At 40.0% G+C, this 144,179-nt stretch overlaps 4 protein-coding genes across 5 annotated transcripts; 3 read left to right on the plus strand and 1 right to left on the minus strand.

The window, feature by feature from the left end:
• Positions 1 to 7,071: 7,071 nt before the first annotated feature.
• On the plus strand, positions 7,072 to 13,465 carry LOC141653803 (protein cornichon homolog 4-like). The gene is made up of 4 exons (XM_074461657.1): positions 7,072 to 7,284; positions 12,023 to 12,204; positions 12,805 to 12,927; positions 13,004 to 13,465. The coding sequence occupies exons 1-4, from the start codon at positions 7,213 to 7,215 to the stop codon at positions 13,041 to 13,043; spliced, it is 417 nt and encodes a 138-aa protein (XP_074317758.1). The 5' UTR covers positions 7,072 to 7,212; the 3' UTR covers positions 13,044 to 13,465.
• A 15,839-nt stretch (positions 13,466 to 29,304) lies between these two features.
• LOC141653802 (uncharacterized) lies at positions 29,305 to 33,009 on the plus strand. 2 transcript variants are annotated; one of them, XM_074461655.1, is made up of 3 exons: positions 29,305 to 29,399; positions 29,657 to 31,003; positions 31,366 to 33,009. In XM_074461655.1, exons 2-3 carry the CDS (start codon positions 29,823 to 29,825, stop codon positions 32,825 to 32,827), a joined length of 2,643 nt encoding a protein of 880 aa, XP_074317756.1. In that variant the 5' UTR covers positions 29,305 to 29,399; positions 29,657 to 29,822; the 3' UTR covers positions 32,828 to 33,009. The 2 variants fall into 2 exon arrangements, with proteins under 2 accessions (XP_074317756.1, XP_074317757.1); XM_074461656.1 differs by having other exon boundaries at positions 29,704 to 31,003.
• Positions 33,010 to 50,042: 17,033 nt separating this feature from the next.
• On the minus strand, positions 50,043 to 71,707 carry LOC141653804 (ATP-dependent DNA helicase SRS2-like protein At4g25120). Its single transcript, XM_074461658.1, has 29 exons — positions 71,408 to 71,707; positions 69,568 to 70,657; positions 68,952 to 68,993; positions 68,663 to 68,826; positions 67,283 to 67,478; positions 66,816 to 66,872; positions 66,609 to 66,714; positions 66,387 to 66,520; positions 66,055 to 66,129; positions 65,806 to 65,931; positions 65,569 to 65,700; positions 64,972 to 65,055; positions 62,929 to 63,042; positions 62,675 to 62,775; positions 62,523 to 62,589; positions 62,152 to 62,202; positions 61,555 to 61,632; positions 61,228 to 61,425; positions 58,246 to 58,284; positions 56,842 to 56,913; positions 56,660 to 56,746; positions 56,520 to 56,576; positions 55,274 to 55,443; positions 54,403 to 54,496; positions 53,173 to 53,223; positions 51,916 to 51,978; positions 51,733 to 51,792; positions 50,718 to 50,780; positions 50,043 to 50,427 (listed from the first exon to the last, which is right to left on the minus strand). The coding sequence occupies exons 1-29, from the start codon at positions 71,566 to 71,568 to the stop codon at positions 50,338 to 50,340; spliced, it is 3,822 nt and encodes a 1,273-aa protein (XP_074317759.1). The 5' UTR covers positions 71,569 to 71,707; the 3' UTR covers positions 50,043 to 50,337.
• A 23,288-nt stretch (positions 71,708 to 94,995) lies between these two features.
• On the plus strand, positions 94,996 to 96,485 carry LOC141652405 (uncharacterized). The gene has a single exon (XM_074459859.1). The coding sequence runs from the start codon at positions 95,163 to 95,165 to the stop codon at positions 96,204 to 96,206; it is 1,044 nt and encodes a 347-aa protein (XP_074315960.1). The 5' UTR covers positions 94,996 to 95,162; the 3' UTR covers positions 96,207 to 96,485.
• Positions 96,486 to 144,179: the final 47,694 nt, after the last annotated feature.

Genomic DNA, 144,179 nt, shown 5'->3' on the forward strand with positions numbered 1-144,179 from the left:
TGTCTTGTTAACAACTCACTTTATTGTCCTTTGTTTTTAGTCTTTAATTTTCAGCTTGTAAGGCCTTGGGGCTGCGTGCTTTATGTCCCATTAGAAGACTTTTGTAAGCCCTTAGATTAAGTCTTAGATGTATGGCCAAGATGCAACTTGAGTCTCTATATAAAGGGCTCACCTATCCCTTGTAAAAATCAGATTGGAAGAATGAGAATATGAGAGGTTTTGAAAACCCTTGAGTCCTTTGCTTAGTGCTTGGACAATCCCATCTTTGCTTAGTGCGAGAGAACCTTCATTTGCTTAGTGCTTTGGAGCGGAGTTGAGTCCTTCCTTCGTGATCTTGGACGAAACTACTCCTAGGCTTAAACTTTCTTCGTGATATTGTTTAAGTCATATCCTACTATCTTTCATTTTATGCTACACAAAAATTCAGAAAAATTATCTCACAAAAACAGTCCCATTAAACCGCGAACAAAACAACACAAAACAGCCCATTGGAGTAACAAAAGACGATTAGGTGGTCCGTAAAACGGTTAGGTGGTCCGTAATCAGCCTAAAACAATCTCAAAAACGCAGTTTACTGTTTGTCTTGTCATTTGGGTCTTGTTTTGTGTCTTGTGTTGATGGGTTTGTTCTAGGTCGTGGCTCCACCTCCATGTCTCGCTTGCTCATGCTAATGCGAGGGCGAGGACAAGGCAAGCGGTTTCCGAGACCGTCATATCCTTAGCCCGGTTTTAGGTCTCTTAACCACCGTAATCCGGTCTAATATCAATCTGTCTCATGCTAATAAATCTGGCCGATATCAATCCGTCTCATGCTAATAAATCTGGCCGATATCTTAAGAAACCTCATACTTATTCTACTGTTCACTTATTAACCACCGTAATCCGGTCCAATATCAATCCGTCTCATGCTAATAAACCTCATACTTATCCTTAGCCCGGTTTTAGTGCTTTGGAGCGGAGTTGAGTCCATGCTTCGTGATCTTGGACGGCTGGTTAAGTTTAATATTGTTAATATGAATGATTATGTGTGACGGATTGTATGTTTATGCCGTGTGTAGTCGAGCCGTATTGTAACACCCCCTCTTACCCAGCCAAGGTAATCGGGAATGTCATCATATCGGTTTCCCGAGGCAGTGAATCGGAACTCCAATTAAGCAACATTTTATATAAATAACATATTTAATGGATTACATAAATATATAATACTAGATTTTGTGCCCGTGCGTTGCACGGGTAATTAAATAGTATTCTCTTTTTAAGCGAGCTATTACAAATGTAGGGTTTTACATCTGCAAAATGTAAATTTGTATTGGTAGAATATATAATTAATGAGTTAAAGAAGAGCGGTCTATTTCTGTTGTTTTAGTTGTGGATCTGATAAGGAGGCTCGCATTTGACAAAATTATTTCACAGGAGAAGAGCTCTGGTACAATAGCAATTAGAATTATTTATTACTTTCATCCTCATTTTTTTCCCATTGGACATTAAAAATAATTATATTTAATATTTTAAATTTTAAATTACAAAAATAATTGAGAAATCAAGTTATACAACTTTATATCAGTTAATAATAATTATATTCAATCTGACATGTACTCGGGTTTAACCTGTATGAACCGACTTGATAGCCGACCCATCTGACTTGTAGCAAATCTTGCATCAAATTCGTTTAATCCAATTATTTGATCACCAGCTCAAAACAATATGCAAATTCACTTACACTGATACAGATTCACCCCGAATCGTTGTTTGGCCTGAAATAGCACAATTCTATTAAGGTGGGCAACGAAAATGAGTCTTAATTCCAAGTTCCAACAGAAGCCTAAACTATGGTCAGTCCGATCTAACCGACTTCACTGAATTGACTTTTCCTCCGTTTACTACGTGAAGTAGGATGGTCTTTCTATTTAGTTCTTCCTTCAGCAAAGTCATTCGTTTTTAAATTTTTTTTTAATCGCCTATCCGAAGTTAAACGCCTGGATTTCTTCCAACTTAATATTTTAAACATTAAAATATTTAACGAATGAGGGAGAGAGCAAAGTTGAATGATCTTATCGTCAAATATTTGTTAGAGTCCTACCCAAATTTAAACAACTTAAATTCCATCTTATTTCATAATCATTCAAATTCAAATTCAAATACTAAAATATAGTAAATAAATTAGCCACGTAAATTGTAGACTACCCCTTAATTGCATATAAGGAATGAAATTTTAGTATTTTATGTTTATATAGTACGTAGTAGTATTACAATGTTATGGTACGTAGTAGTATTACAATGTGGTTAACATGATGTTATTATATTATTAGATTTGTCGTCACAACCTCTACATTTCATAGGTCATTCCTGAGTTTATTTTATAAAGAATTCTATATTCATTTTCGTCTCCATCGTGATAGGTCATTCGTGAGTTTTTTATTATCAAGAATTCTATTGATCATCTCATGCATGCAATGATTCATTTTCATTGCCATCGTGATTGTACAATTGTAAAGGCTCTATATCCATAAATTACATCCCGTAATGACAGTAAAGAACTTGAATCAATATTAGCAGAGGTCACTTATTTCAAACACATTGATACATTATATACGGAGTATTTATATATATTTTTCGAGATTTATATAATCAAAGTTTTGTATCAATGAAAAGCCAAAAAAATAAAATTTACATGGTAGTGAAATATTCATACATATTGCCATATTGGTCATCAAGTCTTTCACAAAATTGTAGAGATGTACATTTATTGGCAAATAAATCGCAGTAAAAGTCCAAATTGAACAATAAAATTGAGGTGGGAAAAGTACTATAAATATTTCAATAATAACACAAGTTCTGAAAATTATATGAAACAGACCAATAACTAACTCAATTCCACATTCCTCCTTGAGCAATATATAACGTTACTCTTACATATTTCAATTCACATGCATGATAATTTCTCGTCGGTCTATTTCCTCTGATTCTCTGAAAGCAAAAAAGTAATGATTGTCAGCAAAATCAAACTACATTAAATTAAAAATCTAAGATCAATAACTAATTAAGACAATTTTGTATGCATAAAATAGATGCATCTATGAGTACTAAAAGCCAAATAGATCGAGAGGGAAGGTCAATAAAAATTCAAGTTGCGGAATATATCATCAAACAATGAGTATTTATATATACTTCGTAGTCTGTATATATTAATATTAAATGGTAAAATTCTATCTCTCATTGAAAAGAATCATAATTTTATCTTTTAGAATATATTTTTTTATTTCACAATTCATAATAATTTATCTTTTATACATAATTTTATCTTTTATAATTTGTGTTTTTTTAATTCCGGTTTTGTGTTTTTTTAATTCCGGTAGTTCAGAAAAGTTGGAGACTACCACGTGCTTTGAAAAAAGCTTCTTTTATATATATACATTGATAATACAAGTCTCAGACTACTACAACTTCTTTAATGAGATCTATGTCGACTATCATGTGACAACACGAATAGACACCAGTGCTCGTGGCTCGTCCCATCCCGCTCGTCACTAAGTCTAAACATGTGCTCAAAATACTCCCCCATATGACCGAAAATATCATATGGTTCATCACATGCCACCCCAATTAAAAAAGTTGACAGTTTACACATAATCAACACAAGCCGTTTCAATAATACAAACACTTCACGAGATAACATGTGAATATGAACGTGAAATGCAATAATGAAAAACAAGAGTCACAATCTCCATCCACCACAACTCGACATCCAGATAACCCGGTGATAGAATTTCAACACCGCCACCAAACAGCCGGACCGCAACCCGTAAAACAGGTACTCAGGACACGCCCGTGGTAGTGATCCCAGGCGCTAACCGGACTCCTGCCAGACGTCGTGACACCACAATAGTCCCTCCGTACTCAAGCCATAAATGTGCATACGTCCTCCTTGGAGTGGGAAACTCCAAGGAGCGACTCGAGCGTAAGACGATCTCTCGATCCACCTTACATCTTCTCAACAACAACTCTGACAACCATCCACCAACATACACCCATCATCACATATATCACAATATGCCACACAATATGCCAAATATTCAACCTTCACATGGAATATGAATCTTAACATGTCAAGGACACATGTACCAATAATCACTCATTCTCATATTATAATGCACTTCTACCAACAATGTGAGACTAACCATATTTACCCATTATCATGTTATAATGCAAATCTATCAACAATATGAGACTAACAACAATTCCCTTTTAACATGTTACAATGCAAATCCAACAATTACAACAATCCTTTGAGACACAATTACCCAACAACATGTTATTATGCAATCACAACAATCATGTGAGACTAACCACAACAATAGTGACATATGTAAACATTCATATATATTATTGAAACCGAGTATGAAAACCCTACCTTTTAGCAAACTCCATAAAAGCAACTAACTTGCTAGAATTCTTCCATCAGTCTCCTCCTATAATTAACCAAGAAATTCCTATCACAATATATATATAATACATCTAATTACTTATTACAATCATCTAATTACTCAAATCCCCAATCAATTTACCCAAATAACAAAACTCCCAATTTCCCCCAATTTCTAGGGTTTGGATAACTATTAAAGAGATTAAAAGAATAATTAAAGACTCACAATATGAAAAGGGCAAAGGAAAGGTGAAGTATAATGCTAGATCCTCAAATCCCAAGCTAAATCTTCTTGAAGATGATAGGAAATGTTAGAGAGCGAGGGTTTGAGAGAGTACAGAGATAGCTCAAGGTTTGTAAAAATAAAGAAGAAAGCTGAAAAGGAAGTATATATAGCAAGGCCAAACGCACGGAGCCCAACACGCTAAAACTGGGTCTGGGCCCGTACACTCGGTCGAGTGCTCAAAGGCACTTGGTCGATTTCACCAACCACTCGGTCGAGTGACACACAACCAGAATTTGGGTTTAAGCTCAGAAGACACTCGGTCACCAAACTCGGTCGAGTACTCTGCCGTACTCGGCCGAGTGCACAGGTATGAATTCTGGGGTATTACATGTGTGACTGACCTGGCTGCACATTATTATTGTCTTTATTGTGATTGCCGATATGTACTATCGAGGAGGGTGTTAGGAGGTCAGAGTTAGATGTTGATCTGCGTGATCGAGGAGGGCGTTCGGAGTCTGAGTTGTATTACTATTATGATGATTACCTTTAATTTTGCTGTTGTTGCTGTTATTTACTCTTGTTGGTTGAAATTTCCCTACTAAACTTTTTGGTTGACGTTTTTGCTTTCCTTGTGTCAAATCTATTTCAACTCTAAGATGAATCAATTGATATTTTCGGCAATTGGGGAGCAGTGAGACAAGCAGATAATAATGTATGAGATTGGATGCTGCTACGCGGGACTGGGATGGACGAGTTAGCTGGAGGAGTCGACCTTAGTTTATGTCATTATTATTTACTTTCAACTAGTTTAAAGACTTCCTGTGTATCAGTTTATTAACTTAGTCTTTCAGTATTGGATTATGTAATAAGACAGTTTATCAGTTTTATGTAACTTTTAATTAAAGTACCTATCGTTGTTGTTCTTGCTATTTACTATCTCTGACAACCGAGATGGTAACAGTCCCATTTAACTGAGAATGCCTTGCTAAAGACTCCTAGTTAAATGGGGGTGTTACAATCTCGACTTCCTTAGCTATAGTAGTTGAGTAATTTGTTTGATTAGGACTAGCGACTAATCCTACAACAGTTCACATCGACCCTTTATATATGCACAAGAATAACTTTAAAGTGGCACACCAATAGACGCACTTATTCCTATAAGGTATCCCGGTTCCACTCACTCGCGCAGATCAAGAGACGCAGATAAAGTTTTATTTTTTTGATACAAATTTAAATATTTGACTAGAACTTTATGCTATGAAAATATCTATTGATAGTTTTCAGAATATTCCGACTCAGAAAGAGACGATCTCTGAATTTGTGGGTGGTTTTTGACATGATGCCATAATCAACTCTAATTATCGACCGTAATGGGACCTACATGGCAGCAATGGTAATGAATTTCATTTCCGTGCAGCAATTTAAAACCGACTTACGGAATATCGCTGAACATAACAAATGATTAAACATCTGTTTTTTGATTATCATCGGGTGAGTTGCAGTCCTTGCTTGCAGAACATTAGAGACATGGTGAGTGCAACTTGTCATGTATGTGTTACTAGCGATCAAAATTTTCTTATATAGATGCGATAGATACTTAAATGATTAATAAATCAATTTAGGGGTCGTTTAGTTCACTGCTTAGGAATGAAATGGATTGGAATGAGAAATTATAGAAGTATGTGGTTCTAATTCTATACCTTTCAAAACTTGTTTGGTTCATTAGAAAAATAAACATAAAGGAATAAAATTTGAATCCATGGGGAATAGGTGGGTATGACTTATGAGATTCCAAGGGGTTGCTCCATTCTAAAATGCTCCAACTAAATATTGGAATGAATTAAATCCATTCCAATGATGCCAACCAAACACCCCCTAGTCATAGTAATTCATCCATCCTTTGATCACTTTGTATAAAAGAGTTAACTTTATGAAAAGTATATACTCCCTCCTATTCTACATAAACTTCCCTCTTTCCTTTTTCATCTATTCGCAATATCTTCCCTATTTCCTTATTTAGTAAAGTTTTATACTTATTTTAATCACCTTACCCCACAACAATGCCCCACCTCACCCCACAACAATACTTATTTTAATCAACTTACCCCACAACAATACTTATTTTAATCACCACACCCATAATAATACCCCACAATACCTTCCCTCTCTCCAATTACCAAACCCCACTACAATATTTTACCTTATTTTAATCCCTCTCCTTAATTCTAGTGCCCTCCATGAATAGGGAGGTTTATCTAGAATAGGAGGGAGTATAATAAATTAAAAAGATAAAAAAAATGGAACCAGAAAATTGTTAATCAATCTGTTTTATCGTAACTTGACCCGTAACGTCCTTATTCGACCCGTTTGACCGGTCTAATTGAAACATTTGACTCAGCCAAAGGGGAAAACCTTAGCAAATTAGGAATCCTACAACCGAAGTGATGTTGGGTGTCGTTCTGTCCATCGCTGGATCCTAATTACCTAAAATTGGCAACAGACAATAAACTCCGGCAACAAACATCCCATTTCTCTAGCTCCGTCGTCGTCGGGAAGAATTGGATATGGTGGGAATCTTCTGTTGGCTGTTTTCCTTCTTTATCCTTATCGCTCTCCTCGTCCTCGTCGTCTACCAGGTCTTCTCCCTCTTTCTCTTTCTCTTTCCAATTCATCTATTGATTAGCTGTTGCTTTACTTAACTAAGTGGTGGTTCAAATTTCATTATTTACTGTACAATTAAGCTAAGGGAGGGTAAAATGGACTCTCGAGAGATATTTTATAGCCTGTTACAGACATGTTTTTCTTTGTCTCGAGAATGATTGAAGTAATCTATACTGTTTACACAAAGCACAAGCTTTACAAAATAATTTATTCAAATCATGCTCCGATACATCATCAATCTATTTCATTTTTGAAGTAGACGGATGGCCAAGCCTAGCATGAAACAAAGATACAGGCATAGAAGTAATAGGTAACTAAAAGCAAAAGCATTGTGATATGAATGCGGAGGCGATTTAAATAAATGAAAGATGATAATACTGAGGATGGAACTCGTGACTCGTGAGACCGAGGGACAAGTTTGAATCTGTGGGGATATTTGCTCGGATTAGACCTATAATCTGAACAATGGTGAATTATAGTCAAGACCTATTGACTATAATTCGAGTTATTGCTTGAAGACGCGTCAAACAGTAACAAAGGTTGGATCGAAACTCGTCGAATCCCGTCTGCACAATTGCACACAAAGCTGCGTTTTTTTTATTATAACTTGACTAGGGTGTGTTTGGATAGCAAAAGTGGAAGGAAGGAGGGGAGGGGGAAGGAGGGGAGGGGGAAGGGAGAGAAGGGAAGGGGAGGGGCAATGGAATGTGGTTGTTTGGATACAATTTACCTCCAAATCTTGCCTATTGTGGAGAGATTTTGATTAGACTTGGAAGAGGGAAATTGGATCCCTCCAAATCTCTCCCCCTCCTTTTCCCTCCACCCTTATTTGCTATCCAAACAATGGATTTTAAATCCCCTACTATCCCTCCCTTTCTTTACCTCCAAATCCCTCAATCCAAACACGCCCTAAATAAAAATAACATGCAAATCTAGTTTAAATAGGCTATGACTTAGCTAATAAGAAAAAGAAAACAGTTAACAGTGATACAATTTACTTAGCACATTACTCCTAACTAATTAACAGCTTGCATTCGACCCCTGCCCTGTTTTCTACCCGAATTAATTACCACATCATTCAGAATCGTATCATCCCCTTCCCCTTGAAACGGAATTGTCCTCAATTCTGTCAGCCAGTCATCATCATCAAGGTAAGGTGACAAATCTCCGACATTGAACGTGGCGTAGGCCGTAGGGTCCTTTGCCATTGCCTCCAATATCAAACACCATGACGACTTGTGTTGGCCTTCGAGTCTCGATTCTCAGCCCAATTACACCCTCTCTTCCTTCTGGATCAAAGGCTATGTGGCACCCACTCCTTATGCTCTTTTGTTGTGTTATAGTTTCATGACATTCATACCCACCTTTAAACCATAAGAAGGTGAACTTAATGTTGCTCATTGATGGCACTGAAAAGTCATTACTAAGCAGCCACTAACTACCTTGATTTCATCTCCAAGGAGTATTTCAACGTGTCGTACAAAGAAGTTATGAACCTCAAAAGAAACAGTCTTCGTGAACTGTTACTTTGGCATGTTCCATGTTAGCAACAGCAACAAATTGTAATGCACTTCATTTTGGACTCCTTTTGGAGGTGCAAAGACCTCATTCACATCTTCATCAAAAATAGGGGGTAGTTCAGGATGAAAGAAAACATTACCTCTTTTATGCCATCAAAAAACAGTGAAGACCCCATTCCAAAAGGGAAAAAGAAAGGTTCTTTGTTGGGTGCAAAGTTATGACTTTTGATGCTGCTCCCTAGGACCGTCTTAGATTTAAGGAAATCAAGAGCCGAATCTCTGATACCACATGATATGAATGCGGAAGCGATTTAAATAAATGAAAGATGATAGTAGTGAGGATCGAACTCGTGACTCGGGAGACCGAGGGACAAGTTTGAATCCGTGGGGATATTTGCTCGGATTAGACCTATAATCCGAACAATGGTAAATTATAGTCAAGGCCTATTGACTATAATTCAGGTTATTGCTTGAAGACGCGTCAAACCGTAACAAAGGTTGGATTGAAACTCGTCGAATCCCGACTGCACAATTGCACACAAGCTGTGTTTTGTAAATTATAACTTGACCTAATAAAAATAAACATACAAATCTAGTTTAAATAGGCTATGATTTAGCTAATAAGAAAAAGACTCTTACCTTGAAAAGAAAAAAATTAACAGTGATAAAGTGATAAAATTTACTCAGCACTTACTCAGCACGTGACTCCTAACGAAATACGACATTACGACTCCTAACTAATTAACAACATGCATTCGACCCCTGCCCCTGTGCTCTTCCCGAATTAATTACCACGTCATCATTCAGAATTGTATCACATTGTTTACTGGAAACTTACTGTCATGGGAAAAAACTTTGAAGCCTGTATAAACCAGAAACTCTCTGTCCATGTGCAAAGGTAGACTTAGTGCATGAAGGTCCTCTAAGTAGCAACTATTCGTAAATAAGACACGCAAGCCATGATCAAGAAAAAACACAAAAATTATTAAGTTCTAAGCAGAAGAAATAACAGTGTTCAAGGGAACAACGCCCAGCAAAGGTTAGGATAGAGTAATATAGGGAGTAAACTCTAGACAGAAAAAAGTTAGAAAGAGAGAGAGAAAGATGAGAGAGAAAGTTTCTCTCAAAAACTAGAAAAATTAGGGATCTGAAAATTTATTTTCTTATTTCCTTCCCAAGCTCTCCTTCGTCCTCCTTCGTCAATCACCATTTCTCATGATCATCTTCTAGCTTCTTCATGATTAGGTAGATCTTGAGTCTTATCTTTAGTCCTTTAATAGAAAAATTTTCAGTCATATTTCTTGATTTTCTTCTTCCTAATGACTAGACTTTAAATTGCTCTCCATTTTAGCCTAGGAGGGTTTTTTTCAGTCTTATGTCTTAGTTAAGGGAGGTTTAAATCAATGAATTAATAGCAATATTTCAACAATGAACTTCATAAATCGACCAAAGTATTGTTGATTTCGTCAGATTAAAATTGTATCTTACTCCGTATGATGATGTACATGGAAGTTTTTAATCCTTTGGATTTATTAACGAATCTGAGTTTTTAATATCCTGAGCAGTTTGGCCTTTTGTTCCCATTGTTATCTGTGTAGAATTTATATGGTTTTTTCTAAGTTTTTTATTGTTCTAATGAGTTTATTTTTTAATTCTTTTATGGGATATTTTAAGTGACATCCTTTTTGGGAAGAGTCTCTTCGTTGTATCCTCTTATCTTGTTCCTTCCTGGTAAATAGAAATTCTTTGAATTTCGTTTACCGTTCTCATCCGCAAGGATGATATAGGTTGATTTATAATCATCCTAGTTTCCTTACCTTATCAAAAAATAAAAATAAAAAAAAGAGTTAATTTACTGACAGAAAGCAAATTATGACGAGAGTCAGTCAAATAGAACACATTTTGCAATTGAATATCCTTTGTAAGCTGCATTTTGCTTACTTTGTTGGCAAACTTAGTTTTTCTATCAGGCAAACCAACAGATAGGATGTGATAATACCTTAGGTTCAGTAAACAAGTTCAGAGAATTGCACATATGTTCTGTTGCACAAGTGTCAATAATCCAAGTTATATTTGCAACAAAATTAGCCAGTGAAGGGGTCAAAGGAGATAGGAAAGTACCTGCAATGTTTGCCCTAGTATCTTATTTTACTTCGTTAACTGCTGCGTTCCTTCAATCTTAGGGAAAGGTAGAAACCTGAAGGGGACAGTCAAAATCTGTGCGCTTATTTGGCAGTTAATTGGAAGGTGTGACAGTGTACTATTTGCATCATTCATAATATGCCAATGGGATACGCACTTGCCCATTTATCTGTTTTTTTCCTTTTTTCTCAAAGAGTGAGATATTGTGCCTTCCATAGTTGAAATTGAAGGTGTTTGAGGAATTATTATGCTGACCTTCCTGAAGAATTTTTCGTAAATTGCAGAAGTGTATTACTAAATGAGTTTAACGTGCTTGTTTAGTTGTACAAGGAACTTGAGAAATGCATTATGTATGGATAAAATCATTGGTTGTGTATCCTTGCAAGCGATCATAAGTATAAAAACAAGAACCACAAAGCTTACTCCCCTAATGTTTTGAGGTCAGGTGGTCGACTGGTCGGACATTACTAGAGGAACTGTTGCGTTGGTAGCATTTAAAATTTGGATGGGTTGTAGAAGCATGAACAATGCGGAAGAGTCAAGGCTTTGAAAGGAAGATCTTTTGAATACACTTAATTTTGAACGTCCTCTTTTAATTGTAAACAAAAAACAAAAGATAAAAATTGAGACAAAATGAGGTCAGAGGACTCTTGTTTAAAATCAGTACAGTTAAGATGAACTCATTTTACTGCCTTTCTTTTCTTGGATTTGAAAGGAGATCGTGTTCATCCTTGAGTTTATTACGGAAAATATGCAAGGCCTGGTGCATTATGCTGAGTTGCCGACAGCTCCTGTATATCAACGATTGTGTTGCGGTAAAATTTTATTTTGATGTACTGATGATGATCTTTGACTCATGTTCTGATGACAGATTTGTTCTATTTTTTGTTATTCTGATGATATTTGACGATGTGTCACGTTTCTGTTTGTTGGTGCATTTTTTATGAAATTAACTTCACGTTGCTGTTGGGTATGAAAGTTGACTAGTGCCTTCTCCCGTGTAAGAGTTTGTTAGAAAGGTCTTATCTTACTCTTTAGAAATATATTGCAGCTTATGTGTTTGGCAGATCTAGAGTTCGATTACATCAACCCGTATGACTCGGCATCTAGGATAAACAATGTGATCATACCTGAATTTATAGTACAAGGAGGACTTTGCGTCTTTTTCCTTGTCAGCGGCCATTGGTTTATGGCACTTTTGGGTGTGCCATATCTCTACTATAATGCTAAATCGTAAGATCTCTTGCTGATTCATATATTAATGATATTGAGGTTGAATGCTTGTAAATATTATTGCATGTCTATTTATGTTCCCCGTCATGAGATCACAAATAAGCGTCACAAGCAGGACCACATTATATAGTAGTCTCTAATCCTTGTGAGACCTATTGCATTTAAAACTCCTTACAAATTGAATAGAAATACTTTTATGTAAAATAATACTCCCTCTGTCTCCGAAACACCTTCCATTCTTCAGTGTTTTGCTGTTTCAGAAATATCTTCCATTTTACCGTATTTTTGTCATTTTGAAGGTTCAAAATTTCATTTATTTTCCTATTTTTTTTTTTTTTTTTAGCACATAATACCTCACCAGCTCACCTGTCTTCACTTGCTCTAGTGTTTGTACTACTTTATTGTGAGGTATCTTGATGTGGTTGAAAACAGTCTCTCTTCCCTTTCAATCCAAAGAACGACTCCATACATCCGACTTTATACCTCAATATGTTGATTCCTACATTTCGTATTGATAACGCCTTTGTTTTGTTTGATAGATATTGTGCTTTAGATTCCGATGCGGTGTTGAGCTTGTTTATTCTTTTTTTACATTTCCAGGTACATGGATAAGAAGCATCTCGTAGACGTGACCGAGATCTTCAATTTATTGAGTTGGGAAAAGAAGAAGCGTCTCTTCAAACTCGGATATCTTTTATTTATCCTTTTCCTCTCACTGTTCTGGTACACCTTTGATTCACTTGAGATGTGTCATGTTTTGCCAGTGAACTGCCATTTTATGTTGTGAAATTATTTTCAGGATGATCTGGACCGCTTTGGAAGATGATGAACATTACTAACTAGGCCGCGATGACTTGCTATTGTTAATGCTGATCTTTTGCGACAAGAAGACCATCTTCTGCTCGTATTTATGTTTGGCTCAAGTGCTGCTAGTTTCAAGTGCAAGTTCATCAGGCATATAGCCCCATTGTTTTACCATTTACTGAAAAAATTGTGATTATATATAATGATGTCCCATCTTTTTTTTGGATTTGATCTAATTTGATAGTTGACATTAGCTATGCTTAGATAAGGAGTCTAATATGAGAAGCAGCTTCTCTTCTCCTGTTTTATTTTAAAATTTTGAGTATTGTTGTGATGTTTACGAGGTTTGTTGTGAAGTTTTCGAGCTCCACATTAATATTGAAGCTCAAAAAATTACTATGTAATTTAGAAACAATATACATAAGCTCAGTTAGATTCACACAAATGTTGAGCTGAACATGGAAGGATAAAGACAAATCATTTGTAATTTCCTATGCATTCTATTTTTTGTCTTATCTATCCATGTGGGTGATATTTGACCCGTCACAAATGAGATCTATTGGGGAAATTGGGGTTAGTTGAGTGAGAAAGAATACACAACTCCCAATTCCAAATTGTATAATACTTGTACCTAAGAATGTACAACCTAAACCCATATTACTACCTACATGTTAAGAAAAGATTTAAGAGCTATAATTCTTTGTTAAGGAAATACCCTTAATACTTTGATACACCCAGTATAAACAAAGTCACTGGTGAATGTGGTCGATTAGCTTCAAAACATATTGTTTTCGTATGTGATTGTTCTCGGTTTTCACTTTGTGTGTGTCTTAATGTTCAATCAAAGCTAACTACTTACATTTCACGAGTCTGTTGATGGCTTTGTAATAGTTTTATGCTCAAACTAATTATGAATGAAAGTAACTAATACTATATATTTAGACCGCATATTTTTAGAAAACTTGATCGTAATCATCTACGAGAAATCATTTCACTTCAACTCGAAAATGTTACTTATTTAATTTCAAGTGTAAAAAAATATTTTCTATTATATCTTAGGAATAAGTATACATTAAATTAAATTAAACTAATATGTTATTAGGATATTAGGCCCATTAGGGCCGCCAGCTATCGTCTAGGGCTTAGAGTATTAGGGTTTGGATTTCGGTACTATAAATACATGTATTGTTATCCTAAGTTTCACAACTCAATAATACAAGATTCATGAAATACTCTCCCCTATATAATCTTAACATATGTGCATATGTACGAATTGAATTTCTCAAGAGTACCCCGTGCGTATACTTTTTTTTTGTTCTATTGCGATATATCAAATTAATTTATTTTTTCCACTCAATGCAGTTGGCATGTCTTTGAATGAATATTTAACACTCATTTTGTACACTTGGCAATTGGCATGTTTTAACGACACAATTATGCAGGCAATGATATTACTCCCTCTCTCCCGGTCAATTGTTGTCCTTTAATTTTGGCACAAAGACCAAGGAAAGAGGAGGAGGTCAATTATTAAATGACAAATGAACCAAATTGAGTGTGAATAATCAAATTGTTCATCAAATGCATTCTTAAAATAGAAATGACAACATTTGACTGAGACACCCCATAATAATATGGGACTGATGCTCTTATTTACTTGTTTGTTGTGTACCTTCTTGCTTAATGCAATCTCCGACGCTATTTAATTTTTGAATAGTCTCAAACCTTAAACTAATATTATTGTCGTAATTCTAGAATCAAACTCGTTAGATTAATTTAAATACTACTCCGTCATTTTAGTAACTTTCCTTATGATCATTTTTGGTCGAGGAAAAATCCAAGTATGACCACAAACCCTGATAAGATCGAGATTTAGATGATTCAATCAATTTTCTTGATATGTACTCTTTTTGTCTTGGTCCTTTGTTGTTTATCTTTTGTGTATATTTGTTAAGATTGAAATAAGAGGAGGATACAAAGTCATCTATTACTTCATTAGTTATCGTACATATATACTACTTCTACACCTATTAATAAGGAAACTAACTCCTAAATATAATATATACAATCATACGGTTCCTAATATGTAGCTAACCAAATAACAACCTTTGACTAACATATGCAAAATATATTTACAATATCTTTTCGCTCCCCCTCAAGTTGGAGCACTTGGTAAACCAAGTCCCAACTTGCACTGAAGATGGCTGTACGCTTCTTCCCCTAACGCCTTGGTAAAAAGATCTTCAACTTGTTCCTTACTCCGTATGTGTAACGCATTAATGGTCCTGTTCACTAGATATTGACGAACGAAATGACAATCAATTTCAATATGCTTGGTTCGGTCGTGAAATACGGGATTTTTGGCAATATGGAGTGCAACTTGATTATCACAAAACAAGTCAATGGGTTCGGTGTGAAACACTTCTAATGACGCTAAAAAAGACTTAATCCATATTAGCTCGCTTGTTACCGCTGCCATGGCGCGGTACTCTGCCTTCGCCGTAGATTTTGCTACTGTCACCTGTTTCTTTGCTCTCCACGCTATGGGTGATCCTCCTAAGGAAACAAAATATCCGCTCAAGGATCTCCTCGTTAATGGGCAACTCGCATAGTCGGAATCACAAAATGCTCGCAACTGCAAATTCGAACTCCCACCAATAATAATCCCCTTGCTCGGGTTCATCTTCAAATATCGAACGACACGCATTGCTCCATCCCAATGTTCTTTCCTTGGCTCGTGAACGAACTGTGAGAGCACGTGTACGGCATACACGAGGTCTGGTCTTGTGATCGTTAAGTAAATCAGCCTTCCCACAACTCTTAGGTATTTCATCACATCCTTCAACAATTCTCCTTTAGCCAAAGCAAGATTATGATGTTGTTGTATTGGTGTATGTACCGGCTTCGCTTGTGATTGGCCTGCTTCTTCTATTATTCCCAGTGCGTATTTCCTTTGATTTAGAAATAGTCCCTTTGAACTTTGTGCAACTTCAATACCCAAGAAATACTTGAGACGACCCAAGTCCTTTATACCAAATTGCTTATCAAGACATTCCTTGAACTTCCGACATGCCTCACTATTATTACTTACAACCAGCATATCGTCTACATACACGAGTACACCAATGAAAATCCCGTCTTTGTTCCGTGTGAATAATGAATAATCGGCCCATGATTGGACAAGACCATATCCTCGTAAAAATTATGTCAACTTTGAGAACCAATTTCGCGAAGCTTGTTTTAAACCGTACAATGACTTTTGTAATTTGCATACCTTGTTCCTATCCTCCTTCTCGAACCCTCGCGGAATTCGCATATATACTTCCTCCTCTAAATCCCCATGTAAAAACGCATTGTTCACATCCAATTGCTCTATTTCCCATTTCTTAGCTGCTGCCACGGCTAATAAGCACCTCACGCTCGTCATCTTTGCTACCGGTGCGTATGTCTCGTGGTAGTCAATTCCTTCTACTTGAGTAAAGCCTTGCGCTACAAGTCGAGCTTTGTATCTTTCGATTGTACCATCTGCCTTGTACTTAATCTTGTAGACCCATTTACACCCAATTGGTTTATTTCCATTTGGTAATGAAACGATCTTCCTGGTCCCATTTTTTTCAAGAGCATCGATTTCCTTGCGCATAGCATCTCTCCATTGTGGATTTTTGGCAGCTTCGAAATAGTGTTGCGGCTCTCTTTTCTCGTCAATGGCAGCCAAAAAATTACTGTGACCATTAGAAAAGCAATTTGCAACAACGTAATTGACTAGAGGATAACGAGTACCTGACTTCTTGGACTTAGCTTGGACGGTATGATCGCTTTGTGTCATGGGGTTTATTATTCGTGTCGACTTGCAGCTATAATCCTTGCGCCAATGGGGTTCAAATTTCTGTCTAGCTCCCCTACCGAGCACCTCTGTTTCTGTTTCGTCCCCTGCTGTATTTTCGATATCACTTTCTCCTTGCTCAATTCGACTCTCCATGTCTCTTCGTTGTCCTTGGACAACCGTCTCTTCTCGATTGGTTGTTTCTTCACTCCCCCTGTTTCCATGGGTGTCATCATCTAAAACCCTTTTGTCATGGTTTACTTCTTGGTGTATGTCATCTACCACATATGTTTCATGTTGTGTGGTCTGATCTTCTAAAAGTGTGCTATCCCTGTTCGGAATGGACTCTCTAGAATTGTAGGGTAGCTCATGCTCGAAGAAATGAACATCCCTTGAAACAAACAATTTATTACTATCCAAGTCATGCACCTTCCAACCCTTTTTATTATGTGGATATCCCAGGAATAGACATCGTTTTCCTCGCTCCCCAAATTTATTTCGGGTTCTATCTTTATTGTGCACATAGCAAAGGCAACCGAATACTTTAACATTGTCATAGCTCGGCTTTTCTCCATATAGCAACTCGTATGGTGTCTTATTTCCTAAAACGGGCGTCGGGGTCCTATTAATCAAATATACTGAGGTTAAAATGCACTCCCCCCAAAACGTAATCGGTAAATGTGCCTGAAAACGTAAGGCCCTAGCCCTTTCAAGGATATGTCGATGTTTTCTCTCGACTCTTCTATTTTGTTGCGGGGTATCGGTGTTGCTAGACCTAAAAATAATTCCGTTTTCTTCATAATAATATTTCATCTGACTGGATAATAATTCTGTTTTATTATCGCTTTGAATAATTTTAACGGAAGTATTAAATTGGTTTTTAACCATTTGACAAAAAACCCGTAATGTCTCACCGACTTCGCCTTTGTCTTTCAGCAAATACACCCAAACAAACCTACTGTGATCATCAACAATTGACAGGAAATAATGTGAACGAGACAAACTTGGTGTGCTATAGCCTTCCCAAATATCGCAATGTATCAATCCGAATAAAAAACCACAACGTTTATTATTAAGCGGAAAAGGAATTCGGGTTTGCTTAGCCCTACAACACGCATCACAAATTTGACTAGTGTTCCAAGACAATTTATTACCAACCAAATTCGAAAAAGAAGATAAAACATTACTCGACGGATGTCCGAGTCTAGCATGCCACAACATGGAGTCCTTCGAAATATCTGCCTTGCAGGCCACATCCTTCTTCTCCCTTTTGAAATAATAAACCCCATCTCGAGCATCACCTCGTCCAATCTCCGTCCTCAAAGCCCGGTCCTGCATAACACAAGAGTCAACATGAAACGTTATTACACAATCCTTTTCTCTAATTAATTGTTTGACAGAGATCAAGTCACATTGTAAAGTGGGCACATAAATCACATCCTGCATGTAATACTCCGTATTTATGAGTCTTGGGGTACTCTATCGAGTAGGCCTTACTCTGTCGAGTAAGGGAGTTTTGCGAAATAAAATAGTTTCTGACCTGTTGGGTACTCGATCGAGTAACTAGGGTACTCGATCGAGTAAGGGGCACTCGATCGAGTACCTTAGCTACTCGATCGAGTAAGCCGGATTTCGGGGTTGTTTTGTCGGGTTTTGTTAATAATGCGATTCAAGTATAAAACACTTCCGTCATTGTTTCCAAATCACTTTTCCAAAACCTAAATTTCTGTTTAAGAGAGAAAGTAAACAAGTTCATCTTCTTAATCGCATTCTTAGCAATTCCGGAGTTCGAGACGGTCGAGTTCTTGTCGTTGTTTATACCGTTGAGTTCCTTGCGTCGAGGGTAAGATCTATGTACCCTTTTTATTGTCTTTCCTTTGATTTGGTTAAACCCTAATTTTGGGATTGGGGTTTTTTATGATTTGTTAAGGTTAGATTGTGATTATGTGATTATGTGATAGGAGAAGGATTTGTAAAGGAGAGGTTTTGAGACACCGCTAGATCGTCGATGATTGTGTTGCTTTCCGGCAGGATTTCTACTCGTATTAGTCCCATAATGGGATGATTGTTGATGTGTTAAGATTGATTGTTTGTTATAGTAATTGTATTGTGAATTTGTGATTGTGATTGTACATTTGTTGATAGATTCAGGACGATTGTTGATATTGTGATTGTGATTGGTTGCCTATGGTTCTCGAGATGCGTTCTCGGCTGAGTGGAGTCACTTGCGGGAGTGGCTTCACGCCCTAGTTTCGCCCTTCGTGGAACCCGCCACGGAAGGGGATGTGCACATTAATGGACAGGGTTATCGCTCGGTATGATGAGCGGGGCTTAGGTGGGAACGGCTGCGGTCCCCCACTGGCAGGGCTGGTCCAGTGGACAATCAGTATTGAGATGATGGGAATTGGTTGGTGGTGTGTGTGTGTGTGTGATTCAGTTCATTGTCTATTTATCTTATTATTGTTATCTATATTGATTGTGTGATTAGTCTCGACCCGTTTAAATGTTTTAAAAGCGTGGTGATCCATTCGGGGTGGTGAGCGGTTGCTTGGCGGTATATCTTGGATACGCGTGGGATCTAGTGGGGATGGAGTCATCACATATCGAGTATTTAGTCTTCCATTTGTGTTTGTTAGGACAGTTCCTTTTCAGTTGGTTTATAGTTTGAGAACGGTTGTATTTTGCTTACTGATTGGTTTTGTAATGTAATCACTTAAACTTATTTAATAAAGTATGTTTCTTCATTGTCTTATGATTATCATGCCTCGGGTAACCGAGATGGTGGCATCCTTATACCTGAGTGGTCCTGGTAAGGCACTTGGAGTATGGGGGTGTTACAAATGGTATCAGAGCGACGATCCTGAAACCTGTAACCAATGAATCTAATGAATCTAGGGAGTCGATTAAAATGAACCCGGGGTAAAGGTTGTAGGAGCTAATGCAAAGGCTTGGGAGACGTCCTAAAGTCGCGAACTCGCCCTACGATTTTGAACCGGTCACCATGGGATATGAGTCGGGATCGCTATGTGTTTATTTTGTGAATTGTGTAACAATATGGTGATGTGTGGCATGTATAAGGGTGATTTTGTATTTTGTTGGTTGAAAGCATGTTGAATGATACTTGGTTTACCATGTTGATTGGAATAGTTGGAAAAGTATGTGAGAATGACGAATGATGTGGTGGAAAAAGGAAATAGTTTATATGTGATGAATAATGATGTGTAGGATGAATGATTTATAATGAGGCAATCCTAATAACATGTGGATAGGGGTTGTGATAAGATTTGTTTTCATAGTTTTGTTTGCGTAAAGCTATATATTAAGTTCGTATAATTGTCTACTATCGTATCATATGCGCTTGTTAGTCAAGTATGTGATTGAACTAGATGAATTGATTGGAAAAGATGAAGTGGCAATTTCGTAAGGATATGAATTTCTTGATTATGGAAGTGTTTATGTGATGAAGTGGATTTGTAATGTTGTTGTATTAGCAACATGGAAATAGGATTTGTAGTGTAAGGGTGTGGCTTGTGTCATGAAAAGTTATGAAAATTAAAAACATGCGGGTAATACATGATTGAAAGTTGAATGTTATATGAGCATGATAGATGGTAATGTTTGGCTTTTGGTAAGTAGTAACATGAAGAATAGAGGTTCAATGATATGTGTTTTGCATAACAAATTGGATGAAAAGCATGATGGTTGTTTATAACGTGGCACTTGATAACACGAAGTAGATTATTATGTTGATTGCATGAGGAGTCGCGCAGATTTGAATGCATAGTTGTAATCATAATGTTGAAATAATAATGAATGCATAGTACGTTGGGGGTATGTGAGATAACATGCGGGTAGTATTCACGAGTCTACATGATTCGATCGAGTGGGTATTTGTCGTTATTTTGACCAGAATCGTGTTTTTGGGCACTCGATCGAGTACCTCGGGCACTCGATCGAGTATGGGGTCACTCGATCGAGTATCCTGGCTACTCGGTCGAGTAAGTCAGAGATCAGAAGGTCTGTTTGGGTTCTGGAGTCGGGGCACTCGACCGAGCATGTTGGGCACTCGATCGAGTAGCCTCAACTCGATCGAGTAGGTTCTGGTACTCGATCGAGTGGGGTCTGTGCAGGTCATATGCGTGTTTCGGGTCATATGTTTATTTTTTTGACATTCGTTGCATATTACGTTTAATCCAAAGGTGTTGTATTACTTCTTTATGCATTGTTTTACGTATGTGTTGGTCCTGAAGCGTAAGTTACCCAATCTTATGATGTAAAGAGTGGCACTTATGATGAATATGAGTTCGGTGGGGAGGACATGAGTTATATGTGATTATGATAGATGGTGGAAAAAGAAAAGGAAGATTGGTATAGTTTATTGAGGCATAGAGCACGTTTTGCGAGACGGGATGAGTGATATGATTGTGTGTTGAGTAATGTAAAAGTAAGAGAATATGGGCAAGGGATGATGTGAGTATAATGAACGCGAGAATAAAAAAAAAAGATTGAAAAGTAAGGATGCGGATAGTGGCAGCTTGAGATGTGTAAAGAATTATGGAGGGAGATGGTTAGAAATAGAGTTGAGTAAGGATATATGTAGTGAAAGTGCGTTTTAAAGGGGTTGAGAAGAGTAGTATATAGTAAACTTTGTGGAGACATGTCGCGAGGTGGATTTGGGAGATTTGGTTTATTAAGAGACGAAACTACTGTGTGATTTCCTTGGGCAATTAATGGTACAAAAGGAATTCTGATTTCTAGAGAGGTACAAAGGAGATGCAATTGTTAGAACAATGAACGTTGATTTTATGGCTAAACTAGAGGCAAGGGTGATTAATGGCATAATAAGATAATATTTATGGTAAGAAAGAGTGAGATGATATCGATATGAAATAATGGGATTTGAGTTTTGGAGCAATGAAAAGATAATCGGAGCACTAAAGAGTTAGATAGAAGTAATAAGGAGCTGAGCTATTAATGGTATTTTTGAGTATAACGAGAAAAGAAGGATAAAAGCAAGTTGAGAAAAAGTTCACCGGAGTTATGTGACATAAAGTAAGGAATCGTCGAGATGTATGATACTATCAAGGGTAAGTAAGTTAATAGTTATACAGAAGTTTCAGAACAACATGATTAATCATGAGTTTCGAGGAATTAAGGGAGTATGAAGTTGGTGGAGTATTTGCACAATACGAGATTTTTGGTGGAGAGTTAGATGATGATACAATTAAGGATAGTATTGGGAAGAATGTTGAGGTAATTTTGTTAATGGATTGGATGTTCGTTATTTGGGATGTTAACCAAAGATAGGAAACAAATCGTGATGTTTAGAGATGAGTGTAAGAGGTTTGATGCCCGGACAGCGGTAATGTTATGGTTTGTGACTAGTGGTTAAGGGTAATGGTATATTAGAAAGGTAACAAAAGAGGTTGATTTTGCAGAGACCAGATTGATAAGTACAGTTATGAAAGAGTATAAGATGTGGTTATATGAGGCGGTTGTTAGTAGTTGAGTATTAATGGTGTGGCTACATTTGGCAGAGGGTGATGGATATGCGAAAGGGAGAATATGTTATGAGGTGTATACGAGTTAAGCTCGGGCGACAGGTTTAACCTATGTTGAGTGGTAACTTACGTGATCAGGATTGACTAGTTGGTTGTGATTACAGGTTTATGATATGTGTAAATGTTTGTGTGAGGTTCTGACTTCACAAGAAGTGGTATGGTGTGATAATTATAAAGTTGTTTTATGAATGTTCTGTAATATATATGTTGGACACGGTAATTTAATTGAATAATATCCAAAAAGGTAATAACTTGATTAATTTGACATGGCTAGTTATAATTTTATTTGTATTAATAACACATGTGTATTCCGTGAAATGGTAGAGATGATGTTCATGAGATGCTTATCTGTTTATCCATATAATATGTTGCGTGGTGATTTAATAAAGTGGATTTGAGTAAGTTTTTCTTGTCTGAGAAGTTATGCTCAGTCAGTGTTTATGGGAATCGTATGCAGTTGTGATGTCTATCGGTGTGGTTGTGGTGCCTCGGGTGGTGATCCGGGCACGGTACATAATGTTGTGATGCGGGTATTTTCGCACTACGGTGGGTTTGTTGGTGGCGGTGTTGTGATGCCGTCACCGGTTGTGGTGGAGTAGGCGGGATGGTTATGATTCGAGTTTCGAAAGTGCACACCGATTATTCATAGTTTGTTGTTTTGTTTGATGTTGCTCCGCAAGTTTCGGCCGCAGAGATAGACGGTTGTCTTGTTTATTGATGTTTTCTTTACCAGGTTAAGTTGGGAATGAGGGTATAATATGATATGAAATAGAGTCGTATATGTTTTCGTTGTTGTCATGGTATAGTGATGTTCTATTGATGGGACACGGTTGTGAGAGGTTGTTACAGTAATTTTGATCTTGTTCTAGATAAGGCTTTAGTAGACATAGTAACGACAAGTGGTCCGTAGAACATGTGTGGTAATGATCTGAAAGCTGCAGGTGGTTCATAATCTTTTGTTGGGACAGTGAGTGTAGGGTGTTGAGGGAATTAGTGCCATATTAGGTTATGTATGAGTCTTGCGGTAATGAAGGAAAGAACTGGAGGATCTAGTGAGAGTGTACGTAACGAGTGTGGATCGTGAGTTATGCGCTTGGGAGATAGGTGCTTTATATAGAGAGGTATGTCATGTTGCGGTAATGTGGAAAAGTTGAAGTTTTGGGTTAAGATAAAGATTTTGAGGTATAGGTTAGGTGGTGTGACGAATGAGTTGAGGTATGAGGAATGTTTAAGTAAGAGAGCCTTGGATATATGCATGGCGAGTGTTTAGATTATAAGTGGTTATCTTTGACATGCGGTGGTGATGGGGATAATGACACGATATAGCTAGGATTTAGTATTAGTGAGTTACGAGGACGTAACATTTGTCTTAAGAGGAGTAGGATGCGATAAAAGAGAGTTTCATGGTGGTGCATGTTGTAATATAATTGGAAGTAGAGTGTTAGCGTAGCGTAAAGGAGGGATTTGTTTTGTGGATGATACTTCTAAAAGGCCATGGCCGTGCTTGTAGTAGTGTGATGCTTCAGAGTGTGAGAATATTTTATATAGTGTTGACAGTTGGAGGATGATGTTATGAGTCTGAGTAAACTTCGAGGACGAAGTTCCTTTTAAGGGTGGTAGAATGTAACATTCCGTTTGATGTTATGAGTATTTTGGTAGTGTATGGAGTTAGTGTTGAGAGAGATATAATGGAGTGGATACGATATCGTGAGCCATGTTGTGGAGGTAGGAATAGTTAGTGGAGTTGGTGTTACGAGTTCATGTTTGGGTTGGAGTTTTGTTTTGAGTTCTTAGTCACGTTGTTGTGTCTTGATCGAGTTAGTATGTTTGTTTTCATGTATGGGTTGAACTTCGGGGATGAAGTTCTTTTTAAGGAGGGAAGACTGTAATACTCCGTATTTATGAGTCTTGGGGTACTCTATCGAGTAGGCCTTACTCTGTCGAGTAAGGGAGTTTTGCGAAATAAAATAGTTTCGACTGTTGGGTACTCGATCGAGTAACTAGGGTACTCGATCGAGTAAGGGGCACTCGATCGAGTACCTTAGCTACTCGATCGAGTAAGGTTTACGGGGAAATTTGTTTTGTCGGGTTTTGTTAATAATGCGATTCAAGTATAAAACACTTCCGTCATTGTTTCCAAATCACTTTTCCAAAACCTAAATTTCTGTTTAAGAGAGAAAGTAAACAAGTTCATCTTCTTAATCGCATTCTTAGCAATTCCCGGAGTTCAGACGGTCAGTTCTTGTCGTTGTTTATACCGTTGAGTTCCTTGCGTCGAGGGTAAGATCTATGTACCCTTTTTATTGTCTTTCCTTTGATTTGGTTAAACCCTAATTTTGGGATTGGGGGTTTTTATGATTTGTTAAGGTTAGATTGTGATTATGTGATTATGTGATAGGAGAAGGATTTGTAAAGGAGAGGTTTTGAGACACCTGCTAGATCGTCTGATGATTGTGTTGCTTTCCAGGTAGGATTTCCTACTCAGTATTAGTCCCATAATGGGATGATTGTTGATGTGTTAAGATTGATTGTTTGTTATAGTAATTGTATTGTGACATTTTGTGATTGTGATTGTACATTGTTGATAGATTGGACGATTGTTGATATTGTGATTGTGATTGGTTGCCTATGGTTCTCGAGATGCGTTCTCGGCTGAGTGGAGTCACTTGCGGGAGTGGCTTCACGCCCTAGTTTCGCCCTTCGTGGAACCCGCCACGGAAGGGGATGTGCACATTAATGGACAGGGTTATCGCTCGGTATGATGAGCGGGGCTTAGGTGGGAACGGCTGCGGTCCCCCCTGGTGGCGGGTCCAAAGTGGACGGTCAAGTATTGAGATGATGGGAATTGGTTGGTGGTGTGTGTGTGTGTGTGACAGTTCAGCTGTCTATTTATCTTATTATTGTTATCTATATTGATTGTGTGATTAGTACTGACCCCGTTTAAATGTTTTAAAAACTGTGGTGATCCATTCGGGGGTGGTGAGCAGTTGCTTGGCAGGTATATCTTGGATACGCGTGGGATCTAGTTGGGGATGGAGTCATCACATATCAGAGTCTTTAGTCTTCCGCTGTGTTTGTTAGGACAGTTCCTTTCAGTTGGTTTATAGTTTGAGAACGGTTGTATTTTGCTTACAGTTGGTTTTGTAATGTAATCACTTAAACTTATTTAATAAAGTATGTTTCTTCATTGTCTTATGATTATCATGCCTCGGGTAACCGAGATGGTGGCATCCTTATACCTGAGTGGTCCTGGTAAGGCACTTGGAGTATGGGGGTGTTACACTGCAAGACAAAATTTTCGCTTAAAATGACCTCTCCATGATCAGTGGCTTCCACCTTCCTTCCATCTGGCAACCCGATTATTGATTTCTCCATTTTGCGAATATTTGTCAAACATTCTCTCCTTCCAGTCATATGGTGCGAACAACCACTATCAATAAGCCATTCTACATCAATAATATTACTCATGCCTGAAAGTTTATCGGTACCTTCTGGGCTCGAAGCCAACATAATCCTTATGCGCTCTATCTCCTCGGCACTAAAAGGTTGTGGCTTCGAATTTGTCTCCTTCGCAGTGGATGAGGTGCCAACAGCATTGGCCTGGAAAGTCCCGGTCTGGTTGCGTCCACCAGACCTGCCTCCTCCTCGACCAAAATAACCTCTACCGCCGCTTGCTCCTCTCCGTCCCCTGCCTCTTCCTCGTGCCTTAACAACCTCATAGCCGTGTTTGTCATAACACGTCTCCTCAGTGTGATAAAACTTCCCGCAATGACTGCATTGTGGCACACCTTCTTGGCTTCTTCAACCTCGGCACTCTGTTTTCCTATGGCAGCTCTGCCACGCCCTGCTCCATGCGCCTTTACAGCCATGGCAGTTTCAACTCTTTCCTCCTTTTCCTTCATCATGTTAACATGCCTTTCGTCCCTTAAAACAAGGGAATATGCCCTTGTAAGGGAAGTGATGAGGTCCTCCATCAAAAGATTCGAACGAAGATTACCGTATAATTTCGAGTCCAATCCCATTAAGAACTGATGGACCTTTTCTTCCTCTCGTTCCTTCGTTAGTGCAGCCGCTGCCCCACATGTGCATTGAGAGACACGCGAATAGTTGGCGAGTTCGTCCCAGATTACCTTGAGACAAGTGTAGTATTCTACCACAGACTCCCTTCCTTGTTTGCATTCACTTAACTCTCCTTTCAGTTGATGAACGCGTGGTGCATTTTCAGCTGTATATCGATCACGCAGTTCGTCCCAAATTTCTTTCACGCTTCCAGAAAACGTGATGCTAGCATGTAACTTCTCGTCAATTGAACTTCTTAACCATCCTCTCAACATGGCATTGCATTGTCTCCATGCCACTAACTCGATATTGTCCTCTCCTTCATCTCCTGGTGGCTTTCCGACCTTCCCTTCGATGAACCCTAACTTGTTCTTAGCATCTAAGCCATTTCTCACGGCATTCGCCCACAGATCATAATTATCACCATTAAATTTGGTTGTTGTGAGCGACATGTTAGGACTATCCGAGGGATGGAGATAGAGTGGCGACGACATGGGTATGACTCGCTTTTCATGTTCTCCGGTTCTCTTCCCTGAATCCTCTCCTTTCGTCATCTTGTTTTGATTGATTTTTTTTATATATATATATATTAAAAGTGTTTGCTCTTCAAATCTAGAAACGATGGATCGTTGCTCTGATAACCATGTTAAGATTGAAATAAGAGGAGGCTACAAAGTCATCTATTACTTCAGTAGTTATCGTACATATATACTACTTGTCTACTTCTACACCTATTAATAAGGAAACTAACTCCTAAATATAATATATACAATCATACGGTTCCTAATATGTAGCTAACCAAATAACAACCTTTGACTAACATATGCAAAATATATTTACAATATCTTTTCAATATTATTTGTGAGGAGTATTTTAATTAAAGGTAAACAAATGATTGAAACGGAGGGAGTATTTAATATAAAAGTGACGATGAATAATGTGAGAACTTTGAGTGATAAGCAATAGAATTCATTATTAAATAATCAAGTATGTTAATACCCTGGAAGCTAAAACTCGCCACAAAGACACCATCACTCGCTATAGCATAATTTGAAACAAATAGAATAGAGTATAATGAACAATGCATGGAATAGTACATATAAAAAGCAAGTTATACTATGCAAAATATAAGGGTACATCTTGTTTTTCCCTGCCAAAAAATATAATATATGGATACAAATGCTAAGCCTGCTAAACGAAATAATGACATAATGGAAAGACATGAATGAAAGGTTAAAACAATACTCAAAAAACATTGCTCAAAATGAGGAGGTAGATGGTATAATTTATCAATTAATCTGCCTGTAAAATATTTAGCCTTTTAAAACCTGTCTAGAGATGAAAATATAACTTTAGAAAGCCAAATTCGCAAGGATATAGTGAGATGAGATAGAAGACAAAAACCTCAGCTAAAATAAATAACTTCCAAGAATTTTGCACCAAACCTCGACTTCATTGTGATAATAAATCCAACAAAATATTCTAAAATTGTGCCAAAAACATACCGTAGTTTTAATTTGCTTCAAAGGAGTTTTATTACCATTGGGCAGACAATTATTTCCTCATAAATGCCATTGCGATTCAATATTACATACTTCGTATCAATTACCAAGCACCAAATAAACATGCAAAACAACTGAAATACCAAAATAAATGAAAACCAATGCAATAGACCGGTCAACGCGAGAGGCGTATGTGATCAAGATGAAACACTTGCACGGAAATTAAATCTACCACATAAATAGTCCTGAAAAGTCAAATAAACCGTGGTACGAAAAAAAAGAAACGATGACATTATTCGATACAAACTCCGTCGATGTTCAATCGAAACGATGCGAAATCAAAGTAGGATGCTCGTGTTACAAATAATCGTTGTATTAGCTATATACCGAGTAATATATATACAGATTTGTACAATGCCAATCACTTGATTTACTCCATTTAATAAGCAAATAATCAACAGGCAAAAACAACTCAATGGTTACGGAAACGGAAAAATCAATAAATTAGATATTTAATACATTGTGTAGGGGTTTTATATTATTAAATATAGTAAGCTGGAAAGCCGTTTTATATAACATTGGGACGGAAGAGTATTAATTTGGGAATTGGAAGAGGTGGAGTGAATTTAACAGATGACGGTGGTTTTTTTTTTTTTGACTTTTAAGAAGAGTGTACTCATACCAAATATACACATAGGAATGTAGGATTCAATGGTTTTCTCGAATGACACGTGGATCCTAAATTCCTACGCGGCTTTTTCTTAATCCTACATGGCTTTGTCTACGTGGCGTTAATAACTCATTTTAGAGTTGTTTTTTAATTATATTTTATAGATATGATAGTATATGTCCTTCCTTTGGCGTTAACTCTCTCATTATTGTGATAGTATTTAGGTGATATTTTCACTTTCCCACGGTTTTTCCCAAATTAGTTTACCGTGTCAACAATTTGCCGTGTCATTTACATTATTTGCAATTTCTTTTGTTATTTGTACATTCGTTAATTTATTAGGACTTCCAACAATTTAACCCACTAAAACTAAATCCGATATTAGTTTTTTTTTTTTTTTTTTTTTTTTTTTTTTTTTTTTTTTAAACCAAAACACCTCCCTCCCTCTTGTTTTAAACACACATCTGAGAAGGAATATGAGAAATGGTGGGAGTTAAATGTAATGATAAACAGTAGGTGGTTGGTTGAATCAGATGTTTAATGCCAAGGTTGTTGAGCAAATACCAATAAAATAATAAATGCTGCAACGTCCCTCAGAAAAAAATCATGTAAAACAGCAATAAAGCTAAAGAAAGACACTCTCTTGGACTGCAGTCCCCAGTATTGGGTCGTATTCTGATTCTTTAATTCATTCCCTCACTTCCAAACTACATACTTCATATTTATGTGTGGTTAGCACGTGGGTGTTTATCAGCTTGTGGCCACCATTGTTGTATTTTGTAAGCTTTCCAACCAAATTCCCACTTCACTTCAATTTAATTTGTAATCTTACTTGTATAATTACAACTACATTTTATACCCTTTTAAATTGATTAATTAAATTTGTGAGCCAATGTTTTTGCAATTCATAAATGTAGCTTCCCAATCCCATATAATAAATGCTGTAATATTTCTGGTGAGATTGATTAAATATTATGAATATTTGGACCACTTCAATTTCTGGCTAATTGAATAGTATTAATGTCTGCATTTGCAGTGTTGTTGTTGCATGGTTGTCATATTTGTCTTGCTCATTTTCTTCAGATTCCATTCTTCAAACATTTTGAGGTTTTATTCCTAAACTATATTATTACAAATTTGATCTGGGTTTTGAGTATAATGCTGATCAGAGGAACAAGGGTTTCTCAAACTGCATTAAGAGCATGACTGCATTCCAGAAACAGAAGAAGCTTCATCTGCTTCTTCTGTTGCTTATTGTTTTGTTTTCGGAGTTTATTATGCCAGTGTTTCCGGCAACCGGATCAGAAAAACAGATATTGTTGCTATTCAAGGGTAATATATCAGATGACCCACTTAATGTTTTGAGTTCTTGGTCTTCTGGTAATGATCCTTGCCTCAATTATTCTGGTATAACCTGTGACTCTAATCGAAATGTTGCTAAAATTGTGCTATGGAATACCCGTCTTTCTGGGGTTTTATCACCTGCATTATCAGGGTTAATGTCTTTGAGGTCCCTCACTTTGTTTGGGAATAGGTTTACTGGTAATGTACCTGAAGATTATGGGAACATCAAATCTTTGTGGAAGTTGAATTTGAGCTCAAATGCACTTTCTGGGTCAATCCCTGATTTTATAGGGCAATTGGAAAATTTGAGGTTCTTGGATCTGTCTAAAAATGAGTTTTCAGGTGAAATTTCACCCACTTTGTTTGCAAGTTGTGGCAAAATGAAGTTCATATCTCTTGCTGGTAACAATCTGACAGGTTCAATTCCTGATTCTTTGGTCAATTGCTCGAGTCTTGTGGGTTTTGATGTTTCCAACAACGCACTTGGTGGAGACATTCCCCCTAGGATTTGTGAGCTCCCAAATTTAGCTTTCTTGTCCTTGAGGAGAAATGTGATGGCTGGGACTGTCGAGCGGAACCTATCAGATTGCAACAGTTTAGAGTTCTTGGATCTTAGTAGCAATTTGTTTGTTGGGAACGCACCATTTGATCGATTTGGACTGGTAAACATGACTTATTTCAATGTTTCTCATAATGGGTTTGAAGGGCAGATCCCAGAGATCTCAACATGTAGCCAGAGAATGAAGTTTTTTGATGCATCAATGAATAATTTGGATGGGGTGATTCCTTCGGGGATTACTAGCTGTACAAATCTCAGGGTTTTGGACTTGGAGAATAACAGGCTTACTGGGAGTATCCCTATCACTATCGGGAATTTGAAGAGCCTTTCAATCATCAAGCTGGGGAATAACTCGATTGGTGGGACAATCCCGGCAGAAATTGGCGACATTGAGCTATTACAGGCTCTCAATCTACACAATCTTAAACTTCAGGGTCAAATACCCAGCGAAGTTACCAGATGCCAATTTCTTCTTGTGCTGTGAGTCCATTTCTTATGTCAAACACTTCAAAGAGACGGTCTTACACATGAGTATAACTCATTACCAGATAAATTATGAGGGGTACTCAAGTGTCTGGGTTGATCTCACATGTAAGACCGTCACATAAATGAATCCTGCTTAGTTATTGCTTTCATATACTATTGTGCTTCTGAGACCAACTCATTTACCATATAATTTAATGAGGAGCACACACGTATTTGGACTGGTCTCACATGTTAGACCGTCTCATACAAGAGTCAATGCCAATGACGTTCATATACGGAATGTTATAGAGTAGTTTTTAGCTTTATGATTGCTTTAAATTGATTTTTAAATGTATTTGTCCTGTTTGTTTCTGCAGGGATGTTTCTGGCAATGCATTAGAAGGCGAAATACCCCAGTCATTATATAACAGTACATACCTTTCATTTCTCGACCTTCATAGAAATCATTTTAGTGGTAGTATTCCATCAAGTATTGGGAGCCTCTTAGGTCTTCAGTATCTTGATCTATCAGAAAATGCACTCTCTGGGTCAATACCTATTTCAGTTGGGAATTTAGGAAAGCTAACTCATTTTAATGTTTCATACAATTCACTCTCCGGGGAAATACCTCAAAGTTCCAACATCACAAACTTTGGGATTACAGCATTTTTTCACAACTCGGGGCTATGTGGCCATCCTTTGGGTAAATGTTCCGGTATGATGTCAAAGAAAAAAGCGCTTACAGTATCTGCCGTTGTTGCTATTATTGCCGCTGCTCTTATCCTTATAGGGGTTTGCATTATCATCATATTAAACAAAAGGACGCGCAGGAAGAGGGAAAAGGCTGAGATAATGGTCACAGAAAGCACGCCTCTTGCTTCAAGTGATTCAAATGTCATAATCGGAAAGTTGGTTTTGTTTAGCAAAAGTTTGCCTTCCAAATATGAAGACTGGGAGACGGGTACTAAAGCTTTGCTCGACAAAGAGCGTCTTGTGGGTGGCGGGTCCCTTGGTACTGTATATAGAACGAGTTTCGAAGGTGGGATTTCAATTGCAGTGAAAAAGCTCGAGACTTTAGGTAGGATCAAAAGTCAAGATGAATTTGAACAGGAAATTGGAAGATTAGGAAATCTTCAACACCCAAATTTGGTTTCTTTTCAGGGTTATTATTGGTCTTCAACAATGCAGCTAATTCTCTCTGAATTCATCCAAAATGGTAATCTCTATGAAAAGTTACATGGGTTAAACTTTGCAAGTACAAGCACTAACAGTGGAATTACTCAATTATCTTGGGAAAAAAGGTTTCTAATAGCCATTTCAACGGCTAGAGCCCTCGCATATCTTCACCATGATTGCAAACCTGCCATTCTTCATCTCAACATTAAATCCACAAACATACTGCTAGATGAAAATTTTGAGCCTAAGTTATCAGATTATGGGTTGGTAAAACTCCTTCCCATGTTTGACAATTATGGTATGACAAAACATCACAATGCAGTTGGGTACATTGCACCCGAGTTAGCTGAAAGTTCAAGAACAAGTGACAAATGTGATGTTTATAGTTTTGGGGTCGTGTTGCTGGAGTTGGTTACAGGTAGAAAGCCAGTAGAAAGCCCGTCATCAAGCGAGATAGTGGTTTTGTGCGACTATGTAAGGAAAAAGCTCGAGAGGGGTTCGGCTTCTGATTGTTTTGATAGAAGGTTGAGAACATTTTCAGAGAATGAGTTGATTCAAGTCATGAAATTGGGTCTTTTTTGCACATCTCAGGTTGCTTCTAAGAGACCGAGCATGGCCGAAGTTGTTCAGTTCCTAGAGTCAATCAGGAATCATTCAGCTTGAAGTTTGCATAAGTACTCAGGATATTTATTGATGAATTGAGCTAGGGTATTTTAGGGAAATAAGCAGAAATTATTTTGTGTTTTCCTCATTTTTTTAAAAATCCAATTGATTGTTCACACCCTACTTAGTATAATAAATTCATTGATTCATTGTATATCCAACTCAGTCTTATTTCTTGCTCGTCAGTCGTCACTGATAGCTTAATAGCTACATGAGTTACAAATTGAACGGTAAGCGAGATTAGACCTTGCAACATAAACGTGAATTCAAAATATCAATTGAAATCTCTCTAAAAAAAACCTAGCCTCCATCAATTAAATCTGGGGCTTCCATCGATCATTGATTGATGGTAAGCCCCTCAAATAGTTTCATTTATCAATTATTAGTATGAAATATTATGAATTAATCAATAAAAGTCTCCTTTTTGGTGAGATCTGTTTTTCCGTCTCTATTTTCAGAGTTTTAGTCCTTATCTTTCTAGGGTTTAGTATTATTATTGGAATTATAGATAAGAGCGGTTTGTTGATGATCCATCATACGACTCTACAATGGATATGCGTTATTCGTCAGCGATCTATGGTGCCAGTAGCAGGTAAATTTTCTTCATCAATGAATCAAACGAATGATCCCCTTAAAAGCTACATGAAGAGAGCGATACAAGGACGAGCCGAATTGTCATATCATGTTTTAAGATCCGTAGTTTTACCAGAGAAATTTGTCCTTTGGTTTCTATTAGAATTGTTTTCGATTATACCTATCTTTTGTAAGTGTCGTTTGACGTTTTATTAATGAATTGATCTTTTCTTCAAAAAAAAATATCAATTGAAATATATGAATCAACATCCGGTCGTCGGAGATGGGGCCATCTCGGTGGCCTGTCTCCGATAACTACTCTTTTCAACTCAGATCTACAATCGTTTATACCCCATCTTTGTTTTAGTTACGAGGTTTTCCTACTTCCTTATTGGTACTAGCAATCGATTGCCTGATTGTGCTTGATGTGAGGTTGTCTTCGCTTTGTGCCCTTTATCCTCGACGGTTTCCTTGGTCGTTGTTTTACATGCATGCATCGTATCCCCTTCCCCTCGTCCTTTTCCCTAACTTCCCCTGGGTTGAGTGGTCTGACCTTATCTTTATGATGGGGTCGATGATGTTGCCATTTTCTTATGGGTAAGTTTTATTGTCTTGAGTTTGGGTTCGATTGGCGTTTCCCCTCCCCCTCGCCCCTTCCCCCGCCAATCGGATTGCTGACTCGTGGTTTCTTGTTGTCTACTGGTGTTTGTGTCTGATTGGCGTTTCCCCTCCCCATCACCCCTTCCCCGCCAATTGGATTGATGTCTCATGTTTTGTTAAAGTGTTTATGTTGGTATCATCGTCCACTTTGGTTGCATGCATGTGTTCTCTTGTGACTTTGGTTCGTCGTGGATTGTTGTTTCGGGGTGTCTCTTCGTTTTGGTGTCTGTGTAGTCTTGTCTCCTTGTTGCGGTCTGGCTCTTTTGTTAGTTCTTGAAGTGTTTTTCGGGTCCGTCCATGTGGTGTCTCTGGGTGATTGCTTTCTGTTTTGTGAGTTTCCGAGTAGGTTTGTGTCGGGCTTTCGGTGGGGTTGGTGTTTTTGGAGGTGGTGATTTCTATTTAACTATGTCGGCTAAATCTTTTTTACCTTGTTTGTATTTGTTCTAATAATCTCCTCTTATATGAGACTTTGTTGTGGCTCTTGGGATGGTTGTCATCTCTTTAGGGATGTGTTAAATCGAATAACTGGTTTTGATGGGGTGACGATGTCGTTCTCTTGAGTTCGTGGTGGTTTCACCTAAGATTGGTTTCGAGTGGTGCTTTTGGCTCGGAATTTGGTTGTTGGTAGATTGCTCGATGAGCTGACTTCGTTCCTTCTTATGTGCATGCTGGATTTCTCGATCCGTTGGTCCTATGAGCAAAGGGCCTGATTGTAGATACCTCATTTCTGGACCTCCCGCCAAACACCCAGTGATGATTGGGCCGCATGTTTAAACATATGGAGCGATCTATGACATTTCGTAAGTTTGTCGACAAGTGGTAGCTCAAACAATCGTGTCAACCCCTTGGTCGTCATCTACATGCCAATACGGTCGTTCCGGCAGTAATTAGAGTACATTTGGAGTCACGATCAAAAACCGTCTTCATTTTCTAAAACCGTCTTAGTCCGAGTCGGAATATTCCAGAAGTTATTCCTAAAATATTATTTTTAGTATTTACTTCCCGAAATATCTTGCCTTGCGGAGTAAGGAAGTCCGTATCTTCTCTATTTCCTATTTAAAACCGCGAAAATCTTTCTTGCTGAGGAGAAAAGGCCTCAAGGGAGAACGCAGCACGCAGCAGGTGTTGCGCCTCTTGGAAAGGTCGCAGAGCCTGTTGCGCCTCTTCCTGGGCTGGTTTCGTCAGTTTCCAGAATATTTCTGGATTCTTTCAAAATCTTATCTTTTCCGAAACTTACCCCTCGTGATTAGTATAAATAGAGGCCCTTCGCCTCACATATTCTTCATGCGAGTGTCCGTCCATCTCTTCTCCCTTTGCATTCTAAGACCGTTGCTATTGCTTTGACGCCTACGTGCTTGATCAGTCGACCACGTAAGCCCAAATCCTTTTGGGTACCAGTCTCGTTGCATGACCGACCAATTTGACCAATTCTACTTCAATTAATAATCTAATCAATTTAATTCCTTTTTAAGGGCACCTTTTGTTTGCATTAAATCGAGTCGAGCAACCACTAAACGACAACTTAGTTAATCTCGCTTCGTTAAACATGTAAGTCTGAGGGTATAAATCTCATCTTAATCTTGTTTTATTTCTGTATTATATCGTTTGTATGAGTTTATTTTATAAGCACGCTCAAAACCGTTTTCAAAATCATTTTTTTAAACCCTTTTTTGACGAAATAGCAGCGGATAGCCGTCGAGAAGAAACGTACTATCTGATGCGCCTCCTGGAACAGTCGCAGCATCTGCTGCGCCTCTTCCAGAGGCTGCTTGTCAGCTGTTCTTCTTATTCTTCCTCGAGTACCTGTTTGTTTCCTCTTCTTTTTTCTTTTTTCGTCTTTCTTAAATTTCTTCACCCTTTTCACCATTAAAGTTTCTTAATTTGATTTTATAAAATCCTTCCGACTTAAGATTCCTAATAATTCATGTTTGCGGGTTTTTTTTGTCACTAATCAAACACGAGTTCAAAAGTTTCGATTTCGTTCATATTGAATCTCTAAAATTCGGTTTTTGTACAATTTCAAGTTTTTGTTTTGTTCATATTTTTAACCTTTTAATCCCTTCTAGTTTTCCTTTTGTTTTCAAATCATCTTTTGTTTATGTTTTGTAAACCCGACTTCGTAAATCGCCACAAAACGGCGTATAAACTTTCATGTAATCTGAGTAATTGATCTTTCATAAGTTTCTATACAACAAACAAGACTAAACCACGTATCTCGAGTTGTATATAGAAATTATTGACTAAAAACTAACTAGCGAACAATAACAACCCACGGGTCTGACTTTCACAGTCTGAACCCAGCTCAAGAACAGACACGTGAACTGCTGCGCCTCTTCCAGAGGACGCAGCAGATGTTGCGCTTGTTCTGAGTTGGTTTCTGCCTCTGATCTCTTTCTCGCTTTCACATAGGTTTATATTAGGCTTTATAAATCGACTAATATCCTTATCTATCACCAAACTTCGACATATTTTTATATTTTCAATCATTTAAGTTCTTTTATTTATTTCTATTCTTTTCTTTTTCTAAAATCCTTTTGAGCGTGTTTAAAACCTAAATTCAATTTTCCTTTGTAATTTAATTATTCATTGTTTTACTTGTATGGTTTATTTGCTTGGCAATTCACATGTAAATGAATCTAATTCTTAACTTCGACCCAATTGGATGCTAAATTGTATGTTCAACCGACTTATTCTAATTTTCACATGCTAGGATTAATCAATTGGATGTTGCATTGCATGCATATAATCAACAACATATCGAGTATAAATGACTTCCCTGATCATTAGTAGAGGCCGCTATCGAGGCGGGCGGGATTTAAAATAAAGAGCTTCCTAATAAGTACCCTCACCCCTTACTCAAGATCTCTTTGGACATCCTTGTTCATTGGTATCGTGAGAGTCATTCTAGACCTAGAATGCTAAGGGTACACGAGTATCTTTAGTGCCTATGTCACACTTCATGTCGACATAAGCCAAACAGTTTCCAGTTTTCCACAAAACTTGGTGGCGACTTCACAAATGTAGGCTTGTTCAAACCTTTTACCGATTTCAATGCTTTTCAAATCGGTAGCGGCCAATGACGTGCTTGGGTTCACCAAGATTCCGTGGGATAAGTGTCGCCGCCTCGAATTTTCCAACGCGCGGATGCGCGCGGCGCGGGTGGTCAGGTCCACACCGATATCTAAGGTGTAAGAGATTTATCTCCGCCGAAGGCAGACTTCGTCGTCTTGCTCGTCACTTTGTCTTTGTACGCTCTTTTCGCAAGAGTGTTAGTACACTTTGTTATTGTCTTTCTGCGACTCGTATGTATCAATGGGATTTGGAGGTCTTTTGTGCTGATGAAGCTCGATCTATAGCTCATGGCCATTCTTATGTCCGTCCCCATCAGGCCGTTGTTGTTCTAGTCTGTTCTATTATTGTAGTTTTAATTCTAAGTAATGTTCATGTATTTTCTATGTGTGGCTTGGTAGTAATAGATTTGGTTGTTAGGTGTCTGGTGCTACTTAGTCGAATAGCTTACTCTGTAATCGTTGGGATTGTGTAAGTTATTCTTCTCTTATTATCAAAACAAAAGGGTGGAGGACCCAAAATGAATAAACTGAATTGCACCCAAAACTTTAGTTAACTGGAATCGAACCTAAACTGAAACAATTCAGTATACTCGGAATCGACCCAAATCCGAATAAAACTGAACTTAATCTAACCTCAATTGATTTAACCGAACCAATAATCTAATTTTTTTTTTAAAAAAAAAATTTTGAGTAAAACCCAAAAGGGTTACTACATTTCTAATAAATCGTTCGCAGCAATACAAGCAATGTACTGAGGAAGACAATCACCCCAATAACGTCGACCTATAACTCTAGGAGTAGCGTGAGCAATCTCGTGAGCTGCTTGATTGTAATTTGTACGAACAAAAGCAAAAGAAACATAATCAAACGAATTACAGAGTAAATAAATGTCATCTTAAATGAGACATAAGTCGTTCCTCCCCGTCTTCCGCTTTTGGAGATCTTCTACAACAACGAGACAATCGCTTTCGACAACCATCCTCCCCATTCCTTCCCGCCAAGCTTCAAGGAGGCCACGTAGGATCGCTTCTGCTTCAGCTATCGTCAGATCGAGTTCTTCATTAGGTTGAACTGATTCTCCTCATTCCACCTCTCCTCGTTCATTTCTACAAACGATTCCCCACCCCGGCCAGCGCCCTCCGCTAACCTCGCATCCACGTTAATTTTCCTTATCTCGCCACTCGGTCTAAACCAGCCTCGCACCCCCGTACTCCCCACATCGCTGATACCCCCTTCTTCGCCGACACCCATAAAACCGACCCCCTCCTCCACCCCTTGCATGTCCCATACACCATCCCCAATGCGCTTCACAACATCAGCCATATCCTCCCACGTCAAAAACCGCTTTATTTCTCCCTTCCAAAATAGCCCAGCATCCAGTCATGAATTCCATACACTCCCTCACTCCCATCTCCCTCATAACATCCTCTACCCACTCTCTTACCCGCACATACCCATATTTTGATCCGACATCCAACCTTGTTCCACAACCATCTCCCCCTCCCGAACTCCAATTGCCCCACCTCATCCACACCTTCGCCAATCAACAGCTTATGAGCCGTCCTGGCACAATAATTACCATTTTTTTTAGTCCCAACACCACTCATCCAACGGTCGGCGACTCACTCAAACGAAAATTTAGAATACAATATTTTCAAAAGGCAAGAAAAGTGAACTAACCTTGTGAACGTCCCATGCTGCCATATCAGGTTGCATTAGCTCAGCTACACGCATCTCCATGCCCGCGTCCCTTCTCGGTGATATGACCCTCTTTGATTGGGTATGTGGAATCCAGGGGTCCAGCCACACTCGTCTATCCATGTCGTCACCTATCCTCCTCCTTGCCCCCAACCACATCACATCCCTAGCCTCCCGTATTCCCTCCAAGTAAAGATCGGATATGATCCTAGCTATGCATCCACAAATGTCGAGTTCGGAAATATCGACCTTGCATAACCCTTACCATCAGGCTACTATCATCAATGACCAGCCCGTCAGGCTTGCTTCCCCAACAACGCCAAGTTAAACTTACTAAAGTACTTGAAGCCCATACCACTACAACACTTAGGATGACACATTTTAGCCCATGGTACCCACATAATCTTCCTTTTTCCATTATCCGATCCCCACCAAAATCGCGAGACAAGCGAACGCAACTCATCACAAAAATTAGCAGGTAGCCGAAAGACGATCATCGAATAGGTACGAATTGCTTGGCCTATAGCCTTTATCAAAATTTCCTTCTCCGCTTTACTGAGCAACAAACCCCGCCACCCTTGTAACCCCTTGCTAATCTTGTCCTAAACAATCTTAGTAATTACCTTAAGTCTATAATTGAGCAAAATGTGTACATGAAAGAGCAATTACGTTTTTTTTATTTCCGTTTAAGTTTATCCAATCTCTAAGAATACATGTAGATGGACCTGTCAAATTTCTGACCCGTATCGAAAACCCGACCCGTTGGGTCAAGACCCGAAAATTTCAACCCAACCTGAAATAACTTTTTTATTTTAGGGTCGAGATTGGGTCAAGGTAAATCAAAACTTATTAAAATATTAATATTTATATATTACTCGTATATTTAAAATAATAGTTAAAAAATTGTTATTGTTAGTACTTAAATTACCAACACAAGTAAAAAATTAATTTTAAATAACTTTTATAACATTTAATAATAAAATATTTATTAAAAGAACTTTGTTTTTATAGTTATGTCAATAATTAATATAAACATCAAATATGATTAAAATAATAATTTTATATATGTTTTACTTTTTTAAAAAAATATTTTTTATTAAAAAATCGTAAAAAAATGTTAGAAACTATTTTTGACCCGTATTCTAACCCAAACTCGACCCGTAATCCATATGACCCGACCCGTATTCAACCCAACCCATATACCTATTCTTTTTGACATTTGAACATATTATTTCCTTTTATGTTTTGGAAAAAGTTCATATGAACTACAATAAATGGATTATACATCTGATGTACTACCACCAATTTTGTAGTTTTTGAGCATTACAATAAAGTTTTCGAGTTTTGTTTTAAAGTTTTTGAGTTTTATTATAAAGTTTTTGAGTTCATTCAATTAAACATTAAGCTCGAAAAATTACAATATAACTCAAAAACATTACATATAAGCTCAGTTGAATTGTTGAATTTGACTTTTGACGGCAAAAAATTAAAATGTGAGTTATAAACTTTAAAAAGCTCAGAAAAAATACAAATATGCTCAATAACAAACTAGTGTAGTTCCCGTGCTATAGCACGGTACTTTTTAGATTTCTTTTATAAAGAGACATTGTCAATTAAATTTTTTGCATAAATGAAGTGTACTTTTAATTTAATGTTATAATTTATTAAATATAATATTAATAAGAGTAGAAAAAAAAAAGTTTACTACCATAAGAAGACATTTTAAGTTAAGTTATTTTATTACTATTAAAAATAACACAATAATTTTATACCGTTGCATACAACTAATTTATGACATTAATAGTGTTCCGGGTGTAAATCCAGAGCAGATGTTTGATACCACTCGTAGCTAGTAGAATGATGTCCTTGCTATAATCCTTCCTGCGGTCTCCTGAAACGATGAACAAACTGAGGGCTCGGCGTTGGCCGAGCGTACTCACTCCGACGCTCAAGTCAGTAAACTTAGAGAGGTAAGTTGTTGTTACTTGGCTAAGAACGTATTGTAGAGAGATAAGGAAGATATTACCAGATGAATAGTGTTTATTAGGTCAATTTGTGGATCCTTTCCTCAATGAAGGTTGAGGAGTATTTATAGGCATTCACCTTTTGTCACGTAGTGGCCAAGTGGCTTAGTGACTCATTAGGTGGAAAGACCGTTATACCCTCGGCCGATGGACCTGTGGTAGGCTCGCCGAGGGTCTTGGATATGAGTACGCGGAGATGTGCCTCGGCTGGCTAGTTGTCTTGCCGAGACCCAGGTCACAGGCCGATGGGCTCCATCGGCTAGAGTGTCTAAGTCGTTGACTTTGCTGTGGATATCTTTGACCTTGCTCAATATGTTGACTTTGGTCAGCGGTGCAGAATATGCCCCATCAATTTGCCCCCAGCGTAGTCTATGCCGTGGCATGGGCTCCGATGTATGTTGAGAGTATATTCTGCGCAAGTATTTTGCAAAAATTTTCTGCGTCGGCTTCTTCTGATGCATCGGCTTGATCATTCGTAGGCCTACCATATCCCCCCTCCACATGGATGCGTAAAGGGTATCCGATGTGGGAAAGAATGATGATGCCGGCCGAGACCAGGCCGAGAGTCCGGTTATTTCGATTGCCCCGGCCGTGCTTCATGGCTTGGTCGATCATGTGGCCGGCGGAGAGCGGGTGCCTAGGAATTTCTTTGTGGGAGATGAACAGCGAAGAGATGTGAATGAGCGTGTTGAATACGCTTGGTAACTGTAGCATTGATTGACATTCAACTGTTGCAACGATTGACATTCCGTGGTTGCATGTCCGACACGTGTCTGTTTGCTGATTGGTTGACGCTTCATGGGCTGTGCCCTGATTGGTCCTTCTTCATGGGCTTTTTCCTATAAATAGGGCAGTTATTCCGTGATTTTGGCCATTACTTTCATTTCCTCAAATTTTTCGAAAATTTTCTCCCAAAATCTTCATCTCTCTAAACTTTCAAGGACTTTCTTTCTGCAAATCTTCGGTCTTCGATCCGGCGAGCGTGTTTCTTCAAGGTAATCAAACAAATTCTTTTATCTTGCTAGTAGTTTGTTGTGGAAATGTCTTCTGCTGATGCTGGACCTAGCAAACCTGCGTCGGGGGGCCCTAGGTCTCCTTCTCCTGAAGTTGATCCTCAAATTCTTGAGGAATGGGAGGACTCTGATTCCTATGGCGATTTTGGTGATGATTTCGGTGATGAAGTGGAAAGGCCTTGTCGTAATGAAGTTAGGCAGTACGTTATGGATCACGGCAAGGCCTGTAAGGTCCTTCTTGACCGTGCTTGGACCCATAAGCTCGCCAGTTGTTCAGGCGATAAATTTTTCGAGGGCCATTTTTTCTTCGGTAGGGGATACGAAATTGTTATCCCTGAGGAGGGTCAGGCCGTCTGTTGCCCTCCACCGGGCCATACCGGCGTATATATGCAGCAACTGGAGTTTGGGCTCCGGTTTCAGTTGAATGAGTACGTTGTGGCCATTATTAGAGCCATGAACGTTCTGTCGCACACCGCACCCGGCTATGAGGACCATAATCGGCTTTGTACGCTCTGTCTTTTCAAGGGACAGGCCCCAACGGTGAATTTATTCCGCCGGCTTCACCATCTCAAACCATATTCGCGCGTCGGATGGTATAGTGTGGAGATGGAGCGGGTTATGTTTCTGTCAACAAGCTTCCTTCTTGCAAGGATCGGCAAGGCCGGTGGGTGTACGTCAAGGTCCGGATGACTATCCGCGCCACGTTTTTTCCAAAGACCGAGTTAACTTGCGGTGTGAAACTCAGGCGGAGCACGATAGATGGGTTTTCCGGAAGAAACTCAAAATGGATGTCAGCCGCGTCTATCTCCAAGAGGATGAGAAGCTGGCAATGAGGCTCTTTGAGGTGGACAAGAGTGGGGTACCGAAAAAATGGATTCCCCCGACGCAGATCATCCTTCAGGATGAGCCGCTCTGCCACGTTGGCCTCATACCGGCCCTAGCACAGGGTGAGTGGGGTCGGTGTGAGGCCCATCGCCGCTGTTAATGCTCTTGCTACTCGGATTTCGGTTTATTTTTTTTCTACTTAACTCTTGCTTTGTTTCTTTCGCAGACCACTTTGGAAGGTACTTGTCTGAGGATCTTCTTCGTAGAATGGGGCTGCACAAAGATGGGACCGTTGCTAACTTGCATCCGAAGGCTCCAGCCCACGACCGTAGGAAGTCTGCGAGTGACCTTATGGAACAACGGCGGAAGGGCTTGAGCGTGGAGGAGGCTCAGGCGAGGGTCGTTAGCGGTGTAGTGCGTCGGACGCGAAAAACACCGTTGACCCCGGCTCAATCTCCTATCCCTCCCCCAAAAAATGTGGAGATTGTTGATATTCCTTCTGAGGGGGACTCTGATGCGGAGGGATCTCCTCTCATCCGCAAGAGGAAAAAGACGGCCTCTACTGCTGGCGAGGAGGTGCCTCCTCCGGTCAAGAAGGCCAGGCAAGGTAACTATCCATCCCGTGGCTCAAATCTAGCCAGGTCATTAGGTGGCCCTAATGACTTGTTTTCCGATCGCCGATACATGTCGATACTAATGCTTTTATTAAACTTTTGTAGATCAGCCGCAGCCGGCTTCTGCTCTCGTTGGGCAGCAAGTGGAGGGGACCTCTGCGCAGGTTGGTGATCAAGTTGTCACCGTCAACCCTTCATCCCAGAAGGCATCCTCCTCCCAGCCGCAGGTTGGGGGTCAAATTGCCACCACCGTCCCTTCATCCCAGAAGGCTTCTGTCTCCCAACTCATAGAGGAAGGCACGAAGCTAATTAGGGAGCTTGCAAGGTGGAACGTGGCTACCGCTGCCCGTCTCAGGGAGCAGGAGAAGGACGTGGCCCGAGCTGTTCATGAGCGTAATGCCGCTAAGCAGGTGGCCGTGTCGGCGAAGCTGGGTCTTCTCAATGAGCGGAAGCTTAGGGGAGATGCTGAGAAGGCGCTCTTGGCCGAGCGAAAAGTCAGGGAGGACGCTGAAAGGGAGGTCCTTGCTGAGAGAGCCAAGGCCGAGGCTGCGGCGGCCGAAGCTGCGAAGCTGCTAGAGAAGGCTCAGGGGCGTGCCGACCTCTATCTTCAGCAGAGGGACGAATCCAGGGACCTTTTTAAGGCCCAGGCGAGGCTGATTCGGGGCAAAGAGGCCGTCATCAAGCAGAAGGAGGAGGACATTGAGATGCTCCAAACCGTCATGCTCCCTAATCTGTGCGCCGAATTCCGGGATCTGGCCGAAGGAGCTGCCAGGGAAGTGATCGAGGAGCTTTTTCCTCTTGAAGATTCATTTCCGTGGGATAGATACAACGAGCTGCTTGATGATAAGCTTGCGGCTAAGGAGAAAGCCATGGCGGAGAAGGCCCAGGAGGCGGTGAGGGCGAAGATTGAGAAGGAGGCGGCCGCGGAGAAGGCTGCTCTTGCCGAGAAGGCTAAGGTGGCCCATGAGGAAGCTGACAGAATGAGGGCGGCTGATGAAGCCGAGGCCGAAGCTGAGGCTGCTAAGGAAGTTGCTGGGTTGCCCACTGAAGAGGATGCGGCTACCGCTGCTGATGGTGAGCAATGACAGGCATAGGGAGGTGGGCTGCCCGGTGTCTCAGATAGCTTCAGCTCCTCACTAACACCGTGGGCTGCTTGATGAGAACAAGTTTACAGCAGATCTGTTTCAGCTGTTTGGGGGCCAATTGTCAAGCTCTTTCATTGTCAAGCCCTTTCCGTCTGCCATCTTTTGGCGCTTCAAATGACTTAAGTTGTAGTTTTTGGTTTTCTTTCCTTGTATTTTGTACAACTTTGATAGGTTGTGTTTTGGTTTATCCCAACGGGGACGGCCTGTTATCTCCATTCTTTTTGCCTGTAAACTGTTATTATTAATAAGAGTTCGTTTCTTTTGCCATCGGTATGCCGAGGTCTTTTCCATAATTTTTTTTTTTTTTTTTTTTTTTTTTTTTTTTTTTTTTGCTTTGCCTCTGGGTTGGCCGAGGTCTTTTTTTCGTTTTTGTCTGAGATGTCCTCTTCCGTTATTAATTGAGCGTCTCTTTTTGCTTCCGACTAGGCTTGGCCGAGGCGGTTTAGAGTGTACATCTCAACTGTTTTTAACGTTCTTAAGGCATTTCATTTGTTTACCAACTGCGCACACCGCGACTGTCACGGTGTCTGCTTTCTGATGGAGACTGCCGCTCTTGTCGGTACGACAGTAAGAGTCGGCGTCCGGATAGTGTGTTACGCGGCGTCTACCACTTTAAGTGACTGCCGAAGCGTCTACTATTTGGGGTGACTGCCACAGCACTACATTTCTTCATGGGGACCACCGCTCTTGTCTATGACAGTGTGAGCTGGCGTCCGGATAGTGTGTTACGCGGCGTCTACCACTTTAAGTGACTGCCGAAGCGTCTACTATTTGGGGTGACTGCCACAGCACTACATTTCTTCATGGAGACCACCGCTCTTGTCCAATCGACAGTGTGAGCAGGCGTCGTCGTTTTCACAACGAACGCCGCTCTTATCCAATCGACAGTATGAGACGGCGTCGGCTTCATCTTTATAACGACTGCCGCTCTTGTCGAATCGACAGTATGAGACGGCGTCGGCCTCTTTCAACGACTGCCGCTCTTGTCGAATCGACAGTATGAGACGGCTTCGGCTTCTTTCAACGACTGCCGCTCTTGTCGAATCGACAGTATGAGACGGCGTCGGCTTCTTGATGGCGTCTAGCCTGAAAAAGAATGAACATTTTGAAAGACTTGGTCGTTTTTACATTTGATATTAACATGCGCCGGGGTGCCCATAGCTATTTTGGGCACCTCCGGCGCTACAAAAGGCTTATAAGTTTCCTAATGCCTCACTAGAGGCGCTCTTCCCCTATCAGCCGTCGGTTGCATCCATAAGGTCGCTCTTTGGTTGTGAGGATGAGCTTTTCCCCCTCTCCGACTGCTTTGCCACTTTGAGGGATTGCATGTTGCATCCTCTGGCAGATATCTGGATGTTGACCACCTCGTCCTTCTCGTCTTTGGAGACGAGCTTATGCGCTTCCCCCCGGTCCGAGACATACATCAGTGTCAGGGCCCGGATGGACATCACTGCGTCGGCATCGCTCAGAGTAACTCGGCCTATCAGGGCGTTGTAGGCGGATGAGCCTTCGATGACGACGAACTCGGCTAGGACATTCTTGGCCGCATCCCCCTCGCCGAACATCACCGGGAGTCTGATTGAACCCAGGGGTACCAGGCCTGCCCCGGAGAAGCTGTATAGTGGATGGGTGCAGGGGCTCAAGTCCTTGAGTCTAAGGCCGAGGCTGTTAAAGCACTCCCTAAACATAATGTTCGTGTAGGCGCCTGTGTCAATCAGACACCTCTTCACCAGGTGATTGGCCATGTCCAAGTTGACTACGAGTGGGTCGCTGTGAGGGGCGATGACTCCTTCGTAGTCCTTCCCTCCAATAGTCATATCGGGAATTTGGAGGCGGGGGTCATTGTGTTGGGCACAAAGTTGATGGCCGATCTGATTCGTTCAGTGCCGTTTGTGCCCATGAGCCGACCCACCGTTCTCGTTACCACCGATGACTACGTGGATAACTCCTATCCGTTGAAAAACGGATTTCTTATCCGGCCGCCGGGCGTCGGTCTTGGCCTTTGGCCACATACTTGTCGAGGCACCCCTTTCGGATTAGCTCTTCAATGGCGTTCTTGGTGCGGCGAGTTGTCGATGAGGTGGCGGCGCAACCGTGGTACTCGCATGATCTTGGTTCGCGTCTCCGTCTCCTTTTGGCTTGGGAGGCCGCTCCCACTTCCGCCCTCGCTTCGCTCGGGCGAAGACACAGGCGGCCGATGCGACGAGAGGGGTTTTGTCATGGTAATGCCTCGGTAAAACGACCCCGAACTCCCCGGCGCCGGTCTTGTCCCGCTTCGGCGGATCTATCGACCGTGACCCGTTATTGTCACGGCGTTTCTCATCGACCGCGACTTTGTTAGTGTCGCGGCGTCTCTCATCCGGCCGTCGTCCCGGCTTTTCTTCTCTGAGGTCTCGGCCTCGCTGGGGCCTACCCAGGTCTTGTGGTAATCTTCCACCTTGATGGCCTGGTCGGCCATCTTTCGTGCGGCGTCCATGCCCAGGCCCCCGTGCTTGATGAGCTCGTCTTTTAAGCTTCCCTTTGGGAGGCCCTTCATCAGTGCGAACGCCGCTAGTTCGGGGTTGATCTCCCGAATCTGCTGTACCCTGTCCTCGAACCTCTTCACATAGGCTCGTAGAGACTCACCCTCCTCCTGCTTGATAGTTAGGAGGTCCGATGTCTCCACGGCCCTTCTTTTGTTACAAGAGTACTGGGCCAAGAAGGCGTCCTTTAGGTCGGCGAAACAATATACCGAGCCGTCGGGAAGCCCCTTGTACCAACTCTGAGCCATCCCATGCAGAGTCGTTGGGAAGACCCGGCACCAGACTTCATCGGGCTGTTCCCATACCGACATGTGAGACTCAAAGGCCTCGACGTGGTCGGTTGGGTCACTATCTCCTTTGTATGTGAGCGCCGGCAGCTTCAGTTTGGGTGGCACGGCGGTCTCTAGAACATAATCACTGAGAGGCTGCTTGACCACGTGTCGGATGACACGCGGCGACCGACTCCTCACATTCCTTGTCCGGCTTCTCTCCTCGTAGCGAGAAGGACTTCTTCTCCGGCTTGGGCTTCTTCTCCGACTCTCCTGAGTCGGGCTTCGCTGGTTCTGGCGGGGTGTGCCCCGTCGGTTTTGTGGCGGCGACGTCCTCTCCCGAGTGCGAGAGGGACTTACGTTTACCACGACCACCTTGGGCTCCTCCGGCGTCTTGGTAGGGTCCGCTTCTCCCAGTGCTTCGTTCAAGTTCCTTGGGGTCACGCCCTGGGCCCTGGTTTCCTGGATGGCCTCTGTCGCTCGTGTCGGCGCGCCTGCGTGAACTGGTGCACTCCCAATTAGGTCCAGGAGTGTCTTTAGCTTTGCTATGTCAACCACCTGTCCCATGATGGTGACCTGGTTGACGGGCGGCGGCGTGTCCGGTGTTATCGGCATTCCGAATTCCGGTTGGACTACTCCGCCGGTGGAGGGTTGTACTACTCCAGAATGGTGAAATGTATCATCTTGGTGGAAAGTGGTTTCGTCAGTTGCGATTATCTCTTGCTGTTTTGACATCTTCTTAGCTTTTGGGGTGGGTTTTTCTTGTGTTTTTGTTTTTGTTGTTTGGGAGTGAATGTGACTAGCTTTTAGTGTGACTATTCCCCACAGACGGCGCCAATTGTTCCGGGTGTAAATCCAGAGCAGATGTTTGATACCACTCGTAGCTAGTAGAATGATGTCCTTGCTATAATCCTTCCTGCGGTCTCCTGAAACGATGAACAAACTGAGGGCTCGGCGTTGGCCGAGCGTACTCACTCCGACGCTCAAGTCAGTAAACTTAGAGAGGTAAGTTGTTGTTACTTGGCTAAGAACGTATTGTAGAGAGATAAGGAAGATATTACCAGATGAATAGTGTTTATTAGGTCAATTTGTGGATCCTTTCCTCAATGAAGGTTGAGGAGTATTTATAGGCATTCACCTTTTGTCACGTAGTGGCCAAGTGGCTTAGTGACTCATTAGGTGGAAAGACCGTTATACCCTCGGCCGATGGACCTGTGGTAGGCTCGCCGAGGGTCTTGGATATGAGTACGCGGAGATGTGCCTCGGCTGGCTAGTTGTCTTGCCGAGACCCAGGTCACAGGCCGATGGGCTCCATCGGCTAGAGTGTCTAAGTCGTTGACTTTGCTGTGGATATCTTTGACCTTGCTCAATATGTTGACTTTGGTCAGCGGTGCAGAATATGCCCCATCAAATAGTACACTTATAAAGTTAGTTGTATAATCTTTTTAAAACGCGTATTAACCTTAAATAAAAAGCGGTAAAAACAATATTCCGCGCATCTAAAAAGACGATTTACGAATTATTAAAATAATGTTTTCACCTTTTTATTTCTAATAAAAAATACACAATTGGTTTTACATCCTTAAAAAAAATAGTCCATATTGCTAAAACAAAAATTTACATAATAAATAAATGATGATTTCTTACAAAAGAGGTAACATATAAATATAATATAAATTTAAATTTATAAGAAATCAAGTTCACTCATCTAGCTTGTAATATGACATATAGAGTCCAAAATTGTGGGCTATTAATAGCTTTTATTTTGATATATGAGAAAGAAAAAAGTGGGCTACGTATAAAATCCAATATTTACAATCCATCAAATCTTGTAATGTTAGCAGTATCCAGAAAAATAGGCCCAACTAAAAAGAAGTCTTTTAAGCGGGAAAACTATGAGAATTTTTATTCTCTTAGTAGTAGGGGGATGAGGCCTGAGGTACTACATCTGATGTATGTTCCTATTTCTCTCACTAAGTGGATTATACATCTGATGTATTATCCCCAATTCTATAGTTTTTGAGCATTATTATATAATAAAGTTTTTGAGTTTCCTTTTAAAGTTTCCGAGTTTCCTTTTAAAGTTTCTGAGTTTCACTATGAAGTTTTTGAGTACATTAAGCTCTAAAAAATTACAATAAAAATCAAAAACATTACATATAAGTTTAGTTAAATTTGAGTTTTGACGGAAAAAATATTACTCCCTCCGTCCCGGTCATTTGTTGTCCTTTGGTTTTGGCACAAAGATCAAGGAAAGAGGAGATGACCAATTACTAAATGACATGTGGATGAAATTTAGTGTGAATGATCAAATTGTTCATCAAATGCAATCCTAAAATAGAAAGGACAACAAATAATTGAGACACCCCAAAATGGAAAAGGACAACAAATGACCGGGACAGAGGGAGAAAAATCTAACTTATAAACTTTAATATGCTACAAAAATACACATATGCTCAAAAACAAATAAAATTTGAGGTAATAAACTCCAAAAAAAAATACATATATGCTCAAAAAACAAACATTCGATATATGTTCATTTTTCTCCTTACTAACTCCCAAAACATACTCATCACTTTCAATCACCCTTATCCATTTGTTTCGGTCTTCGCCTTCCCAAACAACATTATCCACTTCCCATCTCTCAAATATCAAATTTTCATAGTTTTATAGGCTTCAAATTTTTAGTATGCTGCTCTGCATTCAACACATCCCTTAAATAACAAGTTTTGATGTTGCTCATTGCTTACCCTCAACATTTTCACTTCTATTGCTTTCTGTCTGTCTGTAAGATGTTAAAATGAAGAGTAGGATTTCCGTCACACAACTAAGTGACTCTCCTATTAAGGCACGTGGACGATATTCACTAATGTTTGACCTTGAAGCTCGCATCCTTACTGCGAGAATGGATGAAGATGCACATCACGTAGCAGCATATAGAAGCGAGTTGCCATTCAAATTTAAACTTAGAGTTATTCTATGCGTTTATATGAGGAATGCAATTGTAGGACCCAATAAATTTAGAAATATATTTACAGTACAGTACAGTACGAAAGAAAAAAAAAACATTTACAGTACGGTAAATATTTTCTTCCCCTATATAGATTTGTATTGTTCAATTAACCGGGAAGCGTGAAGCTTTGATTCAGGCACGACTGTGCAGCCTAAACTATGCAGATAGCCAATCTGAAAAATAGAGAGCGTAAAGTCAGTTGACGACAATGTTAAGAGTGAATGTAAGATTCTAACATGAAAAAGAAAATACCAGAAATAAACTGTAACCTATATGCAAACGCTAACAGCAGAAGCTTTTTATTTTAGCTCTAATTATTACACTGGACATATTTTTAGTCATGTTTTAACAGTAAGTACTCAATACACTCGGACAAAAAAAAAACATTTACAGTATGTGCACCGCCATTGCAATACAGTCACGCCTTGCAAACGGAAAATCTCAGATAAACTGGCGTTAATACCTGTTTTGAAGTTGGGGTGGATGAACCCATGGCATTTTCCATACGCAGCTTTTGAAAATGTTCCTGCATGAGGATGAGAATGTTTGAAGCTTCGGGATCACGAGTAGAGCAATAAGTAGCAACAAATTTGAAAGTTGCTGAACAAAGAACAATAAAAAAAATCATTGCAGTATCACTGAGGACATACTCATACTCATACAGAGAATTCCTGAAATTTTTGCCTTGAATAAATTATCAATTGACATTTTTACAGAATAGAAAATGAATATCTTAGCAACCTTTGGAAACCGAAAAATTCAGATAAAACTTATTGGTCTTGGTAGAGGGTTTTATTCTTGCAAATTGGATAACCCCTCTGATTTGAAGAATTTTCAAGAAAATGGTCCTTGGTTCATTCATGGCCACTACCTTCATTTTCAGAAATGGTGGTCCGTTGGTGGTGGGCCGGTGGGTAGGATGTGGGGTCAATGGTGGTGGTTGAGTTTGGTGATAATGGTGTTGATGAGTGTTAGGTTTATAGTTGGTGGTGTTAATGGTGGTTAAAATGTTACTGGTGAAAGATGATGATAATGAGATTTTAAATAAAGAAAAATACCCATTACCAGAATCAGCAGGTAAAAATATTGTAGTAGTGCAATCAGGGAAGGGTGCAGGATAGACAAATTTTTTTATTAAGAGCTATAAGCTACAGTTCTTATTGTGATATACGTCGATTTCTTTCTGCCTCTTTGGTGAATTGTAACAGCCTTTCATAGAAGAGTAATAATCGTATCTTCTATGCCTTTTATATTCCTGCTTTAGCTTCTACTCTGACAATTGCTAATCTCATATCACATACTCCGTATTACATTTCCTTTAACAGCAACTGGTTACCTCATAACATTGAATCAACGTGTTTCAAAAACACTGAATCTCTATATCTCTAGACAAACTATCCAACAACTCATTTTAGTCAGAGAAAGCAGTACAGGTGTAATAACGTATTGGCTTGAATGTCGGGAAGATATTGACATACCTGTTTTTCCCTTATCATATGCACCCGTTTATCAGCGGGTATCTGCTCCCACTTTATGACCTGGTCTCATGCAATTGAAAAATATAGTCATAATGAAGAACACCGCATCAAGACCGATCTTTGCAAATGCTGAAATCATACAAAAAATAAAAGAAGGGGGGGATTTCCGACATCGGGTCTTACATATTCAGCAAACCCCAATGCTTCATCACACTTTAAGGAGGACTTCAGTGCACTCAAAATATCCTGTCAAAGTAACAGTTAATATCACGTAGCCAGTAAAACCACAAAGTATTTAATATCTATACAGTAAATCATTTCATAAATTCTTGCTCTATTACATAAAAGATGCCAGAGGCCGCCAAATGAACTTAAGCAGAAGTTCCGTGTGATACAAGCAACACAAAATCTTTATGCACATAACAAATCAAGAATATGTACTACGGAGTACTTGCTAAATCCCGCACATGAATTTGCTAAATCCTACACACTTTGCTCCTTTATTCCATAACTACCCTTCGTCTTAAAAAAAAAAAAAAAATCTCCTCTTCCTCTCTCAAAACCTAATCAATTTGTTAATGATTCACCAATTATAGATCTTAATTCGCACATATCACATGTAATTTCTCCGTCTTATCAACAATCTACACTTCGTCCTTTAATCGATTGAATTAATGATTAATTAACCCATTTTTTAGGTAAGAGTTTTTGCAATTAAGGTTTTAGAAAGGGTGGCTTTAGTATTCGTCCGCTCGGAGTGGGGTGGTCCGGGGAAAAGTGGCCGGGTCACGAAGTCAGCGCGGTGAGATTCAGGCATGGTGGTTGTTGAAGCAGTGGGATTTCGGTGCGGTTGCCGCGGGTCATGAAGTCAGACGGAGAAGTTATGGCTGTGAAATGGGGTGACGGAGGTGCGATTATGTGGCCGGCGGTGGTAGGGTCGCCGAGAAATTGTGTCCGACGCTGGTAGGGACTGCAGAAGGCTGGTGGGGTGGTCAGGGGGTGGGGGACGGGTGCAGTATGTGGAGGAGTTCATGCGTTTTCCTTTTCTTTTTGGTATTTTTGTGTTTCAAGCTCTCTATTTGATGGAAAAGTGAGAGGGTCAGAATCGGAATAAGACGGAAAAATGTGTTGGAAGTAGTAAAATCATGTGTTGGATTTAGCATATCCCTTTCTAAAAGCTTGTCATAGGTAGCTCATCCTGAAGTTCATGCATTCACAAGAGAATACATGGCATATAAAACAAGGAGACTGATACCACTATACCAGCTCACCAAAAATGAAATTAAGGGAACGCAAAAGATAAGGAGCCACGTATCTTTAGTGGAGTCCCTTTTTCTAATCTAAGGGCATATAAGATAAGCAGATTCACAATGTATAAGACAAAAACTCAGGGGTCACATACAGAACAAAACTCGGATATAAATCAAACACTGAATATACCTTGCTGTTTCCATTCTTGGTTCTTAAGCGTTCATCAATTACAAATGAAATCTGCAAGCATTCAAAGAAAAGCTGCATCAGCAACCAATAACATTACTTGGTTCAGGTTTTCTCAATTCTGTTGCTTGCTTGGGTGGAATGCCGAAACCTCACTCCTTCCCAAGCCGTAACTATTTTTCCTTTGAAACATGAAATGCCAGTTTTACCTGATTGTCATTCTTCATCCACTCACCTCCCTTATTCTAATGTCAATGTAAGCAAACCAAAATTTGTATGGAACTCTGTTTTCTATTTCTGTTCCCAAAAATTATGTTGCTTATAGGTAGAAGCAAAGTGGTGAGAATTTTACATAAAACCAAGAAAAAAAAAACGTAAATTAATCAAATATATATGCACTGTTCCAGAAATCATGTTCTACGTGGTGAGTTGGTTGGCTAAAGCATAAAAAATAACAACAAAAAAGGGAAAATATATTTTTCACGTCAAATAATCGATGTTTTACAAAAATATGATTCAGTCAGGTTATCTCGGGCATACAAATAATTTGGGCTGCTTGGGCCACTTCTAAGGATGCATCAATGTTGTACAAAAATAACTTCTAATCTATAAACCTCTATGACTTCAACTGAATGCAAGTAACGCCAATGCATCAGTTAATTTAAAGCATCCTTAGGCTGACCCTATCAAGGGTACTACAAGCTGATATTAGATAACCCATACTTGTGGGCAGGGATGTCAGAATCGTCCTTGAAATATCTGCTAGATCTTAATAGCACCATCGCCAAAGTTACCGAATGCAAAATTGACATAATGCATCATCTATAGCGCAAATATTCAAAGATCAAATTCCCCTACTATGAGCACTAGACCAACTACCAGCGAGAATGGTTCAAGTGTTCAACATGTGAAGTAAAGATGCATCAAAATCACTTGTCACTTTGTAAGATCTGCGGCACAGCAATTAGTTTTGGTTAACAGCTATGCACGCCAAAATGTTAGTATTCCTAAGTCTCCTATTCTACCACTGCAGATGCATCAATTGTAAATCATAGTAGTCCACTTATGTCTATTTGCCCCCACGTATCAACAATATCAGTGCCAAAATGTCAATATTCCTAAAGCTAATGCTACAACATTTCCGAATTTGATTATAATGCATAGCATTCATACATCTAGGATCTATACAAATTAGGTTATATGATCGGGACTAAACAAACGAGTTCTTATCACCTTGTCAAGAAGCCTCTTGGGATTTTGAAAAGCTTTTTTCTTTGCCCACTGATGGAATATACGTGAAACTTGTCCACGGTCTCCCACATTAAATCTGTCACAGAAATTAGGAGAACAGTTGACACACATATTAGGTAATAGACCATGGATATGTAATTTATGATGCATACCCAACATACAGCATCGAACGTGGGTGAGAGTGAGAGTGTCCGACTGGACTAGTTAGTAAAAAATTTGTTGTTGGAGCTTTGGCTTAAACGAAATGTCCAAGTTCCACGTCCGATAAGTGTCGTATTTGACACGCAACCAGGATTAGATTCGTTTGCATACCAATTTCTCATGGTTTACAGATAGTGAATACAAGAGTGGTCTTTGTAATGCCTTTTCATTGACTATGAGCATGACTTACTTTTGTTTGCTTCACAGTATTATTTAAAGTTTGTCGTAGATGGAGAAAAATGAGTAGTAAATTTACTGTTATTTGCCTCCTTTAGATTAAAAATTACCATATTTGCCTCTTTTAGATTAAAAATTACCATGTACTAACCTTCGATGTTATTTTGGTTTCAAAATAAGAGGAACTTTGTTTTTGAGACTAATTACGATTACAAAGGAAGAAGATGAAAAAATCATGGACCAAGTATGTACTGGCTGAACAATAAAGAAATATGAAAAAAAAAGATCCCTTGAGTAATACATACGCCTTCTGATTCTCAGAAATTGCCCTGTATTCCATTTTTAGACTATTCACTAGAATTGCCCCATTTCCATTTTGAGCATTGAAGCATCAAAGTAACATAGGCTGTTATACAGGACCAATTAAAAACACATCCTAGAGATAGCTGAAAACCCATTGTAACATAAATATTACCTCTTCAAGAAAGTATTTCCACTGCAAAATTCAATATCAATCAATTCTTCTGATGCTGCATCTAATTTGTTTTCTAGAAAATTAGATCCCATTGTAGCATCATCGACTGCAGGGGCTTCATGCTGGAGTTTACAAGGTGGTTTGTTGTCCCCAATGGGATTCATGTCACCCTATACAGACAAATATATCATGCAAATCTAACTTAGGCAACTACTTTAAGTAAATCACAGAAAATTGCTTAGAAGCTTAAGCAACCATAATAACTACTACGTAGTACTACCTCCATCCATATTACATATAGACGGGATGAAGGTTGAATATATTCTTAGTGTGCTTTGTTTTGAATGTTTTCTATATTTGTTTCTCCAACGTTACATTATTCTGATTAACCTAATACTCCAGACGAGCCTCAAGTAAGTTACTCTGGTTTCCAAGGCATGCATGCCCGGCCTTACGAACATTTACTGAAAGAAAGTACTGAATCCTAGTAAAACATACTTTCATTCCAGGGAAAAAAAATATGTAACCAGAGAACACCAAATCTTGATGTCAAAATTCCACTGGAGCACACAATCTTGAATACCACACAACGAGCAAAAGAGCATAAAATTCTAACATTTCCTATAGATTTCTTGAATAGCACGCAATGGTGACTCCTTTTTTAAAATTTCTTAGAACAATGTTTTTTTGCCATTTTCAGAAAATATACATTTTTTGAGAATTTCTCTCTAAGTTTAACCCTTTTTATGGCTGGATCTCTCTAGAAAGATATTTGTTGTAGTTTAGTAAGAAAGAAAAACGCCCCCAAAAAATTCAAAGTTCGGCAGGTCCGCCATTTCTAACCCCGAGTTAATCTCAAGTTGCTAACGCTATTCTAATTTTTCACCAAGTTAGGTAAAATTGTGTTAATTCTACATTTTTGTATAGTTTTATTTCCAAATAATCAGTTTTTTTTCTGTGGAACATCCACGGTGCAAGAGATGTGTACAAAACTGCAGGCGAACTGCAAGAAACAAAAGTTTCAGGCACTTCTGAATGTTCTGATGCTTTAGCAGTAAAAATTAAGGAGGCACTGCAGCACTGCACATCATATACATGTCAAGCATATTTCTGTTGTCTCAATCATATACATGCGTCAGATATTGAAAATACACTATTTCAAAAAAACATAACTGAAATGTAAATGTTTCTCAGCTAACAAATCAAACTTGCATGCCATCCTAGTAAGAAAACAACACCAGCTCACCTGAACTTCTAATAGGTGTGATGGAATTTCTCGGACAAAACGAGAGGGATGAAGCATCTGTAATTCAATATTTAAGTGTCATCTACAAGCTTGATAGAAATGGAAATCAAAAGCAAGAATACGCCAATAGGTCACTCTACCTGCCAGTTTGAGTCCATCATAACATATGATATGAGAAGTTTTTTCCGAGCACGAGTCATTGCCACATAGAATAGACGCCTTTCCTCCTAAATAATGCAGAAGTAAAATAGCTTTGCTGGTCATGCTCCTTGAATTGTTAAAGATGTGATCAGGTCCAAATAGTTGGTGAAGCGGACCCTACCTCTATTGAATTTCCGGTTTCCTTAGTAATACCGTTGTGTTCATGTAACAACGGAATCTCAGACTCATTAGCCTGGTAAGCAGAGCAAGATTAGATTAAAATTTTGCTTTAGGGAAGAATCGAATAAATACTAAACGATTGGTTTTAGAACTGAGCACCATCACAAACTAGAAAAGCATATCCAATCTCCACAGCAATGAAATATAATCAAAAAAGAAAATGGGCTTTAAAAACAAATGTAGATTGTCATACATCAGTATTACATCTCCAAAGTGTAAAAAGACACCACACCAACAAAAAGGGCCCAGCAATGCATGTATTCTCAAAAATTGTTTACTTACATGCAAGAGAGGGATATTGAATGAATGATGAATTGTATATTGCACTGAGGATTACATTGATTTATATAAGACTAGGTTACCTCTATTTTAGGTTAAGATAAAGATCATATACACATGAATAATATACTACCTATATTTACATGATATGTATTATTTACTTTGCCTATTTGTGAAGATTTGGAGATATGGAGGATATGGGAGGATCACGGTTGATAGGAGGAACCCCAGCCTTCCAAATGAAGTATCGAGTCAGTAAGAAGCTCTTAGTTAGGCTCTAAATTGTGTTGAGGTCACAGGTTATACTATAGCCTTTCACAATTATTGACAAGGGGACATGACCATAAGATATATTCATACATGTAAAGTAAGTCACACTGTGGCTCTTTCTCCCTATATTACTGACAAAGTCCAGTATTCCAAGACAGTAGATTCCACAATCTTACACCAGCCTATGTAAAAACAAAACAGCTGCGATAAATGATGTTCAAGAGATCAAACTAAATAACTTTCTTGAACATATCTCTTCAAACTACAAAGATTCAAGCAATGGACCTTAATAAAGCACACTGAAAATCCAAAACCCAAATGCGCGCATCAATTTTGAAAGGCACAGGCCATGCCGAGCACTTTTTAAAACTAATGCACATAAGGCGCACTATTTGGCAGTTGAAATAATGCATAATAATGCCTTCAATACAAGGCACAAGTCAGGTAGGCGTTGTGGTTAGCACCTAGGCGCTTCTTTGAAACTAAGATTTGTACATAGCTTTTGGATTTAAGAATTGTCGGTATAAAAAGTGTTTACTTAACCTCATGTCATCAATCTCCAATTTATGGCTTTATACACCCACACTTCTCAAAACACTTAAGAGACATCAACACAACAGTTCCAACACAAGTCCTAAAACATTAGCAAATACGATAAAATCTGAGATGTGTGGGATTATGTGAACAACAATTTTTAGTTTCACAATGCAAGCAAATCTACAACATTATCATCTACAAACATAGTTCCTATTAATGAATAGATTAACATTCTATGGAAAAGAGCATAAAGACTTACCTTAACAATGAAAACAATGTCCCACTCTAGGCCTTTCGACTGCACAGCAAACCATAGTATTAATATGTTGAATTGCAGACAATGAAATCTTATTTTTATGTTTGCAACAATTTGCAGCAAGAACAGCTAAAGCCTATATCATTTATCAACAGAAAGTAATCATAAAGGCTACAGAAAGCTGTAGAGTAAGATATAATTCAGGCACTCCAAAAGTTAAGGCATGTTTGCTAATTGTTCGGCACTTGCATACAAGTGTAAATGAGGAAGAACAAATAACTTCTCATTTCAATGCCATAATTTGTGGAACATCATTAATAACTTGTCTGTTTTTTCAACAACACTATTTATACACCGTAAAGGGAAAAAGAATGGAATTGTAAATAGAATTTTACATCTAATATAACATCTCATATTAGTCAGAATGGAATTGTAAGTAAGATTTTACCAAGGGATATCAGTACAACACAAGAAACAAAAATTGAATGCACTCGCAATTATTACAGAATTCAAGACAAATCAAAATACAAACTACCCCTCCTATTTCAATCAGTAGGCCATGTTAGCATTTCGTGTGAGTGAAGTTTTGAGTTGTGGGGCTTGTAGACTGAAGTGTAGGGACTGGGGAGTCAAAGTTTAGAACGGATGCAGGGAGTACAATAGTAGAAAAGTAAGAACAGCTTGAAAAAAGGCTGGTGCATTTCAATTCAGAAACTTCAAACTATTTTTGCTAATATTTCAAAATTTAATTTTATTGTAGATAGAGAAATAGAAGTTAAAGTGTTAAACTTCGCTTGTGAGTGTCCTTTTTGACATTCTTGGTGGATCTCCACCCGGATAAAGGAAAAAGGTCGTGGTAGGTTTTTGGCGGCCAGCATAAAAGCAGTCACACTTTATGAATAATGAAACAAAATTTGAAAATCATTGTGGTGTCTCCTCAAAAGCAACACATTGCATGTCTGCACTTCGTAGGCTCGTGTTTTGTGAAAAATATAGTCGCTCACAAGCAGCGCTCCGCCTCTACACATGTGGGTGTTGTCATATTAGCAAAAGTGCTTTACACTTCACAGGCCCGAATGTAGTGGAAAAATATGCAAACACGAAGTATGTATTTGGTTAAATGTGCAAGGATTCTTAGAACGTTGACGAAGGTAGGTAGTCCACTACATTAGTAAGGACAGTAGGTGGTTCGAAACTTGAAATGTTTAGACGAGAGACAGGGTGTGTTAGAGAAAAAGCAAGGGTATTAAAGGTTAACCCCGTGGGTCATAAGATTTGGTAAATGGTGTTGTATCAACCTTGATAAAATATTCTCGGGCGATGTGGTAGAAGTGTAAGAAAGAGTCAGGATTATGATTATTAAGCTTGTGATAGGTAATTAGGTTCTAACAATAGTAAGTGCATGTACACAAAGCTCCTAAGCAGTTCTAGGAGAATCTATTGGAAATTGACCATTAAGTAAGGACACATCTTGGTGGACTATGAACTTAAGCAAGTGATAAAGATCAAGTGAACATTATAAAGTGGTGGGAATGCAAGAGCAATGAGAACTATGAGAAGTACAAGGAGACTACAAGAAAAACTAAAAGGCCGTGTGTGATGTCTAAGCAAAATTCAATCAAGAATTGCATTCAAGATTGAATGCGAAAGAAGGGGGGAAATATCTATAAACTTGTTTGTTTAAGACAAGAAAACGCAAGATATTGACTTAAATGTGTGAAAGATATTGAACAAAAGATTTTGGTTCAAGATAAAGAGATTAAGCATATTAGGAGGTCATACTTTGATACCCTATTCGATGGCCATTATGAACAAAATATTAGGGATGTAAACATCCTTTCAAAAAAGGTGAATCTAGAATCTATACGGAGCATTTAAAAGAGTGAAGTCAAAATGGCATCGAAGAGGATCCAAGAATTCACAAGGACCAAATGATATAGTTATTGAAGTTTGGAGGTGTTTGAGGGTAAAGAAAAATCGAATGGTAACCATGCTTTTCAACGAGATTTGGAATCAATGACATGCCACAGGAGTGAAGGATATATACTCCGTCTCTTTGTATATGTACAAAGGGAATGTGGTTAGGGAGAAGGTACCAGTTGCGCTTATAAAAAAATAAGATGATGGAAAATCGGTAAATATGATTTGGCATGCAAAAGAGAGACCAACTAATGCCACAGTTAGGAGTCTTGAAGATTGAGGAAAAGATAAGGTTGTGTGGGGTAGAATAGGACTCATGAAAACATGGATAAAGGTAACTGAATACTGAGTTTCTTTGGGATTGGTGAAAATATGGAAAAGGTAAATGAGTCTCTAACAAGCATGGTATTAAATCTTGGTATGAGTCTTGATCTTGGAATCTACCATCTGACCGTGATTTTGGTCATTTGCCCTATAAATGTGGTCATGATTACCTTTGAAACTTGGATACGATATAGTGGTCAGCCCATATTTAAATACCATAGTAACAAGAAAACAGGAGTTAGAAAAATTCGCTAGCCTTAAACATATTCCAAACATACCCTGTATGACTCAAGTAGAGTCGTTTCTTTACTCCCAGCCAAACCCAGAGAACTATACTTCCAACTCAACAAGCCTAGTCCACCCATGCCTCTTCCTGAAGTCCATAAGCCACACTGTATGCATGGACTGACAGTGAAGAAACAGATATAGGCCATAGCCAATACTGTTTAAACACGACATTTTATTCGGGGATAAAACAGCTATGGATCAACGTCAATTTGACATGTTGCTGGTAGTTATTTTACGCAACACCATATGCCAATCAATAAACCTCAAACTTTAGTGAAGCTTTCGTATTCCAAATGTTGTGCTCTTGATGTGAGAGAATGAGAGGAGCTAGTCATATTAGTGACCCCTCAAAACATGAGCACTAGTCTGATTCATGGGAGTTATTTTGTTAGTATTAACTAAATTGAGGTACTATGGAAACACCGCTTCACAGAAAGTTTTAAATAGAAATACCTGATGTATAGTAGTCAATGTGACAGAATCTTCGTTATCATGTCTCCTGCAACGGAAATTCTCCTTTTCCCTATCACATATGTAGTCAACAAAGGCCTTGAGTACTTCAACACAACCTTTGTTATCACTGTCAGTTTGTCTTGAAACGAATTGGGAAGATAGAAAATCAGTTACATCATTCAGCAAGTATTCCAGCACCTTCAAAATAGTCATATCTTAAATCATGAGCCCCAATTAAAACCAAAGTAAACGCGAAACAGAAATCATTTATTTGAAGAAATGAGAAGCAGCATATGGTATTGTGCAACTCATGAATTACAAACTCACAGATCTGAGATCATTGTCTTCATTCAGTAATTTCCCTCCATCGCAATTGACGACAGCCCGTTGTTCAAGAAGGTATTTCTGCGTCACCAAAGCAGTTATTCAATAAACAATTAGCTACAGCAACGACATCAACAACACTACCAACAATAACAATAACACCAACACCAACAACCACAAACATCAATCACCAAACACCACTACCAGCCATCAACAACAATGCCAACAAAAAACTTTATGTTGATTTGGTTCTCTTTAGTGACCTCAAAATTTTAGAGAATGTCCGCATATAGAGGAAACAACATCATCTTTATGTTGATCTGGTTCTCTTTAGCGATCTCAAAATATAGAGAATATCAGCATATAGAGCTTACAAATATGAATAACTGGAAAGTTTACAGGGAATACATACACTACTACACGCCTGACAACTGCTGAGAAACTAAAAATAACATGAAAATACAATCAAATTTTCCTTCCTAAAAAAAGTTGCCTATAGCCAAAACATTATTTATTAGAGAACAACTCTAAATATTTACTGTAATCTTGCAGCCAAAAGGACAAAATAAATGCTTGTAAGAGACGTTTTACACAACAAACCTGAGGGACGAGGTTTGCGATAGATGTAACAACTGATGATATTGAGTGTTCCTAAGGCAGCAGAAGAGAGAAAGAACGTAAGGGAATTCCGTTTTCACAATTGAGCAAGGAAAGACTGTAAATTTTAGGGTCGGAAACTTATCAAGAATAATGATCATGTCAAATGTGGGAATAATTAGCTACTTAGCCGCTATAAGTTTATGAATTTACTAGTATGGCGGAATTGTTCATGCATAGCAAAACAATAGAATAAGAAGTTGTCTCAAATAAGATCAGACCCTTTAGGCCTGCCTGAAGCACATATCTGGATATTGATTGTGTAAGGGAGGGTATGAAAGTAATAAATTCCTTAGTAGGAAATGAGAGTTTACCCGGCAAACAAGTTTTGATATCATATCTAGTGTAGCCAGCACTTTTCGTCCTTGGCTGAGTTGACTTCTGTGATGAACTTTAAACAGTCAAGTTTATGCACTTAAAAGGGATATACATTAGTTAATATAATGTTCAACTATCTAAATCAAACCTCTTGAAGGTACCAGATATCTTTGCGTTAAAAATGTCTGATGCTGCTGATACAAAGCTACACTTCCTAATTGTTGATATTTTATCAATATGTTCGATTACCTAACAAAAAGAATTAAGGTAAAAACATCAGCATATATCATGATATTTTTTATCTTACAGAAAAAAGAGGATTTCTATATCAGAAAAGGTATTATTTAACAGAAAGTCAGAATCCCTTAAATGATATGATACAAATAAAACTGCAAGTATTACCCTTTTATTTTCTTCTTTCTCATATGGCAGTAAAGTTTTAAATACATGACGATATGAGTTGTCATCACATCCAGGTAATGTTGTCTTGAGCATTGCCATGATTGCTTTGGTCACCTAATGTTCAAGAAAGATATGAAGTCAAAACACTAACTACTACGACAGTTTATCAGCCCTGGACATAGTCCATACCATAATACCGCTCGAATAGCAAACAGGCAATAGAACTTTTTAGAATCGGATATTTATTGTAGGACATCAGTAGAGATTTGAAAGCTCTACCATATGAAGATGACAGAATTAAATGAGAGCATCCATTATGTGAATGTTGGATAAATTACAAAGTCGAGCTCAAGGAAGTTCCCAAATATTGTCAACAATGAAAACAATGGATGACTCCTATGATACACCAAAGGGAAAAAAGGCAAATCCCATCATCCAACATTATCAGTGAGCAAAAAAATTCATCCCCCTCTGTTATTACACAAGCACAAAATGTTGGATACAAGCAGGAGGCACGGGACTAAAATGTGAAGCTGCACGGTATCAATTATCATATTAGCATTGAATCTCCCCAAACATGATAGCCACACAAAATATGTTAACGCTTTTAAGGATGACGAAAAGACATGACTAAGATATAGTAATATCCCATTTAGAGCATCAAACAAGAAAAAGGGGTTCTTGACAAAAAAAAGTACTATTCGACTAACAACTGACTAAGAATGCAAAAGCATTCACAAACGAGTTCCCAAGAAATCCTAAAATGTAACCAACTACCTCTCCATCTAAGGTCATTGTTCCCACTTCTCTGCCTCCGTACACACTATACTTGCACTTGAAATATTAAATCTTACTTTTACACACGTAATGCTTTGAGCTTCCAAAGTTTGCCTCCAGAGTTCAAATTCCTTTCAACCTTGGCATATAAGGATGAAATTAGTTACATGCCTTGTAAAGTGGAACCACGAATAGGTATATGGACTTTGCGAAGAAAGTCAACTTGTGGAAACCAAAACATTCATTTTTTAACTTTTGTCTACGGCATAAATTATATTCTTGTTGGTAGCTTTCACGTAGAAAATGCACATACTGGAGGAATCCTCTCAAGGAAGCTAACTATGTCCCTTGAAATTGGAGGTAGCTCTCTCAAATACCAAACATCTTTAAGCTAGATGTTTCTCAAAGAGAAACATTGACCCAACTCCACAAAGTAAATTAACCTGATACGCAATCAATATTATGTACTAAGAGCATGCACAATAGAGAGGATTTACCATCTTCTTAACACTCTCTCCTTTAAGAGGATGTCCTCTCTATTGTGGAACAAATATGGAGAGGAGGATGAAGAGTACTTTCTCTAATTTTAGAGGAAGGTGTGCACTGGCCCTTGTGCCATTCAACCAATCAATTATATCCAATTTCTTATATTTTTTCTTAATATTGAAGGTTTAAGTGTAATGGTTAATCCAAGAGGAAGAGGAAGACATCCTCTCTATTGTAGTAAAATATAGAAAAAGAATGGAGGATGTAAATATTGGAAAATGGGGTGAACAAAAAGTAATTGAGGTGTCAAAAAAATAGAAGGGGAAAATAAAAACAAGAAAATGAAAACCTCCTCTCTATTGTACATGCTCTAAACACCTTCAGCATAACAATGCATTGCCTTCAAATTTGGTGGTAGCTCTCTCAATTCTCAAATACCAAAGATCTTTAAGCTAGATGTTCTAAAAGAGAAACATTGACCCAATAATTAACCTGGTATGCAATCAATATCAAAATTACGTACTAAACCCCTTCAGTATAGCAAACTACAGCCTAAAGGCTCAAACTTCAGGATGCTACATCATATTCTATATTTCCCAGCAGAAGAATTTTGGGTTGGAAAGCTTCAAACTATGTTTTTATCCTCTTGGTTGTCCCTCGTGGAGTCATGTACTGACAGAAGTTATGAGGGTCATACAGTGTTGGGAATTAATTATTCAGTAATCAATGACAAACTTAAGTTGAAGACTTTAAGAGTTGAAGGGACATAAAAATCAGAACCTTTTTTCTGTAGAATGCAACGCCATGAACGTTGAAAGGAATCTTCCTGTCGCGAAAAGTTGCTTGAAAAGCTCGTCCAGAGACCTGTTCAAAGACAATGAATCAAGCATTTTAGCAGATATTTAGAAGTGCCAAGAGGTAACAAAATCATCCCCTATATACTAAATGAATAGGAAAAACTCAAAGTTTCCCGCCTAAAATATTTCCCCTATTTTGATATAATCTCTTTTTTTTTTTTTTTTTCCTATTTCAATATAGTTCCCTATTTAAGATTTGCTTCTAGGTTTTTTGATGATAAAAATTTCGTTTTTGATAAGATAAGTTGTAGCTAAAAGACATGCTATTAAAAAAAGTTATAAAACAATATCATTAAATCTGTGTAAAAACTTTTTTTCATTAAAATACACATTTCATGTTATGAGTATTACTTAAATTGTTTTTTTTTTTCTCTCAAATCAAAATATAATGATGAAAAACGTTAAAAAATAACGAATTGTCAATTTACACTCTAAATATAGTAAACTAAAAGGTAAAATTCTATAAACACCGCGCATGCATTGCACGGGGCCTATACTAGTTGTAGAGTATAAGCTTAACCTGCCTCCTGTAAAGAATTGCAACATTGCCGAAAGAGCATCTAGTTTCTGAGGAGTTTTTGACAATTTCCAAAATTTTGTCTACAACATATGCACACTGTGCGTCCTCATTGTGACACTCCTTTAACGTTATCTGGAAAAATAAAGAAAACACCCTAGGAAATCAGACAAGCTGCAAAGAAGGCATATGCAAAGAAATGGATTGACCAAGTCCCATGAATGAGCAGAAAATTATTACCTTAGAACCAGAAGAGTTATCAGTATGCACTTCCTTGGATTTGCATCGCTTTATGTTATGCTGAATTAGTGAAGCGGCAGCCTCAACAATGCACCGTGTTGAACGGTAGTTTTTCTTCAGCCGAACCTTAGTTACACAAAAGAGCATATTTGCGTAAAATTTTTTGAGTAACAGCAACGACTTCAGTTAGTTTGATCAGCAAATTACATCAGCTGCATATTAATTAAAAAATAGCTTTGCAGGACACACCTCTTTGTGATTGGGAAAATCCTTGCGAAAGAAATCAAATCCACATATGTTGGCCCCATTAAAACTAAAAATGGACTGCGGCAAACAACTCAATATGTTAGCTCTCGAGTCAATGGCTTATACACGCAGATAAATTGCACAAAACCACTGCCCTAACAGCAACATGGACTGACTATTTTCACCAATCAGTTTGTGTTAAATAGTAGGCCACAACAACGACAACATTACCCCAATGACTCGATGGCTCCCGCAAATTGCAGGGGGTAAGGGGGGGGGGTTCGGATGTATGCATAGTATGAAAATGAAAATCAATATACAGAAAAAAAGTTAACCTGGTCATCATCACCAACAACAGTTATCTGACCATGCGATGCCAAAAGCCTCAACAAGCTGTATTGCATCGCGCTTGTGTCCTGAAACTCATCAACAATGATTGCTCTCCATAATTCTTGACATTCACTGAAGACTAAGCAAGGGTAAGAAAGGGAGGAAAGAGTTGAGTTAGACAAGATTCCATTAAATCTTTCTCTCAATATAGCGAGGAAGAGAAGAACCTTCAGGAAAGTCTGTAAGCAGCTTGACTGAACAGCTGATTAAATCATGATAATCTAGTGCATTACAAGATCTTAATATATCATTGTAATTACTGAGTATCCTAGCCTGATAAAATCAGAATATATACTGATTAGAAAAGCCTTCCCATACAGAAGAAGAGTCGTAACAGTGAAAGAGGCTCCATTCAAGATTCAGGAAGAACTTACACCAAACTCATCTCCCTTCTCACGGCATACTTCAGAAGTCTTACCAGATGCTTTAGCCTGCAGAATAACTGATAACTATAAGAGTCCCATATGGCCATATGTACCCTGAATGAAAAGAATCGAGTACAGCTAACAGAAGCCTGAATGTATACCGTCTTGTATGTATGAATGGAATATTATTCTTTGCATTATAAACCTGAATGAGGTCTGGAACAAATCCTTAAAGGCTTTTTATCCAGCCCTTACATCACAGAACAAATTTAAGGCAGCATTTTGATGGACAGCTAGGTGAATTTCAATTATATGATATTAAGGAAAATGCCATATGAATTTACTAAGTCATTAGAATCTTACAAGGATATATCCATGACCAGTTACATGAAACAGCTCCAGGTAAAAATTTCTTATTGATATCAATGAGTGAAAGCCTGAAAGGGGTGGAGGCTGAGGAGCTGACATTTACAAACCTGAGTCACAAATTTCTGCCATTTTTGAGACTTATCCTTGAAACTGTGAAGCCTCGTATCATCTGTTAGCCCACTTGTTTCAGAACCAGCAAGCTTTTGTGTGTCTTTTTCACAATCGAGTAATCGAATTGCCTCAACAACAGCTCTTCTTTGTTGTCCATGTCCATAAATTATAAAATCTGACGTACGACTCAACCTATAATGTTGATTACATTGATGAATTGTCAACCTAGTTAAGAACTAAAACAGGAAAAAAGGAGTGGGGAGTAAAGTCTTGAGAAGATAAAGTTGCCCACAAAAAGGGAAAAAATGCAAGTCAAAACCTAGTACGTTACCATGGCCTTTAATCTGCGTGGGAGGACAGCAAACCAGTAAGTTTTCCTTTTTGTAGAAGATAAACCAGTGAAGGCAAACTATGAGTGTGGGGAAAGCGATGTGCTCGCATGGGGTCTCATAGCTGTAAAGTCAATGTAATACAGTTAGAGTGCTTGGTGCTCTCTCTGGTAAGTGTGTTTGGCCTAATAGTATGACATTTGAGTGATTAGATCCCAACATGGTATAAAAAATATGATCGATCATGGTTATCTATAGGTGATAAATCACAGATCATAATGTCGCAGATGTAGCAACCTCATTTGGCGTAGCAAGTAGTAACTGTGTTTGGCCTAATTGTATGGATTACATATCGCATATGGCGTAGTAGGCCACAACATGGTATATTCAGACGCAATCATGGTAACGATCGTATTATAGTATTAGAAATTTAGAACATCGCAGATTTAATGTAACGAAGTGTGGATGATGCACACATGCTTTCAAAAAAAAATGTGCTTTAGTTATTTACTTTTGTAAGTCTAAATTTGACTTGATTCCATGCTTCTAGTCTATATTTGCAAACACTATGGGTAGTACAGATTTTGGGCAATTAAAATAAACAGATAAATAAAATAAAAACCTCAAGTAGCTGGAAAAATGAATGCAATGTTTTCTCTTACCTTAGCTAATTTTTTACCTTTCTATTTATGTATATAATTACATTCCATTAAAACATTTATTTTAGGGCATATTCTGTATATGCACGGCTCCCAATTAGTGTGAGACTATCGTTGACAGCTACTCCAATCATCAGCTTTGGCAGTGCATGAATAACCTGAGCCCTACTCTACTATAAGACACGGATGGTATTATAGTGAAGATCATTGGGATTTTTACGAAATAAAATTTTGACTTTCACAACATTTCATATGAACACTTTACGATGTTGAAACCTTTCAATTCAAACAGTTGCTTTCTCTGCTTCATGAAAATGCTAAAATTAGAAGGAAAAAAAAACCACTTATGCACAAGCATAACGCCATAAAAACACATTGACATACATACTTTTCCGCATGTGCACGGCAGAGTTGAAGGGAGAATGAGTGGAAGGTGCTGATAGTTAATGCTTTTGCTATTTCTTTCCCTGCTACCTTTGCAATCCGTTCTCTCATTTCCGAAGCTGCTGCTGTCGTGAAAGTCATTGCCAGAATGTTGGATGGATCAATGTCCTAAACAAGTATATTAAGAGAGCAAGTCACCAGAATTCTTTCTAAACTCTTAACAGCTCTAGCAGTTTCCAAAGACGCATCTCTGCAATAAATACTAAGATGAGATAAACAAGAGCTAGCAGTACCTGATTTAGCAGCATGAGAACACGTCCAACCATTGTCGATGTCTGATATATGAAAGGACATATAATCAGACCTATGCAAAAAATTCCATCCAAATTGCATGAAGAAAAGTACAATCTACAAATTTTCATAGTCTATTTCCATGAAGAGGTTTTCGGTTCTTTAGAAAGTAAAAGAACCCCATCATACAATTATTAGAAATTTAAGGAGGTTTTATTTAGAGTTCGTTTTCAAATGAGTTGGCTTAATCTTATAGTAAAGACGAAACATGCTTGAAAATACAGAGACTATTAAAGGCATAGATCACCAAAATGAAAGGCTTGAGCACTCAAACATTCTCACGTAGAATAGGACGGCCACAATTATAATTATTAAAATTGAATAAAAAGTAGCAAGAATATCTAATAATATTTCAGTACTACTACGATTAATATTCCATAATCTTCCATTACCAAATGACAAAATGAGACTAATTTTACAGTTGTTTCAGCATGGCCACAAGCACAAGAAGTCAATATCATAAGGAAAGCTTAGTATCGAATAAATAAACCAAGAAATAAATTCTGTATGGCTTAACATAACTGCAAGAGGGAAAAACAAAGAAGATTAAGACTGAACCTTTCCACTTCCTGGTCCAGCTACAACCATCAAAGGTTTTGAAGGATCAGTGGAAGCAGCCTCAAGTTGTTCCTGGTTTAGCGACTCCATATACTTAGAATAAGTTTCGGGCATGCCTTGGAACTCTTTGCCGTGAGTGATGTTCACATGACTTGTGTGAGACAGGGAAGCATCTTCTTGATCGCCCTTTGGATTCTCAAACACTTCATGAGAAGATAATTTCTTATTAGAGATGCTATCATCATTAGTTTCACTCTTACGAGTGTCGTTCTGGTCAGTATTTATTTTCCTTTGCAGCCCGTCCACTGTTCTCCCCTTACACAAGGAATCAATTTCTTCTAAAACAGTATTGTCAAAGACTTCATCAAGGACACTGGGAAGAGTCGAGCACTGATTTGCACCGCCAGAGTCAAATAGCCGTCCCTTATTAGAGATCCTATCATCATTAGTTTTACCTTTATGAGTGTCGTTCTGGCCAGTATTTATTTTCCTTTGCAGCCCGTCCACTGTTCTCGCCTTACACAAGGAATCAATTTCTTCTAAAACAGTATTGTCAAAGACATCATCAAGGACACTGGAAACAGTCGAGCACTGATTTGCACCGCCAGAGTCAAATAGCCGTCCCTTATTAGAGATGCTATCATCATTAGTTTCTCTTTTATGATTGTCATTCTGGCCAATATTTATATTCCTTTGTAGCACGTCCACTGTTCTCCCATTACACAAGGAATCAATTTCTTCTAAAACAGTGTTGTCAAAGAAGTCATCAAGGACACTGGGAACAGTCGAGCACTGACTTGCACCGCCAGAGTCAAATAACCGTCCCAGTGAGTTGATAGGAGTAAACAAACTCCCATTGTTACAACGGACATCAATTTGTTGGCCACCACTGTCTCTCGTTGTTGGACTATCAAATATTTTACCTATAGACCTGCACGTTGTTAGTGGTGTTATAACATATTTGTCATCCCTGTGCTCGGATCCTCTTGATGTAGATTGAGAACCTGCATTTATCTGTAAATCCTTTAGTGGGACTCTATCTCGCATAGGAACTGAAGTGGAGTGCCTATTATCAAGCTTATCTGGAGCCCTGCCACAATTTACCAAACCATATATTTCATGTTACAATCGACAATGATCTAGTAACTGTACACAAATCATCACCAATAACCTCTATTTTGTCCTCGAACCATGTCAACATTGACAACTACTGATTACTCCCTATGTCCCGGTCATTTGTTGTCCTATTCCATTTTAGGGTGTCTCAGTCAATTGTGATCCTTTCCATTTTAAGAATGAACTTGATGAACAATTTGATCATTCACACACAATTTGGTCCACTTGTCATTTAGTAATTGGTCCCCTTCTCTTTCCTTGGTCTTTGTGCCAAAACCAAAGGACAACAATTGACCGGGACGGAGGGAGTATAATAGTTGAAATGTTGAATAAAGCAAATATGATTCGTCTGACACACCCAAAGGCCAAATGTACACTAGATTCCAAGAAAACAATGGCAACAGTTTGGGGTAGAAACCGCAAACGTAAAATGTAGACATTTACAGTAGAAGTGGCTTAGAATTTCAAATCCATTTTCGACACTCGTTCCCTTTGTGACCATCCCTATTCCAGTGCAGAGCATATTCAATCTAGTAATCAATTAATCAATCAAAGTCCCCCTCAATTAATCAGAAACAACAAAGAGGCATTTCGCATTGTATCGCTCTACAACATGAATCAATGAATCAAAAATTATGAAACAATCATATCCAGTTATCAGAATAATAGTAGTATACTAAAACGAATTGAACCAATTAAGAAGAGGAAGGGAGTTAGGACTTACGAGGGAGGGAGAGGGGGAAAAAAGCGGGGTCTTTTGCGAGAAAGGAGAGCCTTGGCAGTTCTGAAATTGAGAGAAATGCGAGCACGTTGTTCTGGTGTTAACGCTTCATCTTCACTTGCCGTTCTAGTACTAGCCCCATGGTACTCGTTCTCCTTGTTCATGGTGGAGGTCGGAGGGAGACGAATGGAAGACGTTAGTCTTTTCAGGCACCAAAAGCTTATGTGCTGTTTAAAAATAGAGACAAGCGCCAAATAAGAAACAAGGAAATTTTGGGGTGAAATTCGTAGGAGTGAAAGTACGAGATGGAAGAGCATCCGCAAAGGTGGGGAGTTGCTTTCCCATATGTCCTCTCTCTCTTCATATAGGGCTCTTCAGAGCATCCGCAACAATGGGGCTCCCCATATTTTCTCTTTCCTTTTCTTATTCGTCCACCTAATTTTCCACTAACTTTTTCATTTACCCTCCCCATTTCATAACTACATCTCTGCAACAATGGGGTTCCCCATTTCAACTCCACTTTACCACTTTACTTTTTCACGTTTGTCAACGCGTGTTTTACACGGTAAATATCGTTAGCTACGTATTTGCAAAAATTATAAAAGTTCGATATTTTTAATGTACTCGTAAAGACGAATCAAACAAGATCTCACATGAATATATTTGGCCCACTTTTTCATATGGGAACCTCCCCTAGAAATGGTGGAGCCTCTAATTAAGGGGAAGTGTGTGCAATAATGAGGCTCCCCATTTGAGGAGAGAGAGTACATATGGGGAGGCACCTCCCCACCTTTGCGGATGCTCTCATTGTTGCACAAAGCTCCCCAATATTTGGGGTTCCACTGTTTTTAGAGGAGTTCCCCAAAAAAAAAGTAAGGCAATTTGTGTTACTTTTGGGGAGGTTCCCAAATTTTTGTGTGTGAATTGGGGAACCCCATTGTTGCATAGATGTAATTATGAAATGTGAAGGGTAAATGTAAAAGTTAGTGGAAAATGAGGTGGACGAATAAGAAAAGAAAAGAGAAAATATGGGGAGCCTCACCTTTGCGGATGCTCTGAGGGAATGATCAAGGGAATCTTAGGCCCTATTCTTTTGGACTTAATTTCAATTCTAATAAGTTCACTTGATTCGATTTAACTCTATTAAGTTTAGTTGATTCGACTTCATTCGATTCGAGATCGATCGATCTATTAAGTTTAGTTGATTGACTTCATTGATTGAGATCAGATCAGTTCAGTTCATAGTAGTTTATTTCAACATTAATATTATTATTCTTATTTTATTTTCTTATTGTTATTATTATTATTATATTAATTTATTTACTATTGTTGTTATTTTATTAAAATTTATTTTTAATATTTATTATATTACTATTACTATTTATATTTATTATATTTATTTATTATTATATTATTATGATTAATGGCAATATTAGGGTATTATTATTATTATTATTACTATTATTATTATTATTATATTGTTATATTATATTTATTATTTTATTAATATATTCATTTTTATTAATATTATTAATAACATATTTATTATTATTATATTAATTAATTATTATATTACATCTATTATTATTATTGTTATTATTTATATTAATTATTATTATTTATAATATTTATATTATACTTATCATATTTGTTTTTTAGTTATTATTATTAATATACTATATTACTAGTTTGAAAGCCCGTACTTCGTACGGGTTAATGACCTTGATTATTTTAAAATTAAGTTATAGAACATTATCGAATAGGTGTTTCGAAGTTTTAATCCGAGTGTCACATAATTCTAAAAAAAATGAAATATCTTAATCTCTTATGGTCTCTTGATTCTAAACATTAAGTAGCCTCTAAAGCTTTGTTATCTCGAATTCTAGCAAAATTTATTAAATACTAATCATCATAAGTGTAAGCCAATCGGGACGCTTTGATAGCCCTTATGATTAATATAAAGATAGGTGTTTCGAAGTTCAAATCCGGGTGACATAATTCTTAAGAAAATGAAATATCTTAATCTCTTATGGTCTCTTGATAAGTACTTGATTCTAAGCATTAAGTAGCGCCTCTAAAGCTTTGTTATCTCGAATTCTAGCAAAATTTATTAAGTACTAATCATCATAAGTGTAAGTCAATGGCGACGCTTTGATAATCCTTATGAATAATACAAAGACAGGTGTAAAATTAATGAATAATTTACATTTGCTATATTTTGGTAGGGAGAATAAAACAAATGTAAATTATTGACTGGGACAGAGGGAGTATATATTTTGTTTGAACCATATACTTACCCTTCAAGTATGGACAATTTACTTACACATGTCATTCTTATAAGTTAGTCATTTCAAATTTTTTTGTTCAATTAATACGACCGTAAAGGCGTAAAAGATGAGCGTTCATTTTTATGTTCTAATTAGTGATACATAGGGTTCATTTTTATATTCTTTCTTTTACAAAACACATGTAATGTATAATCCTATGATCATCTTATTGCTATCATTCCACCGTAAAGGCGTAAAAGATAAATTCGTCTATGTTTTTTGCCACTATAAGCAAACATACAATTTAGTGACAACAAAATTATAGTTTGTTAAATTTTAATTTTAACCGTTAATAATAGAAACTCTTAAGAGCTCTCTTTCACAATAGTTAAGTGACTCAAAAGATTTTGGGTTGATTCCCAAGTTTCAAGGATGGCTTATATTTTTAATCATAAGATCACCCTACCTTTTGCATGCTAATCTTTCAATGTAGTACAAATCTACTATTTATACGTAGTATATTCACAACACCTCAATTATTTTTCAATGTGGGAGAAATAACATACTAATAAATACACCATATTTTTCACACCTAGCTCGACATCCAACCCGAATCCCGAAATACGGATAATTGCTACTCATTATATCTAATAGTAGTTATATTTAATATTAAATAATATGAGCAAATACTACTCCTATATGTTAATATTCGTACATTCAACATCCAATCCGATTAATAATGAGCAAATACTAACAAACTAATCTTATCTAGAATCTAAAATTTTTCGCACGTATATAGGTAACATTTGTGCAATTTTATCTTATTGCTAACAAACTAATCTTATCTAAAATCCAAAGTTTTTCTTGCGTATAAAATTAACATTTTTTTCTTATAACTATTAAGTAATTTTTATGGGTAGGACTCTCTAGATGAAAACTATGTTAAAACTTGAAAATTAACATTATGTAACGTTACTTTTAAAGTCTCTTATATAATAAGAATACTATTGATGTATGTTCGTTATTTAAAAATTCTGCTTAAATTTTTTAAAATAAATACTCCCTCTGCCTTTTAATTTTCTTCCCGTTTCTCTAATATATGTGAGGAGTATTATAATGAAATGGGAAGAAAACAGCAAGCCGAAGGGAGTAACTTATTGCTAAGCTACTAAATTTGAGTAGAAAAGGAGATGATATAACAATATATAATATGTAATTATATAATTGTGAAACCACCAAAATCAAAAGTATAATACAAATAAATTTCACTATTGTGGAGGTAATAATACAAACTCTTATAAGAGCTATCTAAGACAATATTTAAGAGACTCAAAAGATTTTGGATTGGTATTTAAGTTCCAAGGATGACTCATATTTATAATCATAGGATCAACCCACATTATGTTAATCTTTCGATGTGAGACAATTCTACTATTTATAATAATAAGATCAGCACACCTTATATTAATCTTTCGATGTGGGACAATTCTACTATTTATAATAGGATAACCACACCTTATGGTAATTTTCCGATGTGGGACAATTCTACTATTTATACGTAGTATTTTCACCACATCTTATTATTTTGCAATGTGTGACATATAATATACTAAGAATTTACATCATCTTTTCACACCTAGTTTCACAACCAACTCGATTTAATAACGTTTTGTTCTTTGGATTTCCCCCCTTAACTGATTTATGAACTCTTTTTATAAGTCTTTTAATTTAAGTAGATATTTAAACAAAAAAAGGTTGAAGACGGATAATTCCGTCTTAAATAAAAATTCGTGGATAATAAAATACAAATAAATTTGGTATTAAGACTACATAAGCTGTTATGGCCTATGGATTTTTTAGGAAAATGTTTTTGTACCATTTTATTATGAGTGTGTTCGCAGTTCCTAGAGCTAATATGGTAGCTGAACCTTGAGCTCTTTGCTATACTTGGATTTCTTCAACTGTTGTCCGCTTAATTGTTTGACTAATATTCAGTGAGTTGGTCCCATTGTAATGAAATCATACCTAACTCATTTTTATATTCTCATTCTCATTAAATTGAGTTAATCAATATTAATCGCTTTTAAGACTTATTAATTATGGAGATCATGCGTACTTATTGTTACATTTGTTATTTAGTCTTATCGGTGTTCGATTGTTAGATTAAAGTATAATATAATTAGATAATTGAATCAAGAAAATCAAGGTCACTTGTATCAATTTAATTGTTAGAGCACAACAAATGTAACATATAAGACAACTGTAACATATAAGAGCTCTTTAAGACAATACTTAAGAGACTCAAGATTTTGGGTTGATATTTAAGTTCAAAGGATAACTCATATATATAATCATAGGATCATCACACCTTATGTTAATTCGGTGTGGGATAATTCTATTATTTATAATTGGGTGACCCCACCTTATGGTAATTTTCCGATGTGGGGCGATTATACTATTTATACGTAGTATGTTCATCACACTTACATTGTTTTTCAATGCGTGACATATAACATACTAAGAAGCACGTCTTCTTTTTCTCACCTAGTTCGACATCCTATACTGTCTATTAATAATCATACTTTTTTTTTCTTTTTTTTTGGTGTGCAAATGATATGAAATTCATACTCTAATAATTTCATTTTTTCATCCCAAATCAAATTATATAATTTTTTTACGATAGTTTTTTATCAAATGAAATTTAAAATGTTTTTATATAAAAATTATAAACATGACTTGGATATATAATATAGGAAATATATATTATAATAATTAAAAAATATCCACTTTATTTTTTATATCATATTGTGGAGATATGATACAAACTTTTAAGAGCTCTTTAAGACAATACTTAAGAGACTCAAAAGATTTAGGTTAATACCTAAGTTTCAAGGATGCCTCATATTTATAATCATAGGATTAACCCACTTTGTTACTCTTTCGATGTGGGACAATTCTATTATTTATACGTAGTATATTCTCCACACCTACATTATTTTTCAATGTGGGACATAAAATGTATTAAGAACTAAGAGGTACACTATCTTTAGTATGTGCAAATGATATAAAATTTATACTCTAATGATAACATTTTTTTATCACGAATCTAATTATATTATTTTCATAATTTTTTTAACAATACTTTGTTGTCAAATGAAATGGAAAAGTTTTATATAAAAATTGGAAATATCAATTGAATATAATTTAGGAAATATATATATTATAATAATTAAAAGATTCTCCACTTTATTTTTTACATCAAAAAATATTATTTATGATACTTTCCTAAATTGATTTTTGATGATGTGGACGCTCTAGAATCGCTCGAAAAAAGCCTCTTTTATAAATATATATAGATTTAATATATTATAATATTATTTATAATATTATTTATATTACTAATATATTATTATTATTATATTTATTAATATATTACTATTTTATTTTTTATATTACTTATTAGATTATTATTATATTATATTGATATTTTTTTATTAATAATAATAATGAATAATATTATTATAACATTTATTATTATTATTATTATTATTATCATCATCTTTTTATTTTTATTTCAGTTCAGTTCAGCTCTATTAAGTTCATCAGTTCAGTTCAGTTCAGCTCCATTAAGTTCAATTCAGTTCAGTTCAGTTTAGTTCAGACAATTTCTGTGACACCCTCGATTATTGCGGAAAAGTAAACACATAATTCTAGATAAAAACTGCATGGATATGTTTGTAATAGGTTCATTTGGGTAAAAACCAGTAATTTTTAAAACCGAAAACAAAACCTGAACCTGTTATAAAAATATCCAAATGGGAAGGTGTCAAACATGCAAGGTCCAAAATAAATCTCATGAATGAAACATCGCTAAAGTCGCGAAACAAAGTTATACAACCCAAAGATGAGAAAGGGAGACATATGTCCCTAAAAAGTATATGACATAAAAAGTATTTAAGGGTAACAATATAATAAAGCCAATCTAGGTCCCAAGGTTACTTTGCTCGCTAGCTCGTCCATGTACCCCATATATGCATCACCTACCTGTCGATTGCATTTTATACAAATACGAAAGCCACAGTCAATAAGGAGTAACTCCGAGTTCTCCCAGCCACGAAATGTCATAATTAATATAACATGTAAACATAAGAATATGAATACGAATCACACATAGCCTTAGCATATAGATGCTAGACAATCGTGCTTATCATGTGAACAACAATATAACAACACATAGTCCTAGCATGTGAATACTAGACCGACTCATACTACACTATCATGTGAATCACATAACATCCAGGAATCCAAACTCTATCAACCATAGCCGGCTTGCATCTCACCTTCTATGATTCATAGAATCATCAAACAAGAAAGGACAATATATCTAGAGACAGGCATAAGTTCTTAGGACAGTCAATAGTCACTCTGTAACTCGAGTCTATACCACGAGGTAAGGTAAACACCCTAGTCCTAAACCTGCGCAGACCTAGCGACATGCGGAAAGTACCGCATCCAAGACCCATGATCACACACATGAGTACCCCTAAGGAGTCCACCGAAGGGTTGGCTAGTACTTAAGCTGACCACATACTTCTACGAGTACGTCGGGAGGTCATGCCCTAACTTGGATATAAGCCCACCAAGCTAAGACACAAAGGCTATTAAGCGGTGAACATACACTCGTCAAAGACTATAAGGGCCTATCTATGACGAAGGCCGAAATACTCACCTAGGACATAGTCCCAGCTTGAATACTTTAGCCCACTCCACACAAGACAAGTAGGACACCCAATTAACCATAAGAGGGGCAAAGAGTCCAAACTTGCACACACAATTGATCATACACACCCTAGCATATGAAAGGCTACGCAAAAACATATTCAGCTGATAATCCAACAATATCTCCAATATCAATAATAATCCAAATTCCAGCTAACCGTTAATCTCATAATTCATGAGAACAAGCTAAAATGGCAACAAGGCAAGAAAACTCAAGTATAAGGCAACCAATTCATCCAACAACCAACATGTGAAATGATAATCACAAATATTAAGGCATCAACATAAAACATCCAATAACAATCAATGTCACCTCAAAGACAAACCCTCGACCCGAGTCCCGCGACGGGTCATCGGTCAAATCGAGGCTGACCGGTTTAAACCTAGTTTGACCAAACTCATTCGGTCAATATGGCCCAGCTCAGAGTCTTGGCCTACTTTGGCCCAAATCACAAAATTTATCACAATATTATTCTCATGCTATTTCCAATTTCTATCATGTGAGAAACGAAAGTAACACATTATCAATCACCTAAACACTTAACAAACAACAAACACAACATCAATGTGACATTAAATCGTCGAGTAACTCGGAATAGTTACCTTAAGCTAGCAAAGAGACAAGTAATAACTTGAGAAAGCTTCTAAAACCCAAAATTACTCTTCATCTTCAACCACATATGAGTCACCTAAAATAATTATGTGAAAGGACGATATTAACGAATTATCGTTATATAAAATATGAGACGGAAATTAATTTAATTATATTTTAAATAAACCGAGTTAGCGCCAAAACAATTTATAAACACGACTAGCCCAAAGTTACCAAATATAGCTAGCCCTTTTATCAAAATTAAATGAGTCCACTAAACTAAATATGTGAAGGAGCAATATTAATGATTTACGTTATATGAAATACGAGACGGATATATATTTATATATATACTCACCACTTATACCACACATACTAATCATCCTATTATCACCCATTTCGACATTTAAATATCGTCCCACGACTGCTTAAACAGTCCGCTCAAATGCCCTTATGAGGCTGCCAGCAGCCTGCAAAACGGTTCCAACACCCGAGTCAATATAACCCCCAACCCACGGCTCAAAGGAGCCACCATCACTCGACTCCATTAGACACACGCCGTCCTAAAACGCCTAGCAATACCACCACTGAGGTCGAGTCCAGAATAGGCCGTGACAGCTACCCACAACCGCCATTCACACCCGTCCCAAAACAGTCCCAAAACAGTCTTATAACCTTCCTTTCCACTACCCAAAAACAGAGCTCAAATAGTCCATGTCACGGCTCCAACACAGAGTCCAACCACACTACAAGAATTTCTTGCTCGGGCGACTAGATTAAGCGACTGAACAGTACAGTCGCCAATTTGGCGACCAAAAAAAAATCGGGCGACTGATAGTTGTCGCCAAATTAGCGACTGCGTAATATCCGTACAATAATAGAGATTGGCGACTAAAAATAACAAAATAGCGACCATTTTTAGTCGCCATTTTGGCGACCGGACCATATCCGTCGCCCATTTCAATCGCCTATCTCAAATATTAGATCCCACCTCCCCCACATATTACCCAAAGTCCAACCTCCCCCACATAATACCCAAAGTCCAAATAAATTATACTCCTTAGTCGGTACCTCCTTCATCTCCCTTTTTCTTATCTTTTTACACTACCAAATCTCCATTTCTCTCATTTTTATAAATTCATACTCTATCAAATCCCCCTTTCTCATTTTTTACTTTATACTTTACCAAATCTCCCTTTCTCTCATCTTTTTACTTCACCAAAACGATTTTAATGCAAAAATTATTGTGGTAGTAAGAGATGGCAAAGATCGGCGCAAATCACAGGATGACGGCAACGGTGATGGTGGCGCGGGAAGAGGCTCTAGAGGAAAGAGAAGAGGCGAGAAAATTGTTATTTACATTACAATTCAAAAATTATTGTGGTAGTAATTTGGTTTTTTTTTTTGTGTTATTCTAAATTGTTGTAAATATTGAAGTTGTTGGTAGTTTTTATGTTCTTGATTGTAATATAAATTTATTTATGTTTTAATGAAATGAGCAGATCTTTGGCTCTTTTTATTAATGGAATGGTTTGTTTAGCTTTCTAATTGTGTCACTGAATTGTTATTTTTTGGTTTAGCTTACCATAGAAATCGAATGGAATGGCAGTGACTTTTTTTGGTTTAGCTTTCTAATGGAATGGCAGTAACTTTTTTTTTTTATTTAATATGAAAATGGCGACGGATGACGTGGCAGTCGCTAAATTGGCGACGGAATTGAACGAAATGGCGACAGAAATTGGTCGCCAAATTTCGCGACGAAATTTATGTGTCAGTCGCCAAATTGGCGACGGAAATCGGTCGCCCGAGTCAATTTAGGCGACTACGTCTTGCGACTGCTTTCGGTCGCCAATTTACTTTTAGCGACTAAAATCGGTCGCCTATTTTGGTCGCCCGAGACTGAATTCTTGTAGTGCCAGTCCGAAACTCATCCCTACGCACCATTGCAAAAGACTATTTTGTGACCATCTTATGACGGAACTTGAAGCATGATAAAGACGGGATTTCTCCCCCACAACCAACCCAATTCACACAAGTGTAAGCACCCAAGATAAGATCTAACAACTTACTCGAACCAGCGATAAAACCGACACCAGACTCGCCCTCAGAACGTCCCATATAGCCTTTGCACTCTCGGTTCCCACAGCCTAGTTAAGCTATATTTCGACCCCAAAGGTAAGATTTAAAACGAGAATTTACACGACAATTTCAAGCACACAAGGGAGTAAAGCATAAAGAACCAATCTTTGATACATAAGAGCATGAAAAACGATGTATAAGACGGAAATATCGACCCATTGTCGAGTAACCTATCACCGTTACCTTTTTGCCCTTCAAAACTCTGAGGAAAACGTCTAAGAAGTACGAGCCTCCCTGCGGGTCTTCGGTTTCTTCAACTAGAAGGAGGAAAACGAAATAAAGGAGCTATAAATCGGAACTTTTATGAGGCGGGTCAAACTGAAATCACCACAAAATCATAGCTTTCTTACTTAGAAAGATGAAGGAGGAAGTAAGGAGGAGAATGGTGCAGAAATTAAGAGGAAAGGTTGAGAAATGGCAATGAGATCTTGGTTTGTAGCTCGGCCAAAAATGGCATTGTTTGTTCTGGTTTTGTTGCTGTCGTTGCTGTTTGTTTTTCGCAAAGAAAGAGAAGAAGAGGAAAGGAGGTGTGCATTGTGCAGGTGGGTCACGTTTAAGACCACAAAATGATATACATTAACATATATATAATAATAATAATAATTATTATTATTATTATAATGGAGATATTTTAAAAGTAGAGGGTAGGATGTTAGGTGGGTGTGATGTGTTGTTGAAATCTAGTTGGTCCGGATCAAGGTAGGTACAAAGTGAAATCTGACGGTCTATAGCTAGACGGAAATTAAGACGGAGATTATTATTATTGTTGTCACTATTATTATCCGACCAAAATATGTATACATTTATTCTTATATAAATTATGCCTCAAAAATATAATTTAATAATACGTATTTTTATAAAAATGAGCTTTTATATATTACTTTTATAAAAATCGTGTTTGACATAAAATTAATTAAATTGAATAATTCAAAAATATATAATAAAGTGATTAAACGGTTTAATAAATTTTAAATGTCAAAATGGGAAATTCGCGGGTGTTACAATCACCCCATCTTTTAAAAAGTTTCGTCCTCGAAACTTGAAAGTAGAAATGAAAGATTATATAAAATAAAACTGGAACTTTGGAATCGGTAACCAAAACATTTAAAAGGTTACTTATCGTAAGAATTAAAATTCTTTCAAAAGTTTCAAATAAAATTTTCCGACAGAACCAGATTCTCATCAAAGGAACGGAAGTGTTCTCGTTACGTATTCAAGAACATCACATTCCAAATCAAAGATAAGGTAAAAAGGCAAATCATTTGTATAAATCGAAAATCAAAATGCTTTCAAAACATTTATGAAGGGTTTTCAAAAGTACAAGTCTCATTCTTGGAACGAAATTGCTCTTGTCGTGCACACAAGAACGCTAACTTTCCAAGTCAAAGACAGATTTAAAACAAAAATCATTCGCCGACAAGCGTAGAACAAGTTATTAAACGTCTCTAATAACGAGTTCTAACATCCGATCAACGTTAAAATCAAAAGAAAAGGTAATCTACTTCAAATTTTCTTTTGTAAAAGCCGAAATAGAAATGAAGGTTTCACTTTTAAACTCGAAAGGGAGTCAAATTTCTGAAAATGTAATCTTAAACTTTGACAAAGAAATCATAAATAGATCAAGGTTAACAGAAATTGGATAAAATTTAAAGAAATCTCGGGTTTAGCGATTAAAATCATGATAAAGAAGTCTATACTCAAGGAACAAATATGGAATTAAATCAAATTTTCATTTTCAAATCTTTAAAAATAGGTTAGGTTTGCAGAAGTGACATAAACTTTTAAGAATGAATCGAAACTGGTAGCTTGAAAGTTTAGAAGTTGTACAAAAAGGAAAGTAACTTAGATAGCATAAAAACAAAGTATGTTAAGAGAGCTCAAACTTAAGCAACGAGAGAGCTATAATGAATTTCATAGGGTAAAAATTGAAGTCAAAATTACAAGGATGTCAAAGATAGAGTTCACAAGATACGAGTGTCAAACTTAAAGGAGGAGCAAGCTGAAGCGAGGAAATGAGGTATGAACGGTAACGCTTATGATCGAGGAGAAAGGGAAATTAGACAACAAGGAAATGCCAGATACTCAAATCTCAAACAACAATGTCATCACTCCACTAAGGAAACAAAGGGTAATAACCAGGTCAGGAAATGATAGGAAATTTAAAAGGGATATATGAACATGTCAAGATGTGAGACTAAAAGAGTCGAATCATAAAGATAACTAGTTAACAACCAGTAAGAGATATTAGAATTAGGGAGGTATTCAAGACAAGGAAATAACGAGTAAACTTTTATACTTAAGAATCAAATCCAACCAAGGTATGAACGAAAGGGAGGAAAACGATTAAGGGTACGAAAGAGGATTTTAAGGCTTAATCCATACGCTTCCTAAAACTTAAGGTTCTCTCTAACAAGGTCACGCCTATTAGGGTATTGTACCTTCATAACAAAACGACCAAATCCCAAAACAAAGGTCAAGGTAAAATAAACGCTCGCTTAAGGGGTGATAAATTGGTTAGATACTTCTCCCACCTATCTTATCACATATTAGGATTTCCCTAAAGCAAATCTACCACTCAAGTATAAAAGCATCTCTTTATCTCAAGCACTCGACACAACCTCAATGTTTTAAAAACCAAAGAATGAATTGACAAAGACTTCTCAACAAAGTTCTCAAGGAACAACTAACATCAAATCACATCCCCAATCTATACGGGATTGTTAAGATCTAAAAATGGGTTTTCTTCCCAATTCATATTCTAAACTTATCTCATGTTTACTCCTAAGGCGACGACGCTCAACCTACTAAGCTTTCAAATCCCAAACATAAACAACAAAGCCAAGTCCTATAACTTTAATCACATAGGCAACTCATTCCTAACACAAAGAATCCACCAATAAATTATACTCACTTTGTCAAGGAACTAGGTATAAGAATCACCAAGTATGTCTCATCACCTTACCTAAGTCTTTCCAACATCAAATCCTCTCAAAACCAGGAAAGGGTCAAACACAAACAATCTCCTCAAGAGTCGAGTTTTCCAACCAAGGTCAACATTCCTCAAAAGAAAGAGTACTATCAAATGGCGTTAAGGGAGGATAAGTAAGGAACAAAGGACAAGTTAGGAGTACAAGCGTAGCTTTTAAAGTAAAAAAGAAGGGAGTTTAGAAGGAGGATAAGCACCAAGAGATTAAGAATAAGGCGAGATACACAAAGAACGAGAAACATCTCCAAGGAAGTAAAAACATTCTTCAAAGGTTGAACAAATCTTCAATCCTCAGCAATAGGCACCAAATCTTGAGCTTCGTATAGATAAGCTCACGGTCATTGGTCCAAGAAAACAACAATTATTAAATGACAATCAACAAACATGTTAGTACCTAACAAAGAGCAATCACAAAGAGACTACAACATAAGGTCCTAGGTCTACCCATCCTACCCATCTCTCAAGTTTATTATTTTAAGGTCAAGTTATTTATATTGGGGTGCACAAACGTGCGTCGGGAGCAAATATGCTCTGATACCAACTGTGACACCCTCGATTATTGCGGAAAAGTAAACACATAATTCTAGATAAAAACTGCATGGATATGTTTGTAATAGGTTCATTTGGGTAAAAACCTGTAATTTTTAAAACCGAAAACAAAACCTGAACCTGTTATAAAAATATCCAAATGGGAAGGTGTCAAACATGCAAGGTCCAAAATAAATCTCATGAATGAAACATCGCTAAAGTCGCGAAACAAAGTTATACAACCCAAAGATGAGAAAGGGAGACATATGTCCCTAAAAAGTATATGACATAAAAAGTATTTAAGGGTCACAATATAATAAAGCCAATCTAGGTCCCAAGGTTACTTTGCTCGCTAGCTCGTCCATGTACCCCATATATGCATCACCTACCTGTCGATCGCATTTTATACAAATACGAAAGCCACAAATCGGTGGGAGTAACTCCGAGTTCTCCAAGCCACGAAATGTCATAATTAATATAACATGTAAACATAAGAATATGAATACGAATCACACATAGCCTTAGCATATAGATGCTAGACAATCATGCTTATCATGTGAACAACAATATAACAACACATAGTCCTAGCATGTGAATACTAGACCGACTCATACTACACTATCATGTGAATCACATAACATCCAGGAATCCAAACTCTATCAACCATAGCCGGCTTGCATCTCACCTTCTATGATTCATAGAATCATCAAACAAGAAAGGACAATATATCTAGAGACATACATAAGTTCTTAGGACAGTCAATAGTCACTCTATAACTCAAGTCTATACCACGAGGTAAGGTAAACACCCTAGTCCTAAACCTGCGCAGACCTAGCGACATGCGGAAAGTACCGCATCCAAGACCCATGATCAGACACATGAGTACCCCTAAGGAGTCCACCGAAGGGTTGGCTAGTACTTAAGCTGACCACATACTTCTACGAGTACGTCGGGAGGTCATGCCCTAACTTGGATATAAGCCCACCAAGCTAAGACACAAAGGCTATTAAGCGGTGAACATACACTCGTCAAAGACTATAAGGGCCTATCTATGACGAAGGCCGAAATACTCACCTAGGACATAGTCCCAGCTTGAATACTTTAGCCCACTCCACACAAGACAAGTAGGACACCCAATTAACCATAAGAGGGGCAAAGAGTCCAAACTTGCACACACAATTGATCATACACACCCTAGCATATGAAAGGCTACGCAAAAACATATTCAGCTGATAATCCAACAATATCTCCAATATCAATAATAATCCAAATTCCAGCTAACCGTTAATCTCATAATTCATGAGAACAAGCTAAAATGGCAACAAGGCAAGAAAACTCAAGTATAAGGCAACCAATTCATCCAACAACCAACATGTGAAATGATAATCACAAATATTAAGGCATCAACATAAAACATCCAATAACAATCAATGTCACCTCAAAGACAAACCCTCGACCCGAGTCCCGCGACGGGTCATCGGTCAAATCGAGGCTGACCGGTTTAAATCTAGTTTGACCAAACTCATTCGGTCAATATGGCCCAGCTCAGAGTCTTGGCCTACTTTGGCCCAAATCACAAAATTTATCACAATATTATTCTCATGCTATTTCCAATTTCTATCATGTGAGAAACGAAAGTAACACATTATCAATCACCTAAACACTTAACAAACAACAAACACAACATCAATGTGACATTAAATCGTCGAGTAACTCGGAATAGTTACCTTAAGCTAGCAAAGAGACAAGTAATAACTTGAGAAAGCTTCTAAAACCCAAAATTACTCTTCATCTTCAACCACATATGAGTCACCTAAAATAATTATGTGAAAGGACGATATTAACGAATTATCGTTATATAAAATATGAGACGGAAATTAATTTAATTATATTTTAAATAAACCGAGTTAGCGCCAAAACAATTTATAAACACGACTAGCCCAAAGTTACCAAATATAGCTAGCCCTTTTATCAAAATTAAATGAGTCCACTAAACTAAATATGTGAAGGAGCAATATTAATGATTTACGTTATATGAAATACGAGACGGATATATATTTATATATATACTCACCACTTATACCACACATACTAATCATCCTATTATCACCCATTTCGACATTTAAATATCGTCCCACGACTGCTTAAACAGTCCGCTCAAATGCCCTTATGAGGCTGCCAGCAGCCTGCAAAACGGTTCCAACACCCGAGTCAATATAACCCCCAACCCACGGCTCAAAGGAGCCACCATCACTCGACTCCATTAGACACACGCCGTCCCAAAACGCCTAGCAATACCACCACTGAGGTCGAGTCCAGAATAAGCCGTGACAGCTACCCACAACCGCCATTCACACCCGTCCCAAAACAGTCCCAAAACAGTCCTATAACCTTCCTTTCCACTACCCAAAAACAGAGCTCAAATAGTCCATGTCACGGCTCCAACACAGAGTCCAACCAGTCCAAAACTCATCTCTATGCACCATTGCAAAAGACTATTTTGTGACCATCTTATGACGGAACTTGAAGCATGATAAAGACGGGATTTCTCCCCCACAACCAACCCAATTCACACAAGTGTAAGCACCCAAGATAAGAGCTAACAACTGACTCGAACCAGCGATAAAACCGACACCAGACTCGCCCTCAGAACGTCCCATATAGCCTTTGCACTCTCGGTTCCCACAGCCTAGTTAAGCTATATTTCGACCCCAAAGGTAAGATTTAAAACGAGAATTTACACGACAATTTCAAGCACACAAGGGAGTAAAGCATAAAGAACCAATCTTTGATACATAAGAGCATGAAAAACGATGTATAAGACGGAAATATCGACCCATTGTCGAGTAACCTATCACCGTTACCTTTTTGCCCTTCAAAACTCTGAGGAAAACGTCTAAGAAGTACGAGCCTCCCTGCGGGTCTTCGGTTTCTTCAACTAGAAGGAGGAAAACGAAATAAAGGAGCTATAAATCGGAACTTTTATGAGGCGGGTCAAACTGAAATCACCACAAAATCATAGCTTTCTTACTTAGAAAGATGAAGGAGGAAGTAAGGAGGAGAATGGTGCAGAAATTAAGAGGAAAGGTTGAGAAATGGCGATGAGATCTTGGTTTGTAGCTCGGCCAAAAATGGCATTGTTTGTTCTGGTTTTGTTGCTGTCGTTGCTGTTTGTTTTTCGCAAAGAAAGAGAAGAAGAGGAAAGGAGGTGTGCATTGTGCAGGTGGGTCACGTTTAAGACCACAAAATGATATACATTAACATATATATAATAATAATAATTATTATTATTATTATTATAATGGAGATATTTTAAAAGTAGAGGGTAGGATGTTAGGTGGGTGTGATGTGTTGTTGAAATCTAGTTGGTCCGGATCAAGGTAGGTACAAAGTGAAATCTGACGGTCTATAGCTAGACGGAAATTAAGACGGAGATTATTATTATTGTTGTCACTATTATTATCCGACCAAAATATGTATACATTTATTCTTATATAAATTATGCCTCAAAAATATAATTTAATAATACGTATTTTTATAAAAATGAGCTTTTATATATTACTTTTATAAAAATCGTGTTTGACATAAAATTAATTAAATTGAATAATTCAAAAATATATAATAAAGTGATTAAACGGTTTAATAAATTTTAAATGTCAAAATGGGAAATTCGCGGGTGTTACAATTTCAGTCCCAAAGAACAGGACCTTAGACTACAATTATGAGTCCAAGTATAGTTGGGGTTTCTAGTGAGACTATGGGCCGATTTTTTCGGTTTAATGATCCTATTTAGATCGGGTCGGGTTAGCTTTTGGCGTACACTCATTCTACCCACCTAGCGCAAGTTCTAACACTTACTAAAGCTTTCGATATAGGAGTGTATAAACAAATGAAAAATCATACAAGTTGTCAAACAAGCATTTCATCAAACATTTAGGGGTCGTTTGGTTACCCACTAAATTACACAGGAACTTTAATTCATGTGAATTGCAAAATGGGTAGGTTGTTTGGTTACCCCAATTCACATGAATTGGAACTTCCCATGAATTCAAATTCCTCCATAATGGAGGAAGTTGCTTACCTAGATTTCCCTAGGTAAGTGGGAATGCATATATGTAACCAAACAATATTTTCTAATTCACATGAATTCTAAAATCATGTGATATGACACTTCTAGGCATTGTAAGTTCTTGTATGTAACCAAACGACTCCTTAATGTGCACTAGTTGAAACTAGATCCTTTTATCAATTTATTAGATTCAACAATCATATATCTACCCCTTAATCAACCCCCTAATCCCCACTAACCCCAGTTAAAATACTACTCACTATTCATCATCATTAAATGCTAATAACGAGATTATACATCACAAGTAAACTAGACATGATGATTAGGAAAGATAATTAACAAAAAAAATTAAGAAGAGATTAATAAATTATACCAAAACTAAGATGAACAAATAAAAGAGGAATCCTTAAATAAATGAAGATCTTGTCACAAAATCTTCAATAATACCAATAGATCACAAGAACAATGAAAGATTAACAACTATTTTGAAGAGTAATTAAGGAAACATTAAGCTAACAGAGAGTAATTAAGCTAATTGCAAAAGTTGATCTAGGGTTTTGAATGGTAATCAAGAGTCGAGCAAAAAAATCCGATACGAATATTTTTATCCGAATTAAAAAATCCAATATGTGGATACCATTTAAATTGGATATCCGATTCGGTTTTTTCCAGTTAAACTGGATCGGATGTGGATTGAGAAATTTGGAAATCTGGATATCCGAATTTTAAAAACTTAAAATAAGAGGAAAAACTTAAAAACAACCACGACACACATTATAAAATAATAACAATAATAATATACATTATGCAAGGTAGTAGACACAATTACACAAACTAACAAACCTAAACCCTAATTCTCATCCCGCCTCTCTAATCTATTAATCTATTCATAAATTTGTCGTCTTTTTCATTCTCATCTCGCCATTCTCCAGCTTAGCAGTCATCATTATTCATTACTTCATGAGGTAAAATCTTTCTCTTATTAAAAAAAAAAAAAAAAAAAAAAAAAAAAAAAAAAAAAAAAAAAATAATCTTTCTCTTATTTTGTAATCTTTATTTAATATATTTTCAGTCGATTTTATATATAATTACTTTCCCCAAAAAAACTAGTTGATTTTCAGACGAGATGATTTCATTTGCTAAATAATATAATATATTTTTTTGAAATCTAACTTTAAGCTATTGTAAATTAGTATTATCATGTAAACTTTGTAGTTTTAAGACTTGTAAATTATGAGAGGAACGGATTGAATTATATTTTCTATACTGACAAAACTAAATTGAGGCGGAATGTATTATGCATTATAAAGCCGGATCGGATCCGGTTTTCGAAATATGGATGTCCAGATTTTCGGATTCCAGATTTATGGATATCCGAATTATTCGAACCGGATTTGGATCCCCAAAATTCATAATTTTAAAACTGAATATCCGACAAGGTTTTGAAATCTGGATCGGACATCCGGTTTTGCTCAACCCTAGTACTAATCATGTGTCTTCCCCAAATTAATACAAGTGGGGTATTTATACTAATACGTACTCCGTACAAGATTAAGGTTTAATTAGGAAGAAATTAAGGAAAGTGTTGTATAAGCGAGAAACAGTTGCCCCGTTCGAGTTCTGGGTGAACTCAGACGGGTTCTCTCCTTTTGGGTGGACTCTGCTTACGAACCCGAGCGGGTTCTTCACCAACCCGGATGGGTTCCTCAATGCCCCGGGCGGGTTCACTTCTCAAACTTCCTTCTTTACCTTTGCTGCCCCATAACTCGTGAGGGTTCGTCTTGGGTCGTGAGGGCTTGCTCTATATCACTCATAATCTTGATTTATTGGCCTAGAGGTCCTTGGTCTTGGTTCCCGCTTCATGCTTAGTCATTAGAACTGTCCATTTAGCTCCTAAATGCTCCTTCAAACTCGTGATTTCCGGACATTTTGCTTCTTCTCCTACAAAATGCATAAAATCTTATAGAATAACAAATAGGAAGCTAAAAAAAGGCGAAATGACTCTAATTACTGCAAATAGCATGCGAAACAATGCTAGTTAAGGTGTTAAAAGTACGTAAATTAAAGTCGCAATAAATATCCCTAAACTGAACCTTTGCTCGTCTCGAGTAAAGAGGTGACTAAGACTAAGACCTTTATTTAAACTAACCCTAATAGCACATCTGATACAAGGCAATTAGCGCGCCTTGCTCCGCCCCTTGAACTCACAACATGAGGTAGAACGCCCTATTGCAAGGAAACTGAGGTCTTGCCAAAATGGCGATGCATCCAACATTAAGCACGTGAACAATTAATGGATGCATCTACAAAAGAATAACCATTTTTCTCATCTAAGTGGCGGAATCAACTAAAAGGGAACCAATATAAGGGCATATACTCCATTATAATCACTAGTTCTACGAACCACTTAAGTCTAAGAGGATGAAAGCAAATCACCTTCAAATGGTGTTAAACTAGGTTATTTTTGTTACTAAATGCTTCATAAAAGGCGGGGTCCCTATGGTGTTAGAAGACACTTGAAGATCACGAAATTTTCCCTCTTGCCAAGACAAGTGGAAGGGTCGTCCCCTCTTAACCATGCAAAAAAAAAAAATATAAGGACCATCAATAAGAATAGGGAATATAGATGTATGTTTGAATGATTATAATGGAGTAAACTGTAATTAAAGCGTGGAACTCTAATAGCACAAGGAAGAGCTAATATGTTCGTGAAAGGGGACATGAGTCTCATGGTGATGAGATAAGGCAGTCCAAGAGAAGGCCGTCAGCGATCCGAGGAGGTGGGCTGAGGCTTAATGGAGGCCAACAAAAGCGGTCCATGGTAAGTCCAAAGGCGGTCTGGCGTGTCGTGTTGAGGCACCGGATATGGACCCAGTCCATGGTATATTGGATGCATAGGAGTTTGGTACGCAAGTTTAACACAAGTCCCATGAAGGGACATATAGACCCCTGAGGAGACATATGGTGTGTCGGTTGAGAGAGAGAGAGAGAGAGAGACTTGGCGATGTTAATTGTTAAGGATGTCTAGAAATTGCGTCTGCAGGGTGTGAAGAGTTCTCCATAGAGGTCAAGGTACAAGTTAAGATGATGGTTCTTGGTTTGAGGGGAGGATTGTTAGGGTGCAAACGCCTGTCACACATCGGTAGTGTAAAGATGAAAAAATAGCTTTATATAAGCGTCGACGAAATATAATAGTACGGAGTCTTTTAAAAGGAGCCGAAAAGTAAATTCATGAAGGTTTAGGCAAACACGGATAATGTCATACTATTATTGATAATGAACACCGACGCAACAGAGGTTCAACAAAAGGAATCAACGCTTCCGCATCATAAAATTGTTACGAAGGACTTTAATCGCATCAATCTATTCACTATTTATCAGTAAGGTGACTTATAGTTAAGAGTTGGGCGACAATTATTGAAACATATTGGCCTTAAAAGGGGAAGACTAACATATGCATCTTTCCCTTTTTCTTCTTTATCCAAATGATAAGTACTTATAAGCACGCCACATTCTCCTTTTCTCAAAACTCATTTCATCATATGAATGATAATCATCACTCTCACACTCCGATTCAAATAATTTCTTCCCCAAACCAACTTTTCTCACTTGAAATTTATTAACCTTTTCAACCTCACGACCTTTTCCTTTTAGGGTGGACTTTCTAGCTAGCTCGGTGGCTCTACTCCTTGAACTAGTTGTATTATTCAAATTTATATCATTATTAAATTCGTTTATGTCCTTTTAAAGAAGTTGGCATTTTCATAGAATATGATTAATTAAACATTCTAAAAAATTAGTTTACTAGAATAGGTGTAAGACTCTTTGATTGTTGTCGTTATTCCTTTTAAAAATAAGAAAAACATTTGTATATTCGTAAGTGACAATCACCGTGTTAATACGACCATTTCAAAGCATGTTCACTAATCACTTGGACCATACTCCATATAATTAGTTAGCTACCCGATTTGTTTAAGACGTTTATTTATCTTCGGTTTCATAAAGAAAGTTAAATAAATAATCGAATAAAAAAGACTACATGGACAGGGGCGGATCCAGGAATCGAATCCACCTAGGGCTAAATTTTAAAATTTTATAAATCGATAAGAGTTTTTTTTTCCGAAATGTAAAATATAAAGTAAAATATAACATATATGATCAGCCGATAGTTTCTAAAAGTATTAATGGGTTAAAATTTAACGTGTCACTTTCGTAATCTTTTAGCGAAAAAAAACTACTGTTCACAAACTATTATTTTGTAATGATATTATACTATTTATATTGATGAAGCTAATTTATAATAGCTCTAACTATTTTAACGAAAAATTATTTAAATTGAACCTCTAAAAAAATTTAGCAAAATAAATTTAAATTGTTGTACTCATACAAGGGAAGTTTTGAAAAATATTAACACATTATTGTAATGAAGTACATACCTTTCTCATATATATTTAACTCATCTATCGTAAAATAATTGATGAGAAGGGAAAAAATCATGAAGATAAGAAGACTTTTACCTATACAAAATGTAAGAAAAAATAAAAAAATATAACATACAAACATGAAGGTGACAGGGTAGAAACAAAATAGAAAAAGGCAAAATAAAAGTAAAGAAAATCTTCACTTTTAACAATTAACATCAAAAATTTAGTTCACTATGGGATTCGAACGCGGGTTATTTGTGTAAAAACCAAACATCAAACCACAAAAGCACATGCATAACACTGATTCTCTTATTACTTGATATAGTATATATTGTTTCCCTAAAAACTACTCGGGCTTTAGCCCGAGTAGCCTAGCCCTATATCCGCCCCTGTTACATGGACATTGTTAATAATGCCACTAGTCGAACATAAGGAGTTACTCGTACACGTCTACGCAACCTAGAGTCCTAGCTCATGTAGCGTGTGAGTCATCGTGTCACAATTCGCGGAATAGACAAAGAGCGTTGTGGCCGAGTACATTTGGGTCGTGGAAGTATATAAATAACCGGTCATATTTTTGAATTAGATATATAATCCTGTCCAGTAAACTTCCGAGGACAATGACTAATCCTTTTTCATGAATTTAACACGGTAATAATCCTTTTTTCATGAATTTAACACGGTGATTGTTCAATCATTTACCCGTTATATATTTGAGTATGCATTTATTTGCATCTTTTGATTTCTAAAGTCTCAATTTGCTCTCTTTGGCAATCTTATACTAACTCTATCTTTCAAAAAAAAAAATATTATAACTCTAAAAAATGTTTTCTATTTTAGTGACAGTTTAATTAGATTGCATAGACATATATAGTAACACAAATAATAATGGTATAAATAAAGCATTGATGTGATGGATAATATTGTCGTATTAAATCCAAGTTGTGCCGACAACTTTTGATCAATCCTATTTGAATTATGGATACTTATATAAGTTTTTTTTTTTTTTTTTGGTCTAAACCATCCGGTAATCCGAACCACATTGGGCCGACTAATCTGGATTTCGGGGCGTGTCCAAGGATTACGGTATTTAAACCCCTCCCAATCGCAGTTGTGGGGGATCGATCCGCAGACCTCCCTACCAAGCGCAGCCCCATGCTACCACTGCACCAACCAACGATTGGTGATACTTATATAAGTTTTGACAATTAAACAAACTGATTAACCTCAAAACAAAAGAAAGAATGGATGATTGACGGGCGGTTTAATGATGGTTGTAATAGGAAGGCATGCAAACGCAAAGCAAACTCGTAATCATCCTCCATCGTCCCCACAGATTCCCCCATAAGATTTCAGTTAACTTTTGACTTTTGAACTAATTACAAGTCATATATCATAATACCCCTAATGACCCAAAACACCAAACAAACGATTTGGCCTTGTGTAAAACCGTTGTACATTAAATTAGTGTAAAATCATTTGTTATAGACAAATGTACCCCTCACAAAAACATGGGTAGTTCATACAAGAAATTATGAAAAGACATTTTTGTACAATAAAATATAAGGCGGTTTTACACTAAAAGAATTAATAATGTACTACCTCTTATTTATCAGGTTCTTTACATTTTCCTATTCTAATATGTTCAATAAGTTCTTTATGTTTTTCTTTTTTGGGTCCAAATAAATGGTTAAAAAAATAAAAATATACAGTACTATACTTTATAAATCACATGTAAAGTTCTAAAAATTGGCCCGAAAAGCAAATCTGAAATGTAAAGAATTGAATAAGAGGAAGTACTACATCTTTACTTATTTACTTTACATGTATAAAATTGCTGACCCTCCATTTAGCTCATTCTCTTCCTCTCAGTCCTACATACTGAAACCTTGTTAAAAGCTGCTAACTTTCTATAAACACACTTCTTTCTATGTAATCTTTTGTTAATCCCTACATAAACAACCATTTAACTATATGCACATGGCTTCTATTTTTCCTCTCTTCACAATGCTTCTCCTCTTCATTTCTTCAGCATCGCCATCATTATCATCTCGAATCCAGAAATTCACGGCAATGGACGACAGAGCCGCGGCAAAGCCAGCAACCACTTCTCTTTCTCCTCGCCTTCTTGACCTTGCCATTCGAGACTTGACGGTCAGTCTCTTTGATAAGGAAAATTTTAAGACGGGTGTACTAAACAATGTACGTCTACCAACAAATTTCTCTGGCATTGAGGTTAACGCAGCTAGATTCCGATGCGGGAGCATAAGAAGATATGGCGCTAATATGAAAGAATTTCGTTTAGGTAAAGGTGTCATCATAAACCCATGCCTAGAAAGAGTCATTTTTATTAAACAAGAGCTCGGATTAAAATTTTCGACCATATACTATAATAATTATAATAATTTACAAGGATATGAACTTGTTACACCAATATTAGGCCTCTTTGCTTACAATGGTGGGGATGATCTTAAAAATACTAGTAGTCCAAACCCGTTTGAGCTTCGGGTAATTGCCGATAAAGATCCAATTGTGGTTGATTTTACCAATGTAACAAGAATTATTAGTACCAAGATTAGTCTTCAAGGTAAAATGTTATATTGTGCTAGTTTTGGGGAGTTTGGTAATGTGACATTAGCAAGTTTGGTTGCACCAAATGTATGCCATGCTAAGAAGGATGGTCATATCGGGCTTGTGATTAACGCGAACCAGGCATCGTCATTGGGTCAAGGGCAATCGGAGGAGTATAATACAAATAGTAGTATTAGTAGGTGGAAGGTGGTTCTGGGAAGCTCGATTGGGGCGGCACTAGGTGCATTTTTGCTAGGGTTATTGTTTGTTGCAATGTTTGCTAAGGCGAAGAAGAGGTCGAAATTGGAGGAGTTGGTAAGGCAAGCTTATGAAGAGGAGGCTTTGGAAGTTTCCATGGTTGGGCATGTGAGAGCTCCGGTTGCTCCTACCACTAGAACGGTTCCCATCATTGAGCATCATTATAGACCATCGCCACGTTCATATTAATGATGTTGTTCCTTGTTAGTGACCGAGAAATTTATTTGGTTTTACATATATAGTTCGGAATTGAGAACTAACACTTGTACATGAAGAAAATCAAACTCAACACCTCCGATTCAATGGCATATATCTCTAACGAGCGAACTTATGAGTTAATTTAAGTGATTAGGGGTTGTGACTTGTGAGCAAGACATTCTGATTTTGGTGATTACTTGTACAATTCTCTTGTAAGTGCAACTTGTTTTTTTAAAGCTACTCCGTATGTTCTAATTTTGAATTGATGGCAAGAAACAATAAAGAGAACTTCACACAACAAATTCAGTGTGATAATAGAACTGTAAAAAAATGTATGCATTAAATCCTTGTTTGTACAAGGTCACATGTGACACTAATAAATAAAATAAACGAACCAATAAAGAGAACTTCACACAACAAATTGTGAAGTGGTTCGATCTCACAATCCGAGATTTGCGAATTAATAAATGAAAAATTGCACAACGGACCGGGAGGCTCTTTTGCCATAACTGGAATTCTCAGGTGTAGGTGGGGTGTTGATTTCAACCAAGACAGCCTTCTCACAATTCTCTCGGGCCAGGCACGGATGTTGTGGACCCGATTGTATTACTGGTTGAATCATCGGTTAGATTATGGGGACCTTGACTGTAGGAGGCTACAACCGGTCCGTGGACGATGATCTTACCATTCTGAATTCCCTTTAGAGAGAGGCATGTTGTTTTGGTAATTTTTACCGAACTATGTTGTATGAGGTCAATGCGGTCTTACCGTTGCGTATTGATTGTATGATTGCGTTTAATGCTAAATAAAAGAACTAAGTACGTAAATAAAGGTTGACGCGTGAGATTTGGTGACGCGGAAAACCCAATGTGGGAACAACCGCGGGAAGGGACGACACCCTTCCAAGTATTGCACTAGCTTGTTAATGAGAGAATGAGTAAAATGGGGACGGTATGTAAATTTAGCTAGCACAATATGTCGTGTGTATGCGTGAGATCTTGAATGCCCTTTTCTTGGTTGCTCATTTGGCTATTTATAGGGTAAGAACCCTAGATATGCTCTTCCTCGTTTATGGTAAGGAATATTACTTCTACTGCAACTCTTTCCATAATGGGTCGTCTCCCTCCATTCCCCTTGATCTCCCTGAATTCTCCCTGAGATCTCCCTGAAGGCTTTCCAAAACACGGGACTCCTCCATCAGCGGGCTTCTCCTCTATCGCTTGCTTTCTTGGCCCAACTCCTTAAGCGGATTCCTCTTGCCTTTGGGCTTCCTGTGATTGACCTACCCCCGCGGCCCAATTCTTCAGATGGGTCCATCTCCCGCTAGGCTAAGTGCAGATTTTAGCCCAAACAGTTTGCCCCTAATTCCTTGTGAGATACGTCTCGAGGCGTCGAATAAGGAATTATGCATACATTTTTTGAAAGTCTCGCGCCGTCTTCCACACAACTTCCCAAACACTCATCATTACCCTTCCTCATTTCTCGCGCCCCCATGATTGCAATTCTTCTTTGACTACCGGTGATATCCCCTTGATTAAGGGTTTGCTTGGTCTCGGCGACGGGGTTGATATTGCTATCCCGGAGCCTGGTTAGAAGGCGGATGCCATCCGGCCGGGATGGGTCTGCTTTTACCTTTATCCGTTTAGGTACGGCCTTCGTTTTCCTTTCCTAAAACTTATGCAAGACTTCCTTTGCACCAACAACTTTGCCATGGCACAAATTTCTGCCAACAATTGGAGGGTTCTCCACTTCTCCTCTACTCTCTAACTGCTAGTCAGAATACCGGCAGCTCTATCTCCTTGGGCGATCTGGCCCATATGTACGAGATCAGGTCTCTGGGAAGAGGCCAATTTTTCTTCCGGGGCTCTGGTGAGACCCCCTTCAGGCACGTGTCAAAATCCAGGGATGAGAAGTGGTTTGAGGACTTCTTCTATGTGAGGAAGGCTTCTATCCAGCCGCCTGCTGACTACATCTTCGAGAAATGGGTCATTACTTCGAGTAAGTGGCTCTCCTGACGCCTGATTTGTTCATCTTAATGCTTACTGGCTTACTTTGTTGGTTTCGTATAGGTCCTTGCCACCTGACTCGTCTGGGCGACCCAATATCTGCTCGCAACAAGCTATTCTGCGTCCCCCCAGTCTGAGAGAAAATTCCCTGACCTACTGCCCGGCTTCTCACTTGCCTCCTCTTCTAATCCACAGCAATCAGCCCACAGCATGTCCTCTGGTAAGCCACTTCGTGCTATCTTTGCTTGTACGTAATCTTGGTGCCTATCTAGTGCTTCTGGCATCTGAAATTTTGGCTGCCCGCAGGTTCAAAAGTTGACCCTTTGGAGGCCATCCTCCAGAGTGCTAAAAGAAAGCGATCTGCTGCGAGGCCTGACGTAGCTTATGCCTCCAAGAGGAGTGCCCCTGATGCTTCCTTCCAGTCTCCCTCTACCCCCTCCAGCGCTGCTCGTTCCGAGCCCTTAGAAGTCAGGCCGTTGTCCCGTCATCCTCCTACCCCACATGCTAGTCCTCCTACTGCTGCTAGTGGTGGCATTATTGCCCACTTCCCTGATGGTTTTGGGGACGTTGACAAGGTGCCCTACTGACCTGAAATCGACCAGATTCTCTTCCCTTCCCTGGTGGAGGCTTTATCAGAATTCTCCCCAGAGGAGATGGCTGAAAATGACGTGCACAACGCTTTTATGGTGAGAATCCTTCCTCCTTTACCTGCTCTGAACTATTCATATCCATCCTGCTAACTCTTCTTTTTCTGCCTTCAGGCCTTTCAATCAGCCCTCTACAACAAGAAGATGATCAACGTGGTACAGACCATCAGTCGTGCTACCAATGCCAAGAACTAGGAGCTAATGGGGACTATTGTTGAGTTGGAGCAGCAGCGTTCTGACTTGAGGGGACGGGTGGTGGAGCTGAAAGCTGAGCTTGCTGGCACCAAGAAGAAGCTAAATGAGGGAGCTGACCAGCTGGCGCGTACCCAGGAAGTCTGCACTACCTTCTCTTACTCTCTCAAGCGCTCCGACGAGAGGATCAGCGAGCTGATTTCCCTGGCCACCAATATTGTTGCCTATGCTACCTGGCGGGGAAAGATCAGTGGGATGCGTGCTGCACTTGACGATCCTCCAACCCTGCAAGCTATTGTGGAGGAAGAAAGGCAGCTGAAGACCTGTACCCGGTTCAGCCTGATTTGAGCGTCCTGATGCCTGAAGTTGGCGAGGTGAATTCTCCTGCACTGGCGGAGCAGGTAGCTGCTGGGGATGCTGGCTCGTTTCAGGAGGCTGCTGTTGCTGAGGGAGCTCAGGAGGCCGCTGTTGCCGAGGGCGTGCAAGCTGGTCCTGTACCTGAAACGGGGAGTCAGCAGAAGGAGGCAGAGGAGGTGCCTGAAGTGGAGGTCATCAATGTGACCTAAAGTTAAGTTTCTATTTTGAACTCTTGGATAGTGTTCTGACCCTGTGTGGGCAGACTTGTAAAATTTTTTAAACATTTTTCTGTTTGCGCCTTCCCGTCGTGGTGGCGGTTTTGGAACTTGGGGCCGTGTTTTTGGCCAATCTTTTGAAATGCCCATTGCCTTAGTTTGGCAAGCTTTATCATATCTTGCGTGTTTTGTTTTATACTTAGTTTAGGAAGCTACCGTGTCAGCCTCCTGGCTGATTTAGGCTAGTCGTGTCAGCCTGAAAAGACTGATTTAGACTCAGCTAGCTGCCGTGTCAGCCTGCTGGCTGATTTAGGCTTATGCCGCATTTGGGGTGAGGTGGCCGTGTCAACCTTTAAGGTTGATTTAGACCAGTCGTGTCAGCCTGAGGAGGCTGATTTAGACTCAGCTAGCTGTCGTGTCAGTTTGAGGACTGATTTAGGCGTGCGCCGCACTTGCCTACTTAACCTTGTTTATGACGCAAGGTGTGTTCATCATATTTAAAGCCAACAAGGGCGTACCTTAGGCAAGTTTATCGTCATTCTAGGACCAATGGAACGTTGCAGAATTCTGGTAGCTCAGAGATCCCTGCGCTCCATATGTGTGTGCATGCATGCTGGGCCCTGATTAATTGCGTTGATTGTGAGCTACGTCCAGGGGGTGATATCCAGGGTAGCTGGATAAGTTTTCAGCTGTCAGCCAGGCTCCCTTTCGTATGTTCCACAGGCCGCCTGGTGAGGGTGCTCCTAATGGAGAAATGTAGGTTAGGCATGTTGGAGTGCCATGTGCCTTGTCACCCCGCGTTTGCGGTTGACAGTCCTGCTGGATACACTTTCAATGTACCATAGATATTAAAGTTCAGAGTGATGCATTTAAAGAAGCCTGAAAATAGAAAATCTTATCAGAGCGATGTGAAGTACCTGATGCCGTCTCATGGGGTGCCAGAGCAATTGTGGTCCCAGGAAGCTTACAAACCACACAACTCCAATAATAGCTTTTTAAAGTTCAAAATAAATAAAAGAAAAGAAAACGATACAAAATTGGTAGTATGCCTACTACCGTTTTTTTTTTTGCTTTTCTTAACACACTACTCTGTACACTAAATTCTACTTATTATTAAAAGTGATACCTCTTTAGGTGAAGTATGTTCCATGGTTTGTGTATGATATGACCGCCCATGGTCATTAATCTGTACGCCCCATGGCCAACAACGCCTTCTACCTGGTACGGTCCTTCCCATTTGTAGGCGAATTTGCCTGCCTTTCGATTTTTGGTGTTTTGAAACACTTCACGGAGAACCAGGTCTCCTACCTCCAGGAGCCTGACTTTTACATTCTTGTTGTAGCTTCTGGTGACTGACTGCTTGTAGGCAGCCATACGTATTTTTGCACTTGCTCGCAGCTCGTCTACCGTGTCCAGGCTTCTGGCCATCTCTGCACTGTTCAGTTCCTCTGTCATACATCCATACCTGTGAGTTGGAACTAGAACCTCTGACGGAATTACTGCTTCTGCACCAAACACCAGGCTGAAGGGTGTTTGACGTCATTAATCTTTGGCGTCGTTCGCCGACCATAATACTAGTGGCAATTCATCTGCCCACTTTCCTCCTAACTCCTGTAGCCTCCTTATCAAGTTATCCATGATTATTTCGTTGCTGGATTCAGCTTGCCCGTTGGATTTTGGAGTCCTGGGTGCTGATTTCTTTAGGGTGATGTTCCATCTGGCACAGTATCCCTCGGCATCGTTTGAGATGATTTGTGACCTATTGTCGCATATGATTTCTGATGGGATACCAAACCTACAGATGATATTTCTCTTAATAAAAGAGATGACCTGCTTGTCTTTTACTTCTGTGAATGCTTCTGCTTCTATCCACTTGGAGAAATAATCTGTCATTGCTAGCATCCATATCCTGTTTTCGTGGCTCAGGCGCAGAGGACCCACTATATCCATTCCCCATGTCATGAATGGCCAAGGAGAAATGATGGGGTGTAGGGGCTTTGGTGATGGATCATTGGCGCCGAGCGCTAGCGGGCATCACACTTACGGGCATATTTCCGAGTCCGCCTCATTGTGGGCCGAAGTAGCCTTGTCTGAGGGCTTTGTTTGACAGACTCCTGCCCCCTGCATGGTTTCCACATTCGCCACTATGGAGGGCGTGCAACACAGTCTGTGCTTCTTGCTTGTCCAGGCATCGTAAGTAGGGTCCTGCTAATGATTTTCTGAAAATTATATCATCAATTATTATGAATCTGGAGGCTTTTCATTTTGAAACCTCTTATTTCCTTCTTGTCACCTGGCAGCTTGTTATGTCGCAACCAATCTAGGTAGGGTGTCCGCCAGTCCTAGTCATCTGACTGGCTAACTGGCCGATCATGTGGCTGATCATCTGGCTGGCCGGTTAGCTGGTTGTCTGGCTGGGCAGCTGCCTGGCCATCTGTAGTTGTCTGAACTGCCACCTCATCTTGCTGGTCCTCTAGTTCTCCTCTGTCCACCTCTTCTAAATTTTGGATAGAAGGTTCCAGCATGTGTGCGATGGGGATGCTGGACAGTTCGGTTGGCTTGAAAGTTGCCCCCAGAGTTGCTAGGGCGTCTGCCTTCACATTTTGATCTCTGGGGATCTGCTTGAGCTTGCAATCTTTGAATTTCTGCTTCAGCTCCTTTGCCACTTTCAAGTAGGCGATCATCTTCGAGTCCCTAGCTATGAATTCATCATTCACGTGGTTAACTATTAGCAAAGAGTCACTGGATATTTGCAGGTTCCTGACTCCCAACTCCAGAGCTAGCTGCATTCCTAGTATCAAGGCTTCGTATTCTGTTTCATTGTTAGTTGCCTTAAATTCACATCTCACTGCTTGTGCTATCAGATCTCCCTGCGGTGACCGCAGGATTAGTCCTACACCTGCCCCCCTTTGGTTGGAGGCTCCATCGATGTGCATCTGCCAGACTTCTGCCTCCTTGTTCCCTTTGAGGGTTAAGATCTCTTCGTCCGCAGATTTTGGATAGTGGGTGAAGTCGACACAAAGTCCGCGATTGCTGCGACTTTATCATTGTTCTTGGATCATACCTGATGTCGTATCCACTAAGATGTACGGACCACTTTGACATTCTGCCTAACAGCTCAGGCTTCTTCATTACGGATTTAAATGGGTAATTGGTTACAACATGTATGGTGTGGGACTCAAAGTAGGGGCGCAGTTTGTAAGATGCAACTACCAGTGCTAGTACTAACTTTTCGAGAGATGTGTACCTGGTCTCTGCTGGCAGCAAAGACTTGCTTACGTAGTAGACTGGCTTTTGCTCCTTATCCTGCTCCCTGACTAGAATTGCGCCATCGCTACCTCGTGATGCTAGATATAGGTACAATGGTTCCCCTTGCTCCGGGTTTGATAGTAGTGGCGGGTAGGGATGGCAGTGGGTCGGGGACCCTACCCAGACCCTTCGGGTCGGACCCTAATGGGTCGGGTCTGGGTCTAACTTTTTGGGACCCGATGGGCATGGGTCGGGTATGGGTCTTAGTAAATTAATTCGGGTCTGGGTCCGGGTCTGATTATTTGGGACCCGACCCGACCCTTAGACCCATATAATTTAAAAAAAAAAAAACACACACACACATGACTCATAAGTCATAACACACGTGTATTTTTTTTTTTTTAAAAAAAGAGAAAAAATAAACTTAAACAAAACACACAGCCGACTACACCATTCAACACTTCCTCAAACCCTAATTCTAAATCACCTTCTTCCCTAAACTTCCCCCTTTCTCAAACCCTACTGTGGACGACGGCGATTCCATCAACCGACGCCAGCGACGACACCAGCGAGTCAACGACGGGCCTTCTGCTTTCACAAAGGTTCAATCTCTTTGTTTAATTATAAATCTCCTTATTTCCTTTCATTATTCTCGCTCAATCTCCTTATTTTTAATCGTTATAGGTTCCGGATTTCCGGTTTCTACTTCCATTTCATTCTTCTCGCCAATCTCTTTGTTTAATCATTGTTTAATTTCAGTTTTGTATCATTTAGTACTGTAAATCGATGAAGAAGGTGATTACATTTAGTGTCATATTTAGTTTTGTTCCGGGTGTAATTTCATAGCAAGTATTGTTACCACTCGTAGCTTGTAGAATGACGCCTTTGATTGAGTCCTCCTTTGACCTCTCCTGAAATGATGAACAAACTGAGGGCTCGGCTTTGGCCGAGCGTACTCACTCCGACGCTCAAGTCAGTAAACTTAAAGGATTAAGTTATGTGTTACCTGGCTAAGTATGTATTGTAGAGAGATAAGGAAGATATTACCAGATGAATAGTGATTCTTAGGTTAAATTGTGGATCCTTTCCTCAATGAGGGTTGAGGAGTATTTATAGACTTTCACCTTTTATCACGTAGTGGCCAAGTGGCCAAGTGGCCAAGTGGCTAGCAGGTGGAAAGACCGTTCTACCCTCGGCCGATGGACTCATGGCAGGCCGGCCGATGGGTCTTGGATATGAGTACGCGGATATGTGCCCCGGCTGGCTGGCTGCCTGTGTAATACCCCGTATTTTTATATAATTAATTAAATGGATATTATTATTAAATATTATTTATTATACATTTTATATCCCTCATTAAGCCGGGTAAATTATTGAGTCGATAATTTCATTAAGTTATTTTATTTAACTCGCGTCGTATCGAGCTAAGTTAATTGAGTCGGTTTTATATAGAATTCGAATTGTGAAGCTGACCCTTTGAGCTGGCCCATTATCTGTTCAGCCCATTTAACCCTAAACCCATTAACCATAACCCTAAACCTAATTAACCTAATCACTACTCTAATCATTTCCCTCAACCCGCCTCCCTCACGCCTCCCTCCTTTTTCCAGATCCAATCTCAAGCCTCACGCAATTCGAGAGAGAGAGAGAGAGTGTGGGCAGTGACGACGCAGCAGGGAGGAGCTTAGAGTGTTTGTCGACGACCTAGGGTGGCTATGGTGGCGGTGGTGGTGACGGAAAGGTAAGAGTACAACCTCTGTTCTCTGTTTTTCGAATTGATGTCGGGTTTTTGGTTGGGGTTGCGTGTCTTGTTGAGGCAGTGTTAGTGGTTGTTGACGGGGTATGGGGAAAGGGTGGTTAGTGACGAGGTCAGGGGTGGTGGTTAGGGTGGTTCTTGGTGGTGATGGTGGCCGTGAAAGGCGACTTTGACAGGGGGTACACATGGGTTTCAGATGCGGTTTCCAGGGGAGTTTAGACAGGGGGGGTTTTGGGTGGCACCACCGTGGACTAGGGGGAGGTCGAAACGGTGGTGCTAAGTGGTCGGTGTTCGTGGGTTGACGGCGAGTAGGGCGGTGGTTGTTTGGCAGAGTCTAGGTAATAGTTGCGGTGGTTGCAGGAGGAGAAACACGGGCGTTGGTGAGGTTTGGCGGTGAACCAGGCCAAATGACGGCCGTGGTTCACCTCGCCGGCGGGAGTCGACCCTCGTGGGGGTGGTCCTGGGTGGTTGGGTCAGTGTGGGGGATCGGGCTGGTGGCTGTCACGGCCCTGTGGTGGCGCGTGGTGGCTGGTGAGCGCGTGGGAAGGGGGTGATGTTGTTAACGGGTTGTTTTAGTGTTTGAAACGGGTTTTTCATAGTTTAATCATTATATTTCGTTAACGGGTCGCATTCTTAATTAATTAATATAATTCCCGTGTCACTAAATAATTGAGTTAAGTTAATTCCCGAGTTATTTAATATAATTTGAGTCGGGATTGTTCGAGTTGTTCAAGTGTTGATTCGTTTCATCACCTAATTCGTTTAAACCTCTAATTATCGTTTTGGTTTGAGTTCCGAGTTATTTAAAATAAAATAATAATTAATAATGACTAATTAATTAAAGATGGGTCTTTGAGTCGGGTTTGTTAAAAGAGAAAAGTTACTATATCGGGAAAGTTTCCACTTTGGGAGATTTCTATATTTAGTAGTTAATAATTATAAATATTATAATTGTTTAGGTGACGGATTCGTGAAGGATCGATAATCAAATTCATTGCTTTATTTCTGGACTGCTTAACTGCTTAATTGGAATTGCTGGCACTTGAGGTAGGGAAACACACTTGTCTTATTATCGTCATTGTTGAATTGTGTTGACTTGATTCCTGATTGTTGATTTACGTGATCATTTATATTCGGAAAGGTGATTGACTGATTTGATCGTATTGAGTATGATATCACAACATCGGGTAACTGGCATGACTTTATGATTTATCAGTTCAGTGAATGATATACATGTTGCATTGCATTAATTACTGTTAAGCATTGCATATGCATTGGAGTTGGAGGATGATGTGGTGGTGACGATGTTGAGATACGATGTGATGTTGTGATAAGGCCCAGGCGGGTTCTGCAGGACTTGCCCTGGTGTCCTCCGCTGCGAGCGGGCAGATCGACTACGGTCGATATATATAGTCTACCGGGGATCGGTATGGTGGGCGTGCGGGTTGTGTGTGATGAGTTGAGATGGAGATGGAGGTGACGGAGTATCATGCATATCATATTTACTGTTTTATTGTTTTCCCTACTCAACCTCGTGGTTGACCCTGTGTATTCGTGAACACCTGTGATGAACCGTTTTATGGGGAGCAGACTTGACAGGTTTAAGAGATAGGACGGGAGCTTGATGGGCGTGAGACACTGGATCAGACGACCTAGTGGCTAGATCATCATCTAGAAGACTTCACTTTTATTTACGTCAGTTCTTGTAATTTAATTTAAAAGGAGAATTTGTAATAGTTAAGTTAAAATATTATATAAATTGCCTTGGAGTTTAATTTGTTATTCACTACCTCGGGAAACCGAGATGGTAACACCGTCATTTATCTGAGGAGTCCTAGTTCAGGCCCTTAAATAAATGGGGGTGTTACAAAGTGGTATCAGAGCGAACGATCCTCAGGCCTAAACCAATGAACCCAATGAACATAGGAAGAGTCTAAATAAAATGAACCCCGGGATAGAACTGTTAGGAGCACACTAAGGTAAGGTATGAGTTAGGGGCCCCCTCACACCGAACCAGCGGCCCTCTCAGTTTGACCCGGAAACCCTGAGTGTATATGAGAGAAAGGGTAGAAAAGTGGCATAAGGTTGAACCTGAAATTCCTATATCGTTACCTAAGTGTTAATTGATGGATACATTGATTGTTGCATAATCGAGTTGATATATACCTTGAGACCCATATATTCTAACCCTTCTACAGGTCAACGCTACGGTAAGTATTTTGTATGAATGATGACGTGATCATATGATGTTGTGGAAATGAGAAATAAATTTTCGAGTTCAGGATAATAGTCAATGAAGTGTTGTGATAGTAGTGAGCATGAATATAATTGCGAGTCGATGATAGTGACCTAGGTGGATGTTGAATGATGTGCTGATAGTATTATTATGCCTAGAATATGCGGTTATGTGATCCCGAAGCCATGCTAGTATAGTATTGTGATAATAATTAGAAACACTGTTGAATTGCATGTTTTTAGTCATAGCAATCGTGATTTAGATGTAAGGAGTAGATCGAGATGCGAAGGGATTCTACGGGATAGATGTTTACGAAAGTACAGTGTGAGATTTAAGTTAGGATGAGTTAGTATCGATAGTATGGTTGTAAGAGTTTGAAACGTAGAAAATGAATGACCTAGTGCTGAAACACGTTGTATGATTTTACTCTCGACTTGATCTTACTGCCATTTCTTTTCTGTTTATTGCCTAGGGATGAAAATTTTATGAGAGATAGCCTCGTGAGTTAGTGTTCATTTGGCGTTGGTTTCATGCTTATATGATATACGGATTAGGAGTAATAAATATTTTAGTGGGCTGTGGTCAGGAAGTTCCTGTGCAGTGATGTTTTGACCAACGATTTTGTAAAAATCCTCATTTAAATTGTATTAATAATTTTTGCATAATTCCAACTCTATCGATCAGAAGATTCGCATATGTTTTCAAATTAACAAACAACGAAAATTCTTGATGTCTCTATATTAAACGGTAGGTTTTGCAAACTGACCCAAGTCTTGGACCAATTGCTGTCACATGTTTGTTTGGACCAACTGAGTTGTAAAATTCCTTAAAAATGAAATTTTTGTGCTTTGGACCTAATTCTTTTTCCCCTGTGTTTTAACTCTCCGTGTTTTATAAAAATAATATGAATCAAGTTTTAATCGGACGGTTATTTATACGTGATCTTTGAAAGTTACAACGTGAAACATGAATTGTAAAATGTGCGTTCTAGGTTGAGTTTCATGCAGTTGTTGGAATAATTCATGAGCCTTAGTAATGTGAATTTATAATGCTTTATATGACAATAGTAGCACGCATGTTCAGTAGTTACGTATCTTAACAAGTGATAAAATTAAAACTTAGTTGATAACATTGTTGGCATGATAGCGTGAGTAAAATTGGATAGCTTAAATTGATTCTTAATCAAGGGTGAAATATTTTATACGAATCCAATTGTTGCATATTTTATGTATGTTTGGCATGTTGTAATATCTCTAGTCTGTTCATCATAATTGCATGGTGGTCGGATATATATAAATATAAAACTATGTTGTCATATCTTGGTAAAGTTGATGGCGTTAAAAGTTAATTGATTGTTCTAATATCCACGCATGAATAATTGTAATAATTATGTCTAAATGTTTACACATGGATGGTAGTAATGAGTATGTCTAAATGTTCACACATGTAGGATGCATCTGAGTTTTAATGTCTTTCATATGAGTTGTGTGCCCATAATTATATTTATTACCTTCATCGCATTAAATTATTTCAGTTGGACCTACACCTATAACATGATAATAAACAGTGTTGTTATTCCTTATTGAATATGTTCGTTATTACAATGTCATAAAATGCTAAAGTGATTCTTGCAATTGGATGGGTGTGATATAAAGGGAACTGTTTGATATAACATGACAATTGGCATATCTATATTCTCGAGTCGTTACTATCAATTATCTTATAATAAAGATTGTTATGATAACTATGTTGACAATTATAATGGGATAACTCTTTTGATGATTCACATGATATGCATTGGTTTAAATGATAGTCATTATAGTTACATTTAATTGAGCCTACGAGTTGCCTAATTATTCAATCATGCAAATCAGAGAAGTTGTTCAAGTTGCTAATCTTTTATCATAGCTAGTGTTCTACACAGTATATGATGGCAAATGTATATGTTTAAACTATTTATACAATATCTCTTGTTTCGCGGAAAATGAATTATACTAAGTTGCTGAACACAATTGAATGATATGGTTGCTAAAATGTGAAACATAGGTGTGATATGGAAGTAATGTTGTCGTTGTCATAGATCATATGTAGTTACTTTTATTGGGAAACATGTTTTCAGAATTGATATCGTGCAAACAATTGTTATAATTTAAAATATGAATTATGAGTATGTTGTTGATTGCTTAAATTCATCGACCTAATTCGTGACCTAAACCAGTGAGTGAGTAAATGGTTGTATGGACATGTCAATAAGATCCTGTGATTGTGATAGATAGTAGTGGTAGATCTATTTCTGTGATATGTTTACAAATGTGAGAAGTTCTTAACTTGTTTGTTGATGTTGCTCTCGCGCGTTCATAGTCTATAATTGATCATCAAATTTGTTTAGTTGTGAAACCGTGTAAACCTTGGTCCCTTTCTTGTTGTTCTTTTAGTCTGATGTTGTGTTTTAAGTTAAGCATGAGCTAAGTAATAAATGTTACTTGTTGACAATCAGTTAATTCCATAATAAAACCTTGTTTCGACTTTAATGTTAATGCGCAATATCTTATCGTGTGTTCTTTCCTGTTACAAGTGGTTGATAGTGATTTGGTTGCATATGTATATGAAAGTGAAAAGAGGTTACGAGGACGTAACCATATTTCTAGTCGGGTAGGATTGTAAAATCTTAATGCTTAATTTGCACTTGTTTATAGGTTATAGTTGACCAAGTTGATGTTAGTTGGGGGGTACCTATGCAAATGAGTTTTATACGTTTTATTCCTACCTCTGTTAGTTGGTTGATGTGTAAAAGGAGAGTGTGATTAAACTACTGGTAATGTGTTATGAGTTAGCCTATGAGCTGAGTTATGGTTACGGGAGATACGTTGCGGTCCAGTGCGACCATGGTTAATGAGTTTATGTTGAGTTTGAGATCGGAAATTGAGATGGAAAGAAGATGGTGTTCTCAGATGATTATATAGTGTTATACATTTGTGTTCGCAGGTAATTATTAGTTGTAGTTAGTTGGGTTAAGTAAAGATGAGTTAAACTTCGGGACGAAGTTTATTTTTAGGAGGGCAGAATGTAACATTCCGTATTTGTTATGTTAATTGTTGTGTCAAAAGTGCGTGTTAACCGAGTTAGAAATGCGTGACGTCCGTAAGTACGATATACAATACCTTTCAGAGGTTTGGGTACGGGAGCGAACTTCGGGACGAAGTTCATTTTAAGGGGGGAAGACTGTAATACCCCGTATTTTTATATAATTAATTAAATGGATATTATTATTAAATATTATTTATTATACATTTTATATCCCTCATTAAGCCGGGTAAATTATTGAGTCGATAATTTCATTAAGTTATTTTATTTAACTCGCGTCGTATCGAGCTAAGTTAATTGAGTCGGTTTTATATAGAATTCGAATTGTGAAGCTGACCCTTTGAGCTGGCCCATTATCTGTTCAGCCCATTTAACCCTAAGCCCATTAACCATAACCCTAAACCTAATTAACCTAATCACTACTCTAATCATTTCCCTCAACCCGCCTCCCTCACGCCTCCCTCCTTTTTCCAGATCCAATCTCAAGCCTCACGCAATTCGAGAGAGAGAGAGCGTGGGCGTGTGCGACGCGCGGGAGGAGGAGCTTAGAGTGTTTGTCGACGACCTAGGGTGGCTATGGTGGCGGTGGTGGTGACGTAAAGGTAAGAGTACAACCTCTGTTCTCTGTTTTTCGAATTGATGTCGGGTTTTTGGTTGGGGTTGCGTGTCTTGTTGAGGCGGTGTTAGTGGTTGTTGACGGGGTATGGGGAAAGGGTGGTTAGTGACGAGGTCAGGGGTGGTGGTTAGGGTGGTTCTTGGTGGTGATGGTGGCCGTGAAAGGCGACTTTGACAGGGGGTACACATGGGTTTCAGATGCGGGTTCCAGGGGAGTTTAGACAGGGGGGGTTTTTGGGTGGCACCACCGTGGACTAGGGGGAGGTCGAAACGGTGGTGCTAAGTGGTCGGTGTTCGTGGGTTGACGGCGAGTAGGGCGGTGGTTGTTTGGCAGAGTCTAGGTAATAGTTGCGGTGGTTGCAGGAGGAGAAACACGGGCGTTGGTGAGGTTTGGCGGTGAACCAGGCCAAATGACGGCCGTGGTTCACCTCGCCGGCGGGAGTCGACCCTCGTGGGGGTGGTCCTGGGTGGTTGGGTCAGTGTGGGGGATCGGGGTGGTGGCATCACGGCCCTGTGGTGGCGCGTGGTGGTGGTGAGCGCGTGGGAAGGGGGTGATGTTGTTAACGGGTTGTTTTAGTGTTTGAAACGGGTTTTTCATAGTTTAATCATTATATTTCGTTAACGGGTCGCATTCTTAATTAATTAATATAATTCCCGTGTCACTAAATAATTGAGTTAAGTTAATTCCCGAGTTATTTAATATAATTTGAGTCGGGATTGTTCGAGTTGTTCAAGTGTTGATTCGTTTCATCACCTAATTCGTTTAAACCTCTAATTATCGTTTTGGTTTGAGTTCCGAGTTATTTAAAATAAAATAATAATTAATAATGACTAATTAATTAAAGATGGGTCTTTGAGTCGGGTTTGTTAAAAGAGAAAAGTTACTATATCGGGAAAGTTTCCACTTTGGGAGATTTCTATATTTAGTAGTTAATAATTATAAATATTATAATTGTTTAGGTGACGGATTCGTGAAGGATCGATAATCAAATTCATTGCTTTATTTCTGGACTGCTTAACTGCTTAATTGGAATTGCTGGCACTTGAGGTAGGGAAACACACTTGTCTTATTATCGTCATTGTTGAATTGTGTTGACTTGATTCCTGATTGTTGATTTACGTGATCATTTATATTCGGAAAGGTGATTGACTGATTTGATCGTATTGAGTATGATATCACAACATCGGGTAACTGGCATGACTTTATGATTTATCAGTTCAGGTGAATGATATACATGTTGCATTGCATTAATTACTGTTAAGCATTGCATATGCATTGGAGTTGGAGGATGATGTGGTGGTGACGATGTTGAGATACGATGTGATGTTGTGATAAGGCCCAGGCGGGTTCTCGCAGACTTGCCCTGGTGTCCTCCGCGCGAAGGGCGGATCGACTACGGTCGATATATATAGTCTACCGGGGATCGGTATGGTTTGGGCGTCTTGGGGTTGTGTGTGATGAGTTGAGATGGAGATGGAGGTGACGGAGTATCATGCATATCATATTTCATTGTTTTATTGTTTTCCCTACTCAACCTCGTGGTTGACCCTGTGTATTCGTGAAACACTGTGATGAACCGTTTTATGGGGAGCAGACTTTGACGGGTTTAAGAGATAGGACGGGAGCTTGATGGGCGTGAGACACTGGATCAGACGACCTAGTGGCTAGATCATCATCTAGAAGACTTCACTTTTATTTACGTCAGTTCTTGTAATTTAATTTAAAAGGAGAATTTGTAATAGTTAAGTTAAAATATTATATAAATTGCCTTGGAGTTTAATTTGTTATTCACTACCTCGGGAAACCGAGATGGTAACACCGTCATTTATCTGAGGAGTCCTAGTTCAGGCCCTTAAATAAATGGGGGTGTTACAGCCTGGCCGGGACCCAAGAGACAGGCCGACGGGCTCCGTCGGTGAGGCTGTCTAAGTCGTTGACTTGCTGTGGATATCTTTGACCTTGCTCAATATGTTGACTTGGTCAGCGGTGCAGAATATGCCCCATCAATTTGCCCCCAGCGTAGTCTATGTCGTGGTATGGGCTCCGATGTATGTTGAGCGTATATTCTGCGCAAGTAAAAATTTTCTGCCCCGGCTTCTTCTACCTCGGCTTGGTTCTGCTTAGGCCGTACCATATCCCCCCTCCACATGGATGTGTAAAGGGCATCCGATGTGGAAAAGAGAGTGACGTTGGCCGAGACCATGGTTGAGAGTGCCGGTTGTTTTTGATTGCCCCCGGCCGGTGCTACCTAGCTTGGTTGATCATGTGGCCGGCGGATAACAGATACTTAGGAATTTGTTGAGGAAGATGAATAGGCGAGGAGATATGAATGGGTGTGTTGAAGACGCTTGGTCACTGTTGCGTTGATTGACATTTAACTGTTGCAACGATTGACATTCCGTGGTTGCATGTCTGACACGTGTTTGTTCGCTGATTGGCTGACGTTTCATGGGCTGTGCCCTGATTGGTCCTTCTTCATGGGCTTTCCCCTATAAATAGGGCAGTTAGTCCCTGAAATTGGCCACCAATTTCATTTTCTCCAAAATTTTCTTCTCTCTAAACTTTCAAGGGCTTCTTTTTCTTCTAATTTTCAGAGTTGTCACCTCGGCTAGTGCTTTTCTTCAAGGTAAACAAACAAATTTTTCTCAATCTCTTATTTTGTTACGTAATTATTGCTATCATATCTGCTGCTGACGCCGGGACTAGCACTTCTGCGCCGGGGGGTTCCCCGTCGCGTCTTGATGAGGAGGGGATACTAGATGCCATCCCGATAAGGTCTGGGGGCCCTAGGTCTCCTTCTCCCGTAGTTGATCCACAAATTTTGGAGGAATGGGAGGATGAGGATGATGATGCTGATGATGATGAGAGGACTCCTTCTGATGGTGAGAGGCCGCATATCCTGGATCACGGCGAGGCCTGCACGACTAGTCTTGACCGTGCCTGGACCAATAAATTCGCCAGTTGTTCCGGTGGAACTCTTTTCGAAGGTCATTTCTCCTTCGGTGAGGGGTACAAAATTGTTATCCCTGAGGAGGGTCAGGCGGTCTGTTGCCCTCCCCCGGGTCATATCGGCGTATATATCAGGCACCTGGAGTATGGGCTCCGGTTTCCTTTGAATAAACACGTCATGGCCATCATCAAAGCTATGAACGTCGCTGTGGCTCAACTGCATCCGTTGGCCATTAGGACGATAGTTGGCTTCGTGTGGCTCTGTCTCTTTAGGGGGGAGGTCCCTACAGTTAACTTATTCCGCCGGCTTCATCATCTTCGGCTATCGATCTCTGGTAAAGTGGGGTGGTACAGCGTGCAGATGGAGCCGGGCTACGTCTCCGTTGATAAGCTCTCTTCCTGTAAGGACTGGAAGGGGCGATGGGTGTATGTCGAAGTGCCGGATGACTATCCGCTGCCCCGTCCTTCAAAGCACCAAGTTAATTTGCGGTGCGAGAGTAAGGCGAGCATGACAAATGGGTCACCGGGGTAAGTCGAAGATGGACGCTTCAAGGTCTATCTTAATGCGGATGAGAAGCGGGCGATCATTTGTTTGATCCGAGAAGGGATGGGTGTCCCCGACTCAGATTATTCTTCAGGATGAGCTGCTTTGCCGCGTCGGCCTCATACCGGCCCTCAACCAGGGTGAGTAGGGTCGGTGTGAGGCCCATCTTTGCCTGTTATGCTCCTGTTTTAGAGCTTTGTTTTACTTCTTTTATGTAACTCTTGTTTGGTTTCTTGCAGACCGGTTTGGCCAGGATCTGTCTGAGAGGACCTTGAAGAGGTTAGGGCTTGATAAGGACGGGAAGGTCGTTCAGCAGCATCCTACGGCTGACGCGCGTGATCGTAGACTGGCTCCCAACGAACTCATGGACAAGCAGCTGAAGGCACTGGATCCGACGGCGGCTCAAGCACGCGTTCTCGGAGGTGTGCCGAAGAGAACAAAGAAGGCAGCGTCCAGGTTGGCGGCGGCGTCAGTGCCAACTCCCTCTTCGACCCCAGCGGTCCAGAAGGATCATGTGGAGGTCGTCGATATCACTGAGGAGGTGACCGTTTCTAAGGGCCCTCCTCCTCCAAAGAAGAGAAAAGAGCCACCGTCTGCTTCCACCGTTGCCGGGGAGAAGACTGACTCAGCCGGCCCTCCATTTAAGAGGGTCCAGACTGGTACGGATCTAACTTGCGGTTCAGACTTAGCTGGTTCGTTGGACATTCCGATGTGAGACTCTACGACGTGTCAATGCATGTTGACATGGATGCTCTGTGTAAATTTTTGTAGATCCGCCGTCGGCAGCCGTCGTTCTTCCGAACGGCAATTAGAGAAGCGACACGAGAAGGCGGGTGATAGAAGTGCCACCGCTGACTCCTCACTCCAGAAGATTCCCCCCACCGAGCTTGTGGCAGAGGGTACGAGAATATACAAGAGGCTGGCGAAGTGGACTCAACTAGCCGGCTCCCACATTATGGAGCAAGAAAAGGCCATGGCCCAAACTGGGCCATTGATCGAACGACTTAAACTTGATCTTTCCGCTGCAAAGGGGGAAGCCGGGAAGGCTAAGCTGGATCTCCTTGCTGCCCGAAAGCGTGAGGAGGAAGCTTAGAAGGCGCTAGTGGCCGAGAGGGCCAAAGTTGAGGCTCGCGATGCCGCCACCGCCAAGTTGATGGAGGAGCGGGACAGGTACAAGGGCGCTTACGACGCCGTCGTTGCCAAGAGGGAAGAATGGAAGGATCTTTACCATGCCCAGTCGGAGGCGCACAGGGACACAAGGGCTATCCTTGCTCAAAAGGAGAAGGATATTGAGATGCTTCAAACTGAGCTTATCCCAAAGATGTGCGCCCAATTCCGGGACCAGGCCGAGGAAGCGACCAGGGAGGCAATCAAGAAGCTCGTTCCTGAGGGCTCCTTCCAGTGGGACAAATTTGACCAGCTTCTGGATGAGATGGCCGATGCTGCGGAAACAGCGGCTGCGGAGAAGGCGGAGGCGGCGAAGGCGGCTCAGATAGCTGAGGCCAAGGCGGCCTATGATGCTAAGGTGAGGGAGGCCAAAGAGGAGGCTGAGAGGCTGAAAGCACTTGAAAATGTCGAGCCTTCTCCTGAGCCGGCCACCAAAGATGATACTGCTGCTGCCGATGGAGGGCAGCAACAGGCATAGGGAGACGGGCGGTCGTCACCAGACTCACCCGGCATCTCGGATAGCTTTAGCTGTTCGGGGGCCAACTATTGAGCCTTTCCTCCCTGCCATCTTTTGGCGCTTCAAATGATATGTTTGTAATCTTTTGCTTTTCTTTTCCTTGTTTTGTTGTAAAACTCTTGGTAGGTTGTGTTTAGGCTTACCCCTATGGGGACGGCCGTCGTCTGTATTCTCCTTGTAATCATTTTCAATAAAGTTTGTCTTATTTGCCCTCGGCTTGGCCGGGGCTTTTTGATCACCATACTTCACTTGTCTTCTTGCGTTATTAATTGAGCGCTTTTTCGTTTTTACCTTCGGCCTGGCCGAGGCAGTTTAGAATGCGTATCTCAACTGTGTTTAACGTCTTTTTAAACATGTTGGCATGTTGGTCGCCTCCTCTTTCACTCTCGGTCTTGGCCGAGGCGTTAGATTTGCGCTTCTCAACCGCTGTTGTGAACATGTTAGCGTATCGGACGTTGTGTCCCCGTCGCTCCCGGCTTTGGCCGAGGTAATCGGGGTTACGGCTCGATAGCGTTTGTATCGGTCGTTGTGTCCCCGTCGCTCCCGGCTTTGGCCGAGGTAATCGGGGTTACGGCTCGATAGCGTTCGTATCGGTCGTTGTGTCCCCGTCGCTCCCGGCTTTGGCCGAGGTAATCGGGGTTATGGCTCGATAGCGTTCGTATCTGTAGACATATTGATCGCTTCCTCTGCCGGGCCTTCGGATGGCCGAGGCGGCTAGATTTGCGTCTCAACTGTACTGAGTATACGTTTCTTGTAGCGTATCGGTCGTTGTGTCCCCGTCGCTCTCGGCTTTGGCCGAGGTAATCGGGGTTACGGCTCGACAGCGTTCGTATCTGTAGACATATTGATCGCTTCCTCTGCCAGGCCTTCGGTTGGCCGAGGCGGCGAGAGTCGCGTCTCAACTGTACTGAGTATACGTTTCTTGTAGCGTATCGGTCGTTGTGTCCCCGTCGCTCCCGGCTTTGGCCGAGGTAATCGGGGTTACGGCTCGATAGCGTTCTTGGGGTGACTGCCTGGTGGCAACCGTCGACGTCTGCCTTGAAACAACTATGGAGGAGACAAGCACTTTGATGGAAAACTCGGGTGATTCTTCATTAGATATAAACACGCGTTGGGGTGCCAACAATAGTGTTGGACACCTCCGCCGCTATACAAAGTATTTCCTTAGGTTTTCAGTGTTCCAATGGCTCATCAAAGGTACACCCTCCATGTCGGTCAACCGGTAAGTACCCGGCCTCATCTCTTCAACCACTTTGTAGGGACCCTCCCAGTTGGCCGTCAATTTACCATGAATATTTCCTTTGTTGGTGGCGGCCGATTTTCTTAGGACTAGATCTCCTACTTTTAAGTCCCTTTTGTGGACTCTTCGGTTGTAGGCTCTTCTCATCCGGTTTTGGTATACTGCCAAGTTGAGGCGTGCCGTGTCTCGACTCTCTTCGACCAGGTCTAGGGAGACTTTCAGGCCCTCCTCATTTTCAACCGGGTTAAAAGTGGTCGTTCTGAATGTCGGCACCGTTGCTTCGATTGGCAGGACTGCTTCGGACCCGTAGACTAAGTGGAATGGACTGTACCCCGTTGCTTCTTTTTCCGTGGTCCGAAGGGACCACAGGACGCCGGGTAGTTCATCGGCCCATCTTCCCTTTAGGTCTTCAACTGTCTTCTTCAAACCGTTGAGGATTGTTTTATTGGCTGCCTCCGCCTGCCCGTTGCTCTGTGGGTGGCAGACGGAGGAGTATGCAAACTTGATGCCAAGCTCTTCTAACCAGTTCATTATCAGGTCACTCCAAAACTCTCGGCCGTGGTCAAATACCATGACTTGGGGTAATCCAAAACGAGTTATGACATTTTCCCAGATTACCTTTCTTACGGCCGCCGTGGTCTTCGCCGGCACTGCTACAGCTTCAACCCATTTGGTGAAGTAATCAACGACGACGATCAAGAACTTTCTTCCTCCGGAGGCCGTTGGAAATGGCCCTAGCAGATCCATCCCCCACTGTGCGAAAGGAAGGGGACTAAGTACCGGTTGCAAGTCTCGGGAAGGAGCTTGTATCACCGGAGCATGCATCTGACAGTTTGTGCACTTCTTGGTATTTGTTCTGGAATCTTCAAGCACGGTGGGCCAGAAGTAGCCGGCTCGGAGAGCTTTGTGGGCTAGCGTTCTTGCCCCCATGTGGTGTCCACAGATGCCTTCGTGGATCTCTGTCACAAGATTAGCTCGCGTTACCGGGCCGACACATTTCAAAAGGGGTCTTATTACGGACCTTCTGTATAATTCTCCTTCGAACACCAAGTACCTTGTTGCGATCCTTTTTATCTTGGCCGAGAGATTGCGGTCCTCCGGCAACTCATTTGTAAGTTTGTATTTCATTATCGGAGTCATCCACGTCGTCTCGGCTTTCACGTCGCCCACCATGCCGACGGTCTCAGTGATGCTCTTTGCATTCCTGATATCTACCAGCACGGTTTGGCTGACGTTCTTGATGGTTGAGCTGGCAAGTTTTGAGAGAGCGTCGGCTCGGTTGTTCTCAGATCTGGGAACGCATTGGATTTGGAAAGATTTCAATTTTGCTATGTCAGCTTTTACCCTTTCCAGGTATCTTACCATCCCGTCTTCCCGAGCCTCATACTCTCCTCTGATTTGGTTAGTAACCAACAGTGAGTCTGTCTTCAACAAAATGTGTTCTGCTCCGGCGGCTCTGGCTAGCTCGACTCCAGTTATCACTGCCTCGTATTCGGATTCGTTGTTTGAGGCCGGGAAGGTGAATTTTAAGGCGTACTCGAACTCGTCCCCGTTTGGGCTGACGATAAGGATGCCGGCGCCTGCGCTGTTCGTCGTGGAGGACCCGTCGGTGAATACTTCCCATACTCCGGGGTTTGGCTCTTCTTGATATGTGCACTCGGCCAGGAAGTCTGCAAGTGCCTGTCCCTTTATCGAGGGCCTCGGCTTGTATTGAATGCCGAAGCCGGATAGCTCTACTGCCCATTTGATGAGCCTGCCGGACTGCTCAAATTTTTCCAATGCTTTCTCCAATGGTTGGTCGGTTAAAACCGTCACGGGATGGGCGTCAAAGTAGGGTTTCAGTTTCCTTGCGGCAACGACGACAGCAAAGGCTGCTTTTTCAATAAGCGGGTAATTTCTTTCGGCGGGCAACAGTGTATGGCTGACGAAGTAGATTGGGTGCTGCTGCTTGTTCTCTTCTCTGACGATCACGACACTGACCGTGGCCGAGGTAACTGCTAAATATAGATATAGCGTCTCCCCCAGCGTCGGCCTGGACAGGGTTGGGAGAGTCTGAAGATGAGCTTTCAGTTGCTTGAAAGCTGTGCTCTGTTCCTCCCCCTAGCTGAAGTCTTTATTCCCCTTCAACACTTTGAAGAATGGGGTGCTCTTGTCGGCTGACCGGGAGATGAAACGGGCTAGAGCCGCCATCCTCCCGGTTAGCATCATAACCTCTTTTCGATTCCTTGGCTCCGGCAGGTCTAGGATTGCTCGGACTTTGTCTGGATTGGCATCAATTCCCCTGGCGCTGACAAGTACGCCGAGGAACTTACCTGCCCGGACACCGAAGTTGCATTTCGTTGGGTTGAGCTTCATCTTGTATTTCCTTAGTGAACAAAACGTCTCGTGTAAATCGGCCAAGTGCTCGCTGTCAGACTTGCTTTTTACAATAGCGTCGTCGACGTAAGCCTCAATGTTCCGCCCTTTTTGATTTTGGAACACTTTGTCCACCAGTCTTGTGTACGTTGCGCCGGCGTTCTTCAAACCAAACGGCATCATTTTGTACATGTATGTGCCGTTAGCAGTGATGAATGCGCATTTAGGCATGTCTTCCTCGGCCATGAATACCTGGTGATACCCCGAGAAGGCGTCCAGCAGGCTCAGCATGGTGTAGCCCGCCGTGGCGTCAATTAAACTATCTATCCGAGGCAAAGGATAACAATCTTTGGGGCATGCTTTATTAAGATTGGTAAAATCTACACACATTCTCCATGCCCCCGATGATTTCCTCATCATTACAACATTAGCTAACCACTCGGGATAAGTACAAGGCATGATAAAGCCCGCCGCTAGTAATTTGTCTACTTCGGCTTTGATGGCTTCGTCCTTCTCGGCTGAGGAGTTCCTCATCTTCTGCTTGACAGGGCGAGCGGTGGAGAGTACGTTCGACTTGTGAACAATTACCTCCGGCTCACGCCTGGCATCTCGGCCGAGAGTAGGCGAAGACATCTTTATTCTTCCTCGGCGGAGTCCAGGAGGTCGGCTCGAATTTTGGTTCCGGTTGACACCGAAGCGATTTACGGTGCGGCTCGGGTCAATCTCCACCTCCTCGGTCTCCGCTCCTTCGACCATGCCGACGGAGGTATCCATGCGTTCGCCCTCCTGTTGCAAGGATGGGCTCTTTCCCTTCTCTGATTTCTTCGCCACTTTGAAGGATTGCATGTTGCACCCTCGCGAGATACTTGGACATTGACTACCTCATCCTTCTCGTTCTTTGAGACGAGCTTATCGCCTCCCCGGTCCGAGACATACATCAATGTCGGGCCGGATGGACATTCTTGCGTCGGCCTCACTCGAGTGACTCGGCCTATGAGGACGTTGTAGGCGACGAACCGTCAATGACCACGAACTCGGACATAACGTTCTTGGCCGCACTTCCCTCGCCGAACATCACCCGGCTGATTGACCCCGGGGGTACCAGGCGGCCCTTTAAAAGTCAGTATAGCGGGTTGGTGCAGGGGCTCAAGTCTTCAACCTTCAGACCGAGGCTGAGAAAGCATTCTCTGTACATGATGTTCGTGTAGGCGCCTGTGTCAATCAGGCACCTCTTCACTAGGTGGTTGGCTATGTCCAAGTGGACTATAAGTGGGTCGCTGTGAGGAGCGATGACTCCCTCGTAGTCCTTCGTCCCAATAGTTATATCGGGTATGTTGGAAGCGGGGGTTGCTGTGTTGGGCACAAAGTTGATGGCCTGATATAGTTCATTCAGGTGCCGTTTGTGCCCATGAGCGGACCCACCGTTCTCGTTGCCCCCGATGACAACATGGATTACTCCTATCCGTTCAAAGACGGATTTCTTATCCGACCGCCAAGCATCTGTTTTTACGGCCTCCGGCAACATATTTGCCGAGGTTCCCCTTCCGGATCAGCTTTTCAATGGCATTTTTCAGATGCCGGCAGTCGTTAGTTAAGTGGCCGGTGTGGCCGTGGTACTCACAGTACTGGCTCGTGTCACCGTCACTCCTCTGCCTGGGGGGCCTTTCCCACTTCTGACCCTCGTTCTTGCTCAGGGCGAAGACTTCGGCGGCAGATACGACCATGGGGGTGTGATCATTGTACCGCTTTCGGTATTACGGTCCCGAACTCCCCCCCGGCGTCCGCCGAGTTCTGTTTCCCGGCAGACTTGTCAGACCGTGACCTATTATCGTCACGGCGTCTTTCATCCGGGTTGTCCTCCCGGTGGCTCTTCTTTTCTGAGTGCCCAGCCTCGCTGTGGCCTACCCAGGTCTTGTGATAGTCCTCTACCTTGATGGCTTGGTCGGCCATCTTCCTGGCGGCGTCTAAGCCCAGGCCTCCGTACTTGATGAGCTCGTTTTTTAAGTCTCCCCTTGGGAGGCCTTTCATCAGCGCGAAGGCCGCCAGCTCGGGATTGATCTCTCGAATCTGCTGAACCTTGGCATCGAACCTCTTCACATAGCTTCGTAGAGACTCGCCCCCCTCCTGTCTAATAGTTAGGAGATCCGATGTCTCCACGGCCCTCCTCTTATTGCAAGAGTACTGGGCTAAAAAGGCGTCCCTTAGGTCGGCGTAACAGTATACCGAGCCGTCGGGCAGCCCCTTGTACCAACTTTGAGCCATCCCATGCAAGGTCGTTGGGAAGACTCGGCACCAGACCTCATCGGGTTGTTCCCACACCGACATGTACGACTCGAAAGCTTCGGCGTGGTCGGTGGGGTCGCTATCCCCTTTGTATGTGAACGCCGGCAACTTTAGCTTGGTTGGCACGATGGTTTCAAGGACATAGGCGCTGAGGGGCTGTCTGACCACGTGTCGAACGACACGCGGCGATCGGCTCCTCGCATTCCTAGTCCGGCTCCTCTCCTCGTAGCGGGAAGGACTCCTTCTCCGACTCGGGCTTCTTCTCCGGCTCTGCTGAGTCGGACTCCTCTGACTCCTTTGGGGTAGACCTTGTTGGTGCCGCGGCGACGCTGTCCCCCCTCGAGTGCGGGAAGGGCTCAGGTCTACCACTGACACTCTGGGTTCCCCCGGCGTCTTCGCAGGGTCAGCTTCCCCTAGTGCTCCGTTCAAGTTTCTTGGAGTCACATTTTGGGCCCTGGTCTCCTGGACGAGTTCCGCCGCTCTTGTCGGTGTGACAGTGTGAGCCGGCGTACTACCAATTAAGTCCAGGAGTAGCTTTAGTTTAGCTGCATCAACCACATGTCCCATGATGGTGACTTGGTCGATGGGCAGCGGTGTATCTTGTTCCTTTGGCATCCCGTTCGTCGTATCAGTGATACGGCCGGTGGGGGACTGCCCGATTTCAGAGTTGTGGAATGTGTCATCCTGGTAGAATTCATTTTCCACAAGCACCTTCTCTGGTTGTTTTGACATCTTCTTAGCTTTTTGGGTGGGTTTTTTGTGTGTTTCTTTTTTTTTGTTTGGGAATGAATGTGACTAGCTTCTAGTATCTTTCCCATAGACGGCGCCAATTGTTCCGGGTGCAATTCCAGAGCAAGTATTGTTACCACTCGTAGCTTGTAGAATGACGTCTTTGATCGAGTCCTCCTTTGACCTCTCCTGAAACGATGAACAAACTGAGGGCTCGGCTTTGGCCGAGCGTACTCACTCCGACGCTCAAGTCAGTAAACTTAAAGGATTAAGTTATGTGTTACTTGGCTAAGTATGTATTGTAGAGAGATAAGGAAGATATTACCAGATGAATAGTGATTCTTAGGTTAAATCGTGGATCCTTTCCTCAATGAGGGTTGAGGAGTATTTATAGACTTTCACCTTTTGTCACGTAGTGGCCAAGTGGCTAGCAGGTGGAAAGACCGTTCTACCCTCGGCCGATGGACTCATGGCAGGCCGGCCGATGGGTCTTGGATATGAGTACGCGTATATGTGCCCCGGCTGGCTGGCTGCCTGGCCGGGACCCAAGAGACAGGCCGACGGGCTCCGTCGGTGAGGCTGTCTAAGTCGTTGACTTGCTGTGGATATCTTTGACCTTGCTCAATATGTTGACTTGGTCAGCGGTGCAGAATATGCCCCATCAAGTTTCGTATTCATTTAGTACTTGAAATGATATTTACATGATGAAGAAACTTATATAAATCGTGTTTTATGTATACTGTTTCATATTCATAAACTGATACGGCTGTTTATGTATACTGTTTATGTATACTCTTTAAATCAAACTGTTTTCAAGAAAAAGAGAAAAGACAGGGAGACTGTTAATTTTCTTTGATAGGTTCATTTATCGTATTCATTTCTCTCTGTTTATGTATATGGCTGTTTATGGATAGCCAGTAACATGTTTTTTTTTCTCTGTTTTTTCATTTTTCGTATTCATTTTTCTCGGTTTATGTATACGACTGTTTATGGATAAGCCAGTAACATGTTTTTTTTCTCTGTTTTTTCATTTTTCTAGATGTATGAGGAAGGATCCAATTGTTTTCAATCAAAGAATGTCTTATATGATATTGATGAAGAAGGTACCGATGATGAAGAAGGTTTTGTTGATGGTCTTCCTCATCATACTAACCTTTCTCCGGGCATAAATGAAACACCTGTTGTAGATACACAAGCACTCAACAAGAAGAAGGGTTCGGAAGTTTGGATTTACTTTAATAAAGTGACGGACAATGATGTTCCGAAGGCAGAGTGCAAACAATGTAAGAAACTCCTTTGTCGAGGTGGCAATAGTGGTACTTCCCATCTTACAAAACATGCTAAGACTACTTGTCCAATGAAATATTTAGTTAGTGGAGTGGGTCAAAAAAAATTAAGAGTGCAAACCAACTTGGACGGGTCTAGTACTTTGGAACTTAAACAAAAAAACAAAGAGTTTGACCAAGAAATCTCTAGATCCAAGTTGGTTAATATGGTAGTTATACATGAGTATCCTTTATCGATTGTTGATCACTATTGCTTTAGGGATTTCATTAAGAGTATTAATCCTTCCTTTAAAATGCTTACTAGAAATACTTTGAGAAGTAATATTCTCAAGCTTTACAATGACGATAAGATCTCTCTTAACCAATTGTTGGGGTTTAGTGACAGTAAAATAGCTATAACAACTGACATGTGGACAACCTCCAATCAAAAGAAGGGTTATATGGTTGTGACTTCACATTTCATTGATAAAAATTGGGTATTGAGAAATGGAACATTGAGGTTTTGCTTTGTGCCATGGCCACATACAAAAGGCGTTCTTGCCAAGGTTTTAATGGATTGTTTGTCACAATATTGTCTAGAAAGCAAGATCTCTTCGGTTGTAGTAGATAATTGTAGCACTAACGATGCTATGATGAAAAAACTACTCAAAAATTTTGAAGAAAAGTGTCTAATCTTGAAAGGTAGTTTTTTGCATTTGAGATGTAGTGCACACATCTTAAATTTGATTGTGAAGGATGGTTTGGATGTCATTGAGTTGGGGATTGTGAAAGTGAGGAATTGTGTTTCTTTTTGGATGTCTACTCCGAAAAGAATTGAAAAGTTTGAGGAGGCTTGTCGTTTCCTTGGTAAAACAAATATTACAAGGTTGATACTTGATTGCAAAACAAGATGGAATTCAACTTTTTATATGCTTCAATCTGCCTTGCCCTATAAAGATGTCTTTGTTAGGCTAAAACGTCTAAATGAAAGATTAAAGTTTGATGTTCCTTCTAATGAAGATTGGGTTTTGGCTAGCCTAGTTTGTGAGAAGTTGGCTATATTTGATGATGCTACTAAAGTGTTTTCGGGTAGGCATTATCCTACTTCTAACTTATTCTTTAGAAAAGCATGTGAAATTAAGCTTGCTTTAATGAGTTGGTTGAAAGATGTTCATCTTGTTATAAGAGAAATGGCTAAAAGTATGCTTGGAAAATTTGATAAATATTGGGAGCATATCAACGGTCTTCTAGCCATTGCCGCTATTTTGGATCCTAGGAATAAAATGGATTGTGTGGCATTCTATTTTAAGATGCTTTATGATGAAGATGATGAGAAAGATGTTGAGATAGAGGTGAAGAGGGTGAGACTTTTATTGGATAAACTTGTAGTGGAGTATCAAAAGAATAGTGAGGGGAGTAGTGCACAAAGTATTTTACAAGGAAATGGAAAAATAAAACATGGTGTAGTGCATCAAGATGCATATGCTAGAGAAAAGGAAACCAAGACAAGGAAGGTGATTTTTAAGGGTGAGGTGGAACACTACTTGGAAGATCAACCGGAAGGAGAAGATGATAGTTTTGATGTTCTTAGTTGGTGGAAAATTGATCGTAGATACCCTACCTTGCGGACTATTGCTAAGGATATTCTTGCCATTCCAATATCTAGTGTAGCTTCGGAAAGTGCTTTTAGCATGGGAGGGCGAGTTGTGAGTGCTCATCGTTCTACACTTCATGCAAACACCGTTGAAGCATTAATGTGCTTACAAAATTGGAAGCAACAAGATTTTCAAGGTAACTTTAATATTAATCGTTTTAGTTTGCATAATTATTAAGTAAATCAAAACCATTGTTTATTACTTTATGTTTGCATAATTATTTGTTTATAGGTGACATGGGAGGTACTTGTTCTACGGTCAATGAGGACTCGGAAGTTGAGGGAGACATTATTGATACAATCGAAATGGTATTAACTTGTGTCTTCCTTGTATTTTAGTCTTTATAATGTCTTTTTCGCATTACTTGTTCTTTTGTGGTAATGCTTTCTTTCTACCTTTTATTTTCTTAGGATGTTGATGATATTCCAATCGACGATATGGAAGAGGAAGAGCTATTTGATCCGCCGTGTATTGTTTAAGGATTATGTTTGCTAGTTCATTTCTTTGTATTTGGTATTTGTAAGGAGTCTAAGGACTACGAACTTTGTTAAGACTTTATAACTCTTTGCTTAAGACTTTGTAATTTTAATCGAGATTTGTAATTTTATTCAAGACTTTGTATTTGGTATTTGTAAGGAGTTCAAAAATGAAGTGCATAAATGTGCACAAAATGAAGTCAGTGCATAAATATGCACAAAGCAGAGGCCATTTTGAAAATACACCGGACCCGTTGGGTATGGGTAAGGGTCCAATAATTTTAGACCCTTTAGGGTCTGGGTCGGGTCTGGGTCCCATGTTGGGAGACAGGTCCGGGTCCGGGTCTTGCTGGACCCGACCCAGACCCGACCCATTGCCATCCCTAGTGGCGGGGTGCTGAGGTAGTGCTTCAGCTCCCTGAATGCCTTCTCGTGTTCTGCAGTCCACTCAAACTTTTGGCTCTTTCTTAATATATCGTAGAATAGTCTGCACTTGTCTGAGGATCTTGAGATGAACCTGCTCAAAGCTGCCACTTTACCAGCAAGTCTTTGTACATCCTTTGGTTTTTCTGGTGACTCCAGCTGTAATACGGCCTTAATCTGCTCAGTGTTGGCTTCTATTCCTCTTTGAGTAACAATATAGCCTAAGAATTTGCCGGAGGAAACTCCAAAGGTGCACTTGGACGGGTTTAGCTTCATTTTGTATTATCTGAGGGTACTGAATGTTTCTGCCAGATGCCGCATGTGATTCGTAGCTTTATATGATTTCACCACCATATCGTCAATATTTACCTCCATGGTTCTTCCTAATTGTTCTTTGAACATACGGTTGACCAGTCTTTGATATGTGGACCCTGCATTTTTCAGACCGAAGGGCATGGCATTATGTGAGATATTCCTCTCTCGGACATGAATCTTTTGTCTTCTCTTGAATCGAAGGATCCATCTTGATTTGATTGTAGACACTCCAAGCATCCAGGAATGTCAACATCTCGTGTCCAGCTGTTGCATCCACCATTGCGTCAATGTGTGGTAGTGGGAAGGAATCTTTGGGACATGCTTTGTTGAGGTCGGTGAAGTCCACGCATACTCTCCACTTTCCATTCTTCTTAGGTACCACCACCACATTTGACAACCATTCTGGGTACTTCACCTCTCTTATCTTGTTTGCTGCTAGCAGGCTGTCTACCTCCTGGTTGATCACCTTATTTCTCTCAGCTGCGAACTTTCTTCGTCTCTGCTAGATGGGTTTGCATCCTGGGTCCACACTGAGTTTGTGTGTTATGATAGACAGATCTATCCCTATCATGTCGTCATGGGAACATGCGAAATAATCCATATTGGCTTGCAGGAACTTGACTAAGTGTTGTCTGAGGTTTCCTGTGCATCCTGCCCCTATTAGCACGGTCCTTTCAGGGTGCAGCTTGTCCAGGTTGATCTGATCCAACTCCTCGACTGGGGGCTCAATGTATTCGTCCTGGACATGCTGCTTCTATAATTGCTATGCTGGGGGACTGGCTGTGCATGTCAATGCTTTCTTGTAGCAGCCTCTAGCTTCCTTCTGGTCTCCTCGTATTGTTTCTACTCCCCATGGTGTGGGAAATTTTATGCGTTGGTGATATGTTGAGGGAACTGCCTTCATCAGGTGCAGCCATGGTCTTCCAAGAATGACGTTGTAGGTAGAGGGTCCATCTATGACCAAGTACCTTACCTGTTTGTTGATTCCTCCCACGTAGGTTGGGATTACTATCTCACCCAACGAGTTGGCTGTCTCTCCACTGAACCCTACCAGCGGGATGGTCTTCTTCTGCAAATCCTTCTCGCTGAACCCCATGTTTTCTATGGTTTTTAGCATGATTAAGTTGACCGAGCTACCAGTATCCACCAGGACCTTTTTGACTTTGCAGTTGGCCATTGACAGAGTTATGATGAGTGCGTCGTGATGCTCTTGCTCGTCACGTATATCTCCTTCGTCAAAAGCAACCGCAGGTATATCACTATGAGAAATTCAACAAGAAGTTTCTGGTCTGTCTCCCTTAGTCTCGGTAGCACGCCTTTTGGCTGCTGAATATGTTAACCCACTTATGTTTGAGCCGCCTGTTATCACGTTTATTATCTTGGTGCATTTAGATGGAGTTGCAGGCTTTGTGGGGCCTACCTTATCCTGCTGCTTGCCTCCACGTGGTAATAGGTGGCTCAGTTCTCCCTGCTCATATAGGCGTCTAATCTCCTTGCGTAGTGTGTAACAGTCCTCTGTGTTATGCCCAATGTCACGATGAAACTCATATTTTTTCTTGCTGTCCTTTCGCTATGTCTTTCCCTCTACTGGTGGCCTGGGCCATCTTACCCCATCTCCCATCTCTCTGAGTGCTTTCAGGATTCATCCGACGCCAGTTGTGAATCCATATTTTGCCAGTGTGGGTAGTTGTTGATTCTCTTATCTGTTATCAACACTGTTGACTCCCCTACCATATGGCTTGTATCTCTCATCCTTCTTGCTAGTGGGTTGCTTTCTACTTGACTTTTCCATGGCTGATGTGCTGGATACGCTTGGTGTATTTGGTATGCTGGCTCTGGCCAGGATATCTGCTTCCAATCTGATTGCAGCTGCTGCTTTCTCTTGCACCGCCTCAAAACTATGACAAGGGTGCATAGTTAGCTGCTTGTACAGGTCAGATTCATGGTGTAGGCCTCTCCTGAATGCTTCCACTGCTGTCGACACGTCACACTCCCGTACTGCCACCTTCTCATTGTTGAATCTAGTGTTGTATTCTCTAATAGTCTCTCCAGCTCCCTGAACAATTCTGTACAAGTCTCCTGCATGCTTCTGCGGCTTCCGGCTGCTTGCAAATTGCTGAGTGAATGCGTTTACCAGGTCGGCAAACGTGGATATTGACCTGTTAGGCAAGCTTACGAACCATCGTAGTGCTGGCCCCAACAGTGTGGATCCAAACCCTTTACACATACATGCTTCCTTTACTTGTCCTACAGCCGTTACCGTCATCATTTTCTGCTTGTATTGGCTCATGTGGTCAAAGGGATCTGTCGTGCCATCAAAGAGAGGCATGTTTGGATTGGTGAATCCCTTTGGCATGGCAACGATGGATATGGCATCCACGAACGACGAGTCAGCATAACTGTCAGGTGCCGCCTTTTCGAGTGGAGGTGGCAATCCTGGGACCTTACTCAGCATCTCTCTTAACTCAAGGTACTGCTGGTTGGTCAGGCTTCCGGAGTCCTGGATTCGTCTGTTTGCTGTCTGTTGACTTGGAGCGCTGCTTCCATGTCTGAACTCTTGAAGGTTCTGGTGTGGCGTGGTAGCTAATGGGGTTGATGTCACGAGTGTTCCTTGATGCCAGTTTACCTGCGGGTTTCCTGCGGATCTTGTGCCAGGTGTCTGGTTAGTTATCACGAGATTATCAACTGGGAGATTATTTGGTTGTGCCTCTGCGCGGCCGGCTGGCTGCCAGCTGTCTGGTGTGAGGTATCCTAACCCTTGTGGGGTTATCCTTTCTCCTGCTGACACTGCCGTTAGATCTAGTCTTGTTACCAGCTCGGCTGGTATCTGTCGAGGTTGACTCCTGCTGCCTGATGCCCCATGGGTAAGATCTAGTACTGGGACCCGACCTTCATTCCTCGTGCTGGCTGGAATGATGGTCTGCTGCTTCAGAAAGTCTATCTGTGCCCAGAGTTCCTTGTCCCTCTTCTTTGCTTCAGCTTCTGCCTTTCTCTGATCTTCTCGCATATCTTCCATTACTTTCTGAAGGTTCTCCATGTCACTAAGCAAGGTTTGTGTTGGACTGGGTGGTGGAGTAAGGACTGAACTTGTTGTGCCCCTGTCTGATCTAGTTTGGGCCGCCACAGCAGGAGTTCTGGGAGGTAGAGTGCCTTTTGTCATGGAGGTGGTTCTTGGAGTGTGTCCGGGGGCCTGAGTTTGTGCCGCCGATGCTGGATTCTGAATTGGATTGGGTGGTATCGACGGCTGATCGCTCCCTGACACGGCTGCTAATACTTGTTTGTCCATTATATGTCTGAGTTAATCAACGATTGGCGACCACAATGCCCCACGGTGGGCACCAAACTGTTTTGGTAATTTTTACCGAACTATGTTGTATGAGGTCAATGCGGTCTTACCGTTGCGTATTGATTGTATGATTGCGTTTAATGCTAAATAAAAGAATTAAGTACCTAAATAAAGGTTGACACGTGAGATTTGGTGACGCGGAAAACCCAATGTGGGAACAACCGCGGGAAGGAACGACACCCTTCCAAGTATTGCACTAGCTTGTTAATGAGAGAATGAGTACAATGGGGACGGTATGTAAATTTAGCTAGCACAATATGTCGTGTGTATGCGTGAGATCTTGAATGCCCTTTTCTTGGTTGCTCATTTGGCTATTTATAGGGTAAGAACCCTAGATATGCTCTTCCTCATTTATGGTAAGGAATATTACTTCTACTGCAACTCTTTCCATAATGGGTCGTCTCCCTCCATTCCCATTGATTTCCCTGAATTCTCCCTGAGATCTCCCTGAAGGCTTTCCAAAACACGGGACTCCTCCATCAACGGGCTTCTCCTCTATCGCTTGCTTTCTTGGCCCAACTCCTTAAGCGGATTCCTCTTGCCTTTGGGCTTCCTGTGATTGACCTACCCCCGCAGCCCAATTCTTCAGATGGGTCCATCTCCCGCTAGGCTAAGTGCAGATTTTAGCCCAAACACATGTTATAGTTGATTTTGAGGTTTTAGTTTGGATTTCCACATACAACGCTAAATTGTTTCTTTCAAAAACATTTAAATCAGTGTTGGTCCCCTTTGAATCAATGTGGTCCTTATTAGGAATTAGTGTTTGACTTGTTGTCCCTCTTCGATACCTAAGTCAGAGTTTGTACGTGTAAGATTTCGAGATGTTGTTTCAGGCTAAGGTCACAGTTCTCTCTCCGGGAAGCTCTTATGGTTTTAGTTTAGAAAGATGTTTAGTTATTGTCATTTACCATAAATGTTGTGATTAGTGTACTTGAGGCGGACAATATATAGGAAGATTAGATGCTTTTCTCCTTTGTGGTTCCTTATGAAAAACTTGTGATTTTTCATAACCCTAGAATCATTTATATATAATATCACATATTATAATAATATAATCTAGGTGTAATAAGAAAAGTAAAAGAACTCTTATTCTTTCCTAAAACTGATGTCTCATATCTGTGCACCATAGAGACAATGTTAGGCTGAATGTTGTCCTCTTGAGGTCTGGTAAAGTTGCTGATCAAATCAAGGAGGAGATTAGGAGAAAAATCAGATTCAAAATTGACAAGCCTACTAAGCATAATGATAGTATTTTGCTCAGCAAATGGGGAATGTAATACCCTATTTGTTTTAGTATTGTTCTGTTGCTAAAATAGCATGATTGAATGTATGTATTAGCACCTTGTGCTAATGCAAAAACTGCACTATAATTATTTTCTTATCTATATATATTACTCATATTTAAAAAAAAAAATATTATTTCCTGATTGTACTTCTCTTGGTACCCTATCATATGCCTTTTTCAAGTCAATATGGTTTTTATTGACTTGGAAAAGGCATATGATAGGGTACCAAGAGAAGTACTTTGGTGGGCTTTGGCGAGAAAGGGTGTGTTGCGAAAATATATTGACCTCATAAAGGACATGTATGAGGGGGCTAGTGCAAGTGTTCGCACTAATGTTGGGAGAACGGAAGAATTTCCTATTACCATCGGGGTGCATCAAGGTTCCGCACTTAGTCCTTTTCTCTTTGCTATAGTTATGGATGAGTTGACAAGGGATATTCAGGACGACATCCCTTGGTGTATGATGTTTGCTGATGATATTGTGTTGATTGATGAGACAAAAGAGGGGGTGGAGAGAAAGTTGGAATTGTGGAGGCAGACTTTAGAGACTCGTGGGTTCAGCCGAGCAGAGTAAGACCGAGTATTTGAGGTGTCGTTCACTAAGGTGGCGGGGTTGAGATCGACATAGGCGGGGAGTATTATTTTCGATGGGAATGTTGTTGAGGGTTCGGATTTCTTCAGATATCTAGGATCTATTATTCAAAAAGATGGGGAGTTAGACGGAGATGTGGCTCACAGAATTAAAGCGGGATGGTTGAAATGGAAGAGTGCTTCAGGGTTTCTATGCGATAAAGATATGCCCCAAAGATTAAAGGGAAAATTTTATCGCACGACAATTAGGCCTGCCCTACTTTACGGCTCCGAGTGTTGGGCCGTGAAGCATTGTCACATTCAAAAGATGAGTGTGGCGGAGATGCGCATGTTGAGGTGGATGTGCGGACATACAAGGAAAGATCGGTTAAGGAATGAGGTGATTAGGGAAAAGGTAAAAGTGGCGCCAATAGAGGACAAGATGATGGAAAACCGACTAAGATGGTTTGGCCATGTGAGAAGGAGACCTATGGACGCACCAGTTAGGAGGCTGGAAACTTGGAGAACAGAAAAAGTCCCTAGAGGCAGAGGAAGACCGAGACAGACATGGTTGAGAGTGATAGAGCCCGATATGAGAGTTCTGGGGCTTGAGGAGAGTATGGTAACGGAGAGGGCACAATGGAGGGAAATGATACATGTGGATTTTTAGTATTTGATGTTTTTTGACAGATTTAGTGTTTTTTTTATTTAATTTAAAGAAATTAATTTATTTATTTTTCTCCCCTTTATTACACTTTTTCACCAACCACTTTCTTATAGATTTTACCTGGTTCATTCCAGATCCTTAACTCTATTTCGGTTTTTAAAAATCGTTTTAATCTTTTCTCTCGATTTAAATTTTAATTTTTTTTTTTTTTTTTTGGTGAAATGTGAGAAATATATTAATATGAATAAATAATTACATTATGGTGTTCATACAAGGGATATCATTCTATAAGACGCATTTTAATCAACCAATCTCGTTCTGCAAGAGTCATCACTGTTCTTTCCTGGGTTCGAACTCTTGATTTCATATTCTCCAAGATAAAACCTGCCACCCTTTCAGGTCTAAGCAAACTCATCTCATTCCTACTTCGATTTAAATTTTAAGTTAATATAAAAGAAAGACGGAATTCGATTTTAAAATCCCTAAGTTCACCTTGACTTTCCATTACATTTTCGTTCTTCCTTTTTGTTTTTCATCTTCCCTTTTTTTATTCGCATTTTGAGGCGTGCGTTCACCCATGGACGGTTCGAAAAGATGATTCATGTTAGCCGACCCCAAATCATTTTGGGATTAAGGTTCTGATGTTGATGTTGTTGTTGTTGTTGTTGTTGTTGTTGTTGTTGTTGTTGTTGTTGTATTTCCTTATTGTACTTGTGACCTCATAGGATTATATAAATTTAGTCATTAATCCAATCTTAATGTAGCCAATTGCCATAATTATTCTCTAACAAGTAATTGTGATTTTCTAAAATAATATAATATTTATCGCCATTATATATTCTATATTATATTTAGTAATTGCCTTAAACATCTTATGATACAATTCATTCAATCTTGCACGTGTCCAAAGGCAACGACGCATTTCAAATTCCTTAAGTCTCTTCATGTCAAATTCAATCACATATTTCTCAACTCATGTTTATTATGTCATTCCTCAAATTTTATTTCTTAATCTCCGAGATCGAACTGTTCCTGAATCAGAATTACTCTTTAACCATATTTTAGCATGGCCATGCATTTTTCACTTCTCGCTCATCAAGGGGCCTAAACACCAGCCCTATGTAATAAGACGGCTTATTCAATATTGTATCACCTAAACTCTTTTTTTGCGAGAGTTCTACAAGTGTGCCATCTCATCCCATTGACTGACTTACACCATGCAAATCAAGGCGATCACCCTCATTCAAGGTAGACCACATGAACGGGAGGCCTTACTGGCTTAGGCACCCCTACTGCCAAGAGGACACTCCTGTCGAGAGGAGGCTGGCTAGAACCTTCAAGAGCAATAGATGAAGAAGTCGTCCCGTGGCCAGTACGGACTTGACCACTATTACACACAAAACACACCCTGCCCGTCTAAGAGCATCAGTGTTGGAATAACCACCACCCCCCCCCCCCCCCCCGAGGAAGTGGTTGCGGTTTTGGTTATTTTGCCATTAACAAACCCGAGCTTACCTTGTTTTTGCATATGAGGGACATATTAAAAGCCCAAACCTATTCCTCGTAGTTGCTACAAAGGAGTACGATTTGGGAAACAGAGGCATCGGGATTGTCATGCGAAAGCAAGGTGTACGGAGTAAGAGCTTTGCTCCCATCATTTTTGGGATACTCATTAGCGCCAGTCGTGGTGGCTGTGAAGAAAACGAGAGGAGAAAAACATATTAACCTTGTTTAATACTCGTACCATGTAAAGAAACAAAGACGAGTTTTCTCGGCATTGTATTATTCATTCAATCATCGATTGTATATATATCATAACATACGAGTAATATGGAAAGCGAATATTGCAAGAGAGTATCACATATTTCTAACTCCGCTTGTGTGTGTTTTCGGGCATTCACTGCCGGTCCCAAGCTCGGAGAAATGAGGAGGGTTGCGGTAGGTCTGTGGCAGTCAGCATAAAAACTTAGTCACATTTTATGGACATGAATCGGAATTTGAACATTGTTAGGGCGTCTCCTCAGAAGCGACGTGCTGCATGTAATACCCGTCCTTTTAGGGACCCGTTGACCGACGTTGACTGACCTTAAACACCTATCTTAACCTTAGGAAACCTTACGAGTAATGACTTGTGATGATGTGAGGTTTGGTCTGTGTGTTAATCGATCTAGCTGAGGCTACTTGATCGAGTAGCTTGGGAGCTCGATCTAGTAGAGGTCACTCGATCGAGTAACGGGTTTGCAGTGGGGAATTATAAATCATAAATCGTGAAATTACAAATCATTTCCTTACCTTCTTCCTAAATCTAAATGTCGTCACCTCTCTTCTCCTTCACCATGTTTCACCTCCTTGATGCCTTTGTGAGTGAGAACACCTGAGAGATGGGAGGCTTGAGTCGGGTAGCGGTCTTGACGCCGGATTGCTGTGTTATAGGTATGTCGTCGTCATCATCATCGTCGTCTTTGTTTTCAATTATGTTTATAGAGGTAGTAATAGATAGTTGTGATGGTTGTATAGGTGGTTTTCATGGTTGATTGGTATCTTGTGGTCGGACGCGGAGTCGCTGCGGTTTACTAAAGGTAGGTTCGCCTACTCAGTACTGCTGATTGTCTAGAGAGTCTGTTGATGCTGTTTGGTTGCTTTATAGTCAGTAATGTGATTGGTTGTGGTAGTTGTTAATGTTGTGTTGGTAGAGAAGTTGGTGATTGCTGTAGTACAGCTGATTGTGTTTGTTTGTCCGTGGTTCTCGAGGTGCGCCCTCGGCTGAGTGGAGTCGCTTACGGGAGTGACTTCACGCCCTTGATTAGCCCTCCGTGGAACCCGCCACGGGAGAGGATGTGCACATTAAGGAACATGGGTTATCGCTTGGATGAGATGAGCGGGGATTAGGTGGGAATGACTGCGGTCCCCCACTGGCGGTGTGGATTGCTGGTTGCGATTGGTAATTTGGCAGGACTGGACCTTTGAGCAGTCAGAGATGCGTGGTTGGTTGGAGGAGATGTGGTGTGTGTGTGTGTGTGTGTGTGTGTGTGTGTGTGTGTGTGTGTGTGTGTGTGTGTGTGTGTGTGTGTGTGTGTGTGTGTGTGTGTGTGTGTGTGTGTGTGTGTGTGTGTGTGTGTGTGTGTGTGTGTGTGTGTTCTTGTAGTGTGTGGTGTCTTTTACATAAATGTTATCTCAGTTGCTGACCTTGTGTGGTTTTATTGTGTTGTCTGTTTCTGTTGTGTCTGCCGTGATCCACTATGGTGAGCAGTCGGTCTTAACAGGTGGATATATGGATCATAGCTGGGTGCTTGGAGAGATGAGTCTACCACGAGTCATGGCAGATATAGCTTCACGTAGTTGATAGTAGTTTTGAGTTGTATCTTTTATGTCATCAGTTGTTTGTTTTCACTTGTAATATAACATAACCGTTCTTCTATCGACATTTGATTATTACTGACCTCGGGTAACCGAGATGGTAACGCCCTTATCTGCTAGGGAAGGTCTTGTTAAGGCTCCTTTGTAGACGGGGGTGTTACAAAGTGGTATCAGAGCGACGATTTTGGAACCTGAACAAATGAGCCCAATGAATGTAGTGAGTCTAATAAAATGAACCTGGTGTATGTGTGTTGGGAGCCCCAGCTGATGCTTGATTTTGGGTGAGTAGGCGCCCTCATTTCAAAATCATGACCCCATGATGCTTAAGCCAGTCACCGGGTATGGAAATATCGAGTCGGGAATTATGTGCTTAGTATATGATAGATAAGTTAGCAATAACTGTAATATAATCTCTGTAAAGTTTTATTGTGATGATGAACTGTGTAAGGTTGTGGTTGAATGGAAGTATGTGTGGATGTAATAGAGATGGTGAAGTGTCGAGAGTGCATGATAATGTCGGGTGATGTGGTGAAAATGATGTGTTTTAAGTCTTTCTATGCGTACTAGTTATAAAGAATTGTGAGTTTTGTATGTGATAATGATAGTAAGTCATAAGTTTCATACTAGTTGTAATGTTTGTCAAGCGATAATTAGAATTGCAATGGGTGAATTGTTGAGTACTTTTGTGTTATGGCATATTTAAGTCGAATAATTTAGTTGATAACTTGTTGTGATATGATCAAATTTCTAGCAAACTCGGATGATATATGATGGTTTATTGTCAAATGAATGCTTAGAATAGTGTGAGTATAAGTTGAATTGTTGAGTTTGCAAAAGCATGATTAGAAGTGAGATAATGTGTTGAGTATATGCATGAATAAGTTAATGGTATGGTTAGTCATTTTGAATAGTAATTGTTATAGAGTGAAGTAATATGTGTCTTGGTTGGATGGAATCGTTGAATTACATCTGAGTCGTGATTGTTTTGGTAAGGTTTTACCGACTAAAGATTTGTGAGTCAATGCGGCTATTCCAATTAAAATACGATATTAAAGACTTAAGTAGATCGATAGTAAGAATATAGCGAGAACGAAAGTAAACAACTAGTACGAAAGAGAAACAAACGAAAAGAAAGAGAGACAAATGACACAAGCAAAATGGTGACGCGGGAAACCAAAAATGTGGGAAAACCCGCGGGGGGAATGGTATCCCACCAATGATCTACTAGTAATAATAGCATTCGAGGATAAACCTAGCTGGAACAATCAGGAGGAACAACAGAAAGATCTTCAAATGGCTAAGTACAAATGACACGAATGGTGTATATGATTCTATATGTGTTAATTATTGAGTGTTGCAGACTGATGAATGGTATTTCTTTGAGTGGAGTTGATGATCCCGAATGCCTTGAGTTTGTTGCTCTTTTATAGCCTTCCTTGAATGGTCGCATATGTCCCTATGTTTTCTCAACCATATGCTCCACTTCCTATGAAATAGGAAGTGGTTGCTGGCTTCGTCAAAGCTCATGCTGATAACCGCAATGTTCCTGCTGACCATTTCAACGTTCCTGCTGGCTGTTTGTTATTTAGTTCAACCGTGGCCTTTGTATTACTTGAACGTCCTGGTTCATCCCCCCTTGTTTTTCCTTGCGTCTAGCAGCCTGCTGCCTTGTCATTGATCAGTGTGCCTCTATCTTACCCAATAGCGAGTTGCCACATCATGATGAAAATGAGAGGGTATTTTTACCCATACAATTACCTCCAAGCAACTGCCAGGTTCTGTTCTTGCTCGATCGATGCTGGGAGTGGCTTCCCTCCTGGATGTTGCATGTAGTGGTGATGTCATAACGTGACGTCAGCCCACTTGCATTCTTATCCACTGAGACTGATCGTTGGAGGTCCAATCAATCATTTCCCCTCAATAACTTCCCACTTCCCCCACATTTCCTTTCCCTCGATTCCCCCCAACCTAACTTCCTCCCTTAACTCCCTTCTGCTAACCCCCTCTCTTAACTCCCTCTCTTTTTTTGTTATAAATACACCCCTCCCCTCCCACTTCCCTTATTCCCGTCATTACTAACCTCTTTCCCTAAAACCCTTTACTCACCCCCCCTTCTTATAAAATCCCCCCATCCACCAGGTAAACTCCCCACTTTCTATTATCTCTCTTAACCTTTTCGCCTCTAAACTCCGCAATTATTGTCAAAAAGTTTATCTGCCGTACCGTTCCTCCTCCTCCTCCCCGTAGGGGTCCATCTGCTGCTACTCTCTCTCCCTTCCGATCCTCTGGGATCCTCGCAGATCACTATCTGTGCGATTCCAGCTTTGCTGACACCCCCATCGAGGAGGTGAGAGATAGGTTTGGCCTTGGGCAGGAGGTCGAGATTCACATTCCTCAGCCTGGGGAGGCGCCGGATGCCCATAATCCCGGTTGGGCGTGCCTGTATGAGTACCCTTTTACCCAGGGTTTGTCTTTTCCCTTCCCTCCTTTGGTGCAAAGGATCTTGCGTGACTCTAGGTTGGCGATCTGCCAGCTTGCGCCTCATGCATGGCGCGTTCTGGTTTCGCTCTGCATTCTTGCTGAGGATCACGCTCTGGGGATTGGTCTGGGTGACCTCGCCCTGCTCTATACTTTCAGACCCTTTGTTGCCGGGCTTATCACCTTGAGGTCCTGTGACCGCAGCAACCCTAGCGTGATCCTTCCTCCCAAAGTGAGGGATGAAGGCTGGAATACAAAATTCCTCTTTGTTAAGATCGACTCTCTTACCCCCATCCCCGAGTACTTATTTGATAAGTGGGGGGCCTCTAAAGGTAATTTTAGTTTCTGAGTGTCTGTTGTTTTTATTTTACCTTAGTGTTCTTACTGGTGTACTGCTGCAGGTTTGAAGCAGCCAGTTCCCTCAAGAGATCATAGCGTGGTTAGCCGTTTATTTGCTCTCCCTGTTGCAACTCATTCTTACCCTGGTGTACTTTCTTCCCCTGTTGGTGCATCTGCCTCCGTGCCTCTTGACATTAGCGAAGGAGAGCAAGAGGAGGAAGAAGAGAGAGAAGAAGAGAAGGAAGAAGAGGAAGAGGAAGAAGAGGAAGAGGAAGTTGGTACCTCCACCAGTCAGCAAGAACCCCCAGCAGCCGAATTCCAAATGTCGTCTGGTAAGGCTTTGTTTTTCATGGGTGTTTGTTCTTGCTATATGGTCATTTTATGTTTATGTTCTAATTGTGTTCCTGTACTAGGGAATACTCCTGTTTCCTCTCTTTCCCTGCTGGATAGAAAGAGGAAGCAGGTTGCTTCTTGCCTCCTCCGGTCCTTCTCCTAGGAAGAGGCCATCGCTCCCTGCTGAAAAGGAGCCGGTTAGCACGCTTCCTATTGAGGTTGCTCCTCTGGCTGCAGTGGCTCCTAGGCCACCCCTGCCCAATACTTTCACTGTAATCCGCCTTTCCAAGGGGTATGGCTCCAATGGGGTACCTCTATGGCCTCACATGGAACAGTTCCTACTTCCGGCTGCTGTCCATTCTCTGGGAAATACTCCCCTCCCTGCTACGCAAGATAAAGTTCCTGGGCGCGCCTTGCAGGTACCTTTTTAATTCTCTTTACGTTTTACTGGTCTTCTTTGTTCGTGCTGCTGACTGTTCCTCTGGCAGGTTTTGCAGGACGGCCTGTTCCTGCGCAGGGAGGTTGCCAGATTGATGGGGGAGGTGAACAACCTCAATGTCAACCTTGGGAAGGTGGAGTCAGATTAGGTGCTGGCTAGGAGGGAGAAGGTGGCTGGCTGAGGAGAAAGCAGCTGCCTAGAAACAGCTGGATGCTGAGAGGAGGGTGGCAGAAGGGCGTATGGAAGAGGCTCACAAGGAGGTGGAGTTGTTGAAGCACCTGCTCTTGGAATCTTCATTGGTTTCCGCTTGGGAAACAAAGATCAAGTGCATTAAGGAGTTTGAGGCGGGTGAGCACTCCAACCGGGACCTTGCTGAGGAGGAACAGTTGTTCAATGCTGCGTATCCAGTCAAGCCGGACTTCAGCCTCATCAACGACATGGAGAGACCAGTGCTAGGACTGAACAACTAGCCGTCGCGTCAGTGGAGGAGGTCAGGGAGGAAGCCCTCGTCGCCTAGGGAGGGGAACATCCTTGTGGATGTTCCTGCTGATGCCGCCCCAGATTCTGATGCTGCTGCCTAGTTTAGGCATTTAAATTTTAATTTTTTATCTTGATGTTTTGTTGGGCACCCTGTGTGGTGGCCCATTGTAATCCAACTTCTTGGTGCCTGGTAGTTTTAGGCACCTCTTATTACTTTTGTTTTTGCCTCGTAGGAGGGGCAAAAATACTTTGCTTTTCAAGTTCCCCCTGCTGAGGGGTGTTTATGAATTTTCGTTTTGTTCCTTCTGTTGTTTTGCTAGCAATTCTTTTGTTCTTTCTTTTTGTGTACCGGCTTCGTACTTGTTAAGATGTCTGTGGTGGTTCAGGGAGCTTTCTGTCCATCAGGATGCTCTAATCCCTCTGTTTCGACCACGCGCACATTGGGTACTTCCTGTAGGAGGAACATTCTGCTAGTTCCTGTTCATCAGTTAACCTACTAGGACATTGCCTTAATATTCAACTTACCATATCTACATTCAATCCAAAAACAAGGATAAACTTAAAAATGGAAGCAATTTCATAAATCCAAAATAGTTTAGGGAGCACAAAGTGTGTTCCCCCAGAATTTTTACAACAATCTTAAAAGAGAGAGAGTTTTATTTTGGCTGTTTGAAATACTAAGTACGCTGCTTCCACATTTTGCTCCTTGTGACACCTATGAAGTTGACACCAAGGGAAAATAAGAAAAAGGGTTTTGACTCAAAGGATTTGAAAGATACGTTGTAAGTTGTCATTTCCTTAGTAGTACTGCTTTGAATTCGGGAGACTTAGCACGTGCGTCTTGAACGAAAGACCTTGCCTGGTGACTTAGTTGTTCTCTTTGTCAAAAGAGATGTTTCTTGTTAGACCAATGCGGGGTGGTACGGTCAAAGTGATACGAAACAAAATGATTAGTTCTTTGCGTATGTACCTTATGAGAGAGTGAGTTATGGCTCCAGCAAGTGGGTTCTGGGGTTGTTCCCCTTCAAGCGATAGCTGCTTAATCAAAGACACTTTTAGCAAGTTAGTTCATGTTCTAAGGTTTCTAGAGTACTGAATGTTAGGATTCAAGGGTCCTGGGATGTACCTGTTGGAGGTGGAACTCCTGGGTCCTGCACCTGGAACATCAGACATAATACTTTTTAAGGTGAATGATGTTCCAGGATCTAGGGACAGTTTCCCCATTCATAGTCTCCAACTTGTATGCCCCATTGCCCACGATATCTTCTATGCGGTAGGGACCTTCCCAGTTGTAGGCGAATTTACCTGCACTCTGATTCTTGGTGTTTGGGAATACCTTCCTGAGTACCAGGTCCCGTACCTGCAGTGTTCTCAGTCTTACGTTTTTGTTGTAACTCCTGGCTGCTGTCTGTTTGTAGGCTGCCATCCTGATTTGGGCGCTGGCTCTTAGCTCATCAATGGTATCCAGGCTGCTGGCCATTTATACCTGGTTCCTCTCTTCGGTGGCATTGGCATATCGATGCGTCGGTATTTTTACCTCAGAGGGAATAACTGCCTCGGCCCCATATACCAGACTGAATGGTGTTTGACCTGTTGCCACTTTGGGGGTGGTTCTATCAGACCACAGTACGAAGGGGAGCTCATCTGCCCAGTTGGCTCCTATCTCCTCCAGCCTTCTTTTGAGGTTGTTCATGACTATCTTGTTGTTGGATTCTGCATGACCGTTGGACTGTGGATTCCTAGGAGTAGACTTAAACAGCTTGATGTTCCACCTGGCGCAGTAGTCTTCCGTTCTGTTGGATATGAATAGTGACCCGTTGTCACATATGATTTCTGAAGGGATGCCGTATCTGTTGACTATGTTCCTCTTGATGAAAGATATCACATACTTCTCCAGGATCTAAATAAAAGCTGTTGCCTCTATCCATATAGAGAAGTAGTCCGTCATTTCCAGCATGTACGTCCTGTTTCCAGAAGCACGGGGTAATGGTCCCACAATGTCCATTCCCCATTTCATAAAAGGCCTAGGCGAGGTGATCGGATGCATATGTTCTGCTGGCTGGTGGCTGACAGGAGCGTGCCTTTGGCATTCTTCGCATTTCTTGACGTAATCTATCACGTCCTTCCTCATGGTAGGCCAGAAGTAACCCTGTCTTAGTGTCTTGTTGGACAGGCTCCTACCCCCTGTGTGATTTCCACAATCACCACTGTGGATATCACACATTACTGCCTGTGCCTCCTGTATGCTTAAGCACCTCAGATAGGGTCCTGCCAAGGACTTCCTAAATAGGATACCATCAATGAGTACGAATCTGGAGGATTTCATTTTGAAGCTCCTGGCGTCTTTCTGGTCAGGTGGTAAGACCTCATCACGTAGCCAACTAATGTAACGCTTGCGCCAATCATCAATCTCTTCCTGGGGTGTGGCAGTACACAGTATCCCTGCTTCGTATGTCAACTGGGTGGTTGTAGCCTTACTGGCGTTCTGTTGTTCATTCTGGCATATGGCATGTTTCATGACATGTATGAATGGTATAGAACCCACTGCCCCTGGAGTGAAGGCTGCTCCCAGGGTGGCGAGAGCATCTGTTTCAACATTCTGGTCCCTTGGTATCTGGTGGATGTGGAAGGAGGCAAAGCGGAGTTTAAGCTCCTTCGCCACTTCCAGGTAGGCTACCATTTTAGGATCCCTGGCCGTATATACGTTATTCACGTGGTTTACAATCAGTTGGGAGTCACTATACACCTTGATGTGGTTGATTTGCATTTCTAAGGCTAATTGGAGTCCTAAGATTAGGGCCTCGTATTCAGCCTCGTTATTCATTGCTTTGAACTCGCACCGTACTACTTGTATTATCTGTTCCCCCTGAGTTGTTTTCAGGACCAGCCCTACCCCTGCTCCCTTCGTGTTGGATTCCCCATCAACATGTAATTCCCATACCTGCTCCCCTTTAGCCTCATTTAGGGTCAAGATTTCACTGTCGGCTTGTTCTTGAAGGGTGGGACTAAAGTCTGACACAAAGTCAGCTAGGGCTTGGGACTTTATGGCTGTTCAGGGTTCAAATTTTAGGTCGTACCCACTTAGGTGGACATACCACTTAACCATTCTCCCTGACAGTTCGGATTTCCTCATTATGGTTCTCAGGGGGTAGTTGGTCACGACTGAAATTGTAACGCCCCGTAAATTTCGGACCGTTAATATATTTCGGAAATAATTTATTAATCAAATAAAATTTGATATTTAAGGTAATTAAAGTAAAAATAATTCAAAGAAATATAATTTTATTATATTTTGAAGAAAAGTATTTATTTTGATAGTTTTGAAATGTTTAAAAATAGTTTAAACCGTGTAAAATCTTTTATTTCGAAATAAGGGCGTATCGGGGGGAAAATGACAATTCGTTTGAACGTTGGGTAAACGAATTTGGAAATGGGTCGTATGAATACTCAATTTTATTGTAATCTCGTGTTTAAAGACTTTGGTCTTGACGGAATTTGCATTTGACTTACGGATTTAATTATTATTGAAACAAGTCAAACCCGACTCGTAAAAATCCCGACTAAAAATCCCGCACTTCCTTTTTCTCCTTTCCTTCTCCCTTACACGGCTTCCCCCTCCCTTTTCTTTCTTTTTTCTGGTTTTCCTCTACCTTCATCTTCTACTTTTTAAAAAAAACACCATTTTCATCATTCCAAGCTAAAAATCGACATAACTTGCTCGTTTCTTATCGGTTTTTCACGAAATTTACCTTTCCGGAATCCCCTCGCCGCGATCTACAACTGGGTATAATTTAATTTCAGTTTTCTTGAAGTTGTTTTAAGACCAATTTTCGGAAATTTCGGTTTATATGCTTATTTATGGTGTTTTTATTGTTTAATTAGGTGAAGATTTGGAGGACGAGTTCGGGGACTCGTATATTATCGAAGATAGCGGATAGTTGCTAGTTAGGGTTTGGGTTTTGAGGTGCTAATTGCTCTTTTTCTAGCTTAAGGTAACATATTTCGAGTTACTCGGCGAATTATCGTCACAATCTTTGTTGTTTTTGTATGTTTGGTGATTTTTGTTTGAATAGTAGTTTTCACATGATAAATTTGTTGCATGCATGCTTAAACTATGCTTAAATTATGCCTTTTGTTAGTTTAAATTATCAAAGTTGAATTGGGGACGATTAATTAATTTTCAGACGGTCTTATACTGAGTAAAAATGGAAAAAAAATGAGAGGAGTAAGGGTGGGGCAGCCGGCCGGCAGGCCCGTGGCAGGCCCACGGCTAGCCCACGGTTGGCCCGGGTCGGTTCGTTGCTTGTTTCGCGGTTTTCCATGCTTTGTCCGTCATTTTAGGTTCATCAAGGATATAATTAGAATGAGTATACATGGTTAAACTTGTTAAGGGA

The sequence above is a fragment of the Silene latifolia genome, chromosome 4, assembly GCF_048544455.1.
Source record: "Silene latifolia isolate original U9 population chromosome 4, ASM4854445v1, whole genome shotgun sequence".
NCBI classification, from domain to species: domain Eukaryota; kingdom Viridiplantae; phylum Streptophyta; class Magnoliopsida; order Caryophyllales; family Caryophyllaceae; genus Silene; species Silene latifolia.

What these genes read in the sequence shown, in the direction of transcription:
- LOC141653804 (XM_074461658.1), bottom strand. Translation starts at nt 71,568, where the DNA reads ATGAACAAGGAGAACGAGTACCATGGGGCTAGTACTAGAACGGCAAGT. An exon ending in TATCAAAACTTGTTTGCCGG is followed by an intron (nt 62,203 to 62,522) that starts GTAAACTCTCAT and finishes CTGCTGCCTTAG; the next exon opens with GAACACTCAATATCATCAGT. An exon ending in CATTGGGGTTTGCTGAATAT is followed by an intron (nt 51,793 to 51,915) that starts GTAAGACCCGAT and finishes GCATGAGACCAG; the next exon opens with GTCATAAAGTGGGAGCAGAT.
- LOC141653802 (XM_074461655.1), top strand. Translation starts at nt 29,823, where the DNA reads ATGACTGCATTCCAGAAACAGAAGAAGCTTCATCTGCTTCTTCTGTTG. An exon ending in TGCCAATTTCTTCTTGTGCT is followed by an intron (nt 31,004 to 31,365) that starts GTGAGTCCATTT and finishes TTGTTTCTGCAG; the next exon opens with GGATGTTTCTGGCAATGCAT.
- LOC141652405 (XM_074459859.1), top strand. Translation starts at nt 95,163, where the DNA reads ATGCACATGGCTTCTATTTTTCCTCTCTTCACAATGCTTCTCCTCTTC.
- LOC141653803 (XM_074461657.1), top strand. Translation starts at nt 7,213, where the DNA reads ATGGTGGGAATCTTCTGTTGGCTGTTTTCCTTCTTTATCCTTATCGCT. An exon ending in TCGTCCTCGTCGTCTACCAG is followed by an intron (nt 7,285 to 12,022) that starts GTCTTCTCCCTC and finishes AATATATTGCAG; the next exon opens with CTTATGTGTTTGGCAGATCT. An exon ending in CTCTACTATAATGCTAAATC is followed by an intron (nt 12,205 to 12,804) that starts GTAAGATCTCTT and finishes TTACATTTCCAG; the next exon opens with GTACATGGATAAGAAGCATC.